This window comes from Marmota marmota, unplaced genomic scaffold, assembly GCF_001458135.2.
Source record: "Marmota marmota marmota unplaced genomic scaffold, marMar, whole genome shotgun sequence".
Lineage (NCBI taxonomy): Eukaryota > Metazoa > Chordata > Mammalia > Rodentia > Sciuridae > Marmota > Marmota marmota.
In genome coordinates, this window is record NW_026000019.1 from 13,630,810 (window position 1) to 13,774,346 (window position 143,537).

At 45.4% G+C, this 143,537-nt stretch overlaps 4 protein-coding genes and 1 non-coding gene across 15 annotated transcripts in view; 2 read left to right on the forward strand and 3 right to left on the reverse strand.

Annotated features, from left to right (window-relative positions):
- Positions 1-6,955, forward strand: part of LOC107147336 (torsin-1A-interacting protein 2) — a 9,702-nt gene extending 2,747 nt beyond the window's left edge. The window contains exons 2-3 of one of the 2 annotated variants that reach the window (XM_015491749.2): positions 3,048-3,205; positions 4,377-6,955. In XM_015491749.2, the coding sequence (XP_015347235.1) occupies positions 4,982-5,377 (396 nt within the window). In that variant the 5' untranslated portion in view covers positions 3,048-3,205; positions 4,377-4,981 and the 3' untranslated portion in view covers positions 5,378-6,955. The remainder of the gene's footprint in view (positions 1-3,047; positions 3,206-4,376) is intronic. The other variant, XM_015491750.2, reaches the window with a different exon arrangement.
- The window catches only part of LOC107147334 (torsin-1A-interacting protein 2-like), a 23,413-nt gene extending 2,747 nt beyond the window's left edge, over positions 1-20,666 (forward strand). Inside the window, exons 2-5 of the mRNA XM_015491747.2 lie at positions 12,612-12,788; positions 14,963-15,445; positions 15,734-15,838; positions 16,622-20,666. Coding sequence (XP_015347233.1) covers positions 12,689-12,788; positions 14,963-15,445; positions 15,734-15,838; positions 16,622-17,385 — 1,452 coding nt within the window. The 5' untranslated portion in view covers positions 12,612-12,688 and the 3' untranslated portion in view covers positions 17,386-20,666. The remainder of the gene's footprint in view (positions 1-12,611; positions 12,789-14,962; positions 15,446-15,733; positions 15,839-16,621) is intronic.
- Trnaa-agc lies at positions 4,224-4,295 on the reverse strand. Its single transcript has one exon. It is a non-coding gene; the product is annotated as a tRNA-Ala (tRNA).
- Positions 20,667-32,011: 11,345 nt separating the features above from the next.
- Fam163a (family with sequence similarity 163 member A) lies at positions 32,012-118,736 on the reverse strand. 5 transcript variants are annotated; one of them, XR_007349988.1, is made up of 8 exons: positions 117,960-118,735; positions 113,672-113,819; positions 39,410-39,501; positions 37,047-37,068; positions 36,114-36,228; positions 33,982-35,652; positions 33,574-33,629; positions 32,012-33,140 (listed from the first exon to the last, which is right to left on the reverse strand). XR_007349988.1 is itself a non-coding variant. In XM_048809932.1 (6 exons), exons 5-6 carry the CDS (start codon positions 36,204-36,206, stop codon positions 35,236-35,238), a joined length of 510 nt encoding a protein of 169 aa, XP_048665889.1. In that variant the 5' UTR covers positions 36,207-36,228; positions 37,047-37,068; positions 39,410-39,501; positions 113,672-113,819; positions 117,960-118,735; the 3' UTR covers positions 32,012-35,235. The 5 variants fall into 5 exon arrangements, 2 of the variants coding, with proteins under 2 accessions (XP_048665889.1, XP_048665891.1); XR_007349986.1 differs by having other exon boundaries at positions 32,012-33,629; XR_007349987.1 differs by having other exon boundaries at positions 33,574-35,652.
- A 24,200-nt stretch (positions 118,737-142,936) lies between these two features.
- The window catches only part of Tdrd5 (tudor domain containing 5), a 64,210-nt gene continuing 63,609 nt past the window's right edge, over positions 142,937-143,537 (reverse strand). For all 6 annotated transcript variants that reach the window (XM_048809936.1, XM_048809937.1, XM_048809940.1 and 3 more), the window contains one exon: positions 142,937-143,537. This exon is cut by the window's right edge and continues 301 nt beyond it. The gene's annotated coding sequence lies outside the window, so the exon portion shown is untranslated.

The window sequence follows — 143,537 nt, forward strand, 5'->3', positions numbered from 1 at the left end:
TATATCCCTCTAAAGTCCTTAGCTTTCACCTATAGCATTGATTCCACTCTGGATTCCCCGGACATAGAAGTCTTGAAAGATTATTTTTTCTTATCTATAATAATTGGCATTGGGTCTGGCCCATGGTGAGTCCCCCTTAAAGAATTGTGTTTAATCGTTAGTAGGGTAATGGTAGTTTTCAGGATATTTTCAGCATTTCTAAAAGCCCAATGATAGTAATACCTTTATCTTAAATCAACTGCTAATTTATTTATTTTTTAGTTGTAGTTGGACACAATACCTTTATTTTACTTATTTATTTTTATGTGGTGCTGAGGATTGAACCCAGGGCCTAGCTTGTGCTAGGTGAGCACTTTACCACTGAGCCACAGCCTCAAATCAACTGCTTTTGACTTGTGTTAGTAGAATTGAAGAAGGAAGCAAATTCAGGGTATCTCAATATTTCCAACTTTATATTATAGATATTTTGAATAGTATTTCTAGTTTAAAATGTTGAAAGTTCTAACTAAAGCTAATAACACTAGTTTTTCTATTAGAAGTTCTGATTGGCAAATCTACGAGGCTATGAGAGTGCAGATTGTTCGAATGTCTTTCCAAAATGAGATGGGGGGAACAAAAGTTGCCTTTGGTAGTGAAATGATTAGGAACCATTTTAGATTCCTTGGGAGTCCAAAAGCATGTACCATCTTTCTGGAAAAAAATGCATATAAAATTTTTTATATGCAATGTCAGAGGATTCAGAAGGCCCTGAAACCTATCCTGTTTATCTTTTTGTGTATGGGGGTGGAAAATCATGAGAGGTGATTTCTCCCATCTCCACCCTAATATACACACTACCAAACCGTGTCCTGGAAATTTGTGAACAGTTTATGAAAGGACTTTCTAAAGTATTAACTGTCACTGTTTTAGAAAGGGAGTGTCTCATAGTGGTTAAGAGTAAAAAGACTCTGAAATCAGGATGGTCAAATCTGGTTTCTTTAAAGCTATGCATGTGAGGTCAGGCAAGTTGCTTAACTGTTTCGTAACTATGAAATGGGGCTAATAATCCTCCTGTGGATTATTGTGGTGATTAAATTGTTAATACACATAAAGTGCTTAGAAGAGAAAGTGGCTTTCCTCAGGTCTGCTGTTAGCTGTTGTTGATAATAGGTGTAGCTGATGGTGTGTTACTGTGAGTGGTTGAATACCTGGCCAGGTGAGGTGCTGGAGGCTGCAGATTGCCTGGAGGAAGGGTTTGTTTTTCTAATTGGTGCAGAGACACTGTATGAAATAGCAGTGTTCCTACACACAAATGCATTCCTTCATGGGGAATGCCAAAATAAACTTTCTTTTTCATACCAGCATTAGGTAGGCCTCTTTTACCTCATTTCTGTAGAAAAAATGGTGGGTTACAATTTTAGGAGAAAAGCAAAGATCCATATTGTTCTCTTAAAAGAGTATTGTTGCTCTTTTTAAATTATAAAATATTGAATAGAAATGCTGTAAGTTACTAGGAATTGTGATATATTGAACATTTTTTTTCTTCCATCTAGTCATCTTTAAAATTCTAGGAATGTCTTCCCAGGTCCTCTCCTTTAATCCTCCAGTTAAAGATAATAGTTACCCTGGGTTTGATGCTTATCGTCTTTTCTTCTTAGCTTTACTGCTTATCGTCTTTTCTTCTTAGCTTTACTGCATGTTTATCCTTAAATAATATATCAATTTTATGTTTTCCTAACTTTATTAAGTAGAAAATTTATAGGAATGTGTATATGTATATATTATTTTTCTTTTGCTACTTTTTTTTTTTTTTTAAGTTTTATCTCTGTATACACAGTATTCCAATGTGTGGCGATACCTGGATTTATTTACCTATTGTACTCTTCATGGGCATTTTGGCTGTTAGTTTGGTGTTACATAGGGCTACTCAGTGTTTTTATTCATGTTTTTAAATGTGTTTCTCTAGGGTATATGCCTAAGAGTGGAATTGCTGAGTTACAAGTAGTGCACATTTTTAGCATTATTAGATAATGCTAAGTTCATCCAGAAGTGGTTTTACTCACTTACACACTAACATTAGAATATAAGGGTTCAAGTTGCTCTTCCTTGTCATTTACTTCTTTTAAGAAATATTTGTTGGACACTTCAAGCAGTGAATAAAAGGACTAAAAGCCCTCTTCTCAGGCAGTTTATATTTTAGTGGCCAAAAAAGCTAAAACGTGTAATACAGCAAGGTGTTAACATATTTTGTGGGGTCAAGTCAAGAAAGGGGAGTGGGTGCTTTCTCTCTCTGCTCTCAGAGCCATATGGGCAGTGAGAGTCTTAAGGGGATAAAGGACAGCCAGGAAGGCTGGGGCTTCATGTGATGGTTGACATGAATAGAGGTGCAGGTATGAGATTGGTTCTGACGCTTGCGAGCAAATAATGGTAGTAACCCTATGAGTGTTGGTGAGGTGCAGGGTTTGGAAATTGTGCCAGAAGCATTTGACCCTTCTCTCAACTTATCCTAGTGGTAGTAAGACTGAAAAGTGAGCAAGGAGGCTGGTAATGGGTGGCATTCTGAGCACTTGGAGATCTTTAGTCCCCCTTGATTCTTGTCTGTTGTGGTTTGAGGGACCAGGGCAAGTGTAGCTCATCTGAGACATCTGCAACACCAGCGTTTTGATTCAGGATTACTTGGAGTTCTGGTGATTGCTTGATTCTTGAAGTTGGATGTAACCCAGCTCTAGGTCTGTCTCTTAACTCCTATAGATGGAAATGGGGATTCCTGGGGGAGAGATGCTTTTGCCTCAAATAATATGTGGCCCCCGATTGTCAGATTTGTCAATTTTTCCAGTCTGGTAGATGTAAAATAGTATCTTGCTATGGTTTTAATTGCATTTCCCTGATTTCACTCTAAAAATTCCAAATTCTATATCTGACTTAGTTATGAAACTTTGCTTTTATCATTTTTGTTTAATGAGTTCCACAGTTATGAGGATTTTATTTCCCATCTGTCTGTTCTATGACTATACACCCTATATTTAATCTAGCACCTGAAATTTTATTTTGATTGTTTCTGTCAACAGAGCCTCGGGGAAATCTATCATTCCCTGTACGGTCACTACCAAGGAAGTCCTTGAGTCAAAAACGCACCTGAGTCGGAGATCCTACCTTTCTTCCACTCTGCCTGAGTGCCTGACTCGGTAGACTCATCCACTCATTGTCATCTCACTTCAGAAAACAGGTCAATAAATCTATATTGACTCTTTCACTACCTCTGGGTACCATTGAAACACGGGCCCCATTTCATATCACTGTAGGAGGCCCTTCATTGCCTTTTCAACTTGCCATTTTAAAATCAGAATCATGACTCTTCTTGCAAGTTTGTAAGGAAAATGGCTGCCTACACCGAGGCTGTAAGTCCTGCTTTTCAGGCTAGTTCTTTATATAGTTTTACCACCTACACCCTCCCCAGTGTTCCATGTTGTCCCTTGTTGCCTCAGAATTTACAAAAAGAACACTGGAAAAAGGGAGAGTATATGATGTAATTTTGGTAATCTGGGGTACTGCCTAATGGCTGCGGTGTTTCAGGTACCCTACTCCCCACCTGTTTACATGTTACATTCAGTGGCATGAGGGAGCACAGAGGTGATGATAGCATCTGCACATTCCAACTGGTTGATGATGCATTTTCCAAGGTAAATCAGGTCTCTTGTTCAGGGCTGTGCCTTCACATACTTGTTTTCACAAACACAGTGTGCATTGACCTGCAAAGACAAGCGTAGGCAGTGAGACCTGCCCCACTGGTTTCTTTTTCAGCCTTCAAAAGGGTTTTATCCAGTTTCCTATGGTTAGCTATTAAGAATATTACCTAATAATTTTTTAAGCTTTCTCCTGTTCAGATTGAAGTCTGTGATGGAAAGCCTACATCATTAGTGTCATCCCACACATCGTTAATGTTTAGGGAATACCATATACGGCATCCCTTTCACAGAAGAGATATACTAGAGCTCTTAAAGTTTAACCAGGTTAAATATGATTATACAGACCTTATTATTCCAGAAGTGCAAAAGGAGTATAAAAAAGAAATCTAGTCCTAAAAACATTGTCTTATATAAATCCTAAATAATCCAAAACCTTTCTTAGAGCTCACATGAGCATGACTCCCAGAAGATAAATTTGATTGAACCCATACTATAGTCTCATCTGCCCTGACTGATCCAAATAAGTTCTAAATGCATGTCTTTTATGTTCTTTCCTTTTTGTGGCGCTGGGATTGAACCCAGGGCCTCCTGCATGCTAGGCAAGTGCTCTACCACTGAGCCACACCCCCAGCCCTTCAGATGCATGTTTCTGATGATATTGTGAGCAACTGCAAAGCCCATATGAGTCGTCTGAAGTTTTATCATTTACAGGTGTGTGACGCATTCCCAGACCCTCCATCCAAGTCAGCATCAGCTACTTCTATGACTGGGTCCAGATTAAGGTCCTCCCAAGACAGACTTCATTAGATCCACGCTTAAGAGGAATCTGCCAGGTTTTCCTACCCCCTCTGCAGCACTGTAAAGTGTCAAGGCCTGAAGACTTGGGTACGTGTATTACAACTGCAAGGGTGCCAGCACCAGCTACACAGAGTAAGCCTCGTGTCTGTGTGACGCCACCACCGGCTGATAACGCACAAGAAAAAATAACTAATTGAGACTAGAGCCCTCTCTTTTCTTGTGAAGCTGGGATTTGAAAGAGCTGTTCTGAGATCTGCACTGCTAGTAAGTGACTGATAACATCATAGACTGCATCGGTCCCTGAGGTCAGAGATTGAGCTGCAACTGAGTGAACACCAGACAACGAAATCTTGAAGAATTGCACTGAGGTGCAAGCCACATTGAACCTTCTGCAAGTAATGCTGGTTGAACTGAGAAATTGCTAAACAAACCTGTAACGGGACTGCTTATTTGGGTGTCTCTCTGTCAATTTGCCTCTTGCTGTTACATTGCTCCTTGTGTTGTCTTTTGAAGTCCAGATGTTCTCCGATAATTCACATTGCCCTGATTGTGGGCAGCAGTGGTTCCCTAGTTTAGAACTAGGCCATTGGTTGTACCAAACTGAACTTGTTGAAAATGAATGCTACCAAGTATTCTTAGACCGTATTAACAGAGCTGATTATTGCCCAGAATGCTATCCTGATAATCCTGCTAATAGAAGCCTTGTTCTTCCTTGGTCTTTCCCACTTGAGTGGGCTCCCCAAAATCTTACCAGGTGGACCTTTGAAAAAGCCTGCCATCCATTTCTTCTGGGTCCTCCACTGGTTAGAAAAAGGATACATGACTCCAGAGTAGCTGGTTTTAACCCTGCATTACAGTTAATCTTGACCAGAACAGATAAAACCTTAAACAAAAAACTTGGCCAAAATAAATAACTTCAATAATAGTAAAAATCATGGAGACTATAGAGGGTTTTGTGCTAATAGCCCAAGGAAGATGGAAATATAATTCATTTTTTTTTTCTTTTTCCTTTTTTTTTTTTTTTTTTTTTTGGGTGTGCTGGGGATCAAACCTGGGGTCTCACCCATGCTAGGCAAGCACTATACCACTAAGCTATATCCCCAGCCTCATTTCTGAATCTGACCCAGGCACTACTTAGGGGAACTGCTTAAATTATTGGGTTTGCTTCTGTGGCCTAAGCATATTTTATTTAGCATATTTTAGTATTCTAACCAGATGGTTCATCTAGAACCAGACTAATGCATATAAATAATGTTTTGAAACTAGCTTGCCCCTCCTAAAAAGTTGTACAACCTAATTATTGATATCCAACTAGGTATTCCTGGAGGGGAGGCCCCATACTGTGTGCCCCATAATTGTATTTCTAATAGTAACTTTTGTGGGAAAGCATCCTCACTGTAGCTGAATTCTAGATTCTTCCAATAAATTTTAATAAGAAACTACATTGTTCTAAATTGTCCCTCTTCTACATCTATCGGTGATAAAGAGAGATGTATGAGTGTGTGTGTATATAAAATTTATTCATATATAACTATTTATTCCTCTTGCTCTGTTTGGCCCCATCCTCATGTTAATAACTGGTCACGGCCAGAAAAATTACATTCTATTAGGCAACACTTACATAGTTTACACAAAAATATGTAAAAATGCTGCCTGTTTACATTTTTAACTTGGCTCTACATAACCAAAGACTACCCTGTCTTTGTAGTGACTGAAACCTAAAATGTCCTCCCTTGGAAATGGAAAAGTACCTGTATTGTGAGGTTTATGGCAAAAGGAATTACCAAGCTTGACTTTATATGAATTATGAACAGTCTAGTGGAAGCATCTTTCTTAGAAAGTCTTGCTGGCCATGTCTGGCCTTCTCTTATTCATGAAAATCATGGAATCAGAGTTGTAAGTTAGGCAACTTGGGAAAAGCTGTTGGAAACATCTCAGAAGCCACTGGACAATTTTCAGATTAAGATGCTGGGTAATCCAGTGCTTGTGTAGCAGCTCAGCAATGCTTTTGAGGATCCAGACTCTGTCCTTACCTCTAGGATCCTTGTGTTTGATTTCTGTCTTCATGGTTTGTTTCCTCAATGAGTGTAATATGGTTTGTTGTTGCCCCAGACATTTTAATCCCACCAGAGACTGGAAGCAGGGAGTAAAATCTTTCCACCAGATTCCTAGCAGATATCTTCTTACATCTCACTAGAAGGTTAACCAGGGAGCCTGGGGAAATCTGGCAAAGGGGAATGGGGTTGGTATTGCCCCAGTGGGGCACATGGTCTCCACTGATACAATCAAGATTCTTTTAGGAAGGAAGAAGTGGGGGATGAATGGCTGTTGACACACAACAAATCATACTTGCTGCATGTTATGAAACGTAAAGTTATTTATTAGTCTGTGTGAAGAATGTATCCCAGAGACCCACTTCTGTGTTCTGCCTTATGTCTATCATGATGGTTCTCCCCAGTTACATTGCTGAATAAACTCTGTGGACTGCTAAATGGAGTGAAGACCACTTAGTTTATCGTTAACCTGTGATTCAAAACTCCTTTCACTACTATAAAGCTCTTCCTAAAAAAGAGACAGGGCTTTTGAGGATAGTACTATGATAATGTTGTTGCATCTGAATTTTTTCAGTTATTAGAGAATGGTTATGCTCCAGGGACACATGCTAGGAAATGTTGGGGACCACAAATCAAGTCAAGATGGCACCTGGCAGTTTGCCAGGAGGAGTGGTTTGTGAGGCAACGCCACCAAGCTATTAAAATGGTAAGGATTCCTTATTGGCTGACTGCTGTATCTAGATGATGCTAATTGAGTCAAGCTGTGTGTAATCAGTTAGGCATATATAACCTCTGCTGTTCCGCAATAAAGCGGTGCCTGCTACCTTAGGTGCCCGCTACCTTGAGTTCCCGCTGAGTTTCCCCCGCAATAATGCAGTTCCCGCTTCAACCTTCAAGTTGCTTGTCACCTCCCGGTTATTTTGCCCAGCCGGACTGCGGCAAGGAAACATTCTACATATGTGAAATTTTCAATATCAGCAAAATGGAGAAAAGGTCTGTATTTTTGTTTTAACCAATTTTAAGTAGTGGAGAAACTCTGCAGCAGCACATCCAAGGTATTTACTTATTGGTTTAAAAGGATGGGAGCTGTGTGAGTAGTTTTTATACTAAAAGGTAATGATGTAGTTTGGTGTCCCTAATTCGGAGATCTGAAATATTCCAAAATCTCATACATTTTTGAGTTATCTTGTCAGTGCTCAAAAATTTTTGGTTTCTGGAGCATTTTGAATTTTGGGATTAAGGATACTTGACCAGGCCAGGCATGGTGGGGCATAATCTCAGCAGTTTGGGAGGCTTAGGCAGAATGATCCAAAAGTTTAAGGGCAGCTTCAGCAATTTAGCAAGGCCCTAAGCAACTTAGACCCTGTCTCAAAAAGAAAAAAGGCTGGGGATGTGGCTTGGTGGCAAAGCACCCCTGGGTTTAATCCCCAGTACCAAAAAAAAAAAAAAAAGAAAGAATCCATAAAGTCTATGCAAATATTCCAAAAGCCTGAAGTCTGAAATGCTCTGGATTTTGGATAAGGGATCTTCAACCTGTATTTATCATACTTTATACATGGAGTATAAAAAGGTTTCATGTCAGACTGAAGGCCACTGTTGATATTTTAGGTCTTGACAGACATGTTTTTCTTTTTAAGACTTCCCCAGGCATCCTCATGAACAGTTGTGTACTGCATTATAAGTATGTGGACAAGAGAGGGGAATTTTTTAAAAAAATCTTCAGTTTAATATTAACAAGGGTACTTTGCCTTCAAACATGATGGTATTATCACACCTATTAGGTTCACTCTCAAATCGACTTCATGTAGAGAAGCTCATAAAAGTGAGCAAAGGAGAAAATTTAGAAAGCCTTTTTTGCTTCAGCTTAGGTCTTTTTGGAATGAATTCACAAGGCTTAAAATATTGCAGACTATTCTAGAATACCTTGTAGTTGATGTGAATAATGACATTAAAACAAATAGGTTGCTAAAATTAATTCTAATAACCTGCTCTGGGGTCTGATATTTTCAATTGTGAGCCTTATAAGTCTCTATTTGCATTGTGTGGGAGAGTTGATGGTATTACTTAGACATTTTGAAAATGACCATTATACCTGTTTCCAGTTATTTAATGGCAGATTTGGGAGTGGAAACATACTGGGGCAGACTGGGGAAAAAATACACCCACCAGAGCGGTGGATTCTGAGGCAATGTGTGTGATTGATTGAAATAAGACAATAAGTTATAGCAGGAGGCCTGGCCAAGCAGACAGGTAAAAAACAAGTCTGTGGCATCCGAAAAGTATGTGACAGTCTGCATGTCGTGGCTTCTCATACCCACTTCATCTCCTAGGTCTCCACTGGCAACCCTTGAGACTCCGTGGAATTTTAAGGACATGGCTTAAAAACTGCTTTCTAAGGAGGAAAAATAATGACTTTGCTGCCAGCTGGGTTTGTGTTCTAATTCTGATGCGATCCAATGATGTTGGGCATCTTAACCATGCTGTGTGGTTTTGCCATCTGTGAAACAGGCAGTGTTATAATGCCTACTGCATACCATTGTGGGGTTTGAGTGTAATAACATAATCTGACCATACTTCACATAGTAAGGTTGAGGAGAAGGTCAAGACATCAAGGCAGAAATGACAACTATGGGATAAAGTAGAGTCTTAGTTTTAGAACAGGGATTAAAGCCTGTTAGAACTTGCTCTGAATTATCAAAAATTTAATCTCCCAAGAAAAACAGGATTGGTCTGAGGTCTGAAGTTGAGCCTGTAGTCACAAGTCAAATGGTGTTCTGTGTAAAGGTGAAGAGGCCTGGAGGAATGGATGACCCAGGGCAGATCCTTGTCCCATTTTTCAGGCTCGTGGATAATCTTAATTATGGTATATGTCATTGCCACATGATTTACTATGTCATCTGAGCTTTTCAACAACAAATAAGCAGAGCAAAGTTGAGAGAGATGTCTAGATTCACCCAGGTCACATATGCTAGAGTCACATTCACTCTTAGATCTAATATTGTAGGACCTGGGTGCTTTGTTTACCAGTTTGAGATTTTCAAACTGTCTTAGTCGAAACTTTGTGTGCTACAGCCAGGCTATCTTTTTGTTCGAAAATTCTGACTCTGCTCTTAATGGTCATGTGTTCTTGGGTAAAGTTCTTAATCTTCTGCATCTCGGTTTCCTCATCCAAACATTAGTAGGAATATTAATTGTCCCAACTATATGAGATTGTTGTGAAGATTAAAGGGTCATTAATATGCTTTGCTGCCTGGCACAAAGAGGGTGCTCAATAAATGTTAGCTATTACAATTGTGCATGCTTTATTTGTTGTTTGTTTCCTCAGCAGGATTAGAAATTGCTTGAGGGTCAAGATATCGGTTTTCATCCTGAGATCCTAAAGTTACATAATTTACTAAACTAAGAGTGGTTAAAAATTCAGAAATACATAAACTTACTGGCTCCTCACTGCTATGCCCTTGTCACAGTTGCACTCATTTAAACCACCATCCTGGCTGGAATGACTAATTTCTTTTGCTCTATAACTGCTAAACTTTTAATTTCCTTGTGCTCGTCCTCTTTAAAAACTTAAAAGTGTTTCTCACACCTGGCCCCCTCCCCCCAGTCCTCTCCCAGGTCTCCATCTTCTGCCCTTCTTTTCTCTGGCCCCTTTGGCAGCACCAGAGGTTTGTAGGATGGAGTGAGGGAGGGTAGGTCCTGCTGCTCTACCCGTCCTGATTTCCTCACAGGCAGCATTTGCTTGGCTTCTTTTTACATAATTGTTAGACTTCTAGGTTACCTCTTCGTTGAACTGCTTGTCCATGTCTTTTGCCTACTTTTTCATAACATATTTGTCTTTTATTGACTTGGGAGTTTTTGTATATTCTGGGTGTTAATCCTTGACTAGTCATATGCTGCAGATATTTTTCTAGTCAGCAACTTATCTTTTAATTTTCGTATTTTTTTTGTCTAGTAATTGAACTTTTATCATGTGATCACATTTGTCAAATTCTTCTTATGGTTTGTGTATTTTATATTTTGTTTAAGAAACCCTTGAAGTTAGAAAGATATTGACATCTTCTGAAAGTTTCACAGTTTTGCTTTTTACATTTAGGTCTTTAATCTGGAATTGATTTTTGTGTGAGGTCAAAATCTAATTTTTTCCCCATTTGACTTGTCAGTTGTGCCTCAACTATTTATTCATTAATCTATTTTTTTGTGTCACTTAGCCAACTTCCTTTACACAGACTCACACACATACTGTCCACGTATTTTTTTGACTATTCTGCATGTTCCATTGGTCTGTTCTTGGCCCAGGACCTCATTGTTTCTGTTAAATGTGTCATTAAAGATTGTCCCTTCTTTAGGATTTTCTTAATTCTTCTGGATCCTCTGCCACTTGCCATTTTCAAACTTTAGGATCAGTTTGTCTATTCTGTTAGAAACCAACCACAATCAAAGCTTTCTTGAGATTGTGTTTCACATTGTGTTGAATGTATAGATTCCATTTGGAGAAAATTGGCACCAATGGTTTGCATTGTTACTGTCTATGCACAACTTATTTTTCTATTTAATTTATCTCTCCCCGAAGTTCTCCCACATCTGTTAGATTTCTTACTGTGTACCTTTTAGTTTCTGTTTATAGGTATCTTATGCTGATTGTGAATAGCATATTTACTTTCTAAAATTTTTTTCCACTGGTACATAGAAAACTTTTTACTCTAAATATTCTTGGTTTGGGCTGGCAGGAAGAAGATTTTCTTTAAACAAAATTGAAAAGGATTGGGTACTTTTTATTTTCTTCAATGAACTAAGAGAGAAGAAAAACTCTGCTTATAACAGGGGATAGCACAATTAAATGCAAAGCAATTCCAGGATCTTAAAGAAGAATGGGGTGATTAGGAAGCCTCCAAATCTGACATGTTCATAAGTGTTCACATCAGTGGAAATAAGGGCCTGTCCCTCATTCCTCCCTTCCAGTTTATGCACCACACCACTGTTGATTCATACATTCATTCATTTTTTTCTCATTTAAAAATGAAATACAGAATTCTTACTATACACTGGGCACTGTGTTAGGCATTTGGAATACAAAGTTTTAAAGATTTTAGTTTGTGAAAGTAAATTTTACAACGGTACTGTGAGAAAAACAAAAGAAAGCCCATTTGAGAGGCTAACCAATTAGCTATCAAAAAATGTAACTGTACAAAGCTCTTTCACATGTGTTTTTGCATTTAATACAACAATGCTTTGTCTCATTTTTTTTTTTTACAGGTAATGAAGGTTAAGTAACTTACTGACCAATTTGTTTTTTCTTATTTTTTTATTTTTAAAATCTTTTTTTTGTGGTGCTAAGAATCAAACCCAGTGCTTCACATGTGCTAGGCAAGCTCTCCACTGAGCCCCAACCACAGCCCAACCAATTTGTTTTTGACAATAAGACTTAACTTTAAAATGATCTAAGTTTTTATTGCTTACAAACTGCCTCTGATTTTGGTCCTTTTGTATAAAAAGCTCATAATATTTTACCTGTATTTTCTGAACATGACATAGGAAGGCATTGTAGGAAGGGTTCATCTTTGTATTTTACAAAAGAGTGCTGGGAAGAAGCTCTAGGAGGATGGTGATGAAATTCCAGATGCGTGCTCCCTGGGACCATAGGCAGTCATTGAATTTGGGTGGCACCATGTATTCCTGCGTGTTAATAAGTGGGAGCATCTGACAGGTGAGCTGTTGCACAGTGAAGGGTCGTCCAAGCCATACGGAAGTCTGCAGTGGCCACAGACCGGCTCTTGGGAGTTGTTAGCATTTCAGGTTCAGAGCTGTGGTCTTTCGGGCTCTGCTCCTTTGGTATGACTGTTCATACTCTTGCCAGAGCCCTGGGATGTATTGGGAGACCGTGACGTCTGTGCCCGGTTAATAGTCAGGGGCCTCTTTCTGTGGTCTAGGATTTGGAGGGTAATGCTCATGAGAGCCAGAAGCGCCTTTTCTTCACAAGGAACATTTCAGAGAGGAAATACTGTGTAGACCAAAGAGGTGTAAAAAATACCACTGAAACTGGCATTTCGCCTTTGTATGGCTGAAAAGTCATTTAATGTTTTTCATTTTATTGTAGTCATGGTATATATGTCTTGTCTCCTGGGTCTGCGGGAAGCATAAGTCTGTTGGGACTTGGGATGAGAAGAAAACAAGATGTCTTCACAAGGAAACCCAGACACTAAAAAAAGTATCCTAAACTCTGAAGAGATAGAACACAAAATGACCGACAGTGGACTTAGGGATCCTCCAGAGGGTAAGACTAGTTGGGACGGCACTGAGCTTATGCTGTAGGAGACTAGGGCTGTGCCCAGAGAAAATCTGATGATTAAAACCTGAAGTTCTGGGGCTGGGGCTGGGGCTGGGGCTGGGGCTCAGTGGTAGAGCACTTGCCTGGCATGTGTGAGGCACATAGAAATAAAATAAAGGTATTGTGTCCACCTACAACTAAAAAATATATATTAAAAAAAGAAGACCCTGAAGTTTTAAAGTAAAAAGACTAACTCAGTGGATTCATTTGTTATGATTATTCTCTTTTGTTCCTATTTACTGAATTTTAACACATAGCAGACCCTCACTGTAATATGAGGAAGAGAAATATTTTAGGGACTTCGATGGTAGGGACCTACAATATTGGCCAAATGCATACATCTTTTAAAAATATGGTAGGCAGATCTTCAGAGTTATAAAATCAAAAAACCTGTAATATGCTATATTTAGAGGGCATCATTCAATTATAGGTAAGGATGAGACTTAGGGTCTTCTTCCTACTTACAGAAGTGAGATATAAAATAGCCAAAATATGAAATAGACTTTTCAGAAGAAAGAGGACGTGTTTATTTTAAATCTTTTATTAAGGAAGTTTTTTCAAGGTATAAAAGTAGAACAATATGAACCCACCCCCACCCCCCAGCATCCTCAGCGTCCAGCTCCACCTTTGACCAGCACAGCGCTGGTCTTACCTGCCCTGGATTATTTAAAAGCCAAGATATATATGACTTCATTTGTAAATGTTTAGGTTTATATCTCTTAAAGATGAATTCTTTTTTTAAAATATAACTAAAATGTCATCATCACATCTAAAAGATTAAGTTATTGTTCCTTAATATCATTACATAGCCTGTTGGTATTCAAATTTTCCAAGTTGTCTCATAATTTTTTTTTCCCACAGTTGAGTTTGTTTTCATTCTAGTTGGGCCACAACTGCATTTTACTGATATGGCTCCTCGGCTGCTTTTTTCCTGAGCTTTATCATAGATTATGTCTAACATAGATGAAAGCAGAGGGCTGAAGTGAGCCTCCCCGTAAACAGCTTGGTCTGCCCTGAGCACGGGACTAACACTCTCAAGTCTGTGCTCCCTCGTCCCTGCTTCCCTCAGCATCTGACTGAAGAAATGCTAGATATCTGTACTAAAATATGCCCCTCTAAAAGATAAGGATTCTTTTCTTTAAAAATACAATCCAGGCCAGACACTGTGATGCACGCCTGTAATCCCAGCAGTTTGGGAGGCGGAGGCAGGAGGATCACGAGTTCAAAGTCAGCCTCAGCAAATGTGAGGCACTAAGCAACTCAGTAAATAAAATACAATAAAATACAAAATAGGGTTGGGGATGTGGCTCAGATGTGGTTCCCGAGTTCGATCCCCAGTGCTGAGAATTGAATCCAGTGCCTCATACATGCTAGGCAAGCACTCTGCCACTTAGCTACAACCCCAGCCCCCCAATACCTTTATCACACCTAAAAAGATAATTTCTTAATATCATCAAATATCTGGCAGTCAGATTTTTCTGATTGTTTCATAGGTGGTTTCTTTAATGATTGGTTCATTCAAAACTAGACCTAAACATTTTGGCCTGCACATTGTGTTTAGTTTTTTTTAAGAGAGATTACCCCTCCTTTTTTCCCCTTTTCTGGCCATTTATTTTTATTGTTGCTGATTACATCCTTATAAACTAGTAATTAGCTCTAGAAGCTTAATCAAACATAAGTCCAGTTTAGCAAGAATGCTTCACGGGGGGATGGTGCACTCTCCATTGCCTGTAGTGGGAGGTTAATGATGGGAAGATTGGTCAGTGGGTTCAGCAGTTGTCAATTTGATTCATCCATTATAAAATTCCCCATCAGCCTTTTGCATGATGGTTTGAACTGCCAGTGATAATCACTGTCTTTCATTAGAGGAGATATTTAATATACTCAAACATTAGTTTTGTCATTCAAAATTGTTTTACATTAGTATTAGCTGTTAGATTTATTAACATGATAATGAGTTTGTTTTAATCACCATTAGTGGAGTCAGAGACAAATACTCTTTAGGAAGGGTACTTTCTAACTAGGAAAATCTATATAAATATCAATCAGGGACCTTGTTAAAATACAAAAAATATGGGGGAAGTTTTTTTCCAATAAAAATTAAATTTTTATCTCACTAGACTCTCAGAAGGTTTTGGAAAATGATCCATCAATAAATTCTCAGGCACAGGAGACCACAGTGACAGCAAGTGCCATTGAAGAAGAAGAAGCGCAGACCCCACACCCTGCCTCTGGTCTTAACGAAGACCACCAAGAGGTAGAGGCAAAAGGTCTAGAAAGTGCAGATACAGATGATAAATCAGAAAGTCCAGATGAAACAAATATTGGGAGCCATCCAGAGGATAAAACAGAGCACGAGAACAGCCCGAGTTCTGAGGCTAGCGCTCAAGGGCACCACTTCCCTTCAGAAGGGCTGGGTGAAAGTCCCCAGGATCCAGATCCCAGCTGCTCTCCAAGCCAGGAGGTAGGAACAGCGCCAGCAGGCCTGGGGAGCGCTTCTGAGGAGCCATCTGCTGAAGACTTTCTAGAAGCCCTGAGTCCTGGTCATTCCAGCGCAGAGCCGGAGGGCCAGGATTCACTGAGGAGGCGACGACCTGCCCCAGGTGAGGGGACCCACTTAACCCTACCCTGTTTGGTATTGCCCTGTTACCAAGGACAATTTCAGGATTATGCAGGTTCACTGTGAGTAGAAAAGAAAACATTGTTTTAAAAATGCAGTTGATGTATGGGAAAGAACCTGACAGTGGAATGAGCTAATCTATAATCTTGGTGGCATAAAAGAAATTTTTTCAAAGTTTAGAAATTCAGTGTCAGGTGAAAGGTCATAAAGGCATACATACTCTTATTAGTGTACTGTCTAAAAATAATATTGTTCCTCTCCTTCCCTCCAGAGGCTGAAAGTCATGAGCCAGAAACACAAACATTGGAAGAAAAGGAAGAGATTGCACAGGATACCACCATAAGAAAGATTACTAAAAAGAATTTTTGGAACTATGGTGAGAACAAACCTGGTTTTATTGTAGTGTTGAACACATTCATAAATCCTCAGTGAACATATCTAGAAAACCAGCACAGTTAAACAGTTTTAATATCATGTTAATATCTTTCTAAAGAATGTTTGATAGCAAGTCATAGTAAAATAGAACAAGAAAGTTTGAGGATTTTTTCCCCCTTAGGGGTACTGGCTGATGTTTTGCTGAGCTTAAACAAAATGGAAATCCCCACTGTAGGAAGGCTTTTCATAAACAAGAAACTAAACCCGCCTTCCAGTCAGAGTACTAACTTGTTTGCTGTAGGTGGTAAGCATTTTGAGAAAGTGGAAGAAAATACCAATAGCTCATTTCTTTTTTTTTTTTTTTGGAGTGAGAGAGGGAGGGGGGGGGAGAGAGAGAGAATTTTTAATATTTATTTTTTAGTTTTCAGCGGATACAACATCTTTGTTTTTGTATGTGGTGCTGAGGATCGAACCTGGGCCGCACGCATGCCAGGCGAGCGCGCTACCGCTTGAGCCACATCCCCAGCCCCCCAATAGCTCATTTCTAAAAACATCAGTGACAACAAAAGATAAATATAATCCACTTTTACCTATTAACAAAAATGCCATATCTTAAAAAATAAGAGATAAAAGGTATTTCTGGTAGACTTTAATTGTTAAGTTTAGAAGATTCAGGCAGAAGGAACCTACTCCTCCCTGTGAGAGCTGAGCACTCTGCCTCATTTCAGTCACCACAGGCTTTGCATCTGACTCTGCTCTCTCTTGTTTTCTCCTTCTTTGACAGGCTTCTTTCTTGGCTGCCTGGTTATCGTGGTTTTTGTGTTAAGTTCCGTTAGTAGCTACTATTCCTCCCCAGCACAGCAAGTGCCCCCAAATCCAGCATTAGAGGCCTTCTTGGCTCAGTTCAGCCAATTGAAGGACAAATTCCCGGGCCAGAGTCCCTTCCTGTGGCAGCGAGGACGTAAGTTTCTCCAGAAGCACCTGAATTCTTCGAACCCCTCCGAGCCAGCCACCATCATATTCACAGCAGCTCGAGAGGGAAGAGAAACCCTTAAGTGCCTGAGCCACCATGTTGCTGATGCCTATACCTCTTCCCAGAAAGTCTCTGCCATTACGATTGATGGGGCGGACAGAGCCATGAATGACAGTGACACGGTCAAGCTGTGGGTTGACTTGGAGCTGAGCTATGGATTTGAGAACGGCCAGAAGGCTGCCGTGGTCCACCACTTTGAATCCCTTCCTGCAGGCTCCACCTTGATCTTCTACAAGTATTGTGATCATGAGAACGCTGCCTTTAAAGATGTGGCCCTGGTCCTGACCGTGCTACTGGAGGAGGAAACATTAGAGGCCACTGTAGGCCCAAGGGAAACCGAAGAAAAAGTGAGGGATTTACTCTGGGCCAAATTTACCAACTCTAACACTCCCAGCTCCTTCAACCACATGGACTCTGACAAACTGAGCGGGCTGTGGAGCCGCATTTCACACCTGGTGCTGCCGGTCCAGCCCGTGAGGAACATAGAGGAACAGGGCTGCCTTCTGTCAAGCTAAGCAGGGAGCTGGTAACGGGAAGGCTCTGGCTTGCAGAAGAGCTACAGACTGCCCTTCTGTGGAGGGAGGTGGAGAGAGGGAGGGAACAGCCTGAAAAAAACACGAACAAGCCTAGTTTAGAAAAGCAGCTTTCACTTTTTTACTTTCTGTAAATTTTTTCTAATCTAAGCTTTGACAAAGCTAAAATTGACCTTTTCAAGTAAATCAGGTTTGAGCTATAGCATGATATAGAAATCTGAGGAATTTTTAAAATCCCAAAATATAACAGAATCATTGCACAGAAAGATATTATTCTCAGAGTAACTACAGAGTGACTTTTGTTTTCTTGAGGGAGACGAAAGAGGCTTTTTAGACTTGGACTGAATCAGAGTTTGAAGCAGTGATCATTTTTAGAAACTTTTCAATCATGTTAAATATTTTAAAAACTTGCTTTAATAACCAAGTTGAGGGATGATATTTTATACTAGTTTGTACTTTTGACTAGTATGAAAAAAAGGAAATAAGAATTCAAACCACCAGATCCCTAAATACTCACTTTATGTAAAGCACTACACCTTTGTTCCGTTAATGAGCTGAGGTCAAGCAAGCTATATTCAAAAATGTTCTTAAATATTGGAATCAATGGGAAATTGCTTGTAATCATTGGAAATGAAGACATTCCAATTGGCTGTGTCTTTACATCAGCTTTCCTTAATGATTTAGAGCAGTGATTCTTAACACTGTGTTTACCAGGATCCCTACGCTTTTATCAGGGTAGTTCTGCTTTTGACAGTTTTATATGTTGGGGATCTCTGTATGATTTCATTGGAACAGTTTCACTGATAATGAAGTTTGAAAATCAATAAGTGAAAAAACACCTTAGAATATAGGAAATAAGTAGAAAAAAAATAAAGATTAAAACTTGTGAGCAGGCAGAAGATGAAAAATAGGTTTATTGCATACTTGCACTATTTATGAAAGAGAAAGACCTACAAATGAGGATTAGAATGTATAAGCTAGAATTTCCTAACATATTTCTGATGCTTTTGTTCATTCTGTTATTCATTTCTGTCTCCCTAAATGGAATTTTGTCATTGTTTAGGATGAGAGTCTGAGTACCATTTTCAGAAGAACAGATTTTAGTAACCAAGTTAATGGTAGTCTTTATATGGGCACATTGGCATAACTTCACCAAAGTTTCTTGGCTATGCTGTGATGGAGCATTGTATACTGCAGCTCATTTTTAGACAGCTAGTTAGAAGCACCATTAGGGTAAAAATCAGAGAAATGTGGGCTGGGAGTGAAGCTTGGTGGTAGATTGCTTGCCTAGCATGTGTGAGGCCTTGGGTTTGATTCCCCAGCACTGCAAAAATAGAAATGCAAGAGATGTTATACTTGGTGAGGAGAGGCAGAAATGGTAGAGTCTCAGAGGTTTTAATGACCAATATCAATTGCTGAATGATGATCTGTGATTGTGAGACAAACTGAGAACAGTGTGTATGGAGACAGAAGTTGTTGATCAGCATTTGAGCTCTTGAAAGCGGAACACTAGTAGAATGTAGACCTAACAAAAGGTCTGTTCCATCACATGGACTATCACCACAGCCTTGGAATGTTTTAACTAGACTTTGGCTTCTCTTTAACTGTGAAAGCATACACATGTGTATGTAGTTAAGAATTCTTGTGACTGAAGAATGGAAGGATTTTAGGAACACTAAAAAGATGTAAGGATCTGTATTGATACCAAAAAGATTACAAAGACACGGGGAAAAGTTTATTTGAATATCTGCCACAGGAAAAAAATGTGTTTTGAGCAAGGCTTTAAGTGTGCTCAGTTGAGTGCAGGGACATCCCCAAAGGAGTATTGACTTGAAGGAATCCTCGATAGATTTGAGAAAAGACCTGAACACAAAGTTAAAGCATAGTGAATGTAATATCAGGGTCAGTCCAATATAAAGTCAGGAACTGGAAGAAAACTCTATATGCCATAAGTTGATTTTTTCCAGTATTTTTAGATCTTTGATGCTAGTATTACATCACACACAACCATTGGTGCCTTGTAGAATTGTTATGTTGGCCTGCTGACCTGTGCTACCTCAGATCTATAGAGGAACCAGTTTGAAGTACAGACCTAGTTTCTGTCAGTGATTCACATCACACTTGAAACAGAGGGAACTGTTTCTTCACTCGGTTGAATATGGATTTTCATTATTTGCTCTCAGTATAATTTAGGAGAATTGCTAAAAGTTGCAAATTCCTTGTTTACTGTTAAGCATACTTTTCCTTCCATGTATAACAAAAGCTAAAGTGCAATTGACTGAGATTTGTCAGCTTTCTGTCCATTATTTCAAAAATCATTTTTAGAAAAAGCAGATAATCTCATGAATGATTGTTTTTACAGCATAAAACTATATTTTTAAAATATGCAAATAATTAAAATCTATTCTATATTGTACTCTATTAGTTTCTATTCCATTATTTTTTTACATTTTTCATTTTTCAGACTTTTGTGTATTTAGTTGTTCATCTTTTATTATTGTGGCAATTTGCTTATTTGACTCTGAAAAATGATTTGTGGGCACATGATACTACACATGATACCTGAACATCATTAATTATTGTCACAGAATAACTTCCATGACATTATGTATTAATGTAAAACACTTCTTGTAGGAGCAAGTGTCATTGGACTTGGTTTTTTCCCCTCCTTAGGATGAAATTTAGTTTTTCTAGTTAATTTCAGAGATTGAAAGGCAAGTTCCAAGGGGTTCATACTGCTAAAGGTAGTAGTGCTATTTGTTTCTTTTTTCTACTTTTAAAATCGATGAATAAAGTAATTGTAGCATGTTTCATTTGGAAGCCTCCACGCTTGCTTGGTGAGGCTTGGTGTGTCCTTGGCCCACCAACCCCTGGGCTAGTGGCCCAACTGAACAGTGCTAGCTGCCAAGGAGGCTTTGATCTAGCTCTTGTTTGATCTGTACTTCTGTTTAAGACAGGAAGCATATTGAGCACTGATGTTAGAATATAACAAAGACAGCTTATAAAAGTGAGAAAATTCAGCAAAATGCTCTTTACCAGTTGTTTGCTTATCTCTGACCCAGATTTTTAAACACCATTGAATTTTGCTTTTGTATATTTAAAAAATTAATGGGCATTGAGAATCAGTAATGTCAGACTTGACATTTCCCCTTTCCTTATATAACCATGATTACTTTTGCATTTATTTCCTGTAGACATTGAGTGTGCCTTATTCAAATCAATTTTCTGGTTCTTATAAAAAATAAATCTTAATTTTTTTCTCAGCTGACTCATTTCTTCTTTTATTTTTCTTCTTTTGGGGGAATGGTACTAGAATTTGAACCCAGGGGTGCTTAACTACTGAGCTAAATCCTCAGCCCCTTTTATTTTTTTTTTAATTTTGATACAGGGCTCACTAAGTTGCTTTAGGCCTCAATAAGTTGCCGAGGCTGGTCTCAAACTTGTGATCCTCCTTCTTGAGCCTGGGATTACAGGATTGCACCACCATGCCTGGCTTAGATGACTATTTTTTTTTTCCAAGTTGTAGATGGACACAATACTTTAATTTTCTTTATTTTTATATGATGCTGAGAACCAAACCCAGTGCCTCACACATGGTAGGCAAGTGCTGTACTGCTGAGCTACAATCGCAGCCCCTGATTCTTGATTAAAGTTTCCAAAATAGCAAGTTTATAGAAATGGAAATGGTGTAATGAAGGGAAAGGAAACTGCCTTCAATTGGCAATTAGGTGAAGAGCCAAAGATTCTTGGGAGGTACTCATGGCCATCAGTGAAGAGGTATAGTGCAGATGTTGCCTATCATCTCCTGACGTCTTCTGATCACATTCTTTGTGAACAGTTCCTGCTCAACGAGGCTTTCCTGACAGAGGGAAAAGAGTGAAGTAATAGGTGCAAGCCCGAGGGTTGCTACTAACCTGGGGTGTCCTGATTAGGAATGCAGTTCTTAAGCAAGGGCATCCATGGTCTTGTATGTGGGGAGTGTGGAGGTGGGTGTAAAGAATTCCAGTCTCCAGGGGCTGGGGCTCAGTGGTAGAGCACTTGTCTAGCATGTGTGAGGCACCACATATAAAACAAAAAGGTCCATCAATATCTAATTAAAAAAAAAAAAAAGAATTCCAGTCTTCAAATGGTGCCAAAACAGAATTAGCAGAAGCACTTGGGTCCACACCCATTAGATCCTCACCATTCTTTCAAAGTTACACCCCACTGTCTATATGCAAATAAAACCAAAGGATTGGTTGACACATTTTTCAGACTAGTTTCCTACCAAATATGAATTGAATTATAAAAATCTGGAAGATTTATTTTTGCAGTTTAGAAAAATAGTAACTCTCAGGACTTGGCATATCTTAAACTATAAGCTTTCAGTGAACTGGGCTAGTCAAGTAAGCCAGAGGGGAAGAACACGGATTCCCTAATACCCATTCCAAACATGCACAGTTGGTTAGCAGCAGCATGTTTTTCTTAATGCATAAACTCACCACTACAGGATGTTACAGTCTATAAATGTGCTAGAACACACAGGCCTCAATGCTGTAAAAAGTGATAAGGAAGGGAGGGATTATGAATTATTCAGTTACTGTAATAATTTTAATTTTATACAAGATGCAATAGGAATGACGTCAAATCTGGAGTTGTACTGTGTGTCACTGGTGCAGAAGCAGCACCATCAAACTAATAAAAGAACTTAGCTCCTGGACCAAGATCTTAGCTGCTTTCAGCCAAGGAGGCAGATCCCTGTGTGTGTGTGCGCCTGGACTGAGGAACATTCCACATGCTATATGATTTTAGGGCCAACAGAAGCCCCAGGAACACAACTAAAAATCAAACTGTACTTTTGACCCATAGCCTGATGCGTTCTAGGATCTGTAATTTCTTTTTTTTTTTTTTTAGGATCTGTAATTTTTTAACATCATACAAGTCAACAATTTAGATGAGCCATTAATACGACAGTGCTTTTCATTGTTGAATTTCTAGAGATGCCATTGGAAGTCCTCACTTGGGAGTGAGGCACACCTAACTCCAAACACAATAATAATAGTAAAAGAAACCCAGGCTATAAAACAAGAGGTACATTTTTGAGGATCAGAAACAATTTAACGCTCAAAAGTGGCAAGTGGGTATGAAGCTGCAGACCTTCCATACCGCCCACATCTGAACTGCTGCACACGAAGTTGGGTCCATTGTCAAGACTGCTGGTTGGCAAGCCCTACGGTGGTGGTGGAGGTATCTGCAAATATTTGGTAATTGTTTTGTCTCAAGCAGCCTTTTAAAATGTTTGAACGCCTCTTGTGAAGTTAGGCTGCAGGTCAGTTTCACAGTTTCCTATTTGCCGTGTTTGTTTTTGACTGAAGGGGGCCATTTGAATGTGCCCCTGCTACCTTTCTGCAGATGGGCAGCAATCCCTTCACACAATGGGGGATTCTGATTGCTTACCAAACACATTTCTGAACAGTGTGGACATATATTGGGTGCTCATGGTAGTTACTAATTCATCACATTGATTCTACTCTCAGTGACATTGCACAACATTCTTCTATCAGTTTTCATTCTCTGTTTCTTCAGATTTTCAACTTGTTGGTTTCAACCCGAGATCTGGCCTCTCAGGTAGAAAAGCAGAGGCATAGATGAATTCATTGTCTACCGTGCTGTCAAAACCATTGATTATTGTTTCCACATGACCAAATGTCCCTTCATAATAGCTAGTAAGTTATGCTGTACTTAAAAAAAAATTTTTAGATGTTGATGGACCTTTATTTTATTCATTTATTTATATGTGGTGCTGAGAATTAAACCCACACACTCAGTGCCTCAGACTTGCTAGGCAAGCGCTCAACCACTGAGCCACAACCCCAGCCCTATATCGTACTTCTTTCCTTCACATTGTGTATCACTGAATACATCTGACTCATGATCTGCTTCATAGATGTTCTTGTACATGATTTGGGTTTATTTTTCCTTCTCATGAAATTTTTGAGGTGGCAAAGCTGACCATTTTACTTTTTGAGTTTTTAAATTAAAAACCTTTTGGGGCTGAGGATGTGGCTCAAGCGGTAGCGTGCTTACCTGGCATGCACGGGGCCCTGGGTTCAATCCTCAGCACCACATAAAAATAAAGATGTTGTGTCCACCAAAAACTAAAAAATAAATATTAAAAATTCTCTCTCTTTAAAAAAAATTATTAAATTAAAAACCTTTTTTTTTTTCCCCAGTACTGAGGATTGAACCCAGAGTTCCTCTGCCACTGAACTACATCCCCAGCCCTTTTTATTTTGACACAGGGTCTCATTAAGTTGCCCAGGCTCCTTGAACTTGGGATCCTTTTGCCTCAGCCTCCTGAGTAGCTGGGATGATAGGTGTGCCAGATGTCCAGCCTGACATTTTACTTTTAATACATGTTTACAAAATGTGAAAAAAATCCTAATAGAACTTAAAAGATGGGGAGAAAAAACCCACTAAGAATGTAGCCATTAGAGATGAGCAAATTTAGGCAAAACTGCTCATTCTACTAACACTATTCAAGACCTGAGCTAGGTGCAAAATATCATTCCAGGCACTGGAGAAAAACAAACAAAAATACCAGCCCTGCCCTTGAGGAGATGATTGAAGTGTAGGGTAGAAAAATCACACACATTTTCACAGATGAAATCCTAAACACTTCAGGCATTTACTTTCCCTGGACTAAAATAAAAACACAGTGGAAGCCAGGTGTAGGAGATGAACTCAGATTTTCTAAGACTGGCCATGGTTGGAGGCGGTGAGTCCTTCTGTCTGCCAGGTATGGAATAATTACTTTAGGAAACTGCTGTTAACCTCAGCATTTCTTCCCCACCAGACTTTGTCCTCAGTTTAGAGAGAAAAAGAGTGAAAGTACTAAGAATGGGCCTTAGATCACTATTTATCAAAGTCGGTGAAGACAGTGAAATTCAACTAGAGATGAGCGCAACATGCAGAGGATAGGCACGTGACAGGCTCATAATCTCGAGAAGTGGAAAAGAATGAGGTCAATTAGGGAAGCAAAGGAAGAAAGAAGACACTCCAGACTGGACCCTGGCTGTTAGCATCACAGCGTCCTAGGGCTAGAAGGACCATTTGAGGTCATCCTGTCTACTTAGCGACATGGAACCACAGAAGCTGTCTGACAGGAAAAGCAATGTGCCCAGTTTTGCAGATAATGCCAGAGTCCAAGATTTCATCACAGAGGAAAGCCATCCCGGCAGAGCTTGGCCCACTGGGTCTGCACAGCCATTACTAAGTCAATCAGCTTCAAAGTTCCAAGGCAGAGGCTCTGCTTGGGTGTAAGGAGACCTCTGTCTTCAGTTTCTCAAGCATAACCTAATGCCCTTTAGATGACACACCTAAAGGGAATGAAGACTTTATATCCCTGAACTTGAATCTTTTCTTGTTTCACCTTAAATTATTGTACTGTTCTATTTCTTCCTCTTTCCTACCTCTTTAAAAATGTTAAGAATGGCTTGATCTGCCTCACGCCTATCAAGATGGCTACTATCAAAAATCAGAAAATAACAAGTTTTAGGATGTGGAGTCATAGGACCCCTGGGGCAGTGGATGTGACTGTAAAATGGCAAAACTGCTGTGGAAAACAGAATGGTGATTCTTCAAAGTTTAAACAATTACCACATACCCCAGGAATTCCACCTCTGGGTATACACTCAGAAGAGGTCAAAATAGGATCTCAGAGTTATCTCTACACCCATGTTCTGAGCAGTATTATTTATAGTTGCTAAAATGCGAAAACAACCCAAGTGTCCCTCACGGATGATGTTCATAGATAAGCAAAACGTGGTACAGTACCTGCGATACATGAGGGACTGTCAGCTTGAAAGGAGGGAAACTCACGTATGCTACATCATGGATGAAGCCCGAGGGCCTTATGCTAAGTGAATTAGGCCAGTCACAAAAAGACAGATACTGTATGATTGCACTTTTATGACGTACTTAGAATAGTCAAGATCATCAGGATAGAAAGTAGAATGGTAGTTGCCAGGGCCCAAGGAGGAGCAGAAGATGTGCACTGTTGTTTACAGAGGGTGCAGAGTTCCAGTTTTACAAGATGAAATGAGTTCTGGAGATGGGTGTTGGCCATAGTTGCACAGCCTTATGAATGGATTGAATTCACTGAACTGTATACTTAAAAATGGTTAATTTTATGTGTATTTTACTACAATAGCAACAAAAATTAGGGGGACTCCCCAAAAAACATCCCAGTCTAATGAAAGGGAGAAGGGCTCCTCCCTCCTGGGGCAGCATTGGGCCGATTGCCCAAGGTGCTGTGCTGGATGCCAGGGCTGACGTGGTGGTGACTCCAGCCCTTGCGGGATGGGCCTGCCTGCAGTGGAAGATGAGGGGGTGACAAGGACCAGTAATCCAGCCCAGAATGTCAGAGAGGTGTTTGGTGGAGATCAGTGGTTTTGCTCATTCAGAAAAGGGAATGATTACTTCCAAGTGCTGCATGGGCGTAAATCATACAACTACGAAGGTCTGAAGGAGAGGTAGGACTTGGGTAGGTGCAGATAGGTTTGTGGGGTCAGAATTGACAGTGGAAAGTCATGGCGGTGGGTGAGTATGGTAGAGAAAATTCGTAGTGATTTGTAACTGGCGGGGGGCCAGGTAGGTGCACGGACCCGATTTGAATACTAGATGTGCACAAATTTCATTGAATCCCTGCAGGTTTGTAGACCTTGTGATCATTTAAATGGGTCAGTCTGGGGGGGCTCAGGGTGGAAAGTCTGGAGGTGCGGGGAGTGGGCTCCTGGTTTTTCTCTACCCCCACTCCTGGGGCCTGTGCTTCACTCTGTCAGTCTAGGGACCATTTATGGTCCAGGGCAAGCATTCCTGCGGGGGGGGGGGCGGCTTTAGTGGACGGTTTCGCCTGGGTACCCATAAGCGGCCTGCCTGAAGCCTCCGCCGTCCATCCCATAGTCTAGAACCTCAGTGTGTTAACAAGTTGGAGAAAGGAGGCCAGGTGGGCCAAGCTGGGCAGGGGAGAGGAGATGCCACCCACCGCTGTGCCTAGGCGAGCTTCGCAGCCTCCCAGCGGCTCCTCTTCCCTGCGCCTCTCAGTGCTGAGGCACGTAGCTCTCCCAGCCTCCACCCTGTTGGTATCTCCTTCCTTTTCACTTTAAATCATGCTGCCCATCCCGCCTGTCCCCAGGACAGGCCGTTCAGCTGCATTCCAACTCCTTTACCTTGGGAGCAGCTGAAGCCACTTCTCGCTGGGCGGAGTTCACCGTGGGAGCAGGAGCGCGGCCCTCAGCTTTTCAGGCTCACTGAGCCCCGTCCTCCCAGCAGGGCGCGCGGGATGAGCCTGCCTTAAAACTGTCTTAATGCAAAAATAGCACATACCTGCTAAAGGTAAGCCCAAACACGAGTGGCTCCAGAGGGTCCGCTAGGGGCCATGAAGGGGCTTTGGGAAGATCGCGGAGGTGGCTTCGCGACCTTGTGAATGAATTCATGCCATGGAACCGTACCCTTCGAAATGGTCAAAAGCCACACATTTTCTATTGCAGTGTTTCCTTTAACCACGACAAAAGTATTTTTAGACATCATACCGTACGAACCTGTCCTGCCGACTCTGTTTTTCACGCTGATCTTCAGCGCTTTGTCTTGTTGGGAGAAAACGGCTCTGGCAATTGGAGCTTGGCAGCCCCCTGCCTGTTGAAGCCACCGGAGAGGCCCCAGGGCAGCAAGTCCCAGCTCCGGGGCTGGAGGGTGGAGCCTGGCAGCACCCTAGACACTCGCTGTGGGCCCCGGCGGCGCTCGCAGCTCCTGGGCGCCTCTCCCGGCAGGAGCGCAGCTTTCCCCGCGCATGCGCCTGCGGGAGCCCGCCAGGGCGCGCCTGGCACCCTCAGTCGCGGTTTTCGTTTGTTTACTTAGGGGGGAAAAAAAAACTGTTTTAAAATGTAGAGTGACCAACAAAACAAAACAAAAAAACTCTTTTAGAAATGTAGAGTGACAAAAAAAAAAATCAAACTAACATAACAAGGCATAATTTGAAAAGCTTCGTTTCTGCCCCTTTGTCATTCCCTGTTCCCCAATAGGAAATATTACCACGTCATCATGATGTGGATTCTTCCCATTTTTCTTTATCTTAGGCACAAATTCTATTACGACCTTTGCGTTATTTTAAATTCTCAGTTCCTTTTTCTTTGGGGCTCCTTCTCCTTTGTCACCAGCTCCAGACCCCTCTTCAGGTGGCGGGAGGTAAAGGTGGAGGGGTGGTGAGACCTCAGTAGCTGGAGGCCTGGGGCTTGGAGCGTGGGGCCTTCTAATCATTCCGGAGCCCTGCGGTTTGTGGCTGGAGCTCAGGGGACTTTCCGAGGGGGAAGCAGGTCTCTGGTGTAATTTCCCAGTTTTTCCTTACACCCAGAACAGAGCCTTCCAGGGCAGTGCTCCCGTTTTAGGAGTGAGGATGGAATTCCCATGCAGTGGGAAACTGCCAGGTCAAGGGGTCAGGGGTTGGGTGGGAGCAATGCAGACCTGGTGGGTGCACGAGGGTCTGCAGTGAGCCCGGAGCTCTTCCATGCTCAGGACTGAGTGAGCTGGTGTCTTATGGTCAGACTTGGAGGGGAAGACAGTCTCAGATGCCCAGGACGATTTAACCAATCCAAGCCTCTGGCCATCATTGGATTGATGCCCAGGTTAAATCATCCTGGGCATCTGAAATGATGAACTTGGAATTGTCCATCCACTGGGAGTCTGCAGGGAGGCCCATCTCCCTATCCCCCCTCCTGCTAGGCTGTGGCTGAGGTCCCCATACTGAGGCCCCATGGAGCTGGGACTTGCTTCTGTGGGGACTCTCGGGTGGCTTTCAACAGGCAAGGGACTGCCATGCTCCAACTGCTGGGGCAGTTGGTGATAGGATAGAAAGGAAGTATGGAGACCAAGTGGTTCCCCAAGGCTTGGGCAGGACCAGCCACATTAGGGAGCCAGGTGCACCAGGGACCATGGAGGGGAGTTTTCAAAAGGAGGGGTGACTTCTGCCTAGGTTGGGGCAGGGACCCTGGTTGGAAGTTCATCTCCTAAGCTCCAGGAAGAGTCCAGGGCTGCCCACCAAAGGAGTTAAGAAGCAGAAAGTGTCATCTTTGAGGATATTCATGATAAGTATGTTTATCCTGAATGTATTTGAATATGTTCATCAAACAACCTTTTCACAAATTTGGAGAACGTTGAGTTTTTCATAGCCTGTATGTAGTTGCTCTCAGTGATCTTGACCTTTAGCATCAAGAATAAGATAACTTCCTGCCTTCCCCTGCCTTCCTCTCACTCCCTGTCTAGGACTCTGCCCTGCCAGGGACGAGTTAGAGACTCAGCTCCACAGGTCCCAGTTGTGGGCTCCTTAAGTTACTGTCACTGTGACGGGTCCAGTATACATAGGTGGTTTGGAAAAGACCTCTCCCTTTGGTTGGGTCCCAGTGTTTGGGGAAGGATTCAGGGGACTTTGTGAGGAGGATCAGGCCTCTGTTTGAGCTTGCATTGTTTCGTCCAGAACAAAAAGTCTGGTGACAATATGACGAGGAATGTGCTCACAGGGTTTTTTTTTTCCTGTCTAAAAAGAGCCCACTTCTGCCCTTCAGAGCAGGCCCAGGGCAAAGGCAAGCACACGGGAGCTGCCCTGGTGAGCCCTTCTTCCACTGGTGCCCACAACAGCCCAGGAGGGAGACGGAGGCAGAAGTGTGCAGGTGGTTAGTGGCGCTTGGTGGCACCACGGTAGGCTGGCCAGATCCTGCTGGCCAGCCTCCTCCGCGGTGCCTTATTCCCATACTCCATCTGCCAGCACTGGTCAAGCTGCCTTAACTCATTGTGCAGTTGAAGTCAATCTGTGGATGCAACGTCCCCCCTGCAACCAAGAATTACCTAGAAAACTGGCCTGAATATGTCAGATGACCAGGGCCACAGCAGGGCTGCAGGTTGGCTTCACCATTTTGGAGGCTGAATACAGAAAGAGAACCTTGATTTCACATCTTAGGAAGTTTATGTCCGTTGGAAGGAGGGGCTTATGGGATCACAGGATGGTTAGTCAGGGGAGTGAAGCTGCCTGTGGCCCATGGGGTAGCCTTAGAGCTGTAGTGACGTTTCCTTCTCTGTGGAGCCTGGCAGGACGTGAGGTAGGAGGGAGGATTCAGAGAAAGCCGGTCCCTTACAGCCAGCTCTGGCAGCCATTGGCACATGGCAGGGCCAGTCCTCCAGGTGGCCCTCCTTTGGTTTCCTAACTCTGAAGGCACAGGGAGTTCTGCATGGGTGCATGGGTGCATGGGTGCATGAGTGCATTCCCCTCCCTCCCTACCAGGTATCTGCCCCCCACCCTCTCCCCTAAGACGGCTGGAGTCCCGGCCCGTTCTTGTAGCAGGGAAGCCAGAGAGTATAGCAGGTTCTAAGTGAAGCCCAGCAGAGCCAGGAATAAGCTCACGGGAATCCAGGCTCACAGGAAAGGGCTAGAGGTCCTCTCTGTCCCCATTGATCTGCTTTACAAACCCAAGCACTGACTTGGGAACCAGCGAAACCAGAAGCGCAGCCAAACTGAGAGCTGTGCATTGAGCTGGAGGATGAGAACCCCCTCCTTCCTTCAGCTCTTTAGGGTGAATGCAGTTTCAGGCTGACGGGCACGTGGGTCACTCAAAGAGTCACAGACAGAGTCATTGGGGAGGGAGAGGTCCAAACGAAGAGGGAGGCAGAAGTGCACAGGGCGTTGGTCCTAGCAGTGCCTGGCTCGGGCAGGGAGAGGGGCTCAGTAAAGGTGTGAGCATGAGTAAAGGTGGAACAAGAGAGTGGAGCCCAGAGGAGCCTCCCACCCCGAAGCCTGAGCAAGCCCCACGTGGGCCTGCTGCCCGTCTCGTGCAGATACAAGTCTGTCTACGAATCCTACAAATGGGAATAGTGACCTCGGGTGCCAGGCATCAGTTCACTAAATTTCACAAAGTGGACTCGATAGACATTAGGATCTCAATTTTCCAGATGAGGAAACCGACACAGAAAAGTTCAAAACATCCCTGAAGTCCCGAGGTGAGTGGTGGACCCAGGAAGATTCACACTGAACTTTCATTCAAATTCCAGCCTCTACCACCACCCTTAGATTGCTGCGTCTGCCAGAGAGAAAAGAGACGATGGCCTTGTGACCCAGGATCCCCTCCATTCCCTCTCTCGGCTGTCCCCACACAATGCCCACCGGCTGTGATGCCATCTGGAGGGTGCTGTGTGCTGGGCTGGAGGATGGGGTATTCCATGAGTACCCTGCTCTCCCGGAGGGCACCCAGAAACGCACGTACTCCCTGGTTCTCCACAGAGGGAGCAGACAGGTGACAGAGGAATGGTGGTCACTGGAATGGGGACTGGGGTAGAGAGGGTACAGACATCGGGGGAGGGTGGGGAGCAGCTTAAAGGTGACTTGAGGATGGGACGGGTGCCATGGTAAGATTTGCCTCAAGGTGTGGTTTCTGTTCCCAGAGGACGGTGGTGACAGAGCTGCACCTGAGGGTCAGGGTGGGCGGCTGCTTCCTTTCTGGTCACACAGCACTCTGGGGGGGGAGTCCTGGTTTTGCCCCTCCTAGCTGCTGTGCCGTCCTGGAAGTGCCCAGCATTGGACATCATGGTTTGGGGACTTCCTCTCCTGCATGGCACTCGGGTGTAGAACACTGTGAGTCCCTGCTGAAACCCAGGGTCGGGGGACACATAGGGTTGAGGACCCAGGTTGGCTTGATGTGACTTACGGGACTGGTGGTCTCGAGAGGGCCAGAGCTCTGTTGATCAGAGAGACCCAGGGCTATCAGGGCGTGGGGCCTTTGGCCTCCCTCATCTTCCCTCCCTGAGGCTGAGAGAGGTCAAGGGATGCAGGGAGAAGCAGGGCCAGGGATGTGGCCCTGCCACCAAGCCCCAGCCAAGCCAATGTGCCTGGGGTGGCCCTGCCTCACCAGGGTGCCAGGTGTGGGTGGGTGGGAGGTGTTGGCTGCTCTGTAGGGGCAAGAGAAGGTGGCTTGAGGATGGGACCGGTGCCATGATAAGATCTGCCTCAGGGCCTGGTTTCTGTTCCCAGAGGACTGTGGTGACAGAGCTGCAGCCAGCGTTCCCTGCGCTGGGGTAAAGTTGTGCTCCCAATGCTCAGGAAGGCCTGCTGCAGGTGCGGATTGCTCAGGCCAGGGTGCCTGCTACCCACCTGGCTCAAGTCATGGCTGCCATGACCCTGAGGTGGAGCAAGAGCCTCTCTTACACAGATGCAGACACACTCTGGCTTCATACCCAAGTTCTCTTTTTTGCATACAAAGTTATTTCCCATCACTACTCTATAAGGCTCCTGTTTTGTCATCTCTGCCCAACCCACTTGGCTGTGGCCAGTGAGGCTCAGCATCACAGGCAGAACCTCTCAGCCTGGGTTGCAGCTAGCACAATCCCTCTCCCCCAAAGCAATCAATCCTCCCTGGATGTGAACTCCAGCTGAGCCCAGGAGGGGCTGCCTGAAGCAGGTGAGGCCTCATTAACCTGTGAGCAGTAGAGGAGAGGAAACGGACCTTCTGGGTGTTGAAATGGAGAGTTCCCTCTAAAATCCAAGCCCAGTTGCCCCTTCCCCGGGAGAAGAATGGAGAACCCTGTGGAGTTTCTATTTCAAATTTCTCATTTATTTTGACATTCACTTGGTTGTGACTCCAAGTTATCAAAGATGCAAGACAAGAAATCTGCAGGAGTAGTGAAGTGGAGGCCGAGAAAGATGGCGGAGAAGACTGGGCCCGCCTCCTTCTCTTCCTGTTCAGGGTTCAGTTTGAAGAGTGTATAAATAGTGTCCCGTAGTAGACGCCACAGCTAACAGGACAGTGTGGCCGAGTGGTGTGAGCTTCCTCCTCCACAGGGCAGGCCTGTCACCGTCTGGGCCTGGAACATCTCCGCAGCATCCTGCGTGGAAGGCAGGCTCCCCAGCGCAGCAAGGTCCCGGGGTGGGCTTTTAGGCAATGATTGGGTCCTGGGGGCTCAGGACTCATCCGTGGATTAATGATTTGATAGATTAATAGTTTGAATGGATTTTCTGGGAACTGGTGAGAACTATAGGCAGGTGGAGCGTGGCTGGAAGATGTAGGTCACTGGGAATGTGGCCTCGGGGGCTTCTTCTGTCCCTGGCCCCTTCTCTCTCCCTGGCTCTGCTTCCCTCTGCCACACCCTTCCACCATAAGCAATGGAGCCCACTGACCATGGACTGAGACCTCTGATGGAGCCCAAATAAGCTTTTCCTCCTCTAAGTTCTGATCAAGTATCATTGGTCACAATGACGAAAAGCTGACCAGCACAAGGCCCGGCAGCTACAGCGGGGCAAGCGAGCCTGAGCCTGGTTTGGAGCCTGGGCTCTGAGCAGTGAGGGCTGCGTGGGGAGGGCAGTGGCCTGCCTTCTAACACCCCAGACCTAGATTCTGACTTGGGTTAAGAGCAGTTAGGTTGGGACAGCTGCCGGAGGAGACAATGCTGTGGGATGCTTTGTCCTCAGGGACCCCAACAGATCAGGCGCAAGAAGTGGGTGGTGGTTAGCTGGGTTGTGCTGATTCTTCCAAGGCAGGAGGTGCAACGATGGAGTTGTTATTTTTGGTGAGGAAGGCTGTGGCCCTGGGGTCATCAGCTGTGGAACTGAAGGGGCGCAAGGCACCAGGGCTGGTCCTCAGGAAGCTGGGAGGGCGGCCAGGCCCAGCAGCTCATCACAGGGTTACATTCGCCCAGGAAAGGTATCAACGCTGTTCCCTGCACTGGGAGACAAATCTCCTTGACCCACCTAGAGCTGCTTCCTGGTGCAGAAGCAGAGCTCCCACCTGAGGAGGTCACTCCGTGGGGTCAAACATGTCTGTCTGACAGTTAGAATTCAGCCAGCATCCCTGTACACAGGATCAGACAGCTGGGAGCATATCCATCCCCCGTCAGGAGGAGGAGGGCGAGAGGGAATAGCCAGGCTGCACCTGTTTTTAGGAAGTCCTCACTTCATACAGCACTAGGGGGCCCTTAGACTTCACCCTCGTCTTCCTGGAGAAAATAGAGTCTCAGAGAAGTGACTGGTCCTAGAGCCAGTGAGTGACCAAAATGGGGCCAGAGCCCAGGTCTTCTGCTTCTCAACCCAGTGTGCTTGGATTCCAGGTTGAGACGTGAGGTGGGCGTCCCCCTTCCCACTCCCTCCACTGTACCTACCCGTGTCGAATACTAGGATTTCAGCAGAGAGGCCAGCCTCATCCCTGTGCCGCCATCTGTAACATTCAGCGACTCAGGAGTGGGCAGGGGTTAGCTATGCCCTTAGAAGCAGGGACAGCCACCTTTTAATGCAGAAGCTACTGGAAATTGCATCAGATATATGACTGAAAAAGCGTAAGGCCACTGCAAGGTTGTAAGCAGGACTTGAACTTGGGACTAGAGTGAAACAGCAATAAATGTCCCACCAGCAGGAGACCGGAGAGTGGGGTGGCCAAGGAGGGCAGCAAGCACAAAAGTCAATTGCCAAGACACACCTGATCCTCAGGAGCCCTCTAGTGCTTGGGAGAGCTGTTGCTCCCTGTGGGACAAAATGATCTGGTGACACGGGTGGATGCCCAAGTGGAGTACCTGGCTTCTGGAGGAGCTTGTGGGGGCAGCTTCAGTCACTGCAGCATTGCCCTACGGACTCCAGGCTCTTCCTGGACCTTCTGTCTGGTTGCCATAGGGACTGGCCCCCCAATCACCTCCTGGGGGCTGGGGCTGGGGCTCAGTGGTGGAGCGCTTGCCTGGCACGTGTGAGGCACTGGGTTTGATCCTCAGCCACACATAAAAGTAAATAAATAAAATAAAGGTCTTGTGTCCATCTATAACTAAAAAACAATTTTAAAATATCACCTCTGTCCTTGCTGCTTTTCTTGCTCATTGGTGTCCCTGGTCGCTTGTCCTGTGCAGCTATTACTGACTGTGACATAGCCCTCAGTGCCTGCTGGTGGTGACTGGTGCGTGTGCACCTGGGGAAAGGAACGCACACCTCCCCACAGCACTGTGGCCATGCGTGGCGCTAAGCGAGGTGGACCAGGGCCTGGGAGGACCAGAGAGATCTCAGAGCTAAGCTTCTAGAACTCTAGTAACAACTTGAAAAAGCTTCTCCAGTAGGGGGCAGCTGGTTCCTAAGGCAGAGAAAGGATGCGGTGGGGGAGGGGATTGGACAGGGATATTCAATGCAGACCCTACATAACCCATGCCACGACCTTTAAGGTCAGCTCGGTGTTCCATGGGGTGGCGGTGCAGAGGCAGGTGTGGGATGTTCAGTCATCCACAAGCCCAGCAGATCCGCTCCAGGGACAGTACTAGCCTGGCCCCCAAGGTAGAAAACTGGACTGTGAACGAGCTCCTGGCTGACCCCAGCATGCAGGCCTCACCTTCCCTGCCCTCCCCAACTTCTGGGTGTCCAGTCCTCACTTCTCTCCTTGCCCTCTGTCCCCCTTTCCTCTGGACATGGCCGCTTCATCTCCCACAGGCTCTGGAGGCCCCTAGAGCCGTGTTCCCTGGGGCTCCTTTGCCCAGCCAGCAGAGCCGGGGCTTGGGGGTCCTGGAAGGGGTTGTGGTGATGCAGGGGGTGGTCAGAGGGGAGTCAGACAGAAACTGGGGGAGCGGCAAGGCCAGCCTATCAGATGGGCCCCAACCTGTGAGCCACGGGGGGCGGGCGGGAGCCAGGCCTGCCCTGGTTCTCAACAGCTCAACCTGGCGAGCCCTCCGCTGTGGAGCAAGAAAGGCCAAAGAAACAAGGAGTCTTCGTGGGGCTGCTGGAGGGCCACTGGCCGCCTCCTCTGCTCCTCCGGGCGGCAGCGTTGGTGTGTGTGCTGGCTGGGGTGGACGGGGTCACACGTCTGTACTAATAGCCCTTGGATTGGTGAAGGCCTCACGCCCAGAGCCTGGCCAGGTCACCGGGTAACTCTGGGGCGCTGCCAGTTTGAGGGATGAGGGTCCCCCCTCCTTGTAGCAAACGGGAGCAAAGGAGAGCCTCTCGCCTCCACCCCCGTTGGGCACCATGTCAGCTGTCCGTATGTAGAAGGGGGTGTGGTAAGGGGAGCAGGTGGTGCAGTGGCCGGCGGCCAACCCGCACGGCTGGCTGCAGGGCTCGCCGGTGAGAGGTGCCAGGCTGCCTCTGCCGTCCAGAGCTCGGGAGCTGCAGGCATTGCAGGTGGGGCCCCTGGGGTGGGCGGGAAGGCCATGCTCCTCCTCTTCGTCCTCCTCCTGGTCTGCATCTTCAGCTGTGCTCTTCTTGCAGCAGTAGTACTGTGGGGAGGGGACAGAGACGGCTGAGAGGTGGTGCACGCCCGCCCCCATGCACACCTTGCCTTTTCTCTCCCTGTTGCTCAGTGTAGTAACTCCAGGCTACGGTTGAGGGGGGCAGAGAGAAGGACACACATGTCATGTGGAAGGCAGGGCTGAGGGCTTTCCAGTAGCAGCTCTCAGAGTATACCCCGAAGGGTGGCTTTCCCACCACTCCCGAAACCTCAGGTGAATGTGATGACCCAGTATGTCCTGGCCACTCCCTGGGTGCCTGAAGGGTGCAGAGGGTGGTGCGTGGCTCCCTTCTGACCACCCACAGCTCCCAGCCTCCTGGACTTAGGTCTCCTACACTCCATGGCTTTGGGCTTTGTTGGGCCCAAAGTGGGCTTCCAGTTTTCTGCCCCCAAAATGAAGTGGTTTGCCGGTGGCCGGGCAGCCTCCAGCCGCAGGCCCAGGGGACTGACCTGGAGCCTACAGTAGCACAGGACGGCGATGATGCAGAGGAGGATCACCGTAGCTAGGATTCCGCCAGTGATCACGACCGTTCCCGCGGTCATCCGCCCGATGCCCCATCCAACTCTGCAAAGACGTGTGTAGAGGGTGAGACGCAGGGGACCTGAGGGCACCAGAAGCTGGGAGGGCCTCAGCACCCCGGGGCCTGAAGATTGGCAGGGGCTGGGGCTGGGGCCAGCCTGAGCTGGGGTGAGTGAGAGCTGTTGCTCCCTGTGAGATAAAATGAGGTAGTGATGCAGGTGGGTGCCTGAGTAGAGGACTGGCCTCTAGAAGAGCTCGTGGGTACAGCTTCCATCACTGTAGCATTACCCCACGGACTCCAGGGAGGAGGCGGGTGCTAATTCTGCTCCCCGTTTCCGATGTCACAGGTTCTTTTTGTTTCCTCTGCAGTCCTCTTGCCCCCATTCCTCTCTCCCTACCAGTAGAATACCGGCCTCTGTGGGGGCTGAGGCTCTGGCCACGGGAGGCCTTCATTGCTCACAGGGACAGTTTGGGGTGGTCACTAACTATCCCTGTTCCATACAGGAGGAGCTGAGGCCTGATGGATCGGCTGGGATTCTGCCCAGTCCATTTCCCCCCAAGGCCATGCTGCTCTCCTGGGTACAAACACAGATGGTCCTGGCTCTTCCCTTGCTCAAGCCCACATTCCTTTTGGGGGTATCTCTCCTCGCCTTCAGTTCATGGTAAACAAGGCGAGGTGAGACCAGAGGGAGTGGGTGGGCCACGCCCAGGCTCCTGGAAGGCTGTGTCCAGGCCGGGGAGACTGGTCCTGCCAAGGTACAGGAGGGAGGCAAGCTTCAGTGAGGGGCTGTCCAGGCCTCCCAGGGAACTGGCCAGTGGGGACTTGGTGTCTGGAGGATGGAAGAATGACTGTAAGCACTTACGTTCAGTAAAGGGAACCGTGACCTGCAAGACAAAAAAGGGCAGAGATGTTGGGAGAAGAGTGTCACCCGTTGCAGAAGGCCCCGAGGGTGAGCTAGTCCCCCAGCCCCACCTGCTCTCGTTCTCCCATCAGCAAGCCCACAGCGCCCAATGCAGGACTCCAGGTGAGTCTCCAACTGCCACTAGATGTCCATTTCCCTTGGATCGCCCACTGTCACCTCAAACTCAGTTAGGACAGGCTAAAGCCATCACTCTGCTCTCCACACAGGCGCCCCATCTCTGAGTCTCGGGGTGTCCCACCAGGGCTTCTCTGAAGGGCGTGGCAGGCTGTTCATTCCTCAAGTGGGGGCCAGACCTCACCAGCGCTCTGCTCACCAAGCTGGGCATCCCGTGTGTTCACCAGGAGGAAGAGGCACCTTTTCCTCCATTCCAAGACACCTCCGGCCCTCCACTCTGCTCTGGGGGGGCTCCTTCCTCACAAGAGCACTGTTCTCAATTCACTGAGGGGTGCTGAGCAGCCTCACGGCTGCCTGTGGTCTGTGGACCAGGCCTGGGCATCCTGGGGGAGCTGGCTGGAAACGTCCCACCAGAGGCCTAAGAGCCGGAGTCTGCCTCTTGACAAGGTCTCAGGGGGTTCAGTTGTACATGAGTGTGATCAGGCCATAGGATGTGCCCCTAGACACTCAGACTTTAAAATCCTTAGGCTCTTCTTTGGCCTTTCCCGGCCTTCTGCTCTCCACTGCACCGAGTTAGGGCCCTGCATCTCAGGCCCGCACTGACGCGACGGCTTTCCTAACGGGTTTTCTTCTTCCCACCAGGCCCCCCTTCCCCTCTGTGGCTCCAGCGCCTTCCCTACATCACGCTGTCTGCAGTATACATTTATCTGGGCACACACTTTCGTGAAGAGCTTCAAGGCCTCTGCCCTCCCCTCCCCACCATGCGTCATTACCAATTCACCTTTCCCTCCAGTTCCCCGACGTGGCACCTCGGCCCTGTCAGGTAGCCCCGGTTCCTAGGAAGCTTATAGCTTAGTGATGAAGACACTCAGCACATCCTATGACATGGAGTGAGACAGGCAGCCACATCACAGTCCCGGGGCCTGGGGACATCAGAAGGGCAACTGCGTAGTGGGGAGGTGTGCCATAAAAGGTCATGTTTGAATCCCACGGGCTGATGAGTGGGAGACAGGTGGACAGGGAAGAAAGAAGAGTCCAGAGGCGAGAAGCACCTGGACTTTGGGATAGTAGGGTTCCAGAAGTGTAAGGGTAGGCGTGTAGCTGGAGAGACTATAGGCAAGGCACAAAATTGGGACTTACCATTGTGGAGATGAAGGGGGTTCCCTAGGGGCTTTCAGTGGAGAAGCGCATCATCTCCACCTGGTCAAATCCCGCCCATCCTTCAAGGCTGGAGAAGCCTTCCTCATCTTCCCCATCCCTGCTCTCTCAGTTCTGGACTCCACTGCAATGCCTCTTTCCATGTTCCTTCTTCAAATTCTGCCTCAGGGGATGCTAGTGGACTTTTAGCGTGGGGATATCTTGACTCCTCCACTAAACTGCCAGTCCTTTGCACTCAGGGGTTGTGTCTTGGATTGCTTCCTATACCCCTCACCCCCCAGCATCATGCATCCTGTGCAGAAGAGTGGGAAGATCATTTCACTGTGTAGCACGTTACAGGCCTGGCAGTTATTACTTCAGTTTTCCACCAGGGGGCAGAAAATTGCAACTCTCAGCTTAATCCCATCTGCAAACTGTTCAAGATCAATTTGACTTTGCCCAGATGCATAGTGGGCCAGGCTTTGGGGATTCACTGAGGCATCTAGTGGGGGAAAGATGAACCTCTGGCCAGAGAGAATTTATGTGATTTCACTACATCATCACTTTATCCTGCCCTGTTTCCCTGCATGCTCACGCCGAGGGCTGCTGAGGACTTGTGACAGACCAGGATGCAGCAGACCCAGGTCATCATGCCGGGGATTCCTGACACCGAGAAACTCAGATAATCAGTGTGTGTTGTTTTAAGCTGCTAGGTTTGTTGTAACTAATACACGTCCCTGAAAATCTCACAAAAACCCCACAATGCAGGAGGGTCAGCCTAGGTCACAGGACGGCAAGTGTCTGAGCCAGGATGCCAGGGTCAGGCTGTGGGCTTCCATCAAGCCAGCTGCTTCTTGGGGAGCTTTGTGAGAAGGAGCAGGAGCCCTGTGTTTCTGCCCAAGTCCTGGCAGGTCTGGGGCACAATGACTCAGTGGGGACCACGTCCAGGACCAAGACTTTCTGAAGCTCCCTCTCCATCCAGCTTCCTGGGGACACTCAGGTCCCCGACACCTGTCTGTGGGGGTAGAGGGTTGGCTTGTGCCTTCACTTACGTGAAACAGCTGGAGCAGCGGTGGCTCAGTCACACAGGCTGCACCTGTGCAAATAATGGTTGGGGGTTCCTCATGGCCAAGGGCATCAGTCCCTGCCAGAGAAGAAAGAGGAAGGTCAGTGGAGGCTGGACATAGAGGCTGGGGGGACAGACAGGCTGGAGCACTAGGTCATGACCTGACCCTAGGTGGAAGTCTCCCAAGGGCTTTGCTTCTTGTCCCCCATAGTTGCCTTGGCCTCTGAGAACCCGGGGAGACTTGTAAGGTGGTATCAGGTCCCATCATCATTTCCTTCCCTCTATGCTGCTGTCTGGACCCCTCACACCTTGGCCAGAAGCTGGAGGCCAGAGGATAGACATGGTGCCTCAAGGACTGGCGTGCCTGTGGCCAGCAGGTGCCAGGAGTGGAGCTTTGGGAGCAGCTGCAGAGCGGCCTCAGTCCTTCCCATCCAGGCCTCCCGGTCCCGCACCCTGGCCTCCTTTCCCTAGGAGGCTCTCACTGCTGGGAACGCAGGTCCCGTGTGCGTGGAGGTTACAGCAGGGCTCTTTCTACCCAGTCGTGAGTGACGTCAGAAGACCCTGAGCACTGGCGGTGTGCAAGCTGTGCAGTGGAATGTAAGAACATCTGTTTCAGGATCCACAAAGCCACCTCTGTCCCCCATAAAATGCAGGTGGGTCATTCATCTGGTGAATAACTGGGGAGGAAGACTTTCCAGGCAGAGCTGCTGCTGAGTTGTGAATCCCTCCCTCCAACGAGGGAGGAGGACCAGGGCTGGCCCCGGGGTGACCGACATCCCACCCAGTGGGACCAGTCGTCAGAAATCCCAGCAGAAGAGGCTGAAGGCGGTCCCCATATACCTGGGGCTGAGCAAAAGCTGCCAGGGACCTGCGAATGGAGACGGGGTGTTTGCAGGGGTTAAGGGAACTGTAGGAGAGAGGGGCACAACAGGGAATCTCAGGGGGCACCCCACCCCGCCCCATTCACAAGAGCAAGGGCCAGTTTTAAGGTCTTTCCAGCTCTCAGTATCAGAACCCCACGATTTCTATCCTGGCAGGTCGTAAAACTAGTGCAGTTAGGGAGGGAAAGTGGGGGGTGGGGTGGGGGTAGTGTCAGACAGCAGAGGGACCTGTGTCACCTCCTCCCCAGCCACTTCCAGCCTTAAGCAGAGCCAGACCCAAAGAAGGGAGAAGACTGGAGGGTGCTGATTATTACTCAGGACTGGTGTTCTAATCTCCAAGTTGAGACTGCATCTGTAACTTAAAATAGCTAGAAGAGAATCTACCACCCAGGAGTAAGAGAGCAGAGGGGCTGGTCAGGTTTCTCCCACCGAATACATTTTAAAATAAAGGAGTACTTGGGGGAGAAGTTGCTTTTGGGGCACAAACCATGTGTCATACTTGCTTACTTTACTAATGACTTATAGAAAACAATTCATGAAATGTAAGGACTGTAAGAGGTCTGGCCCAATATCTTTATTTCTACATGAAGAAATCAAGTTCAAAGAGGTCAAGGGACTTGCTTAACCACACACAGCAAGAGAGAGACGGAGCTAGAGAGGTCCGGGGACTAGACTCCTGAACCCAGGGCTGCTGTCGCTCCTTCCAGAAGGTCTACACTTACTTCACCACGCGCCCCTAACGTAGGGTTTCTCAAATGGGCTTGATAGTGACAATCACCTGAGCCACATGTTAAAAACAGACCCCAGCCAGGTGTAGTGGTGCAAGCTGTATTTCCAGTTCTGGAGGGTGAGGCAGGAGAATCGCAAGTTTGAGGCCAGGCTCAGCAACTTTAGCAAGACCCTAAGCAACTTAGTGAAGCCCTATCTTGCCCACAGCAAGACTGGCTTTGAATTCTGTGTCCTTTAGGCAAGTGGGCCAGAGGTCAGGAGGAGGAAGGAAGTCTAAGAAGAGTCAAGGGCACATCCGTCTGGGGATGGCACCCATAACGAGGTTAGGATGGGAGGGCCCCAGAGGCCATTCTGCCAGCAAAGGCTGGGAGGGACTTAAAAGCCACTGTGATAGAACGTCTTCCACTCCGTGTTGGGCAGGACTCTGCTCTCTCTGAAGGACCCTCAGTGACTCAGCGTCACTGGATTAGAGTCACCTCACCTCCCAGCCTCGGCAGACACTGGCAGGAAATGCAGCAGCCACTGCACAGCACATGTGATGAACAGGCACTGCCCTGCGCCCTGCCGGCCCCGGGAACGTGGGTGACTGAGTGGGCCTCTGCGCCAGCCATCTCAGGGTCTTCTGACCCAATTAGGCCTTCCAACCGCTTTATCAACTCAAATTGACACGGCAGGTTAGCGCCCCAGAGAAGAGGAGCTGCGTTGCCCCTTGTTACCCGTCTCCTCGGACCTCGGTCCTCAGGCAAAGCCGTCAGAGGGGAGGAAAGAAAAGGGTCCTTTCCCTTTGATGGTGTTTCTGCCCATTTCTGAGCCCCGACTAGAGAATGAGAGTTGGAAGAGGTGGTGACCGCACAGGTCCCTTCGCCCCAGATAGGCAACCGCAGCAGCTCCCCGGAGAGTGCTGTGTGAGAAGGAGCCTCTCCAGGAGAGACGGGGAACTCTTGCAAATCACCAAGTAAAAAACCCAAGGACGTGGATGTAATGATGGGCCAGGGGCAGGTGGTTTTCAGAAGGGGTGACCCTAAGGGATAACAGGAGAATTAAGAAGAGGGGGAGCTACATGGCGGCTAGGTAAGATCCCAGGTGACTGTCTCCCCACAGACGCTCCAAGTTGGATGGACAGTCATGCCTTCTAATATGGAAACAGTGACGCCACACCAATCGCAGACTCCTACAAACCCCAACCTGGACACCATCCAGTGCTGAAGCAGTGGAAGTGGCCAGTGCTAGAAAGCTCAGAGAATAAGCAGCCCGAGGAGAAGGTCTGGGAAGACAGGTACCCCCAAAGCTGGAAGAGGGAGACTGGAACACACCCTAATCCTTCAACGCATACCAGTAAGCATCTGGAGCTTTCAGGAAACCAGGATCCAAACTAATATTCAAAATATAGTGCCCAGAGGCATGGTGGTGCATGCCTGTAACCCCAGTGACTTGGAAGGCTGAGGCAGGAGGATCATGAGTTCAAAGCCAGCCTCAGCAACTTAGCAAGACCCTGTTTCTAAATAAAATATAAAAAACAGGGCTGGGGATGTGGCTCAGTGGTCAAGAGCCCCTGGGTTCATTCAATCCCTAGTACCAAAAAAAAAAAAAAAAGATAGTACCCAGAAACTGATCAACTAATAACCAGTTTGGGAGAACTCAGAGAATTTAAAACAGTTTTATTGTGTGTGTGTGGGGGGGTGGTTCCTGAGGATTGAACTCAGAGGAACTCAACCACTGGTGACTGCCTATGGAAAGAGGGGAATGAATGTAGAGGTGAGAATAAAAGAGAAAAAGAAAATGAGAGAGGGGCTTTTCATGGACCAGTGATGAAAGATGTGCTCTGATCTGAGGAGTGTAATTACTTCGTCTTTTTTCTGCATCTCAGATCCAACTCAAACCAAAAGAGTATAAGGAGGCCCTCACCTCCCCCCGGGAGCCCTCCAGGATGGATTCAACATTGCATGTTCTTCTTTGGCCTTCCTCAGGACTGCTGCCCTGAGGTGCCTGTGTGGATTAATACACTGGTGTCCTGTGGGTACACTTCCTCCTTCACTAGCTTACAGGCCATTTGCAGGCTGAGATCTTGTGCCTTTACTAAGGTCCACTCCGGCTCTCTGGTGTTTTGCACATTTTGGATGCAGGAATGACTGGGTCTACTAGGAAAGCTGTTTTCCATGCAGAGTGCTGTTCCCAGAGAGCCCTCTAGTCTGCCCTGCTTAGCTGTGTGTAGCGGAAAGAGCACTGGGCTGCGAGGCCCATAATTTGGGTTGATTCTACCTTCCATGCCCATTAGCTGCATAACTTTGAACAACTAATGATCTCTTTCTTTGCAAAATGGAGACAAATAAGATACCTTTTTATGGGATGAGGGTTACATGGGGAATGTGGGGAGGGTGTTAGTTAAAAGTTATGCCACTTTCTAGGAGGGGTGATGTTGCCCCAGGAGCCTCAGAGGTCCTGATGTCCTCTGTGCTTAGAGGCAGAGATGATTATGAAAACAGTGGCCCTTGAGACAGATTTTGGGCTTCTTCTGAGCAAATCCTACCTAGATCCTGCAGAACAGGTGACCCCAGATCTTAGCTGAGTTGTACCTGAGCTGATGCAGGTGAAAACTGTCATCCTCTTTCATTCTGTCCTTGACCCACTGCTCAGGTCAGAGTGCGTCCTAGGGATGGCATCATGACTTTGACTAACACTCTAGCTGGGACCTCTGAGCCTTGGCACACTCGGAACACACACTACTGTTCCCTGTCACGAGCTGCCCATGGGCTGTATGTGGATTGTTGCGCATCGCAGCCAAGTGAGGGGCTAGGTCTGGCACCGGAATTCCCTGTCAGGGACTGATGGCCTGATGCAGGTGAGCCTCCCCCTAGGGCTCTGCCTAGGATCCCACACAGCTCCTGAGAGGGGTGTGACCTGCCAAGATGTCAGTCACTCTGCTGACCACAAGACACCATGAAGAAGGAGTCTGCCCCTGAAACCTCATCCCTGCCTTTGATGTCCCTGTTATAAAATAAACCAAACATGGGCTCAGACCCTCTTTCCAGCGTGCAAGCTTGACCCTTAAGGTCAAAGAGCCGTCTTGCCCTCAGTTCCCAAATTCTTTCTGTGTTGTGTGATTTTTTCATCGTATCTCCCAGCCAGCACATTTCATGCCAGGAAACCCAAATCCATAGCTCATGTGGGTCACGGGTGAGTGGTGTAAGATGGCAGTTCTCTTTATTTACTCCTTGTTTACTAGTTACTGAGCGTGAAAGAAAGTGGCAGAGCTCTTGGGGACAGTTGCTGCTGGCATCCTTGATGCCTCTGCAGGGCCAGGCTGAACCCACGTCTTCCTTGACTGCGGTGACAAAGCTCAGGCTGCTCTGCGCGTCCCCTCAGTGGAGGCTGCACTGGCCACAGAAGAAGAGTGGACACAGGTGCGCGGGAGCCCTGCGCTGGCAGAGCCTGAGAACCAGCTCGGGTTGGGTTGGGAGGAAGCCCCTGAGCACCCTGCTGTGTGACTCCGCTGCCCAGTGAATCGCGAGCCCTAGAACATGGTAGATATTCAATACAGATTTGTCCAAAGGAGAAACTAGTCAGTCAAGGCACGCCAAGTTCTGGGAGTCCTGCTTGTCACCACCCACCTGTCGCCTCTGCAAAGCACCTCAAGGGCACTTCAAGCTCCACCTCACCGCCACCTCTGACACCCCTCTCCTGGCCTCTGTGGGCTCTCTTCCTGAAACCCAGCTTGGCCACAGTCTGTACGACACCCCTGGACCTGCGTATGTGTCGTTTCAGATGAGTGTGGGCTGCTGTCTCTGCTGCTCTTAAGGTCCTGGGGGCAGTTCCCCTCCCTGCCTTGGAGGAAGGGCTGAAGCAGCAAACCTGTGAAGGGCTGGTTCCCCTGACTCAGCTTTGTTTCCTTTCTCTTTTCCTAGGACGCTCACCCGAACAGCTGACTGCCTCCCTGGGCTTCATCCGGTTTGGCCCCCAAGCGTGGAAGTTTCTGATTCTTCTTATTTTATGGAAAACATTAAAGTTCCGAAGGTGATTTGGCCGAGGTCACAGGGCTATTTCAGGGAGACCCGGGACTTGCTGTCCCCACTCTTTCCAGAACCAGTACAGCTATTGCCATGTGAGGAACGTGCGGGCAAGATGTCAGCTGAGAACTCAGGCTGCTGAAGGGACAGAGGTTGACCTCTGCGGCTAGCTGAGTAAGCAGAGGCCTGGCATCAGGCTGAGATGGCCAGAGGAGCCAGCTGTAAGGACTGGTCACAAGCAGAGGGTCATCAGACTCAGGCTTTCCAAGAGGGACAGGATTTGAGGCAGGGGAGAGGACTGTACCCAAGGAAATTGAAACCAAGCCCAAGGTCATTCTCCCTGAAGGACATAACAAGTCCCGCCAGGAGGTTTGGGGACTGCGCTCACATGGCGTGGGGGCTGGGGAGCATTGCTGGTCCCCTCTCCTCGGCCTCGAGGGGTCTGACCAGGCCAGGCTGTGGGCTTGTTCACGGTGAAACAGGGCAGTGTCTGGGCTTAGAGGCCTTAAAATGCATCAGGATCTATTCAGAATCCTCAATCACTTCAAAGCAAACTTCAAAAAACAGGTGTAAGTGTTCTGAGGAGGACTGTCGAGAATCCAGTGCTGGGTGAGCAGGTGGGGAGGCGCAGGGCTTTTGTGAGAGCACAGGAGAGGGCCCTAGGAGAGGGCTCTCGAAATAACATCCCAGGCAGCCCCACCTGGGGCAAGCCCAGCACAAGACACAGGGGGACCTGGGGGCGGCCAGCCGAATCTGCCGGCAAAGGGTCCGACTGGCTCAGAACTAAATTCTCCCCTCAGCCATGTGACCAGAGCTTCCACTCCAGCTCCCTTAGGGGACAGGGGGACATTCACCTCCAAATGTGCCTTAGATTCATGTGCTCAAGTCCACTGTACAGTACACATGAGGTTCCAAGTTCACCCCTCCTGGAAACTGTCCTATTGATTACTAGAGCCAATGTTCTGATGTGGAGAGGAAGCAAAACCGAGAAAAAAAAAATCATCTTTATCTCAAATCTTTATGATTTTATTTTATTTTTTAAAAATATATATTTTTTAGGTTTTTTTTTTAAGGTGGACACAATATCTTTGTTTTACATTTATGTGGTGCAGAGAATCGAACCCAGAGCTTCACGCATGCTAGGCAAGCGCGCTACCACTTGAGCCACATCCCCAGCCCATGATTTTATTTTTTAATTGACAAACAAAAATTATCAATATTTATGGTGTATGACATGTTTTGATAATGAACACATCAGGAAAGGGTAACATGGATCACCTCACGTACTTGGGTTTTATGGCAGGTACACTTACAACCTACGCTCAGCATATATTTTTAAGTATTATTGTTTATGAACTATCGTCGCCATGCTGTACATCTCTTGAAATTATTCTTCCTGTCTCAACCAATCTCATTTCTGCAGAGTCACTGACTTCTCTGGCAGGAGGACAGTCCTGTGCTGGTTCCTAGAGCCAGATCTTTGTCCCTTTGCACCCTGTGGCCAGGGTGGGGAGGCTGGTGCGATCCTAAATTGCAGCTTCTGACTCTTCCTATGGAAGGGAGACGGGGGTGGGGGTGCATTTCAACCCTGAGTCAGGCTGAAGGGCTGAAAACCACAGGTGGGTGCTCATCGGGGAAGCCCCCAGAACAGGATGAGCCTGTGCCCTAGAGAACGGCTTCGGAGGCCTAGTGCGTGGGTCCTCCACTTCACGTGGCAGCATAGGCTGAGGCACAGTGGCCATAGCCTTCCCCTCTTCTGCTTTCTGAAGTGTGTCCACTAGCTCATCTTCTGGACAAGGCAGATTTGGAGTGGAAGGTGAATCGGGAGGCACCCTGCTGCTTGGGTTAATAGAAGTGAGAAGGGTTTGAACATTCGCAGACACCGAGGGAAGAGGAGGAGGTCTCCAGGAGCTGGCATTTGAGAAACATCCTGGGGGCACTGCTAAGAGCAGAGGAGGGTACTAGTGTGCCAGAGATGGTGGGGGAGATGGAGACCTTGGAGGAAGATTTCAAAAAGCCTTCTGGGAACTTGGTGGTGCCCGACCTGTGATCCCAGCTATGCAGGAGGATTGCAAGTTCAAGACCAGCCTGAGCAATTTAGTGAGACCCTGTCTCAAAAAAGGGGTGCAGTGGTAGAGCACTTACCTAGCATGTGCAAGGCCCTGGGATCAGATCCCCAGTACTGCCAAAAAAAGTTTCTTTATGCATTATGAACGAAGTTCTTTGAGATCTTTTAAAAAATCTTCAATAAAGAATTTTAATTCCTTTTCAAATATGTTTTGCATATTGCAGTTTCTTTGAACGCAACACCATGAAGAAACTGGAGCCCCTCAGAGCAATGAATTTTTCCCTTCGTGGTTTTTAATTATAAAGCAGAATGACTTGCCTAAAGAAAGATGATCAGTAGGAATTACCAGCAGCTCTCAGAGATGGGAGGATGCCAATTTAAGTAACATTCAAAAGAGACTGTCGGGCGAGCATTATGAGCTTGCTAAATTTGCTAGAATTCGTCTGTGTGAACTATCAGACTATCCGACGAATCCCGGAGGTCAAAGTGTAGCTCCCATCAGTTATCAGAATTCTGTGACCACAAAAAGATCAAGCAGCAAATAAGATGACGAATGGAGAGGAAGTGAAGGAGGACGGGGAGGCTGGGAAGGAAACGATAAAGGAGAAATACGCCTGTCATGGGACCTGCAGGCGGGGAGGAAGGGAAATTAAATTTAAGCAGTTACCAGGTAGGAGTGGTCAGGGCAGGAAGTCACTCCCACAAGCAAAACCAAGCCAAAGTGTAACGACACAAAGTGAAAAGATACAAAGGAGACAGGGATCAATTATAGATATTAACGTATTTATAATATTAATGATAAATACAAGTGATGATTATTCTTCAAATTATCCCTACTGGCTAACCCCTCTGGGGCCAGCTGCCATTGAGTCCTGGGTCTGTGGACAAGACCATGGCACTGGTCCAGTTGGTGGGAGCAATAAGCCCACAGAGCAGATCTGAGGACAATTTGACAGTATGTATCAGAAGTACCCATTTTGCCTCAGCCAATTCTACTTCTGTTGTATTTTATTTCATTTTTTGTGGTACTGAGCATTGAACCCAGGGCTTCATCCATGCTGGGTCAGTGTTCTACCACTACGCTATGTACCCAAACCTTTTTCATTTTGAGACAGGGTCATGTTAAGTTAGCCTCCAACTTGCGATCCTCCTGCCTCAGCCTTCTGAACAGCTGGGATCGCAGTTGTGCACCACTGAGACCACTGCAATTTGACATCTAATTGAATCTATCCTACAGAAATGTGCAGATAGGTGTACAAGAATGTGTCTGGCAGTAGTATCCATGCAGTCATACACTGCTTAAGTAGGAGGATGCAGCTGGGCTCTATGGCATGTGCCTGTAATCTTAGTGACTCTGGAGGCCGAGGCAGAAGGATCACAAGTTCAAGGCCAGCCTCAGCAATTTAGTGAAACCCTGTCTCAAAAAATTAAAAGGCTGGGGATGTAGCTCAGCAGTAAAGTGCCTCTGGGTGCAATCCCCAGTGCCAAGAAAAAATAGGGAGGGGATATGTTCTAAGAAGACTTTGTTATCACGTGAACATCATAGAGCATATGTGCATAAAGCTAGCTGGCGCAGGTCAGTCATTAGGTGTGGGCTCAGATACAATTAGGAGATACCAAAAACAAGATGCTGATGGTGCAGACTTTACAGTGAGATTTAAAAAGTTAGAGAAGGCTTGCACTCTAGTGATTAAAAGTCTAGTAAACCTATACTCAGTAACACATCTGTCTCTATCTTGTTATGTACGTATGTTCTACTGTGACCGTAGGCTACCGGGTCATCAGTGATAGGAAATTTTCAGCTCCTCTGTGATCTGATGGGACCCACCAAGGACCTGCTGCACTGTCGACTGAATCATCATTATGCACCGAGTGACTGTAATTGCAAAAATTTGATAAATATTCATCAGCAGAGCAATAGTTAAACGAATTAAAGTTCTTCCATGGAACACCGTGCGGTTGTGAGAATGAGGCAGAGAAAGATTCCATGTATATTAAAAATCATGTGTACAGACTAACTCCTCCTAACCTAAAAATCACACTCATACATTTGGTGTGACCCAATGTTCCCATTTCAGGGGAACATGTGGGCGTGGGTGATGGGGCACACTTGTGATCCCAGCAACTTGGGACGCTGAGTCAAGAAGATCTCAAGTTCAAGGCTAGCCTGGGCAACCTGGGGAGACCTTGTCTCAAGATTAAAAAATGGGGGGCTAGAGATGTAGCTCAGGGGAGGAGCACCACTGGGTTCAATCCCTAGTACCACAAAAATAAATAAGATAAATAAAGCTGGGAAATAGGCCAAAAATAAGGAAAAGATTATAATCAGATAACAAGTTCACTAGAGTATTTATAATATAAATATAAATTTATAATATAAATTCTAAATACTACTACTAAAATACTAATGCTAAAAACTGGAAACAAGCCAAAGCAGGGGGTACAGTTATTGTGTTATAACAAGGACTTTAATATAACAATGTGAAGTGGACAAGAATTCACACCAACTGACTCCCAGGGAAAGAGCTGAGGGCTGGTTGTGGAACAAAGGAGAAGACTCTCCGGTCCTTGGCTGGGTGGGGCGTGTGGAAACTCATCCGATTTGTCTCTGTTTTGACATTTTCTGCCAAGCTGTATAATAGCTATTATAAACCCCGTTGTGCCCCATGGACCCTCTTCAGAGCAAGTCCTCCTTCTCCTTCGGCACTTCCGTTCATTCTGTGGCTCTCCCGTCCCCCTCTCACCCGGTCACCAAGTGTCGATCACGTGCTGTCTCTCTCCGGGTCTTTGCTGGGGAAGGAGGCCAGGCTTGGAGTCGGAGGCCCAGGCTAGATCCAAGGTTCAGTGGCTTGGGATGGACCGACTTGGCCTTTTTCCATTCCCAGGCCTCATAACAGGGCCCTTCTCCCACCTTATGCTGGGGCACCTCGGTGTGGAGGCCCCTCCCTGCAGCCTCTCGTGCTCCCCAGAATCCACTCATGCAGTGTCTGAACCCCTTACCAGATGCAAACTCCTCTGATTCAGGGGTCTGTCCCCCAAGGGCCCGTGGATTAAGGGTTTGGCCCCCAGTTTGGTGCTTTGGGGAAATGATAGAAACTTTAAGAGGTAGGGCCTAGTGGGAGGCCTTAGGTCATTGGGGGTGCACCCTGGAATTGGGCATTGGGACCTCTGCTCCCGCCTCTGCCTCCATTGCTTCCCAGTCACCATGAGGAGAGCAGTTTGCACCATCACATGCTCCCCACCCTGATATGCTGCCTTGCCACAGGCCCAAAGGCAATGGGGCCAGTTGATTATGGACTGAAATCTCTGAAACTGTCAGCCAAAGTAAACCTCTCTTCTTTTTAAGTTTATTCTCTCAGGTATTTTGTTGCAGTAATGGAAACCTAAGATGTCTCACTTATGTTTGTGTTTTTCAGAGCATTAAGCAAAGAGCTCTGTACATAGTGGGTACTCATATTTGTTAAGTCAAAAATCACACACATAGAAGTACTATGGGAGTCTTTCACAAAGCAAAGGATTGCTGATTTTTAAAAATGAGTATTATTGGGGATGGGGTAGTAGCTCAGCAGTAAAGTATTTGCCTAGTATATTTGAGGCCCTGGTGATCCTTAGCACCACATAATAATAAAATAAAGGTATTGTGTCCAACTACAACCAAAAAATAAGTATTCATAAAAATAAAAATGAGTCGTATTATAATGACTGTGACCTAGTTTCACCTCACCATTAGGAATCCTCAAAACGGGCCTATCCCCAACCTGAAACAGAAATGACTAGCATGCTAGTCCAGATTCTGGGGAGCCCCTAGTCCTCTGTGGATTCAGCCTATAATCTGTAGTTTAAATAGGGTGATTATTTAACTTATTGACTGAGTGAGGAGTAGAAAGGCCTAGTAATAATCATGCTGGACAACACTCCTGGACCAGGAGGGGTGCCTTAACTTCAGGGTTTCTTTGGAGAGTGGCGTGTGAGACCCGCTTGGCAGAGGGATCCAGGCTCCCTCTCTTGCTCCCTAAACATCAAAGCCAAGATGGGGCCCCCCACGGAGGGCCGAGCAGCAGCCACAATGCTGCCACTAGGCTGGGCAGAATCAGAGGTGGCCAGGCAAGGGCAGCCAGGGCCCTGACCAGGTCTCAAGCAGTGGTCTGCTGCCACCTTAGATGCCAGCTGTGGCCACTGTGAATGAAGCCGTAAGGGACTCCTCTGGTGTCCCCCCCCCAGTTATCCTTCAAGGACCTGGCTCTCCTCACTCACAGACGGGTCCTAGGCGTAACAGTGAGAAAGAGCAGCCCGGTGAATTCAGGCCGCGGGGCCAGCAGCCGCCACCCAGCTGGGGTGGTGCCCTGCCATCTGACCAGGTGCCCAGAGCATCATTCAAGACATGCCACTCCTGTGGCTGGGCCTGGTTTCCTTCCAGGGGAACGTTGGTCACTTTGCTTTTCCTCTTAATTTACAATCATGGAAATCACCCAGGTCCATTGAAGCCAATGCTGGGACCTCTGAACCAAAGCGAGCTATGAAATGAAAACTGAAATACGAGTCCTGGACTAACTCCTCAGGCTCCCCTGAGAATCAATGAGACATCGTCTAGAGCTGGAGTTTCATGGTCCCCAGTGGCACGAAGCCAGCAGCCCACAGGACTCTGCATCAGCATGTACAGCTCCCTGCTCTTGTTTCTGTGCCCACTGCTTCTCCTTGGTCACACACACACACACACACACACACACACTTTGTGCCCATGAGACAAGCCCACACGTTCTTACATGGTTGGATGATAAACTTTCTGATTTGTAGCATACCTTACAAACTCTCAGAATTTGGGCAAGTATGACCTACTTTAATGGGTGAGTGTGTGTGTGTGTGTGTGTGTGTGTGTGTGTGTCTGCCTGGTGGGTGATATTGGGGATTAAACTCAGGAACTCCAGCGGGCTAGGTGGGTGCTCTATCACTGGACTCCAACCCCAGCCCTAAATAAGGGATCAATTATGGCTAAAGAACAATCATGGAAACCTATGTGACATCGGTAGACAGATGCATATTCCCAGCCACTGGGACACACAGAGACGGACCATAACCAGGATGCGCCAGGACTTGGAGCCTCACTGCCAATCAGTGAGCAAGGAGCAAGCAACCCAGAGATGCTGATCCTGTTTAAGAGCTTTTGGAGAAGGGATGGGAGGGGACATAGTTCTATTTAACTTTGTTAAACTAAAAACCCATCATTTGAAAACGGATCAGCCTTATTCTGTGTTTCTGTTTCATAAGACTGCATGACTTCATGCTTTCCTTTTTCTCCATGAGTTGATATTCCTATCCCAACTACCTTTACCTCTCTCTCAAATATTCTTATTCTATTTTAATATGAGCTTTGTGGGGGTGATGGGGATCATCATTGATCCATTTTATTGATAAAGTAGGCACAGAGAGAATAGGGGAGCATACAAGGAGTATGTGGCCACTCAGACTGGTTCTCAGGTCTCCTGTGTCAAACATCAACTCACTTCTGCCGTAGATAAAAGTGTGAGAGCACCTAAGTAACAATAAAATCAAGCCATTCTTTTTTTTTTGGCGGGGGGAAGTACCAGGGATTGAACTCAGGGGCACTCAACTACTAAGCCACATCCCCACCCCTATTTTGTATTTTATTTAGAGACAGGGTCTCACTGAGTTGCTTAGTGCCTCACTGCTGCTGAAGCTGACTTTGAACTTGTGATTCTCCTGCCTCAGCTTCCTGAGCCGCTGGGATTACAGGTGTGCACCTGGCTTCAAGCCATTCTTTATTGGCATTAATTGTGTCCCTCAGCACTGAGCCTGAGCCTTCTGCTTAAGAAGAATGAGAAATGTCTACCAGAGATTTATTACTCATGACCACCTTCTGAAGCAGAAATTATTATTTCCACTTTACAGATGAGGAAACTGAAGCCATACATTTAGTAAGTGGCATAGGGATTTGTACCTGGCCCACATGAGGTTGAGTCTCATTAACCTCTGCACTCCATTGCCCTCCTGAGGGAGGCTGACAGTTCTGTAATAGGAAGATGATTTTGACTCAGAGGAACACTTTTTAGCAGTGAAAAAGGTGCAGAGACAGAATGACTAGTGACTCGGGAGGCAGTGAGACCAGCGACGAATCATAACTGGAGGTGGCTGGACATTCTGTGGCAACTTGAGCTTGGCTGGGCTGTTAGAGTAAATGACTTCCAATTCCTTCTACTCAAGGTCTTGCTCTGAACACTGAAAAAGGATGCAGAGGCCATAGACCATATGTCTAAAAACCTAAAAATCAAGCTAGGAACTGTTAAATAAAAAATGTTCCATCCTCCTGCCTCAGTAAGTACGCTTTTATCAGATCTGGAAAAGCAGGTGCAATTGTAGAATTCCAAGGCTCCTCGGGGCTCTTGCTGATGTGGTGATGTGGGGACAGTAGGCCCAGTCTCCAGCCTGCAACCTGTCCCCTTCTCTTTTTACCCTAGACTGGGTCCTGGACCCGAGGGGCCTCCTGTGCATGGAGTATGGACACCACAGCCTGAAGGTCCAGGTTCCATCCAGTACCCCCACAGAACTGGCCCTCAGCTACCTGTGCAGGCTGTGCCGCAGGGGTGGGCACACCTGAGCAAGCTCAGAGCAGGGGAGGGAGGCAGGGCCAGGGAGTGGCCTAGGAGGGAGGACACAGACACACCCTCTTGACCCCAGACTTGTTCTCCACCTGGACAGGGCTGTAGCTGAGAGAGGCCAGGGCACAGCCTCTCTTGCCTGAGTCTAACACATGTAACCATGAGGTTAGACTCCGTAGGGATTCCCTTTCTCTTGCATGTTTATGTTATCTAGAGCTAATACACCAGTTGAAGACAGAATCCTCTGTCTGGGACAAGATGTCTGGGCTGGAGGATTCTGAGCGGGGCTTCAGGGGAGCTTTGCTGGGCTGTTAGGCTTCGGGTGCAGTGACCCGAGAGGGAACATTGCAGAAGAAGCCCAGACAAAATACCGGCAGGGGCTCTGATTCAGCTCCTTTGTGTGTGCTCACTTCTCGCTGGCTGCTTAATGCTTGGGCTTTAAGGATTTCCCTCCTCTTCCCAGTGTCTTCCACTTCACTCTCCTTTTTCTCCCATCTTCCAAAGGCCACATCTTCTGGGCCTGCAGAGTCTGAACTGAGGTGCCCTTCTCCCACTCCTGCGGGGGAACTTTCCTACAGAAAATACACTAATGTGAACCCCAATCTCAGCGATTGCCGACGGCCACCAGCCGGAGCAGTGCAAGGGTGAATTTGGTCTCTTCAGGGTGATGGTAGGCAGCTTCAGAGGCCAGGGCTGTCTTGCTCATCAAGCCAACTTCCCCTTGGCCAGCCTGTCTCTACAGTGTTCTGGGTTAGAGAGTGGGTTCTGGAGGCTGTCAGACCTGGGTTGGTTCCATCACTTCTCAGCTGTGTGACCTGGATAAATCACTTAGCCATCTTGGGCCTCAGAATCCCACTCTAAAATCTCTGAGAGAGACAAGAATGTTAATTACACTGCAGGGCCATTAAGAGACGGGTGAGAAAAATCCACAAGAAGCACTTAAACTTGTAATGAAAGCTTACAGCAGTTGCTCAAAAAGACGTCAGCGGGTAGCACTCACATGTCCCACTCCCGATGCATTCTTTCGGCTTCCGGGCTTGAAACCTGGGCACTATCTTTGAGCCTCTTCCTCCTGCTACCAGCTGAGTTGAGAGTTGTCCTGCTTCAAATGGTCCCAATCCTACCCTCTTCCTTTCCATCTCTTCTCTATGCTGTATTCAATTTTCTAACGGTTCATGATCCTTCCCCCTTCTAAACATTCTGGGATTCACCCATAAAACACAGACTTGCCAGGCACAATGGGGCACACCTGTAATCCCAGCAGTTTGGGAGGCTGAGGCAGGAGGATCAAAAGTTCAAAGCCAGCCTCAGCCAACTTAGTGAGCTCCTAAGCAACTTAGCAAGATCCTGTCTCAAAATGGAAAATAAATGGGCTGTGGATGTAGCTCAGTGGTTGAATGCTCCTGGGTTCAATCCCTGGTGCCAAAACAGAAAAACTCCAGAGAGACTCACCTGTTCATCCCTTCAAAACATAGCCCGAGTCCTTCTTTTCTGCCATTATTTTCCAACATCCAAAATATGAGTCTTCAACTCAAGTTGCTCTACGTGTGAATTTTGGCAATCAGAAATCTAGGTTCAAGTCCAGACTCTGACATTATTATCGTGGGTTCTGGCATGGGCTTCTTAACTGCTTTCGAGTCTCTGTGCTCTCATTCTGCCACCCAGGGGTAGTAGTATTTCAATATTGAATGACTTTGTCTCCCTTTTAGGCTGGCTGTGTGGATTAACTAGGACAATGTCACAGCACTCTGCGAATATTGAGTGTTTAATAGTTGCAGAGTGCTGTGCTGTGACTGGTCCAGGCCACATTTGTCCTTCCCTTTTAAGGAACCCCTCCAGGTGAACTTTCTCCTGCCTGGATCATCAGATCCAGGACTTAATAATTCTCTAAAATGAAGAAAAGAAGAAGAAAGAATGGGAGAAGAAGAGGAGAGAAATAAACCTGCTACCTCTGCTCTCCTGGAAATGAACTTGAAGATTTTGAGGTTAAGTAACCTTAAATTTTACTTATTTCAAGCTGCGGATTGGATGGTTCTCCAGAACCATTTTCAGGTTCGCAGAAGGCTTCTGGTGGTAGCACACCCACAAGGAGACGGTGCTATGATCTGCACCCAAGTCTGTATGACCCAAATCCCATCTCCCATATCAGGTGTATCTGGCCTCAGTCCAGCGGAGATCTACATTGGTTCTTGCAGGCTTGGCCCGTACAGAGGGCAGCGAGCCCAGTGCAGGAGCAGGCGTTGGCCAGTGCAGGCTTTCCCATGAGGCTCAGATCAAGGATGCTTCCTTGGGAGGAAGTAAATGGGCTCTGGATGGTTAACATACAGTCTGGGAGTCACAGTTTTATTTCAGACCAGAGGGATATCATTTGGATTAAGCAAATCTATGCACAGGTGAGTGGGCGGTGGGAAAGAGGATTATTCACTTTCAAAATGGCTCCACTTGGCGGGAGGGTTTTTATTGCCCCCCCTTGATTGATCATAGGCTGGGGCAGGGTGGGGGGCAGGGAAACAGATGCAAAAGTGGAGTGCTCCGAGATTGAAGGTCAAACCTGCTGCTGATTACACAGGGAAAGTGATTAGGTGGTGGTTGTCGAGATTGCTTTTATGGTGGAATCCTGAGAACCACATCGCTCATATCTGCAGAGGAATTTACAGCGTAGAAATCTCATCTATTAACTTGCCTCCAGCAATCCCTGAGCTGGAGGACATCAGGGACAGCAGTTCCCAAGTCTGGCTGGCATCAGTGCCATATGGGGACTTCCCCGACTTTTTTTTGCAGCACTGGGGGTTGAACTCAGGGCCTTGTGCATGTTAGGCAAGTGCTCTACCACTGAACTTCCAGGGAGCTTTGTAACCACCTAGTACCCCTGGAGTCTGGATCCCCACTGGTCGGAAACTGGTTAAATGCATCCCCTGGGAAGCTCCAGAACAAAGCCTGGCACTCTGGGGAGCTGTGGAGTGAATGTCTAGACCTTGCACTCACGCCCCAGGCTACTCATCGTGCAAAACTCCTGTGGAGTGTTTCCTGGTCTCACACCAGCCTGCAGCCTGCGCAAAGCGCTGTGTCTTCTGTGAGCACTGCTCTGAGTTGTGTAGTCATTTGATGACAGACCCATTTACCTGCACAAGACCATGGGGCAGGGAGCCTTTGGGACAGGGGCTGTATCTTGCTCATTTCTGTATTCCTGGATCCCTGGTGACCAGTGTGTGGTAAGGGTTCTAAAAACACCAGCTGAATGAACACAAGCATGCTGGTACCTTGACCTGTGATTTATGTCAAATTTAGATCAAGCAAGTCTCAAAATAGATGTGTTTAGGTTGAGCTCTCCTTGCTCAAATAGCCCAGCTAAACAGCTTACTCTATTTACTATAAATTAAGAGGAGCCTTGGGCTAAAGAGCTTGCTTAGGAACTAAAGGACTGTTTTGGGTTTGATACCAATTGTTCCTTGACCACTTAGAGTTTTTGAAATAACCTCATTTCAAACGTTATTAATAATAGTGCTCTGTAAGTCAGGGTTTGCTAATGGACTTGATCTAATTCATCCTCCACCTCGCCAGTGGTAGGGAAAATCTCGCTCCCTCTTCCTGGCATCAGGCCTGCTGTCTGGGTGCTGGCTGAGCTGGCACATGGAGCAATGTGGGCCTCCAACCCCTGCCCTCCCGTCAGCTCCCTCCACTGCCAGACCCTCAGGAAAGGACCATGGTTCATGGATCCTGAAACTCACAGAAGCACACAAGGATGAGGCTAGAAACTCTGGGCTCAGAAATGGCAGGGGCCAGAGGTGTTATAGGTCATTTTGGAATCACTCAGGGGCCTGCAGTCTGAATTTAAATCCTAGCTCTCCTTGTGACCTCAGGAAGTTTATCCAATCTCTGAACCTTAATATTTTCATTTGTAAATGAGGATAATTTGTATCTTCCTTATTAGGTTGTCCTGAGGAGTAAATGATGCGATTATGTTAAAGGGCTCAGGCAGTTACGTGCTCTACACGGTAGCTGTATCCCTGGAGACTGAGCCCAGGAGATCCCACTTTGCTGCTGAGCACAGGGCTTTGGTGGGAAGCCCTAGAGCTGGGCTGGGCTCCAGGGCCCACCTGCATACTATGTTAGAATCCCCTTCAGGTTGGTGTGAGCCTGTCAGGCCTGCAACCCAGGTAGGTGGCTGGCTCTGAAGTGCCCTTCTTCCTCTGGGCTGAAAAGGATTCTTTGCCAACTTGTGCCTGGCTCTGGTATACCCTGGGGCTGTCACTGCCAGCCTCCTGGGGGATCAGGGAGTTCAGAAGGGCCCAGCAGAGGAAGGCATGTACTCCAACCCAGGTTCTTGGGTGGCTCTAGGAGCCTGGAAATGTGTTCAGGTACTAATTAACTAGATTAAAACAACACGAGGACTATTCTAATACAGCCAACTGGTGGACGTTAAAAATATGCTTTATAGTTTTTGGCAAGGGTGTGGAGAAATTTGTCCATGTGAACCAGTCCTAAAGAGGAAGGGTTCATCAATTCCACTTCAAGTATTTACTCCAAGGAAGCCATCGTGGCCGTGCGAAAACCTCCAGTCAGCCACTGCGGCATCGTGTTATGGAAGCAATCGTAACACTTAACAACAGAGAGACTTAATCACCACACAAGTGGAATACCACGGAAAAAATTAGCACAAACATTGCTGAGCAAGCAGGCTATAAAGCAGTATTACTGTGACACTCTTTAAACGCCCCCCCCCTTTTTTTTTTAGGTAAAGAAAAACAAGTATATTCATATACGGCCTAGCGGAAAAATCTGAAATAATACATCCTGACGTGTTAATAGTTTCTGGCCCCCCCCCTTTTTTTTTGGTACTAGGGATTGAACCCAGGGGTGCTCAACCACTGAGCCACATCCCCAGCCCATTTTTTAACTTTTTTTTAATTTTGAGGCAGGGTCTCGCTAAATTGCTGAGGCTAGATTTGAACTTGAACTTCTGATTCTCCTGCCTCAGACTCCTGAGCTGCTGGTATTATAGGTGCATAGCAATGTGCCCAGCCTTTTTTTTTTTTTTTTTTAAAGGGAGTTTTAAAGGGATGAGATTATGGGTTATTGTTTCCCTGTTTTGCCTTTCAGGGTTTTCCAAGATTTTGCTTTAAACTCATGTAGTTTTATATACATGGTAAAGAAATAATTGTTGTGAAAAGAAATATCAAAACAAACCCAAACCCAACCCAAAGTCCAGGTGAGGTGGCCTAAGGTACATAGTCCTGCCAGAGGCTCAGAATTCCCAGGTTCACCCAAGAGGGCAGGGTGCAAAATGAAACCCAGGGAATGCCTTTTTGATCCTGGGCTGGATGTTCTCTCATCTTATCAAAGCAAAACCTCAGCAGGAAGGTGCTGGTCAGGGCGGAGAGAATGCGCTTCAAAGACTTCCACTCACAGCTTAGAGACGCCTGTATTTATAGTCTGCGCAGTGACCTTTCAAGCTGATTGCAATTCATGGTTTCTTAATTGGTTTTCTTGAAACAAGCAGTGGTAACTTATAAACCCAGCAAGGGAGGAGCGGATCTCATCCGGGTGAGCGCTGGGGGAGGGCGGGATGCGGCCTGTTCCCTCCACGCAGCCTTCCTGACACACTGAATTACTGTGCCTTTAATTGATCTGTGAATCACAGCGAGGGGATGGAGAAGCTGGGCTCTAAATCAGTAATCGCTTGATGTTCTATATTTATTTGTCCTCCCACAGTGACGTCCGTGGCCAATTTCTAAGGTTGGGCAGCTTTTCTTTGACATTTGCGGCCACCTGCCTGGTAGCCAGGCAACAGAAGAGTCCGGTTTGTCTGACGGCATTGAAGGGACAGCTATGGGAAGGATTAAAGCCACTTGTTAAGTCAGTAAATAAAATAATCACAAGGAAAGGAAGGAATACCCCAAGCCCTCAGCATCCAGCTTTTGTGTGCTGAGATGTGTCACAATCATGGGCTGCCTTCTTGAGAGCCATGAGGCGCAGTGTCCTTTATCTGGCATGTGACAGGAATTCAGCAATCGGTAGTCTATTGGTCCCTCTGATGTTGTGCTTCCTTGAGTCCCTCAAGGGAAGATGCCCCCTGCCACATTTCTATGGGTCGGGGTCGTAGGCAGTTAGGTTAGAAGGATAGCTGCCTGGGCCAGGTGTTAGTTTGAACTTAGCTTGTCTTCACGACAAATTCTTTAATGCAAAAATGTCTTCATTTTCAGATGAGGCAACAGTTTCAGAGGGGTTAACTTGCCGACCCTCACCCCACTAAGAAGCGACAGTTCAGATGTCAATGTAGGCAGTGGGTCCCATGTTCTGATCTCCTGGACCAATGGTCTCAAAATGAGGCAGTCTGGCTCCTGGTGGGACGCAGGTAAGTATAGCTGTGGCCTAGTCATTCTTGGAGAAGACAGGAGGTTCTGCAGGGCACAAGTTTCTCTAGATGAAAGGCACATCTGTCTTCAAATAGACCCAACTGTGCCCAACCTTGAACCACCCTAGCCTTTCAGGAATCCGGCAGCCTCGTCCAACCTTTGCCTCTCTATTCAGAAGGACTGGATTTTTGAGGCCTCAGAGCGTAGAAAAGGTCTAAAAGAGTGTGAAGCTTCTGGCAGTCCTGTGTAGGGGCTCACACAGATTTAGGACCGGATTCTGGATTTGCTACTTAATATCTAGGTGACCTTGGGCAAGCTTTTAAACCCGTCTGTGCTCCACTTTTACAGGATTATCTTTTCCTGTTCCTACTACTATTTCAACAGGATGTTGGGGTGAGTAGAAAGATAAATATAGTACAGTTTCAAGTGTGCATTTTAAAAGCAAATATTGGCAAACCATTTTCCCTAAGGGTCTTACAAAATGTCACTGCCACCTGGCAACACAGGGGTTGAATCAGTCTGATAACCTAAGGCTCCTGCTAGGACGGATCATAAAGCTCAATACACAGTTGCTAACAATAGTGCCCAGAGCAGTCTTGTCCCTTCCTTCTTTAGTTGATAACTAGGCTATCTGTGCAGTTTGGTATCCTGCTTTTGGAACAAATGGCTTTCAAGCGGTTCAGGATACAAATAGCTGGAGTTCACAAGAATGCACACCTGGGCTGAGGGCAAAGGGCCCACAGTGAGCGCGGTGTGGCCAGACAGCACCTGCTAGGGGTGGGACACTGCTCTGCAGCTTTGACATTGCCTCTAAGGGGGGTTAATGGTTTCCTCCTCTGCAAAACGAAGACGCAGCCTCAGGACTTTTAAGAACTGCTCTGGCTTTTACTCTGAGGAGGCTGTCTGTTGGGGTGAGCCTAGAACTGTGGGCTCTGGAAAGAGGAGGAGATGGCAGCAGCTGCAGGGTCCCCAGGAAGGAAGAAGGGTAAAAGAAACTGTTCAGAAGCCTGGAAATTGGCCTTTGAGAATCCAGATCCCTATGAGCAAAGCCTTAGCAGCAGCAGAGGACAGTCTGTTCCATCCCGTGTGCACCCCCAACACATTGCCAGGCCTCCGTGTGTCCTAATGACCAAGTGCTCCTGGACCCCCATCCTGTCTCTTCCCCAGGAGCCCCCCATGAGTGCCGTCCTCATCCCCTCTACATTTGCTAATTCAATGAGTCCCAGGTCTGTTGAATTAAGCCCACTGCTGCCCCGCCAGGATCCTGTAACGGCCCTAATTGGAAAAACAGGCTCGGCCTCTGCCCATCAAAGCTGATTATATCCTGAGCAGAGGGGCCTGGGCCTTGCTGGGATGCAGGCTCCACCGGCTGGTGAGCTCATCCTGCCCATTCCCTGGGGCTGTCTGCCGGCTGTGCGGGAGTCAGCCCAGGAGAGGCGCCTTCTCCACATCAAAGAGCAGCAGCTGGCTTCCCAGGCTTCTCCTCTGACGGCATAAATGAATTTGCAAACGAATTTGCGCTCATCCCAGGGAACTGGAAACAACTCATGCTCAAGGCAAGAAGTCATTTTTTTTTTCCTGTTCTGCACTTGCTTTCCCTATCCATAATCCCAGAGGAATCTCTCAAACTGGAGGTAAGGATTTACTCCAAGAAAAAGTACGTTTGCCTCAGGGAGTGGTCCCGAGAGATCACAATCCAACTGTGTGCTAATTCCCAGGTGCTTGCTCTTTCAAATCCCTCTCAGGCCTCAGAGCTAACCCCATGCGAGTTCACTGAGCATCTATTATGTGCTGTCTGTGGCTACATGTGGGAGGAGGAAAGTAAATATAAGCATGTGTTCCAAGAAATCACTGGCTTTTTAAAAAGTAATTTGAGATAAAATTCATTGAACATAAAATTATAACCATCATAAAGTGTAAACTTCAGTGGTTTGGATATTCATAAAGTCATGCACCATTACTACTTATTCTAGAACATTTTCATCACCCGAAAGAAACCCTTTCAGCAGATACTCCCCGTCCCTCACCCAGGTTCTGGCAACCACAGGTCTCCTTTCTCAGCCCACTGGTTTAAAGAGCCATCCTGAATATCTTTTTCTCCCCTCATCTCAGCGTTTTGCACACTGGGTACCAAAAGGCCTTTGCGTGAGGCACAGGGGGTGCCTTGAATCCTCCAAGCTCTCAAATGCTGTAGTCCCTGCCATACGTTATGATTGGTAAGGGGCTTCTGTTCTCGGTCCTTTGGTATATCTGGGAATAGAGCTCTAGTTTAGCTAATATAACTAACAGAGTGTTGGAAGTTAAACCAACGTCAAGAGCCTCAGTTGTTTTGGCATGAAGAACGAAGCATTTTAGCTGATTTAGATGATCCCTGCAAACTGTCTTGGGCAGGTACCTGTATAGGACTCTCCAGAATCACCTGGAGGCCTTGCAGAAGTGCAGGTTGCTGGCCCAGCCTCTGGGAGCACATGCCTGGCTGCCACCCCTGTATTGACTAACAGTCACAGCAAGGAAGAACACTCACCTAACACAGATCTCCTAACACAGATCACCTTACAAAGCTTTGTTTACACTTCACTTCTTTGTTTTAGTTATAGTTGGACACAATATCTTTATTTTACTTTTATGTGGTGCTGAGGATCGAACCCAGGGCCTCACACGTGCTAGGCGAGCATTCTACCACTGAGCCACAATCCCAGTCCCTACACTTCACTTCTTAAAGCTAAGATTAAAAGTTGAAATCTGGTCTTGATGATAGTCATTGGTAAATAGCATTGCTGGTATTTCCAGAAATAGGTTTTACATTCAAACTTTCCATTCCACACTTGGGAGCCAAGATCCACAAATTCTGAATGTGCTTGCAACAGGGCGTAATCAAATAGTAAATAATTTCCTTTATGAAGGGAAGTGAGACTGTGTGCAGATTATTTTCCCCTCTGGTTACAGTTGCTTTTGAGATCTTTACCTGTAACACAAATATACATTTGCACAGATCTGTGTCTTTTGGCTCATCCGGTCCAGTTCAGCCCATTCTCCTTTGAATATGTGTCATGGCTGGTATCAGTGTCCATGTGAGCCTGCCCGGCCCCGTACCTCTGTGTCTTGTGCTCCAGACACAGAGCCAAGAGTCAGACTTAGGGTCACGGCCAGGGCATTCTGAGCATGTACTTTTTTTGTGAAAGTAATCACATGAAAATAAGTGGTAACATAACGGTAACCACACACACAAGTATATATATATGACACTTAGATTGTATAGTATTTTCATGTAATATAAAGCTCTAGGCAAACCTACCATATAAACTGGGCTGGTGTTACAAATCTATTTCACACAGAAATACGCTCAGACTCCACCTATTGGGGTGATTTGTCCGAGATCCTCCAGCTAGTGATACAGCGGGACCTCTACCCAAGGCCATGGCTGCCTACCACCACTTAATCATTCATGTGGGCTCCCAGAGTTCAAATTCCACTTGTCATTACGGAGACCTTGAGATCTCTGCTTGAAAACAACATAAATCTCGTTATCTGTAAGATGGCAGAAGCCAAAGCCGGCAGATAAGCAGGAAATTCAAATGCATACCAGTAATCAATTTTTAGTCCCAAATGTCCAGAAAGCAAGAGTGTGTTCCCTGGGACATGTCAGCCGGTTCATCTGACCTAACATCATCTAGTCCCCTGCCTGGGCTTCTCTGAGACCCACTAACCAGGTCCCAGCAGGGCTTTGAGCCCTTTGGGAGGAAGTAGCTCTGTCTGCTAAGAGTTAGCCACGGTCACCCACCCTGCTGGTTCTCATGAATGTAGCAGGGGAGGCTCTTGGGCTCTCCGGGGCTCTCCACAAAATAAACATATGACCCTGACGCTCTGGTCCACCCATCATAGCTTCCCCACAACCTCTGAGCCTGGCCTCTAACTCCAAATTCCTCTTCCCAAGGCTCGAGGCCCACTCCTTTCTTCCTACTCTGTTACCAATACCCTGGTGCAGTCGTCCTACCTCCTGAGACTACTGCCAGTATAACTGGTCAACTATTTACTTTGATGTAACTTTTATTGCCCCTCTTTCTAGTAATATAAATGAGTAAAGTTAAAAGCATAAGGAAAATAACCAACCAGATAATCTTAATACCCAGGATAACCACTTAATATTTTGTCATTTCTTCAATACTTAAGTGTATATGGAGAGCTTAGGTTTTATAACTTTGTAAAACACAACTGCTTAAACCTTTTAAAGGTTCCTCCAGCCGCTAAGATAAAACCTGAACGTCTCTGCCTTCCTGAGTCAGCCTTCTTGCTCCTTGGAGACCTCTGTCCCAACCCCTGTGACCCTAGCTTGGAGGCCACCTCAAGCTTGTGTTGGCTGGTTATACCTGTGTTTGAGGAACGATGTCATAGGTGTTGGGGCCTGTCCCTGCCTCTCTGTGATCTGCTTGGTACCTACCCCATGTACGCTGGGCGCACACCCCTCCAGGCCTTTGGGTTAATGGCCTGTGTGGGTAGCCACACAGGTCCCCATGCCTCTCCTGCACCTGCCTTAGCCTCTGCTCCAGCGATTTGCTCTGCCTAGAATGCTGCTGTCCCTCCTGCCACCACTTGTCAGAAAACCCACATCAAATCCTCTTTTTTCCAGACCCAAAAATGAACTCAGGCTTATTTTGTTCCCTTCTTTTCTACTGGACTGAAGATCAGCCCAACTCATTTCCTGAGGGAACTCAAACTATTACCTGAGTGTCATGTCCTCAACCATAAGGCAACATATGCTTTTACATTTTTACCCATTTAGTTAATATTGAATATTGAGTGTCCACCTTCTGACAAGCACTGGGCCAGCCTACAGCTGGGGACACGCAGGGCTCCTCTGAAAGCAGTCACACGTGTTCTGGGAATTTCAGTGTTTTTCCACTGGACAGTTGGGTCTGAGGACTCAGAAGGTCCTCCTGAGCATGAGGGAGTCACTAGTAAGCTGAGATCAGCAGGAGCCTGCTCTGGAAAGTGGACACGGGCAGCCTGGCCATGACTTCTGCTGGGACAGAGGGCGAGTCAGGACATCCAACCCCCAGGGACCCAGGAGGCTCCAGGTTGCTGGCACCAGCTCGGCCCCCAACCAGGGCTGATTCCTTCCTCGGGAGTTTTCCCACTCAAGCTGCTGCCCGCTCTCCCACTCCTTCCCCAAGTCCCCTTCTCACAACACTGGGGGTCATTCTCAGCTTTGGGGGGCTACCGATGCTCTTTGAGAATCCGAGAAAGCCACAGACTCCTCTAAGGAAAACACCCCCCCCACAGGCTTTAAGTTTGGGAAATTCGCAGGACCCCTAAAGCCCACCCCTGCCTCTCTCCCTGCCCTGCATGGGGGTCCAGGAGTCCTGGGCTGGCAGCAGCAGGCTGGATGATGGGAGCAGTGACCCTGCTGGCTGACCTGCCCTGCAATGTGCTTGCCCTCCCAGGGACAGCTGTCACTTGAGGGCTGTCTGGGCAGAGTGCTCTGCCTGGAGGCTCCAGGGTGCTCCTCGGGGCCTTTTAAATGCTCCGGTCCCTCCTCCTCACTCTCTTCACGTGTCCCTGCCCACCGTGCGGTTCCCCTGAGGCCCTCATGAGTTCCTCCTTCACCATCCCTTCTCAGTGCCTCCCTCTGGGCACCTGAGAGTCGGACAGCTGTTGGGAAGGGCTCTGGCAGGACTCTGATGGAGAGGAAGCTCCTGACAGAGGGTTAATTCCTTCCCCGGGACACAGTCAAGTTCAGCAGAGCTGCCGGGGCGGGCGAGGGGGCAGCTGTTGCTGGTATTTCCTTAAGGGAAGGAGCTCCAGGAAGAGGCCAGGTGGAACCTTCCAGGTGGCTCAGAATCAGGCCCAGCAGTGCTCACTGGAGTCTCCGTCGCACCTCGTGGGCCTAAAAGCCCCTCTTTGCTCACTGCTCCACCAGTTAGACAAAGGCCATTTTTGTTCTCTGTGAGCGGGTGACACAGGGTGACACGCCTTAGAACACCTGTGCGTTCCCAGAAAGGAGGCTCCTGAAGGCTAGACAAAGGTCTCTCTTCAGGACCACCCCGGTGAGCTGCCCGGGGGCCAAAACCCTGGAGGTTGGTTCTTCAGTGGTGACTCCACCAACAGGGCTGAGGTGCTTGGAGGTGGGGACTAGGCTCTGGAGCTTCTACAGCTCACAGCAGGAACAGGTTACAGCAGAGACCAACTGCTTCTAACACCTCCCCTTCCTCCTAAGTAGTAGGACCTTGATGTTGATTTTGTTTCCTCACTTTTTCATTTTGAGATAATTGTAGATTTACAAGCAGAAGCAGTACAAGAAATCCTACTGAGGGATCCCATATGTCCTTCACCCAAGGGGCAGGCTCTTATAAAACTAGAGGACAGTATCACACCCAGAAATTGACACAGATACATTCAGATTTCACCAGTGTCACATGAACAAGAGCATACCTAGTTGGACAGTTGTATATCATGTATAGTGTGCAATCTTATCACATGTGTAGATCCGTGTGACCACGAGGATGGTCAAGATACAGAACAGTGCCATCACAAGTCCCTCATGTCCCCTCTCTCCCTCCCGCCTTCCCAACCCCTGACGATCACTGACTTCTTATTCATTTTATAATTTTGACATTTCAAGAATGTTATCAAAATTAAATCATACACTATCTTACCTTTTGAGAAATGACTTTTAATTGGCAAATTGCCACACAGAACCAACAACACCTTTATTTCCCAGCTTTCCTGGAATCTGCTGTGGCTATATGACCAAATTCTGACCAACTGGATTCAGCGGGACCACTATTGGATTCTCCTGGGAAGGCAGCTTAAAGGAAGCCGATTTTGCTAGAAGAGTCCCCTTTCCTCCTGGTCCATATTAGGATATAATGGCTAGTTCCAGCAGCCTTCTTGAACCTCGAATGGTTATTATTAACCTGATTGTAGAGCCAGGTACCTGGATGAGGCAAAGCTAGGACCTGGGGTTCCTAATGCCACCATAGAGCTGCTATCTTAGCTCTAGATGACCCACAAGCCAGACTTCTTTTAAGTGCAAGAGAAATAATTTCTATTTTGTTTAAGCCACGTTTTTTAAAACTTGTTATATCCAACTGAACTAGGTCCTACCTAAAAGAAGGTGTTTTAGGATTTTAGCAGAGGAGAAATTTGTCCAGAGCAAGATTTGGGGCAGCGGTTCTCAGACTCCAGTATGCATCTGAATCGCCCAACGCAGATTGCTGGGCACTACCCCAGAGCTTCTGAATCAGTAGGTCTGGGAGGGCCTGGGAGTGTGCATTTCCAACAAGGCCCCAGGTGATGATGACGCTGCTGGTCCAGGGATGTTCTTGAGACTCACTTCTTTGGATGGATGGAGTTGGTGGCAGAGTGTTCATTGGTCTTGGGGCATAAAGACTGGCAAAGAGGGTCCAAAGGAGGCAGAAGGTGACCAGATGACTTCTGCCAGTGTGGTGAGACCTAAACTAACGATGGGATGAATGTGAGACCCTTAGGAACCGCAGAGTGACAGGTCCTCAGGCTGACCAGGTGTGGGCAGAGGAGAGGAAGCAGCCACAGGTGGCTGGGGGCTTTTGACCTGGGTCAGAGAACAGAGAGAGTCTGCAGGGGCTGCTGCTTACAGGAGCAGACTGCGGCTCAGCAGGGCGCTGGGGCTGCAGACTGTGACCTGGACACTGCCGACTGTCAGGGGGTCATGTGGAGCAGCTGTGTAGATGGAGTGGGCAAAAGACAGACTCTCAAAAAAACTTACATTGAGAGGCAGATGGGGACGTGCTAGCAGACAAGTCCCAGGGAGGGGACAAAGACAGAAGCCAAGACAGGCTGAGGCTTTCCAGGGAGCCCAAGGAGAGGGTCTGAGAGCAGAGGCTGGCCATCACGTCCAGGGCAGCAGAGGAGCCAAGGAGCCCACTTAGGATTTGGGGTTAGATAACTGTAGGTGGTTTGGTTGAGACTGATGTCAATGTGACTTTGGTGGAGGGGAGGACACAGGCAGTGAGGCTCCTGGGGAGGGGCGGGCAGAGCTGGGATGTTACCTAAGGGGACCAGGGGCAGGGGCAGCTTTAGGAGATGAGAACCAAGCACAGCATTAGTCAGAGGAAAGAGCCAGGGACTGTGGGACAAGCAAAGAAACTACAAAAAAAGGAGCAGTGAGGACACAGGTCCTGAACCAGGAAGGAGAGGGCGGGGCGGAAGCAGTCCCGAGGGGTGCTTCAGAGCCCAAAGGAGAGAACACCGCAGGGAGGACAGAAGTCACGGGAGACCTCAGTGGGGCTCACAGCTCAGAGTTCAGGCTGGTGGGTCCTGAGCACGGGAAGGCAGGCAAGGACCCCAGTATTAGGGAGGCTCTGTGGGTGCAGAGGGGGTGGGGCTGCCGGCAGAGGTTGTGTCCAGGGACACTCTGACTGGAACATCCACAGGGGCACCGTCTGGTCCTGCATGGGGTGGCGTGGCAGTGACGGGCGAGGAGGTCTGCAGCAGAGGAGTGTGTCTGAGACCAGGGTGTTAGGAGCAGGCCAGAGCAGGGGCTGGAGGGGAGAGTCAGCAGCAGCTGGGGAACTTCCTTCAGCCACAGTTGTACCAGGGAACATTTGTGGATGACCAAGAGGCCGTGAAGTGACCTGGAGATGACTGAAGACTCTGGGCCCCGGTTGCTGCTTGCTGCAGTACACATTTCAATATTCTTTCCTCTCTTGCAATTCAAATATATTCCATGTTTTCTGAACACCCACACTAAGCGGGGAAGGCAGTGGTGGGAGTCTCGGGGTAAGTGCACAGCGGACCCCAGCCGGACAGGGAGAGGAGGTCCAGGGCTTCTTGGGAAATGAGTTCAGAGAAGGCCTGCAGGGAGCCTAAGAGTTGCCTAGAGCAAGGGGGTGCCTGGATGGGGGCAAGGGAGGCAGGAATGTCCTGGGCAGAGGCTAGAGCTTGGGCAAAAAGCCTGAAAATGAGAGTATGGTGGCTTTGAAGAACTGAAAGAATTCCAGGGTGGCTGGGGCACAGGGACGGAGAAGGGTGGGGGTAAAAGTGAGACTGGAGAGGCAAGGCAAGGTAGGTACCCCAAGATTCTATGAAGCATCGCTAGAGTCTGGACTTCACCCTAGGGGCCACAGGAAGACGCACTGGGTGTTCATTACAACTGGATGAATGACACGATCAGAGGAATGACCAGGAAGGAGAAGAGCGAGGGTGATGAGGAGGAGGCCAGATGTGGTGGTGCACACCTGTAATTCCAGCAACTTGGGAGGCAGAGGCAAGAGGATCACAAGTTCAAGGCCAGGCTCGACAACTTACAAGACCCTGACTCAAAAGAAAAAAGTAATTTTTATTAAAAAAAAAAAAAAGAACTGGGGATGTGGCTCAGTGGCTAAGTACTCCTAGGTGCAATACCCAGTACCCCCCCCCAAAAAAAGGAAGCATCCAGGTAGAGGCAGCCAGGTAGGAGGGGTCACAATGGCTGGAGTGTATGTGGGCAGATCTGAGGCCAACTCAGTCATGGCATTGGTTGGGTGTAGGGAGGATGGATGGGCAAGCGCTGCAGACACAAACAAAGGAACACACTTACACACTGACTCCACGTGTGGCCAAAACATCCCCACTAGGCAGCTGGTGGCTGCTGACAGGAATGTCGTTCAGGAAGGAGGCCTGAGCCCAGCCTGGGGTGCTCCAGGGAGGAATCTGACAGCCACGCCCCAACACCTCTGCCACACCATCTGCGGCTGCACGCCCTCCTCTCACGGGGCTCTGTGTTGTCCGCCCAGGGTGGTGGTGATTTAGTCTCCAGAACTTTAAATCAATAATAGTCAAAACTGCTCCTGTTTCAGCCATCATTTCCTGAACTCCTGGCCTCCTGCAGAGAAGGAGGCAAGTGCGGACCCATACAAATGCAAGAGTTAAAAAAAAAAAGTTTTAAGATCAAAGACTTTTTATTGTAGGGCTGAGGATGTAGCTCAATGGAAGAGCACTGGCCTCGCATGTTTGAGTCCTTGAGTTCAATTCCCAGCACTGATAAAACCCAAGCTTTTATTTTAGAAAATTTCAAACATACAGAAGTAGAGAGAATGGTATAGCAAGTCCCCAGCCTTGTTTCATCTATACCTTCCACTGATAATTCTGAAACATACCCTAGCTACGCATTTAATTTGCAAACATTTCAGTGTGCATAGCTAAAAGTGTTTTTAAAACATGTAACATGATATCATTAATATGCATAAACAAATTAACTGCAATTTCCTAATATGAAAAAATCCCATGTCCATACACAGAAGACATCTGACCACACCAAAGCCAAAGCTGGATGTTCACAGGCACTCGGTCATTAGTGCTAGCCTGGCTGCCATCACCTGCCCCTGCAGCCTATAAAAATCTCAGGGGCCTATCTTAGGTCACCCTAGGTATGACCAGAGCCTCTAAATACTGATGCAGAAGACAATGATAAAATCTTGAACAAACAGACATCTTACTGGCTATGTGGTCTGGGCAAGTCACTTTGTTTATGAGTGACCATTTGCAGGTTAAAAAAAAAACTTTTGAGGAAATACCCCAAATGCCTAACAACAAACCAATGGATAAATAAAGTATGGCACATAAATACAATAGAACATTATGTAGCCTTTAAAAAGAAGAAAATCTTGTCAAGTAATACAACATGGATGAAACTCAAGGACATTGTGCTATGTGAAATAAACCATTCACAAAAGGACAAATCCTGCATGATTCCACTAATATCAAGTATGTAAAGCAGGCAAAATCACAGAAACAGAATGTAGCAAGATGTTTGCCAGGGACTGGGGGAAGAGGAGAGGGGAGATTAGTGTTTAGTGGGTATAGAGTTTCTATTTTTGTAAGATGAAAAAAAATCTAGAGATCTGTTGTATAACAACATGAGCACCCTCAACACGACTGAATTTGATGTTGCCTGTGTTTTTTTTCCACAATAGATTAGACAAACTTACTTCTGTCTGTAAGAATTGGAGGTCGTGATGGGGTTCTGCAATGCTCCCGTGTTTTATCTGTGTTGGACAGGGACAGGATCACTCTCCTCCGGCAGAGCCAGGCGGGGTTCGAGGACAATGTGTTTGGAACGTTTTCAAAACCCTCAGGAAGTGGGGCTGCGCCTCCGCAGGCTGCAGATAGGGGGCGCCAGGAGGCTCTGCAGGGTGGGAGTCAGGGGCTGGAGGCTGGAGTCGGGGCCTCGGCAAGTGAGAGGAACAAAGGCAAGAGGAAGCCTTTATCAAGGGCCGGCTGCCCTCGGGGAACGTTCTGGGAAGAAAGGAGAAGGCTCCCAGCTGGCCGAGAGCAGCCATGCGGGGGGGATCTGAAGCGACAGATACAAATGTGTAGCACATCCTGCGGGGCGGGCGGGAGATTAAAGTGCCCGCCGCCGACGAGGGGGCGGGGTGGCGCTGGGAAAGAGGCGCCCCTGGCCCTCTTGCCAAGGCACCGGGTCTGCAAGTGCTTTCAGCGCTCATTATCATAAGGCCATTTTTCAAATTAGCACGAGCCAGGCCTAAGGGAGTCCAGGCAGCGGTGGCCACAACTGGACTGCAGCCCTGTCCTACCGGGAGGCTTCCCTGGAGCCCTGCGTGGCAGAGAGCAGATGCCCTGCGCCGGAGGGTGATATCACCTTGGTGCTGGGAGAGGGATGTCAGTCAGGGCTCCTGACCCAGGACTCCGGGCAGTAAAAGGCACTTCTCATGAGAGTCCTGCCTGTGCGTGGTTGCGGGAAGATTGGGGCGCCCATCCAACACGGATGGTGGGAGAGCCATGGTCCCCTCTGAGGTGGCTGAGGCAAGGACACTCTGAGGGAGTTTTGAGTGGGGAGACCAGACACCAGATTTGGGGGTTTCTGCCTCTTCAGGCCAGCAGTTGAGAACCTTTCTTAGTCCCACTCACTTCCTGGGCACTGTTGGGCACAACCCCCTTTGGGTACCATTAAGAGAACAAAATCCAGAGAAGGATCTGATTTAAGCAGTGGTCTCGAACCAGCTCTGATATTTAAAAGAGGCAAAACATCGCCAAAGCTCCTTCCTTAATGGGTGTCATTAGCTACCTGTGCACCCCTCCCCACAGATGGCCTGGAGCTCTGGTGCCCTGTGGCTCCTCTGGTCCCTGAGCAGCTCTCCTGGGACCCTGAGCGTACTTAGCAGTGTGGCCTCCAGCACACATCCTCTACAATCCAGGAACTTCAGTTGGGCACAAACATCCCAGGCTTTTGCACCAGCCAACACACCTGTGCTCTCATAGTGTGGTCCCCAGAAGAAACAGCGTCACCGAGCCTATTAAAAATGCAGAATCCTGGGTCCCATCCCAGACCTGCTGAATCAGAAGCCACGTGTAACAAGATTCAACGAGATGCCCAGGTGATCGGTGTGCACAGGCTTCAAGTCAGAGAGGAACTGCAATTAGACAGCCACTCCACCCCCTGCCACCAGGGAAGTGGAATGGCAGCCACTCTCAGGCATGTCAAACCAACCTCTACCAGCAGCAGCTGTCACCACAACAGGGAAGGGAGGAAAGCGGTGGGGGTGGACACACAAGGGGCTGCTACAATGTGTGGAGTGCATTTAAGTTTGAGGCACTGAGATGAAATCTCAGGAGGCGTTCGGTCCACCCTGAGGTCCTATGATCCTTTGCAGCCCGTTAAGAAGCAGGCAGTGACAAAATAATCATAGCTAACGTTTATTGAGTCCTTCCTATAAGACAGGCACTATTTTAAATAAAAGTGCTTTTCATGTATTGATTTATGTAATTTACATAGAGGCCTCTTGAGATACAGATGATCATTGTCCTCATTTTACAATTGAGGTCACTGAGGCACTGGGAGGTCATGTGACTCCCTCCACTTGCATGATGTGTGCCAGAGCCTGGATTGGCATCCTGCCCTGTGCCCAGTGACCATGCGCTGACCCTTGTGAGACCATTTCCAGAAGGGACTGGGGAAACATTCTCCCCACCCTGGCGCTTTCTTTTCTTTTCTTTTCTTTTTTTAATGCTTTTTTAGTTTTTGGTGGACACAACATCTTTATTTTATTTTTATGTGGTGCTGAGGATCGAACCCAGCGCTCCACGCGTGCCAGGCGAGCGCGCTACCGCTTGAGCCACATCCCCAGACCTGACGCTTTCTTCTCAAGCACTGACATTCCTTTAAGTGTGACCAGCCACCTTGGTTTGTCTAGGACATGGGATTCCCTGGATGTGAGACTTTCAGTGCTAATACTGGGAAAGTCTTGGGTAAGGAGGTTGCCCTGTGGACACCTTGCCTCCCAGGGAAGAGTATCTGAAGAAATATAGAAATAAAAGAAATTAAATTTAATAGGAAATCCTTGAGATTGCAGAATTTGCACTAAATGAGACGCTAAATGAGAGTTCCGGTAAACTTTCTCTGCTGGAGGATCCCCAAAGCCTGTCCGGAGGACTTTAAATAAGCCCCGTTCTTCCTTTATGGCTTGGTTTCTGTACTTCTTAAAATGGGCATATTCTGTGCTTGCTCTCTTCTTTCCTGCCTCTGCCAGATGTAAGAATCCGCAGAAACCTGTTGCTGGTATGCGCAACAGCACACGTCCTTGTAGTGTTTCTCTGTCAAGGTCTCCTCACCCCGCAGGGGTCTCCACTCCAGCTCTCCTCTGCAGGTGCTGACAGCCGGTTCTGTGAAGCCTGTTTCTTTTGAGCCCTGGGAAGACCCTTTGATTGGTTCAGGTTTCTGTTTAGCTCGAGAGCCATTATGATTTCCTAAATAAAACACAAAGGGCTGGCTCAGCATGTGTGCCTGTGTGCGTGCATGTGTGTGTGTGTCTCTGTGTGTGTGTGATCTCCTAGAAATATTTTTAAAAGCAGTTCCCCAATCCCAGCTGGATGGGGCTGGCAAGGAAGCACCAGGATAAATATGTCAGAGTCCCCCAGAGGTTCCACACTCCGCCACACGTCCTGGGCCGAGGGAAGGTGGTAGCTGGCAGCTGTGGCAGGAGTCCAGGGATTAGGATTTCCCCTGTGGGTCTTGGGAAGGAGGAAGTCTGGTCCTGAGTTTTCATATCTATAAAGTGGGACTTGCTACAGCCTGTCACCAGAGGCTACGTGCCTCCTCAGGAGAAGATGCTGTTCTCCCAAGGGTCCTGTGCCCTTTCTCAGAAGTCAGCTCCTTCACGTCTTTCCTGGTGAACCTCATTAGACTTGTGATGGACGAATCACAGAGGAGAGTAGGACAGAGCAGAGCCCTTGCAAACTGCCCTCCTTTTCCAGAAGGAAAGCAGCCAGGACAGTGTTCTGCAGCCTCTTCGCCCACAGGCTTTTCACCATTATTTCAATGGCTTTGTTGAGTAACCCTGAAGTCAGTGTATGTCTCCTTTCCAAGTAAGCTGTTGTAGACCCAGAATACACCACCCCAAAATATGCTTCTTTGGCAGAAGGAACATTTGGAGCTAATGATTTTGAGAAACAGCAGACACAGGAGTAGCTCTGAAAACAGGGGAGAAGTGAATCTCCACCATGAGGGTGTCCCCTCTCTGCACCAGGAAAACAAGCCTGACTCATCAAAACCAAGTCCCATCGATGGAGAAGGCTCCACCTTAAGCCCACATAACAAGCCTCACTGCTGCTTTTCCCACGGCTGGCCTCTTTTGTCCTCAACTGGAGGGGGTACTGAAGCCCGAGCTCTGAGCCACCTCTTTGGGATTCACTCATTTCCCCCCTTGGGTATCCCCCATGCACAGATCAAGTAGATGTATTAATAAACTTTTTTTTTTTTTCTTGCTTTGTTAGAGGAGATTACTTTGCCCTTCCCTATGCTCTAATCCCTGGAAGTCGAGAACTGTTGTGATGCTCCATTGTCTTTTCCTTCTGGGCTCCTGCAGTGGTCTGGACTCAGGGCTTTCCTTCCTGTTGCTGGCTAATGCGGAGCTGGGAAAAGGACCTGGGAGTCTTTGCTTTGTGCCGCAAGGAAGATGACTAAGGAGCTAAGAGATGTGAACCAGCGCTTCCCTCAGTTTCTGCTTGCTGACCCAATAACCAACGTTGAGCCTTCCTGAAGCTGACAGCACACACATGGAGAAAAACAGCTCCTCACCCGAGCCCGGGTAAGGCTGTCAGTTTGATACAATCAAGAAAAAATAAAGTATTTCTCTCACAAGTGGCCCAGGAGGCTTTGCCATTTGGGCCTCCCTGCTGTGTCCCTAGACCACGAGGGATGCAGGCAAACTGCTTGGACCCCGTAAGGCCTCAGTGACCAACAGCAATGAGAACAGCCGACATCCAGCTCTGTGCATGGGAACCTGACCAGGCCAGCACCTCGCCCCCAAACCAATAAGACTCACTGACCCACATGCCCAGCATGGTCCCTTTTGTCTCTAGCCCTAGCAAAATGACTCCTGACAACTACTCCTGGGCTTATCCTTGTAAATCTTGGGTAGGAAACAGAAAGAACTACCCAATCCTGCTGCATGCATTTGTAGCAACTATCTATGAGATAGGACTCTAATGTGATTAGCTCTCCCTGCCTTGATCTGATTACATGACCTTTTAAAATTATCTTTTCTTTTTTTCATTCATTCGTCCAAACATTCAACAAGAGCATCTGGCATCCACTTCCTGCTGGGTGCCTTCTAAGCCAAAATCAATAGGGCATTTTCCAAGCTTTAAAGTTCCCTGCCTGTAAGTAGCCTCCATTAATTAGGGAAATGGAGGGCTGGGTGCTGTTCAGAAGCAGCCATGTTAATACCCAAGCTCTGCTATTGATTAATTGTTCGTTCTGTTGAAATTATTCAGTTTCAACAGCTCTAAAATGGGAAGACGTGAAGTTGTAAAGGGGTGAACTGTACTTCATGCCTGGCCTAAAAAGGCACACTGTAATTGTCATTTTAAAGAAAGTGGCCCAGGGCTGGGGATGTGGCTCAAGCGGTAGCGTGCTCGCCTGGCATGCGTGCGGCCTGGGTTCGATCCTCAGCACCACATACAAACGAAGATGTTGTGTCCGCCAAAAACTAAAAAAAATAAATAAATATTTAAAAAAAAAAAAAAAAAAAGAAAGTGGCCCAGCCATCCAACACTCTCGTCTCCAAACATCTCATGATGGGGGTCAGAATCCTCTTTTGAGTTCATCTGGCTTCCTGGGACAGTGTGTGGAGTTTAATCCTCTGGTGAGCCGGCCCAATCTTTGTTGGGACTGATGGGCTGGGCCATTTTGAGAAAGTGATGGGCATCAAGGTCAGCTGTGGAGCGTAGCTTGTGGGAGGGCTGCAGCTGTAGCTTGTGGGAGGGCGGATACACACTGGCCAGTTAATAAACACACAGACATCAAGGCTACCGGCTGTCATAGTAACAAGACTTTATGCTTTCCTGGCTCCTGTCATCTTTGGGACTGAGAGCACTTAATGAATTAGTCTCTCTTGCGGTCCTCCTGGAGAAAAAATACTGCTGTGTCTCCAATGGGCAGTCACGGTAACCAGCCAGAGGTCAGTGGCTCCTGTGAACATTGCCAACCAGATCCCCAGAGCGGCTTTGGTGGTGGTTTGTCTGTTATCACAAAAATAACAATTGTGTATTCGAAAATTTAAATTACATAAATGGAAAGATGAAAATTGGCTGGGAGTGTAGTTCAGTAGCAGAGTGCTAGCTTAGCATGCACGAGGCCCTGGGTTTGATACTCAGCACCATATGTACCTTATCACTCTGTCCACTGGGAGATAAGCACAGCCAGCATTTTGTTATGTTCTCATAGACACAACACACACATACTTAGTTTATATTCTGTTCCTGATGCTTTATAATTTAATAATATATCATGACTGTCTTTTCATATGAAGTTTGTTTCTACACCATTTAAATAGCTGGTAGTTTACTAAGGAAATCCTCTATTATTAAACATTTCAGTTGACTTTGCTATGGTTTGGATGTGATCTGAGGTGTCCCCAGTGGTTCCTGTGTTGAAAGTCTTGTCCCCAGGGTGGGAGTGTTGAGAGATGGTGTGGAATCTTTCAGAGGGGCCTAATTAGATCATTGAGGGTACTGCCCTGAAAAGGAACTGATGTCACTCTTGAGGGACCCTAGGTAGTCCCCAAGAGAGGGCTGCTGTAAGAGAGCAAGCGTGGCCCCTTGCAGGTCTCTTACTGGCTTCCTGACTTGCCGCAGAATCTCTCCCTTTCGCAGGTGTTCCAGCCATCCACCATGATGAGACACAGCCAGAGCGACCCTTGCCAGAGCTGGCACCATGCTGTTTGTTAAATAAACTCTTAGAAGCACTCAGCCTTCGGTATTTTGTTATGGCAATGGAAAGTGGACTAATACAATATTAATTACTTTAACTGTGAGAACAAACTTGTGTTTTCTCCTTTTAGGATTTAGGCAGCAGAATGAGTAAGGGCATCAGCATGGAAGAGCACAGCAGGTTTGTAAAAATAAATGCTGTTCTCTGTGCCCGGTGCTGGTGGGGAGTGGGACAAGGGCACTCTGGAGCCCGGTTGTGGAGAACCTGGAGGAACTTCAAGAGGTCACAAGCAGTTGAAGACCTTGGAGAGAGCCCCCTGGTAGTGCCTGGAGGAGATGGACTGAGTGCTGGAGATGCCACTCTTCTTTGACTCCTGCCAACCCCACCAGCCTCCTCTCTCCCGACCCTGCCATACCATTAGGGTGTGCTAGGCCAGGTGTGCCCCATCTCCTCTACCTTACTTGTTAGGTAGTTTTTAAAAATCAATTCAGGTGTCACCTCCTCTAGTTTTCCCCGACTCTCCCTCTTCCCAAGCTGGATTAACTTCTCTTCCTTAGATTTTAACACCTCAAGTTTACAATATCTCATCTCCAACACTCTCATCTCCAGACATCTCATGATGGGGGTCAGTATCCTCTTTTGAGTTCATTTGGCTTCCTAGGACAGTGTGTGGAGTTTAATCCTCTGGTTGAGCCAGCCAAGCCTTTGTTGGGCTGATGGGCTGGGCCATTCTGGGAAGGTGATGGGCACCCTCCACTCTGCAACGATTTTGTGTCTATCCCTCTCCTAGATTTTGAGCTTCTAGGATCACTGTCTTACACACTGGGCATACAATGGATAGCCAATAAATATCACTGAATAGAGTAAAGGTGGTCCCAGAACTAGTACTGCCAACCATTGGGTATGACCAAGATATATGAGGCAACAGGAACAGGTGAGGCAGATCTCAAATCCATCCCCAGCTCAGTCTTCAATGCCTCTCTCCTGGCTGCCCTTGGTCTCTTCCCTGGACCACTCTCCTCATTACCCAACTGGCCACCACTCAGCAGATGGATGATCTTAAAACATTAATCTGCATCCACTGCCTTCCTTCTTTTTTTTTTTTTTTTAAATATTTATTTATTTAGTTAGTTATTGGCAGACACAACATCTTTGTTTGTATGTGGTGCTGAGGATCGAACCCGGGCCGCACGCATGACAGGCGAGTGCGCTACCACTTGAGCCACATCCCCAGCCCCATGCCTTCCTTCTTAAACATCTGTATTACCCTTAGAATACATGGTTCACAGGGCCCTGCGTAACCCAGCCCTTGCCTACCTCCCCAGTCTCATTTTGTACCACTTTTCCCTTTGGTTCCCATCCCCAGCCAGTGAGCCTTATTTCTGTTCTTCAAACAGCTGAAATCCTTTCTTACCTTGGGAACATCTCTTGCCAGGAATGTTCAGTGCCTCACTCCTCACCTCTTAAGCTTCTGCTTAGGTGTTAGTGCATCCATAAGCCTTGCTTCGTAGTTGAACCTAAACTAAGTATCCTATCATGGTGACCTGCTTGTGTCTTTTTCTTTCTTTGTTTTTGGTACAAGGTATTGAACCCAAGGACACTTAACCACTGAGCCACATCCCCAGCCCTTTTTACATTTTTAATTTAGATACAGGGTCTCTCACTGAGTTGCTTAAGGCCTTGCTAAATTGCTGAGGCTGGCTTTGAACTTGCAATCCTTCTGAACTTATCCTTCTGAGCCACTGGGATTACAGGCGTGCACCCCCACACCCAGTCCCTGCTTGTTTCTTTAGAGCATCTTTATATTATGTAATTGCATTTTAATTTTTGTGATTATATATTTAATAATAATTTTTATCCTCCCAATAGGGGAGAGTAATTTTGCTCCCCAAGGAGACAGTTGGCAATATTTGAACATAGTTTTGATTGTCACACTTGGTGGGGGGTATTCCTGGCATCTAGGGGTTACTGGAGAGCATCCTCCAATGCACAGGAAAGCCCAGCCCCCTCAATAAAGAATTATCAGGTCCCAAAGGTCAATAGGATGGGCCCGAAAGCTCCAGCTCCAGACTCTGAGTTCCATAGAGCTGGGGACCTTGCCTTCCTTTTTCAGCCCTGTGTCTCCGGCATCTGGCCCAGCGTCTGACAAGCTGAGAGCGCTGGGCATGTAGCTGAAAGGAGAACAGACAGACGACGCAGGGGTGTGGGCCAAACTCTTTAACAACCAGTGGGGCACATCACATCAGTCAGCACGGATGCCCACTGCGGAGCTAGAGCCCACAGGAAGAGGTCCTGCTGGGCTGGTTGCTGGACTGTAGGGAAGTCTGGCCATCCTAAGGGAGTACTAAGGGCAATCCCAGGTGCGGGGAGTTGGAGGAAAACCAGGAAGCAGCCATTTGTCATCTGATAATAAAGTATGTAAGGACCTAAGCAACCTGCATGGCCCTACCTGCCCAAAGTCAGTCCTGGGCCAACAGGGTGGACAGAGGCCAGGAATACGGGCGAGTAGCTGGTGAGTCGAAGGAAAGAAGGAACCTATTCCTCTTGTATGTGTGGACAGAGAAGCTCTGCCCTTCACATTTACTCAAATCCACCTGAGAGAAGGTCCCAGTGTGGAGCGGCACTGGCCCACACAGGACAGGGCAGAGGAAAGGGCCATGGGTCGGGGTGGGGCGTGAGCTTTCTGTTGCTGATTCCCTTCTGCTGTTTTCTCCTGAACCATTAAAGGCCTATTTTTAAGAAGCTGCAGTTTTTCTTCTCAAATATTGTAGTAAAAGATCTTAATTTAGATTCTAAAAGAAAATATCTTCATTTAACTTCTGGAAGATCCAGAAGATTAGTTACCATTTGTCTGCCAGTAGAGAAACATTTGGGAAGATGATCTGGGCTGAAGGAAGCCTGAAATCCAAATAAACACTCTCTCCCCTGAGCGATCTGCGGTCTGAGCCAGACTTTGCTAATAGAGACATGGTGGCGCATCCTAGTGGCTTGGGAGGCGGAAGCAGGAGGATCACAAGTTCAAAGCCAGCCTCAGCAACTTAGTGAGGCCCTAAGCAACTTAGTGAGATCCTGTCTCAAAATAAAATAAACACACACACACACACACACACACACATATACACATAACGGGCTGGGGATGTGGCTCAATAGTTAAGCATCACTAGGTTCAATCCCCAGTACAAAAAAAAAAAAAAAAAAAGCTTCAAAAAGAGCTCTCACCCAGCCTACCATTCCCCCTGTAATCTTTTCAACTCACAAGTCATCAAGAATCTAGTGATAGGGGCTGGGGTTGTAGATCAGTGGTAGGGCACTTGCCTAGCATGTGTGAGGCACTGGGTTTGATCCTTAGCACTGCATAAAAATAAATAAAATAAAGGCAGTCTCTCCATATACAACTACAAAACAAATTTAAAAGATAAAAGAATCCAATGATAATACCAACATCTCTAAGCCCATGTCACTTCCCCCACAGCATGGGATTGAATACCTAAGGTGGTTTCATCACCGCCTGTGTCTGAGGAGGTGACCATGATATTCTGCCCAGCGGTTGGGCTGAATGGCTCTGGTGACTGGAGAGGATGCTGGCTTTTAGCAGCCACATACCCTTGAGATAGTCCCAAACACTGGTAGGACTTGTTTACATGGATTTTCTGCCACTGCCCTGAACTTAACACACTCCAAACATCCCTAGCATTTTGTACAAAACATCTCCCCTGTCTGTCAGCACGATCATCATCGTTCAATGGCCTGGGCTCAGAACCTCGACGCCTGTCATCACAGTACTTCCACTCCTCTGGCGCTGCTCCCAACCGTGGCTCCTCTCACCCCCCATCGGCCCCCACTCTCTGCACTCTTAGCAAACAGCACTGTCCACATCTGAAGGAGACATACCCCATCCGGAGCCTAACCTAAAATCCTGGGCAGGATCACCCAACCCTCACCCTCTTCACCCTGTACCTAAAGGCTGAAAGGTTCCTCCTCTGGGTCAGTCCAGCTCCCACTTGGGGTTCAGATGCTACTTCCTCCTGCTCCCTTCCCCTCTTGGCTCTACTATTTTACTACATTGATATTATCAAGTTTCTCTGACTCTTAACAAACAGCTTATTGCTTCTCCTCACATGCCCCAGCCCCTGCCAATGCTGCTATCCCCAACTGTCTTCTTCGCAACGAAGCCACTAGTCTACACTCGCAATCTCCACACCTTCCCAACGACCCTCCAGGTACCGCCGCATCCCTCCACCCCAGCCCCAGCCGCGCTTCTCTGAGGTCTGTGGGCATGTGCCGGCTCCACTTTCTCACAACGTATCTGTTCTGAACGTGCTGAAATCTGGCTCCAACTCCTACCTGCCTCCCTGAAACTACTTTGAGAAAGGTCTTCCGTGGCCACCAGTCACTCTGCCTCTCCCAAACATTCTACTGTCAGGTCCTGCCAAAGCTTCCCACTCCCTAACTTTTCTCCTCCTTAGTTGCTAGTGAGGCTGCCTCGTCCCTCCTGCCTCCATCTCGCCCTCATACGCACAAGCTGCTCCAGGTTTCTGTCCTTCTCCACTCACATGTTTATGCTCATTCCCAAAAGCGAGGTCTCTGGGGGGAAGTCCCCCTGAGTTTCAGACTTGTACCACCGAGTGGCCCCTAGACACTGTGGTCCAAAGTATCACTGATGGCTCCTAGGCTCAGATGGTCCCAATCAGGCCTTGTCGTCTGACCTGCTCTGCCCCCCAAGGTACCTTTCCTTCTGTTTTCCTCCTCTTTACTCAATGGCACCATCATCCACCGAGTCTCCAAGCTCAGTAACTTGTGAGTTGTCCCAGTTTCCTCCCTGTCTCTCTTCCCTGTCCCCCATCACCAAGTTCAACCCATTTTATTTCTTAAGTGTTTCTAGATGAATGAGTCAGCCTCGCATTACTAAAGAGCCAAGAGGGGAAAGGAGCGGGAGGAAGTAGGATCTTTTACTAAAGCAAAAAACCTAAGATAATTAACCTGTACTTTATGTAGCTCATAGTTCTGGAGCTTCCAGTCCAAGGTCAGGCATACCCATTGCTTTCGGCTTCTGGTGGCGGGCACAGTATGAGGAAGAGCAAGCAGCTCACCTCATGGCCAGGAAGCAAAGGGGAAGAGAAAGGGAGTGGGGTCCTGCAATCCTCCTTGACCTAGGGACTGCCCACTGCCCACCTCCTGGGGGTTTCACCACCTCCCAGGAGTGTCACTCTGGGAACCAAGCCTGGACCTTTGGGGACGTTTATCCACACCATAACGCAGAATACATCCTGCTCTATTCTTTATACCATTCTCTCCATTTGGCTTCCCAGTAACTATTGACTAGAGTTGCAGTACACTTCCTTTACCCACTGTGCCTAACTCTGCCCATTAGACAGACAAGGATTTAGTGTCTCTTGATGGCCCGGATGTGCATGAATCCCCCAATGTGCCCAGAACAGCCTGGGCAGAGAGTAGATGCCCAAAAGAGAAATGAGCAGCAATGCCACCTACCCACTAAGAGAAGGCTGTATTGAACTATCAGCATCCTGGGGTGAAGCTGTTCACCTCATTCCTTATCCATAGGGACAGGTAAGCAGGGGTCAGCAAGACCTCAGCAAAGAGGCTGGGAATGGTTTTCTGAGGGACCTTGGAAGGTGCTCCCCCAAGGACATTGTCATGGATTGTGCTGTCACCACGAGACTCAGCGAACTCTGGAGATCTCTATGGGTGCCCATCTGTAAGGCTGTCTGTGCTACAGAAGTAGTGCTCAGTGTCCCAGAATCTTGGAACTATGCCCTACCTATTTTGTGATGGTTGCTTCACCTTGGAAATAAGAAACAACAGTCCAAACCTTTCACGGATCTATTCTGTTTTGGGGTCTAAAGTATCCTATGTCTATCATCTTTCAGGAATTCTTATTCCTCAGGGGCCTGTGCTACTCAACTATGCCTCACTCTACCTTCTAACCCCTTGTTGATTTCTTCTCACTCACTCAGGAATTTAGTTGTTCCCCCTTCATTGAAAATTCAACCCAGAAAGTTCCAACACATACAAAGAGAACCTCTCAGCCTAGCCTCAGACTTCATTACCTGCCAGTGGCTTTAACTCTTGTTCACTCGCCCACCACCGTTGGCCACATGTTGGACCCATTTCACTGGAACCATCCTCTGGAGAGTCATCACCCAGACTAGCATCACAGTCTCCTGAGTCAATCCAATCATAGTGACTCTTGGTTATGACCTCTGTCTCCCATCACTGTCCTACTGAACTCCTCCAACCAAACCACTGACCACAGAGTGACCTTCTAAGATGTAAACCGGAAGGTGTTTTGTCTTTGTTCACAAATCTGCATTGGTTCCATATCTCTTACAGGGTCACGACAAGGTCCTCAGCCCCGCAGGCAGCATGCCAGGCTGCTGTCCAGCCTCTCGTCGCCATAGCCTGGCATTTCATGTCCTGACGTTACTGGATTCCATGCAGTCCCCAGTTTCCTTACCATCTCCTGAGTCCCTGGACCTCCCTCTGCCTGGAAAGATGTTCATCTAATGTCCCAGCTCAAACACCACCCATTCTAGGAAGCTTTCTCTGCCTATTCTGGGTATAACTAGATGCTCCTTCTCTGCGCTCCTCAGCACTTTGTGACATGGCCATTCCAACATCTACCTTATCAGATTCAAGGCACAAAGGCAGGAATCCTTCCTTTTCATCTCTGTGGTCTCAGCCCCGGGTGTAGGCCTGGCTCAAAGTTGGCTTCAAGAGACATCATGAAAGGAGTAAAGGAATGAGTTCCAAAGGCGCCCTGTCCTCCGTACACGGCCAGGTCAGAAGAGACTGGCCTCTTGAATTAATTGAACCTCTTCTCTCTTTACCCTGGCTCAGTGCCCTGCCCATATGATTAAATCCCCTAATAGAATCGGCCTTGGCTAAGCACCACACACAAATCCCTCAGCATTAAGTGGCGGAAAGGCTTCCAAGTGCTTAGAGAAGAAGGAAACCGGCTTCAGAGATGTTCATCTGCTGCTGAGCGCCTGGGAGAACTGGTGGATGTTTTATGTTAAAACCAGTTTTGTGCTCAGCACTCCACTAGCCCTTGGCACTGGGGATAAACGTTCAAATAACATTTGCTGATCACTTTCTACGTGTCAGTCACAGTTCTCTGGGGGAGGAATTATAATTATCACTCTTGTTTTACAGATTAAAAAATGGGCCCAAGGTCACACAGCTAGTGAGCACTCCAATATTATCCTTCTCTAGTTTCCACACCCTTTCTCCTCCTAATCCTTCCTCTTAGTCTTCAGTACACCCATTCTAGAATAAACGTCCTCCTCCATCCCACCTCACCTTCTGTCCACTTTCAACTTCCTTCTCTTCGTCAGAAGTCAACAGCCTCACTTTCCCCCACCATGAGCTGTATCCCTGGGTGAAGGGTGATGTTCACCCAATTCCTCTGCACAGTGAGAGATGGCTCTTTCCCACCAGCAGTATGATGCTATCCTCCCATCTTTGCAGGAACATCACAGTATCAATTATCCTTCTTTCCCTTTATAATAAATTTTCCACTAAATTGGATCCTTTCCATTGGCTTTAAAAAATTTGGTAGGAATGCCTAACATGAGACCAACAATCTTAACAGATTTTTAAGTGTATAACACAGTATCATCCACAGGCACAATGTGGCAAGGCAGATCTTTAAAACGTATTTATCTTGCATAACTGAAACTTTATCCCCATTGATTACCAATTCCCTATTCCCCCTTCACCTGGTCCCAGGCAACCACCATCCTATTTTCTGCTTCTGTGAGTTAGACTGTCTTAAATCCCTCATGTAAGTGGAATCCTGCAACATTCAACCCTTTGTGACTGGCTTATTTCAGTTAGCAAAATGTTCTACCAGTTCATCCATGCTATTGCAAATAGCAGGATTTCCTCCTTTCCTAATGTGGAACAACATTGCACTTGATTGATACACCACATTTTTCTTTATGCATTCACCCATCAGTGGATATTTGGGTTGCTTCCATATTTTGGCTGTTGTGACTAATGCAGCAATTAACATGGGGGTGCAGATGTCTCTTCAAGATACTGATTTCAGGGGCTTCCAACACAAGAACCTTTGGGGGTACATTTAAACCATATCAAAACCAGAGCAGAGTTCCTTATATACTTTAAAAATTTACATCTTATCAGATAAAATAGTTTGTAAATATTTTCTCCCATTCTGCAGGGTTTTTTCTACTTTATTTCCTTTGCTGTGCAAATGCTTTTTAGTTTGATATAGTCCCCTTATCTGTGTTGCTTTTGTGTCCTGTGCTTTTCATATCCATAAGGTCATTGCCAAGACTATCATCATGAAGTGTTTCCTCTAATATTCTTTTGGAAGTTTTAGGCCTTACTTTTAAGTCTGGGCATTTTGAGTTCACTTTTGTGAGTGGTGTAAGATGAGGGTCCAATTTCATTCTTTTGCATGTGGATATAATTTTCCCAACACAACTTATTGAACAGACATTCCTTTTCACATGGTGTATTATCGGCAATCTTGTTGAAGATTAGTTGACCATATAACATGGATTTATTTCTGGGCTCTTTATTTGTTCTGTCTTTATGCCAATCCATATTGTTTTTTTTTTTTTTTTGTACTGGGGATTGAACTCAGGGGTACTCAACCACTGAGCCACATGCCCAGCCCTCTTTTATATTTTATTTAGAGACAGGGTCTCACCGAGTTGCTTAGTGCCTCACCATTGCTGAGGCTGGCTTTGAACTCGCAATCCTCCTGCCTCAGTGTCCCCAGCCGCTGGGATTACAAGTATGCACCATTGCACCCAGCTCCATACTGTTTTAATTAGTGTAATTAGTAATATATTTTGATTTAAGGATGCCTGATGCCTCCAGCTTTGTTCTTCAAGATTGCTTTGGCTATTTCAGGTTCATTGTTGTTCCATATGAATTTTAGATTATATTTTGTATTTCTGCAAAAAACGCCCCTAGGATTTTGATAGGGATTGCATTAAATCTGCATATTTCTTTGAAGAGTATGGACATTTTAACTTAAGTCCTCCAATCTATGAACACAGGATGTCTTCCCATTTGTGATGTTTCAAATGTCTTTCATTAATGTTTTATAGTTTTCAGTGTGCAAGACTTTAACTTCCTTAGCTAAGTTTATTTTATTCCTAAAGTACTTTATGCTTTTTGGTGCTATTGTAAATGGGAAGTTTCCCTGATTTCCATATCAAATACTTTGTTATTGATATACAGAAATGCAACTGGTTTGGGTTAATTTTGTATCCCACATCTTTATGGAATTCATTTATTAATGTAACATTTCTGTAGAGTCTTTAGGGTTTTTTCGTATATACCATGTCATCTGCAAAAAGGGACAGTTTTAGTCCTTCCTTTCCTGGCATTGAGGTTTACCCTTTCTTTCCTATTTGGATGCCTTTTATTTCTTTTTTCTTGCCTAATGGCTCTGGCTAGGACTTCTAGTATTGTGTTGAAGAGAAGTGGAAAGAGTGGACATCCTTGCCTTTTTCCAGGTCTAAGAGGAAAAGCATTTATTTTTTTTTCACCATGTATTATGTTTGTTGTGGGTTTCCACTGGATTTTAAATGTGCTTAATTCTAATTAAAACAGAATAAAACCACCCACTCTCACACCTAAACCTCTGGAAAGACTAAGTTACATGTGCAGCCTCTATGTTCTTACCTTCTACTTTCCCTTCCACCAGTTACATCTGGCCCTTCATGCCACTGGAGTTTTTGCTTAAACTACGGATGCTCTCTACATTTCTGAAGCAATGGGCCTTTTTAGATCCTCGTCTTCATTGACTTCTCAGCAGCACCTGTGCTGTCTCTTCTGTTCTAGAAACACTGTGCTCTTGGCTGTCATGACATTTGCACCTCTGGGTTTTCCTCTTCCTCTCAGGTTCATCTTTCTCAGTCTCCTTTGAGGATCACTCTCCTCCTAGGATTGAGGTTCGACACCACATCTTCATTTCTAAACCTGTCCTCTCCCCTTACGCAGCCCCATCCCGGCTGAGGCTTCAATTACCCCTGGATGTTGGTGACTCACAGAGCCACAGCTCCTGCCCAGACCTCTCCTCTGAACTCCTGCCTGAATATGCACTTGCTGTCTTGCCCTTCCGTAGAGATAGTTCAAAGTCTTCTCAAGGACATCATAGCTGAGATTTAACTCATGAGGTTTGCCTTAAAGCTGGTTCTTTGCCAGTGTTTTCTGTCTCAGAGCATGGCACCCCCATCCCCTGGTACAAAGCTGGAAGCTGAGGACGCATTCTCAACAACCTTCTCCATCTCTTCTCACATCAAACCATTGCTTCCTCTCCATTCTGCCTTCTAGAACCTCTCAAGTCTATTTTCCCTCATTACAAATGTCCCAGTCTAAAAACTGTCACCTTTTACCCAGTCGACTTCAAGAATTTGCCAACAGGTTTTCCCTAGATCATCTCCTCAAATACACTGTCCAACTAAAATAGCAAGAATGATCTTTTTGAGTAGACATTCTGACTATGTAACCCTCCTGCTTATTTATGGACTACCCAACAAAATCCTTAATGTGACTTAGACTCTGCATTTTCTGGTCCCTTCCTACCTCTTCTGCTCATCTGTTACGACCGCCCCTCTTACTCACCCAGATCCACTGGTCTTTAGCGTCTCAGAATGCCACGTTTTCCCAAGCCATGGCCTTTGTCCATTCCTGGAACATTCTCTCTGAACTTCCAAGCCCCCCTCCCTCCTTAGCTCCTACTCATTTTCCAACTTTCAGCTCAATCCCCACTTCCTCCAGATGATTTCCCAGCGCCTTCCTGAATGATCTATCAAACATTTGCAATGCCATGAGCCTCGCTATATAGCCTTTATCACAGTGTCACCTTACATTTATTTGGTGACAACTCTGTTTCCCCTGAATAACTTTAAGATTCATAAGAGCTGGGGCACTGACTGTCTTCCTCCCTCCCACCAACGTCATATCCCCAGGGACACTCAGTAAATACCTGTTAATATCTTAAAATGCAATGCTCACTTTTCAGCCCATCCCTATCTATTCTGGCCTCTCTGCTCAGCTGCAACTGTCCTTGCTAAAGTCATCAACAACCTTCAAACTGCCAAAAGTGTGCTTCCTTGGAGCCCTGGTGTTCTACCAGCTGGTCTAAGGGTTTCCTGCACTAAAATAGACTCCTGGTAATCTTTCCCTAATTCATAGGGGGGGAAAAGTGAGCTGACAGAATATTTGTAATTTAAAGCTTCTGTTTTATAGTGTTTCCTTAACAGTGGGGATGTGTGGTTGAAGATGCTCTCTAATATATATCAAATTGTATTTTCAGCCATGTTAACATGTCACTATTTCATGGCTTCTCCAAAGAACACTTTGATTTCCACGGGTTTTGTAACACAAACAAGTTTTTTGATACCCACTGGCTAAATGCAGAGAAATAATTCTAGTTTGTTCTCTTAGTTGTATGATATGGTTTACTATGTTACTTATTAATTTTAGCAACCAATGCTTATTGATCACATTATGTCTTCCCACAGCCCTTTGTCCCCAATTCTATTCTCTCTTCTGTGCACTGTGGGGTCCCTAGACTGTATGGGGACCATGGCTTCTCCTTTTCTCTCTGTCTTCATAGTCAGCCCAGCACTTGGGCCAGACACATGAATGGTGTTTGCTGAATGAACAGGCAAGTAAAATGGTGGTTACAACTTCACCCATTGCCAGCGCTCTTGCTCCTGAGCTCTGTGGCCGCCACATATCTAAAATGCCACCAGTTGTTAACCTGATATGAACTTATAGTTTTATAGGTCTGTGGGCTTCACCTCTAGTATCTAACCCATCATCAAGCCCTGTTGATCTTGCCACCAAAGATTTTTAGTCATTGACTCTTTTATGGGGATGGGAATGTGAACAGTTTTACCCTTTAACTACTTAAAAATGTAATGTGTTGGTCTGGGGACATATCTCAGTGGTAGACCACTTGCTTTGCATGAGAGAAGCCCTAACACCACCATAATAGAAGCAAGGCCATGCGTTGTCTGTGGCGGAAGTTGGGTAAGTGGGGACATTGTTACCCTCAGCATATCTTCAGATACTCCGAACTCTGTCCTAGCTCTGGGCCTTTGCCCCAGCTGCTCTCTCAGCTCTGCCTTTTCTCCTGAGCTTGTCTATCAAACTCACACCTAACTGGTGAGGCCCAGTTCAAAACCCAGCTCCTCAGCCTCCGAGTCGTGTTCGCCGCTCCACACCTGGTGGCTTGTTCCTTGTACCTCTGCTTAGTGTGTCTTCCTCAGCCTGCTTGCTCCTCTCCCACAGTGCCTTGCAGGCAGCTGAAGCCTGGGGACATGCCTTGTTCAACTCTGTCTTCCCAGTATCTTGAAAAATGATCTTTTCTGAATTCAAGTGGGTTAAACTGCTCGCCCACTACCAGTGTGCTAGGAAACACCTTTTTTTTCCCCTTAAGGTTGACTTTCCCTCCCTCCCTCCCTCTCTTCCTTCTTCCCTCCCTCCTCTCTTCCCTCCCTCCCTCCTCTCTTCCCCCCCTCTCTGCTTTCCCCTTTTCCTCTTACCCCTTCTCTCTTTTCTTCTTTCTCAATAGTGGGCTGTCTGGCTTTCCCTCTTGGCTAGGTTATGGCAGTCTTGGCTGAGAATCCAGATCAGCTCCCCCACCAACCCCACAGGGCAACAGTAGCACATAATAAAAGCAGTTGCTTCGTGTGCTCTAGAAATTATTTGGGGGAAATTTCAAGCTGTTTCTCTCTGAGGCGGAATGGGAGTCAGAGGTGAGTCCTGGCCCGGGAGCTGCGAGCTGCGTGGGAGGAGACGGTGTGCAGAGTGGGGCTCTCAGCTCTCAGGCTGTTCTTTCCAAAAAGCAGACAGACTCCCAGCCCAGGTCCAGAGCCCCAGAGCACCTCTGCTGACCTTTCTCTTGGGTGCAGACGCAGGGCTTCACAAGCCACCTTCACAGCCTTCCACAGGACTAGTATCTGGACCAAAGCGATGACAATCTCTCCCCCTCCCCCATTCCCCAGGGAATAACACACACACTCAAACTGAGCTCCAGCCCTGATGTATGCACAGGGATAGAAGAGAAATCTAAACCAAGGACGATGACTGCTTTGTCCCTGAACTGTGCTTGTACAAACCTGCGTACACTGCAGACTCCACTTCATCTATCAAAGCATGTAAGGTGCAGCCACACGCTGTTATAACCCAAATGGGCTCTATGCACACCCACGGGATGCTACTTACTGTATGGTTCTTGCAGGTTAAGGTGCAGAGAACAGGAAGTCAGTGGTCTAGAGCTGGGGCTCTCACACATCCATGAGTTTACACGACACAGGAGAGGCAGGGTGCTCAGCAGAGTGACTGGAACGTGGACAGTTCTCTATATAGGCTTCCCACTAAAGGATGCTAGAGGACCCAGCTTGTGGCTGGAAGAGTCTTTCTTCCACTGCTTCTGTTATTCAGAAACCTGCCCCACCTGAAGGAAAAGGCTGCATCTATTACCCACCGGCCATCCTGCATTCACTGGCTTCCAGACTGGGTAATAAGTGAAAGGAAACTCTTGGAGACAGGGGAACTAATCTGGACATCTGTACTAATGGGAGTAACCAAAGGGGAATTTAGGGACACACTGATTGATGAATTTTCTTACTCTTCGGGGACAATCCAACCCTAGACTCCAGCATAATTTTCAAATCTTTTCTTTCCCCTGTTTCTTCCTCTGTTTTTTGAGAGCCAAATGCAACAGCAGAACTAGACCTCCTCCATATCTTCTGCCCTAGTGATGTCCAGTCACATAATCCTCTTGCTCACAATCCTATCCAGCTATTGACACCTTTCCCTGAATAGGGGAACAGTAGGGCAATGAAATGGTTTCTACTTATTCACACTGTTTTCAAGGCTAGAGGAGCACCTCCTGTCGACCCAGCTCAGAGAGCCTACCATCCAACGACACCTCTTTCCTCAGTCTTCCATGAACAAGTCTGCAGGTTTCAAAGGAACTCAGGGTGACCCCAATCTTATGGGCCTTGTGTGGTCTCAAAATCCTTTTGCTTATAATCCCAAGGGAACCTCTCAGGCAACATGAAGGAAGTACAGGGTGATGCCCCACATGGTTCAGCTGGAGAAGTGATGAAGGGAATGTGTTAGGTGCAGGGCAGAGTCAGCCGCGCGACCGGCACACATGCGAGAATGGCTTCCCACAGCAGAGAAAGAGGATTTTTAAATGGTAGTATATTCACAGGGTTCAAAGTTCAGAAGGTACAACGGGTTTGTTTACAGGTTCACCCTCCCTGAAGGCAACAGATATTATTTGGTTTTGTGTCTACAGTTATCCTCCTCCTTCCTAACGTGAAAAGTAACATTGTATGAACATTCTATACATCTTATTTTTTCCCCTAGCCATCTATCTGGAAAATGTTTCACATCGGTTATGTAGTAAACTTCCCAGTTCTTTTTCCTATGGACAAATAAGATAGTATTTGACTATTTGGAAGTACCACGAAATATTTAACAACTGCCTCTCTGATGAGCATGTAGATTGTTCTTTCATGGCTCAGACAATGCTATAATGGGCAGTGTATCTTCATGCCCGTCTGCAGGTATAACAGCAAGTTGAATTCCTAAAAATGGAGTCATGGGGCTGGGGCTGTGGCTCAGAGGTAGAGTGCTTGGCTACCATGTGTGAGGCACTGGGTTCGATCTTCAGCACCACATAAAATTAAAATGAAGATATTGTGTCCACCTATAACTAAAAAATAAATATTTTTTTTAAAAATGGAATCACTGGATCATATGGCATAGGCATTTCTAATCTGGACAGGTGTTTCCAAAATGCCCTCCAAGTTACACCATAAGAAAGTGCCTGTTTTTCTAAAAACCCATCAAAAGTTCAGCAATCTTTTCATTGTTTGATAACTGAAAGGTAAGCATGAATGTTATTGTAGTTTGTACTTTACATATCAAAGCAAAGGAAAAGCATCCAGTTTTCCCAGGCCAACATTTTCCCTTAAGTCTATTGGGGTCACAAATATCTCTTGGGTCTACAAATGACAGTCTTTACTCATGATGGTTCTGAATTTTCAGCTACTATATGTGCCTCTTTTTAATGGGAGGAGTATGGCCCTATAGAAGGAACAGGAACACTGAAACCAGAGAGATCGGGGCTTTATGAACTTGACAAATTATTTGACCTCCCCCAAACTCAGTGTTTTCACACAAAAAATGGGGATAATACCAATTTGGCAAAGCCTTACATCTGGCACACATAAGGTACTTAACAATGATACTTAATAGATGATGGCAGCTTTCATTAGTGTTAACAATTACCAGGTCAGATTCAAACCTCGGGGCACTTTTCACAAATGACAGAACTTGAAATTGCCCAGTCATGACCAAATGGCTCTTTTCTTAAATGGCCATTCTGAGGATTCCCAACTCTTCCTCTGATCCACCTGAGCCTTCTTCCAATGTTTAAAACAGTTCACTAAAATCCCTCTGGGGCCTCTGGGTGAGGCGCTGGCTGTTCCTGGGCCAGGCTCTCCGGTTGCCAGATGATGTTTGTACACAGACTGAGACAGTGCTCACTTCCAATTACTGATGGGCAAGTCAGAGATAAAACAGATCCTTGGGCAAAGCATGAGGGCCTTCTCTCAGCAGCACACAGTCCATGTTGCCTTGCCCCTCCACAACACCATTTCTAGTGGGGTCACTGAAGGCAGATGACCAGTTTGGGCGGGAATGCCAGGGATGCCCACAAGGAGGGTTTCTATCCACACATGTGACCCTCCCACATCTTGGAGGACTTCAGAGGCTTTCCCATCTAGGCATGGCCCTGCCTCATTTCACCCCCCAGGATGGTGGAAATTATAGTCATGCTCCTTAAGTAAGTGGGGAACTGTGAGGAGGGGACGGATGCTGATTTGCCTGATGTCACAGATGAACCATTATAGTCCTATTTAGTTTCTCTCCACATGCCAACCTGACCCCGTCTGGATATGGTGGTTTAGATCCTGTCCCGCATGGGAGCTGAACCTCTGGGGAGAAGGCTGAGAAACTGCAACTGTTTCCCAAGAATGTACCTTTGTGCTTTCTTCCCTTTAGTCCACCTCTGCCAGTTTGAAGAAAGAAGGTGGGATGGGGATGTCTGTTGTCTCTGAGTTCTTCATTAGTACAAAAAGGAAGCCCCACTGAACCTCAGGCAAAGTGAACACTGAGATCTGAAGTCCCCCATCACTGTCTGTAGCACAGTATAAAACAGGTCTGGCTCAGACGCTGGAGACTGAGCAGGCACAGGTTCCCGCTGCACAGACATCAATCCCTGACAGTTACACTGCAGTCTCCCTAGAATCAGCCCCCTAGGGGGCTCTTGAGAACTACCCACCCCAACCCGCGTTCTCCAGCTGGACCGATGGTGGGCTGAGCCAGGATCCATAACCTTGCAGACTGGAAAAGACCCGAGAATGTACCTCAACTGACTAGCCGTTGTATATCCACACCTCGGCCACATCAAACTTGCTAGGAAGCTCCAGCTTCCAGGGCTCTACAATTTTCATGCAGCAAAAAGGAACCCAATGGTGTGTCAGAAAAACACGGGTGGTGTATACAGCCCAAGGGCGTTGGCCGACGGGAACAGATCTTACCCCTGCCCTTCCTTGCTGCCTTCTGAGTCCCAGAGACACGAAGTCACCTTTCCAGAAGGTCTTCTGGAGTGCCGCCCCACGCTGGCCAGTCTGCGGTGTCAGGGACCCGAACCCCAGAATGCAGCCCTTATCCCGCCACTGCTTTCTGCTGGTCCCTGGTTTCTCTACTTGGGCGCGCCCTGCGCTCCCGGGTGGGGGTGCAGGAGGCCGGCCCAGGGGCTCCAGAGCAAGTTGACAGTACCCCGAGGGAGAGTCGTACTTCTCTTCCCCTCAGGAGCGGGGTCGGTGCCCGGCTGTCCAGGACCCCGGTTCGCTGGCAGAGAAACCTGTCCCCACCACGCCATGCCGCTTGGCGGCCTCCCTTGGGCCGCGGACGCAGCCCGGCCCTCGTTATTTTGTAAAACTTCAGGAAAACCACCAGCAAGCCGAGCCCGGGTCGCAGGGCTGCGTGGAGTCGCCCGCACCAACCCCGACCCACAGACCGACGGCTCCCGCACCCACTCCCCCAGGTCCCAGCCCCAGTGCCCGCGCCCAGGAGATCCCGCGGAGCGTCCACGGTGGTCGCGGGCGCCAGGGCACAGCAACGCTCCCTGGGCCATCTGGTGGGGGTGGGGTCAGTGTGGGGCCGAACGGCTTCGGTGCGGCCNCCGCGCTCGGCTCCCACAGGGTCTGCGCACGTCCTCACGGGCGCCGGCGGCTGGGGAGGCCCACGTGAGGCATCTCTGCCCTCGCCGGCGCTCCGAGTGCTGGTCCTGCACCGAGCCGAGGACCTCATCGCTCCTCCAGGTGCAGAGGCTGGGGGGTTGGGGGAGGGCAGGTGCGACCTGATTGGCGCTGGCCCGAGTCCTGGGAGAATCTCCCACGGCAGAGACGAATTGCACCCGGCGCAGGGAAGGGGCGTAGCAGGACAGCTGTGCCTTCCAAGCACTCTCCCCTCGGCTCCGCTGCCTTTGTGCCTAGGGCAGCCGGTACCGGGGACTTGGCGCGGTACAGTCGAAGTCCAGCACCGAAAATCCTGAGACATCGAGAATCTTAGGGACCAGAGTGTGTCGCTGTCCACTGGAAAGACTGACTGGAGATCCCGCGGAGCCCAAAGGCGCATCTGTTTTCCTATTTCCAGACTGCACTGGTCCCTGGAAGTCCAGTGACAGGGAAATGCCATTGAGGTGTATGGGGTGCTCGTGTCAGGGCAGAACCTGAGTCGGTGTGTAGTTGGTTGCAATGGCCAGATGGCAGGAAGAGGCAGGAAAGGAGAAGCATCGCCCCAACACGAGGAGAAAAGTTAATGGTGCTCAGCAGTTCTCATCAAAGTCACCCTCTTTGTTGTTTTAAAACTCTGTGCTGTACCCCAAGTACAAGTTCTGGTATCAGTGATTCAGAAGGTCTGTTGAGCCAACATAACTGGTTGAGATGGAGGGAAACTGACCCTTTTTAGCACTTCCAAAGCATCTCAATCTGGAACTTTACCTGTTGTCTCTTTTTTTTTCTCCTGAGCCTGCTGTGTCCAGTGTCGGTTGGACTGAAGACAGGGAGAGATGGGGACACTCAGAGTCAGCTTAAATCTGAGCTGCCTCAGATGTTTTCCTTTTCATACCCAGGGTGGTCCAGGGGATTCAAGTCATAGGTGGTGGTGGTATCAGTATGAAAACAAATCTCTGAAACATGAAAAGCCATGGGCCCTCAGCCCATGTCCAACTCATAAAGAAGTGGGGTAAGAAATGTAGCACCCCAGCAAACTTCATTATTCCTAGCTCATTACTTAAAAACGGAAACAAAACACATGGAGGGCAAGCTGCCCCCCAGTCATTCCAGCAGGTCGGCCTGCTGTTTCAACACTCCACATTCTCTTTTTTTCCCTCTCTTACTTCACAGGTTTTAATTATTGAGCTCAGATTTTCACATGCTGCCTTTTCTTGTCATAGTTGAATTTCACACCTACATTTCTCTCATCTCATCTTAAAGGAAAACAATGAAATTAAGGGCATGTGATTTTGTTATAAACTATTACAGAAAAGTGAAGACAGAACATAAATGTACAGCCTAACAAATCATCAAAAACCAAACACCTGGGTCATTACCACCCAAATTAATGCCATCCCCCCAGAACCCCCTCTCCACAACTTGCTCCCTTTCTGAAGTCTTTCCTCAAAATAATTACTATCCTGACTGTGGTGATTATTTCCTCATGTATCTTTAGAATTTTATCAATTTTAAATGCACTTCTAAACACTGTGGTTTAGTTTTGCTTGCTTTTGAATGTTCTACAAATTCTATTTGTCTGGCCATAACATTTGGTTATGTTTATGGAAGCCATTCACTTTTGTCACATACAATTGTAATTCCTTCATTCACTGATACTTAATATTCATGTGTACAAACATGTCGCAATTTAGTTGCAATTTATTTGTGCCTTCTAGTGCTATAGACATTTGGGGTGTTTCCAGTTTGGAATATACAAATAATGCTGCTAAAACATTTTTATGTACATCTCTTGACATATAAGTGCAAAATTATATGGGTATATATACCTGAGGGTGGAATTGCTGGACCATAGGGTATCCTTACTAAAGTTTTGTTAGAGAATGCCAGATTATTTTCCAGAGTGCTCATAAATTTTACCATTTCCATCAGATGTATGGTCATCCCATCAAGAATCCCCCCAGTGCCCTTTTGTAGCCACCCTACTTTCCATCTTCACCTCTCTCCATCCCTCACTTCTAGAAACCACTTACTGTAACTGTTTGCATTTCCAAATTTTTGTTATTTCAAGATTGTTATATAAATTAAGTCATACTACATGTAACATTTTGGATTTTTTCCCCTCTAGGCATAATCTCTGGAAATTCATCCAGGTTATTGCATGTATCAGTATTTAACTTCTTTTTTATTATTGAGTAATACTCCATGATATGAATATACCACAGCTTGTTTAACAATTCGCCCATCTAAGGTCATATGGGGACTTAGTTTGCACTACTACAAATAAAGTTGCCATCAACATTCAAATACAAATTTTGTATTTGAATGAACATATATTTTCTAGTTTTGGGGATAAATGCCCAAACATGCAATTGCTAGATCGTATAGTAGTTGAATACGTTGTTTTTTTAAAGAGACTGCCAACCTGTTTTCCAAAATCACCATACCATTTTATACTCCCATTAGTAACATATGAGTGAGCCAACTTGTCCACATTCTTGCCAATATTTGATGAGTTTGTCATGTACATATACTGGGAAATCACCACAATCTAGGTGACTCACATATCTGTCACCTATAAAAGTTTCCTTATGCCTCTTTTTTTTTGGAGGGGGAGGAGGGTTTGTTAGAATGCTTTACATGAGAACTTCTTATTTTTTTTTACCTTTATTTTATTTATTTATTTTTATGTGGTGCTGAGGATCCAACCCAGTGCCTCATATGTACAAGGCAAGCGCTCCACCACTGAGCTACAATCCCAGCCCTAGAACTTCTTAAAATTTTAAGTGCACAATACAGTATTGTTAACTGTAGGCACTGTGTCATACAGATCTTTAGCTTATTCATCTCATATAATTGAAACTTTATTGAGCAATAATAACATTCCAGCCAGGTGCGCTCTCTCTCTCTCTCTCTCTCTCTCTCTCTCTCACACACACACACACACACAAATAAATAATTAAAAGGGCTGGAGACATAGCTCAGTAGTAGAGCACCCCAAGTTCAATTCTCAGTATTGCAAAACTAAGAAATGAATTAATCAAGAAGTGTTTCCTCTTTTTCCATTGTCTTGGAAGAGTTTGTGAAGGGTTGATTTTTAGTTCTTTAAAAGTTGGTAGAATTTATCAGGGAAGCTGTTGGGTCTGAGTTTACTTTGTGAATAGTTCCTTAATTACTAATCTCTTTGCTTTTTATAGGTCTGTTCAGATTTTATTATTTTTTTTCTTGAGTCAGTTTCAGTAGATTGTCTTTCTAGAAATGTGTCCATTTCATGTAGGTTTTTCAATCTGGGGAGCATACAATTGTTCTTAATATTCCTTTATAATCCTCTTTATTTCTATAAGGTTGGTAGTGATTACTGTATTTTTATTCCTCACCTTATTAATTTAAGTCATCTCTCTTTTTTCTTGATCAATCTAGCTAAAGGCTGATCTTTTTCTTTCTGTTTTGAATATTTATTTAGTTGTAGATGAACACACAGTATCTTTAGTTATTTTTATGTGGTGCTGAGGATCACACATGCAAGGCAAGCACTTGACCACTAAGCTACAGTCCTAGCCCCAAGGCCGATCTTTTTCAAAAAAAGGTTTTTAGTTTTTGTTGATTTTCTACTGTTTTTCTCTTTTCTGTTGTATTTATTTCCACTATAAATCTTTATTATTATTATTATTATTTTGTCTTGCTTTGGTTTAGTTTGAACTTTCTCGTCTTGTTTCTCAGTTGAAAGTTTGGCTAATTGATTTAAGATCATCAAGAGAAGGAAGGAAGGAAGGGAGGGAGGGAGGGAGGGAGGAAGGAAGGAAGGAAGGAAAAGAAAGCCAGACCTGGTGGTGCCTGCTTATAATCCTACCCACCCAACAACTCAGGAGGTTATGGCAGGAATATCAAAGGTTAGAGGCCAGCCTCAGCAATTTAGTGAGACCCTGTCTCAAAAATAGAATACAAAAGGGCTGTGGATATAGTTCAGTGGTAAAGCACCTCTGAGTTCAATCCCCAGTATGGGGGGAAAAAAGATGTTTGCAGTTATAAATTTCTCCCTGTGCCCTGCTTTTACTAGATTTCATAAGTTTGGGGATTTGTTTATTTTGGGTACCAGGGATTAAACCAGGGCCATGTGCACATTAGACAAGCATCCTGTCCTGAGCCACATCCCTAGCCCTTTTCATTTTGTTTTGAGACAGGTTCTTGGTAAATTACTCAGGCTGGCCTTGAAGTTGTGATCCTCCTGCCTCAGCCTCCCTAGTAACTGAGATCATAGGTGTGTACCACCATGCCTAACATGGGGGTTTGTTTTGTTTTGTTTTCATTTACATTTATCCGAAAATATTTTCCATGTGATTTCTCCCTTGTTTCATTAGTTATTCAGGAGTTTGTTGATTTCTTCATATTTGTGAATTTCTCAAATGCATTTCTGTTATTACCTAATTTCATTTCATTGTGGTCAAAGGACATGCTTTCTACAATATCAGATATACTGAGGCTTATTTTATGGCCTAATATGTGATGTGTAATGGAGAATGTTCCATGTGCACTAAAGAATGTGTATGATGCTGTTTGGTGGGTAGTGTGCTCTGTATGTATGTGTGAGTTGAATTCATTGTTTATGATACCATTCAGTCTTCTGTACCCATTTGATCTTCTGTTCTCTTTAGTTATTCTGATTTCTATTGTTTGATTTTCTGTTTCTCCATTCAGTTCTGCCACTTTTTGCTTCATTTATTTTGGAGCTATTCATGCAATTTTCACATGTGAATATGCATGAAAAAGTTTTACCATTAATTATGAATTTGCAGAAGGATTTTTGTATATATTCTTTACCACAGAAGGGAACTTTTTTACCCCATAGGTTATTTAATGGTTTTGCATTCCTCCCAGTTTAGTTTCTGTGACATTCTGCAATATAACTTTGTTCTCCCATGAAGAAGTGGGTCTCTTTATTCATACTTGAATCTGGCTTCCCTGGGCACTTACAGAATATCTACCATATTGGAAGTTCCAAAGCCTTCCAAAGTCTGTCCTTGACTTACTTCTTGGAGTCCTGAGCATACCCTGGTGTGAGGAAACCCAGGGTGAAAGACCGTGCAGAGAAAGAGCATCATCTTGGCTGTATGCTGTTCATTAAAAGTGAGCTCCTACATGAGCCCACACCCAAGTACCAGTCCTGCTCCACTTCTGTTCACTCTGTTCTAGAGTGTAGTTCCTCTGCTGTTCTCAAAGCAGGGGTGATTTAGCAGCATCCAACCCTTAGGTGAGCCATGGACTTCAATTTTGATCTCTAGCCAGGATTAGCAAATATCCCTGGTGACTGCAATGCTAAACTCATCTTTTCTGATCTGTCTTCTCTTGGGGCTTAAACTAGTAATTCCATGTTAACTTATTAACTCTTTGATGCTTTTAATATTTTAAGTTATATTTGATTGTACTTTTTTGGTTATCTTGAGCTATCTATCAGGAGAATAGATCTGAACTACTTAATCTGCTATAACCAAAAGCAAAAAATCCCCAGGTGCAAATGGGCATCAGGTGTTATTGTTTTAATCTGCAAGGATTTGTTTTGGATGATAGCTTTTTTTTGGGGGGGGGGGGCTAAACATCTATTTACTACATTACAAAATGTAATTATCTGTATATCTTGCTTTTTAAAATTTATTCTAGCAAAATAAAGTCGTTAATTTTTTTTTTTATTGGCTTTCATTACAAAATCAAAGGACTCTTCAGGAAGGAGCTACCTCACTCGATAGGAGTGGGATAAAACTCAAACCTCAACCTCATCTCTTTGGCCAGTAGAAATGCTGTCCCTTATTTGAGGAGGCTCTTCTTTTCTTCCAAGACAGTCTTATGTTGTCAATGTAACAATATATAAAATCTTTTTACTTGATGGGTACTTCTGGTGGAAGCTTCCTGAGTTACTGTAATGGACTGAATTTATGTGTCGTCCCCCCCCACCCCCAGTTTAAATGTTGGAATCCTAACCCATAGATGAGGATATTAGAGGTGGGACCTTTGGAGGTGACTAGGTCATGAGGTGGAGCCCTCCTCCTGAGGATTAGAGACCCCAGGAGGCTTGTTCATCCCTTCCAGTTCTCCAGACTGTGAGAAACAAGAAAGCATTGTGAACCAGCCAGTGGCTTTCACCACTAAATCTGAGGCTTCTTCATTTAGGACTTTGCAGACTGGAGAACTGTGAGAAGCAAGCTTCTTTTCTTTCTTTATCATCCAGTTTATGGTATTGTTATAGCAGCCCGAACAGACTCAGGCAGATATCAAAGAGAAATATTAGTTTCTCGCACTGTCCAACTCTACTCTCTGGTGTTTAAGCCACATATGAAATGAGCTGGGATTCAAGTTTTTCTTTCGGGACATGTCAAATGCTGTTTAATCAGTGGTTAGTACCACAGTTTTCTCTAGAGGGGAGCCAGATTATAAAGCATAGCACAGTACTTTTTCTCCCACAGAGGCCTGCAATCTCTTATTCACAATTTGAATTTCAAAAATCCTAGAAGGCTAATATTTTTAAAAGATCTCATTTGAGTACAAAACCTGAGCTGAACTGAGCTAATCTGATTGGGTGGCAAAATTTAAGTTTTTGTTAAGAAAGTGAGGCTTTGTAAGACATCGTCTTACTTGATGTCAACATTTATTTTGCTGCAAAACAATGATATGTTTTATTCTGCTCCAACCTCTCCTGGGGTGTGTAATGCTAATCAACAGTAAATGCCTTGTATTACCTTTCTAAAACTCGGTGGGGAGGGGGGGAGTTGGTTTTCAAAAACTGTTGTCCATGAGGCAAGAGGAAGCCTTTGTTGCTCTTGGGATATGAGGAACAAAGAGGGTGAGAGGAGGCCAGTAGACATGGGTATGAGGGAAAAGATTGATTGATAATTGATAACCTCTGGTATGAGGTTATCAGTTATCTAGGGAGCAGGGTTGTGCTACCTCTGTGAAGGTCTGAAATTCATCTTGTATTTAAATTTACTTAGTTTCACTTTTTCTTCTATAATTTCCTCCCTGTCCTAGTCTCTCTAATATAAGTGAACCATCTTTCCTCTCTTGAGACAAAATCATGTATTTCATAGTCATTGCTTGGAAATCACAAATTACTTAAATGCATTTGAAATAATCATAGTATAGAAATAGTATAGTCAATAGTGAAATGAACTGTTTGAAATTTACAATCTGACAAAACTGGGTTGGAGTCCTTTTTCAGCCAGAGTGACCCTGGGAAAGTTACTTCTCTTTCTTAGTTTTAGTGCCTCAGCTATAAAATGAGAACTAAATACTCCCTGCTTTTTAAGGTGGTGGCTATGAGGAGTGCTTAGCCCAGTACCTTGAATGTAGTTCACATGCAATAAATGGTAGCTCTAAAAATTCTAAGCGTCGCCAGGTCCCTGATTCCTCTGTGTTTCATGTCATTCCTGGTCTTGCATCCCTTTTCACTTTCACACTGTAGGTGGGCTTTCTGAGAAGGTCTCTGTCCACATTCTTTTCTCTGGCTCTGGTCACCTGCCCTTGTCATCAGGACTAGCTGATATACAAGAGTAAACAATCACTTATGACCAGCTGCCCTTGAATATTACTCACTAAAGACCAGTACTGCCAGATCTCATCACTTGGGCCACCGAAGCAGGAGGATCCCTGGAGTTCAGGAATTTGGGGTCCACCTTGGCAATGTAGCAAGGCCACGTCTCAAAACAACAAGAACTACAAAATCAACAAAACCCAATATGTTGAAAAGTAAAACCATCATGAACTACTTTCTGATGATTGAGTTAATGTAACGGACACAGCAAATTGATGGTAAATATGTGTGGCTATGTGGGGACATCATGTCAGTGCCCTGACTGGACAAAACACCACCCAGGACCAGAAAGCTTCAGGGAATCTATTTCCATATAAAGCAAAAGTTGACATTTAATTTCCATTTTGGCACGAGCCACCAGAAGATATTTAAGGATGAATGAGTTCTGGAACAGAAAAGTCACAGAAGAGCTATAGAGTAATTCAGTAAATGAAGAACAAGCAATTTCTTATGCAGATTTGTAAGCCCCTTAAGTGGTTCCTATAACTGCTGTGAAACTAAATCAAAGGAGAATGATTTAAAGAAATAGCATTAGTTGACTTTGGTCTGCTCTTTAGCCACCTCAAATAGGCAATTCGTTGACATATTTATTTTTCTCAACACAACATCATATTCAGGAACTAATTTACATCGTTGGGATCTTTGGTCTATGAGAGCTGAGATTATTAGCCCATTTTATACAGGAGGATAAAGTGTAAGGTGGTTAATTTGAGATTATGCAAAAAGTTCTAAGAAGACCTCTTTGTTGTGGGCACTGTGATCTCTCTTTGATATCAGGGGTGCAATATTTGCCCTTTACACCCTTTACCAATGCAACATAATAGCATGTCTATAAACAGGTGAATGGGCAAAAGGGAGAGAATTTTTTTTTTTTTAACCAATGATCCAACTGCATGATGATGGATGGGCATACTGAAGGGAGCATCCTAAAACCTGTTTGAGCAGTGCCTAGTTTGATGGAATGGCCCGAGTCCAAGCATTATTTATTCAGCCTGATGTGGGCGCCTTGAGTCAATAGTTTCTTCCTGTCCCCTACTGCAAGTTTTAGTTTAAAATCCACCACATAAATTGTTGTCTTATATTTCATGCCTTTAGAGCCGACTGCCCTGTTCCTCCTGCAAATTTCTTTCCAGTTGCTTTCAGTGCTGAAATCACCATCTAGAGAAGAACCATAAATCCTTGTACTTGGTTCAGTTTTGCAGCTGAGGGCATCAGAAATGATTTGCTCCCTGTCGTCTGGGACAGTGACTGCTTCTTCAGTCCTTAGTTGGATGCTTCACATCCAAGCTCACATTTGTGGCTTTTCAAGGCCTGTTACCTCATAAATCCATGTCCCTTCTCTCTTCCCAGGTCATTCTGTCCAAACTTGTCTTAAGCCTCCACACAGAATACATTTGTCCCACTGATTCTAGAAAAATCTTTGCTTCAGCCTGACAAAGGAAGCACAGGTAACTATTTCGAAAAATTAGTGTCAAGTTGGTGATCATTAAAACTCATTATAGGCACCCAAACATGACTTGCTGTTTTGTGAATTCATTTAAATTCCAAGTTAAATAAAAGTTGTTAAGTAAATAAATTAAATTCCATACTAGATATATAGCTTGGCAAAGAAACTTGCATCATGTAAATTTTGAGCTTTTCTAAATAAAAAGCCTTTACTTCAACAATTAGCTGTGGAAACACAATAGTAAGGATCAACAATGTGGTCTTGACTTTTGGTTGTTTTTCAACCAGCACCGAGCTTGATAGTCCATCTATTTATTGTTATTCATGTAATTTTTAAGAGTTGCTAAATGCAAATCTTTTCTTTTTTAACACAAGAAAAGAGTTTTAAGAAAAAAGCTCTTTTACACAAAAGAGTGCTCTTTTACACACAACAAAATTTTTAAGAAAAGAGCAGGCGCGCGCGCGCGCACACACACACACACACACACACACATTTTCTGGCTTTAGATCCGGAACAATAACCTGCGCAGCTGAGCACTTGATACTTCTGCTGAGGAGAGGGAGGTGTGAACTTCTGTAGAGAATCCAACATTCCTTCAGATCCTATAGAGCTGGTTTCTACTTTGTATCAAATGCGGGAAAGGGGAGTCACTCAGGTAGAAACTCACTGCCAAGAGTCCAGTTGTTGCCTGTGCCAGGGGTGCGGGCTGTCCAGCAGTTGCCTCAGCCACCCTGGGATCCCGGGCTTGATCTGAGTGACTTTGCTTACGTGGGTGGGGGTGGGGTTCGCCTCCTCCCGCAGCGTTCTGCGTTCCCACAAAGAGGACATCCATTGCTGAGTCTTGCTCCTCTGCTGTTTTGAAATCACTGTGTGGACACCAGCACGTGGCGCGCTCCGAGGGCTGCCGCTAATGGCAGTGCCTGCAGGTGGGAGGGTAAATGCCCAGGTAACCCGGGAAAGGTGATGGGGTCGCCAGGGGAGTGAGTCAGGACCAGGCTCTTTGCCTACCCACTCCCTCCTCCTTCCCGATCACCAATCTCAAACACCGCCCTGGTTTCAGGGCGGGAGGATGGGAGGCCAGGCCCCCAAGGTAGGAGGCTGATGCTCAAACTTCTTAATGGAGCTTGACAGCGGCAGGATTAAAAGCACTAGAGCAGCTCCCGACGCAGCGCGGGAGGGCGCAGGCACCCTGGCCATGCCATTCTCCTGCGATGGGCGCTTTCTTTTAGAGAGCTGAACCATAAAGACGAACCTTTTCATAGAAACAGAGGTTGAGAAAAACGGCGATGAAAGGGCTTTGGAGATTAGGAAACGAGGACAGAAGTAAACTGTGCTGCGATATTTCTAGGGCCCAGGAGCGGGGCTTGTCTGCACAGCAAATCCCTTTTGGGAAGCAGAGATTATCAGTGCGCAAAGGCCCGCAGGACGCGTACAGTATCGCTACTGTGCTGGCTGGATTCCTCTGTGAAACCAGGCCACTTTGAAACAGCTGCTGACTTAGTCTCCAGGACAAATAGCAAGTGCTACAGGCAAGGAGGAGCCTTCTCCGACTGACTCAGCTTGGTGACTGACTCTGCTTTGACGTTCTCATCATGGTACTTCCTGGGCCTAGTTTGGCACTGGATTACAGTTGCTTTACTGAACAGTTGCACTTGGGTATTATTTCTTGCCTCCCGGGTGAAACTCTAAGATCTTTGAGTGTAAGCAATCCTTAAGAACGATTTTAAAGTATTCACAGTCTATACTATACACCCAACTGAAGGGAATTCAGAAAAGTTTAAGGAGCTCACAAGGAGAGTTGGCCAAATAAGACACAAACACCAGAACTACACGGCAATGCAAAGTGATAATTGATTGAAGTCACAAACACATAGGGACATATGACAGACAGGCACCAAATTGCTTTGGAAAGGGAGACTGTGCTGGAGAGACGACAAGGGAGGGCTTTGAGATACAACCCCAAGAAAAGCTTCAGGGTGCTGCCTTTCAGCTGGGAGGAAGGGAATTCAGACCCTGTTGCTTTAAGATAAGAAGGAATGTTCTCTTTCCAGAAGGGCAGCTAACCAACTGGGTACAAACTGAAAAGTGGCCCATGTGCCAGGGCTTGAAATGACAGTGACTTAAGGACAAAACTGTCCAGCCCTCTGTGAAGGCTAGGGTGGCTTACCTTTGTTGTGGTTTATCCACAGAGCATCACTGTTTAATCCCTGTAGCCAATCTGTGGCCGTTTAAGTGCTTGTAGATAGTGACAGCTGAGGAAACACGTCTATTTGGCAGACATTTAGCAAACAAAACACCAAACACCAAACAAATCACAGACCCACAAACACCACCTCCCAAACTGTCACAGGAAATGCCAGCAAACCTACTGTGATGGAGCTAAGGTGGGACCAAGATGGAGGGGGTGGGGGACAGCATCAGTGCCTGGTATCTGGTACTGGTACAAACGAGCTGCCATCCGACATCATCCTGCCAGCACCAAATGCACTCCGACAGGCCGCTTAAAACACAAAGCCCTCCCATTTACAATTCCTGGGAAAGAAACTTTCATCTGTGCTCACCAGAGATATAATCATTCCTAACTGTGGGTAACTCTCAGGCACCCTGTACGTTCCCAGGACTTGAATATATATTCATCCTAGTTTGAATATATTTTTAGGTAAAAATGAATTTAAAATAGAGGTGGAAAGGTCGAGGGATAGGAAATAAGTACAAACAGCTGAATGCTCTCAATCTGCTACAGGCACCGGTCCCTGCACTTGATACATGCCGTTCCCCTGTGCCATCGGTTCCAATGGCTGGCCACTGAAAACACAGTGACCGCCATAGTTTTGTGCCTACTCGCAGCAAAATCTCTGCAGTGAGAGGCCTAAGTTCTCCCACCCTATAATCAAGTTCCTATCCCTACACGCCTCCCTTAAGGTCACCATCCACCTTCACGTTGGCAAATCTTGCACACACATCACTACATATTCCTCCATGCTTAGTATTTTGGTGGCATTGGACAGTTGGTCATGTCCTCCTTGAATGCTTCTCTTCTGTATGCCTTCAGAATATCACACAGCTGCTCAGTGCAAGACTGCATCCATGGCTTCATGGGCCTTTAGCTGTTATCGAGAAAACCTGATATCGTCTAGTTCTGCCCACCACCACACACTTCTGTGTCCTGCCACCTCTGGTGATCACTTCATGGTAGCCACCCAAGCCTTCTGTCTTCCTCAGACAAGCCAATCTCAGGGCCTTTGCACCTGCTGTTTGCCCTGTCTGGAAAGCTCTTTTTCCACTTCACCATAGGGTGGGTTTCTTCTTAGTCTTCAGACCTCTGTTCAAGTTAATGTCAATTCCTGGAGTGGTCTTTTCTGATCATACTATCTAAATTGTCCCCTTACCACTGGTATGATTTGAATGTGTCCCCCCAAAAGTTCATATGTTGGAATCCTAATTCCCAATGCAGTGGTATTGAAGGTGGTGACCAGGTCATGGGAGTGATGTCTTAGTACATTGTCCTAATGAATGGATCAATATCTCTATCATAGGGCTGGGTTTGTTTCTTTGACAATGGTTATTATGGCGTGAACTTTATTTTTACCTCTCCTGCATGTGTTCACTTGCCCACCTACCACATTATGATGTAGCACAAGGCCCTTGCCAGATGTTGTAAGGGTCCTGCGAAACGTCGGAGAAAGAGACCACCAAGTGACCACTCATGCAATTGGCAGAAGGGGGATTTATTGAACCAGCATGCTGGGGCTCCGTGCCCACTCAAGAAGGGAAAGCAGCCCAGAGCCCCAAGCAGGGGCTGAGCACTGCTTAAGTACACTTTTTGGGGAGGGCGGAGGGCTTTGTATACATCAGAACAAATCATCATGAGGCGCGGGAAAATTGAACAACAACTCCTAAACATGATTAGTTCATTCATTGGCGGGAACAGGTCAGGCTGGAGTGATAGGTCATTCCTAAGGAGGGGGTTACATTTAAACTGATTGGTCCAGGCCCTGCAATGCCTATGTGCGAACACACAGAGCCCTTATTAAACAACCAAATAGTCAGGGGAAATATTTACTGGGCGGTTCTAAGCATTGTCTTAACAGCTACAGAAATTTCGGGTTTTGCAGGTAGCATAGAAACCTAACAATACCTCCTTTACATTTTAACTCAGACCTTGCAGCTTAGAAACTTTTACAACACCCGGTCTTTTACCCTTTAACTTTTACGCTTTAACTTCAATTTCTTTTACCCTTACATTGTGACAGCCTGGTCTAGGACTTCTGGCCTCCAGAATCATGAGCCAAATAAACTTCTTTCCTAATAAATTATCCAGTCTGAGGTATTCTGTGACAGCAACAGAAAGTGGACTAACACATCACTCCCTACAGTGATAGTCTCAACATGCCTGTTTCCTTCTGAAGACTCCATACCTTTAAAATTTGTGACCCATATGTTCATTTGTGTGTCTCCTCTACTAGAACAGAATGTAAGCTGCATGGCCATAGGGACTTGCCTAGGTTTATTGCATATCCCCAGTACCTAATTCTCAGCACATAAAAACTCAATAATTACGAGTAAAATGAACATGGATTGCTTAAACCCTGTTTATGTTGAGAAGGCTGAGGTTCAGAGATCACCCAGTCCTCAGTTTTTGAGCTAGGAATCAATTCCAGGTATTCCAAGCCCGTACTCTTAAAACCACATTTAGTGTTTCATAGCAATCCTGTGACCAAACTTCAGTTACTTCCTCAAAGAGTTACATTTATTTATCAGATTTAACAGAAGTGATTTTTTTTTTAAGTAAAGAAAATAAATTTATTGAACTCACAGTTTTGGAAGCGGAAAGTCCAAGATCAGGCAGTCCCACTGGCTTGGGCTCTGCTGAGGGGCCAATGGTGACCACATCATGGAAGGAGCCTGAGGGGGGAAGAGGTCCTGTGGCAAGGCTGGGTGCCTGAGGGTGATTCAAGGGTTGGGCTTGCCCTTACCACAACTCGCTCCAGAGACCAGCTTCCCTGCTGGGAGCCATTAGCCAAGTAGGTATGACAATTTCCTTGCCAGCGTACCCCATGTTGCTTAGTGGAAGGACTCATGGAAATAGGACATTTTGCAGTGACATTGCATGTAGGTGACCTTGCTCAAGGACCAGGGCGGATCCGGGTTTAGGGTGTTCCTGGTTTAGGATAATCGGGTTTAGGGCGTTCCAGGTTTAAGATTATTCCTGCTGGGAATAGGGCGTATCCTGCTGCCTGAGTTCCCCTTGAGTTCTCACGGGATTCAGACAGTATTTTTTGGGAGACAGAAGCCCAGTGGAGGTGGATTTGGGCAGAGAACGTGGATTTCCCCAGAACATGATTGTAGATGGCTGGTGTGAGTTCGGGAATAAAGAGTTGCTGTTTGAATCTACAAGCTGTGTGGTGGCTCGTGATTGTGTGCCCAGCCAGACAGCGGCACTTCTCTTCTAAGGCCAGTCACCTAAGGACATGGCCCTAGGCCCCACCTCTTAAAGGTCTCACCATCTCCCACATTGTCACATGGGAACTGAGCCACTAACACAGGAACTTTGGGGGCACAAATCACATTTAACAAATGATTTTTAAGGTTCACCTGGTTCAATTATCCTCCTTCATTCAATCCACAAACAGGGCCCTTGTACGCTCTGTGAAACTGAAAATCGTGTCTATATCCTAGATCCTGGGTGTTCCTGGCACATGATGAACCTTTAACAACTATTTGTTGAAGAGAACATTCATTGACTCTACCAGGGTGCCGCAAGGCAAGTGCAGCCATTTGAGAACATTCCCCTGGCATCAAGGAGCTCGTGTGTACTGTTTGAAAGTAGAAACTCAGAACCATCAGCACCAGAACCGCCTGGGGGACCTCTAAAATTCAGATTCCTGGATTCAACCTAAGGCCTAGTAAGTGGGGTCTCCAGATGAGTCTTGCCTCCTGAACTCTGAGCTTCTCCCCTCCAGGGAGGCAGTCTTTAAACAGACTTGTAGGATGTAGCAGGGTGAGTTTTTGAAAAGGCTGGCGTGGAATACGGGACCCAAGGTAACGTGCTCTCCAGATGGGGGAGGGTGGGCACATTCCTGGAGATGGCGCCTGAGCTGAATCAGCCAGAAGAAGGCAGGATAGGGGCCCTCCAGGCAGCTGCACGTACAAAGGTGGGGGGGCAGGCTGCAAGAGTGAGGGGAGGAGTGGCCTTGGAGGAGGTCTGAGCTTCTCCGCGTACTGGGCCGAGAGCTGGGGTGGACTCCTGGAGGCAGTGGAGAGCCTCTGAGGCATCTTTAGCAGGGGCCTCGCGTGATTAGATTTAGTTCTGGAAGTTGGTGATGGTATAGATAACAAACCCAAAGGGTTAGTCCTGGGGAAAGGAAATCCAATTAAGAGGCCGTTGTAATTACGTGGACAAGAAACACAATCTTACCCGAGACTTTCTTGCTGGGGAGGGAGGAGATACACGAGATGTTTACAGGCAGTAGCCAGGGCTTGGTCAGGAAGCCAGTGTCTCATTGTGGTTCAGAGCATTGGTTTTAGAATTAATAGGCCTCTATTGAATCCCTGATTTAAAACTTTATATACTTGGTCCAGTCTTGGCCTCTCTAGGCTTCGGTTTCTTTCTTTCTTTTTTTAATTACCTTTATTTTATTTTTTTATTTTTATGTGGTGCTGTGAGGTGCCTCACACTTGCCAGGCGAGTGCTCTATCGCCGAGTCCCAGCCTCAGCCCAAGGCTTCAGTTTCTTTAGCTGCAGAATAGGGAGAGTGCTGTGCTTTGTCCCTCAAGGTCCTTGTGCTGAAGGCATGGTCCCCATGTGATGGTACTGAAAGACCATGGAACCTTAAGAGGAGGGGGTGCTAGTGGATCATTGGGTACCACATTTGAAAGAGATTAGTGCCCAACTTGAAAGATTGGTTGGGTTATCTTGAGAGCAGGCTGTTATAAAGAGGGTTTGGCTTTCTCAGCCTGATTTCTTACTTTCCTGCCCCCTCTCACTTCTTCCATATCTACCCTGAGGCTCTTCACAGAAGCTGATGCCAGTGTCATGCTTTTGGGCCTCTGAAACTGGGAACCAAAACAAACCTCTTTCCTTTATAAAGTACCCAGTCTCAGGGATTTTGTTATACCAACACAGAGTACAAGAGATCCCCACTTCCCCTGACTGTCTGGTGGGGCACTGTGGGAATGGAGGAGAGGCAAGGGACTAGAGGATAGTGGGAACATCCTAAGTAGAGGGTGTAAGAATGGGACAGAGATGAATATGATTGTCAGGCTGTGCTGAGGATACAGCTGAGCATGGGGACTGTCAGTTTTTAGGAGCACCAGTTTTATGGCATGCAACATTTTCCCCCATAGTAAATGATTTCTCACCAAAGTAAACGGAGAAGGCATTTATGTTAATCCAGGGTTGAGTTTTGACCGACAGGTGCATAAAAAGACTAAACAAACAAACAAACAAAACCAAAGAACCCATCCCAAGGAACTCGGGGCTGACCAGCGTGATTAGAATGACTGGAGAGGAGAGATGGGAAAGGCAGGAAAGGCTGATGAGCAAGGCCAGGAAGGCCAAGGCCCAGGGTGCGCATGGGCCAAGGTGTGTGCTGGCGGTAAGGGCACCACAGAGCCCGATGATGGGAGGCTGTGGTTAGAAAGCAGGATGTTTGGACTTCCCAGCTCGGAAGGGAACAGCCCACAGGTAATGAAGACCCGGCAGCCAGGGGTATCAGTTCACGGAGTGAAGATGAGGATCACCAAAGTCCCTGAAGACGCTGCAAGCCTCAGTCATAGGAGGGCCTGCCCACAAGACAAGAGTGTAAACTGGGTTGAAGAGGAAGACGGCGACAGGGGCCACCTCTTTGTTAAGTGGTTATTCTGTAAAGCTCCCATTCCTAGTGTTCTGTTTAGTCCATGAATTCTTCTGTTTTCATTCAACAATTACTTGAATGCGTGCTCTTTCTCTTTAACGCTATCTCTCATGGCATGTTAGGGAGTTTAGTTTAACAATTGAGATGGTTTTAACAAATAACTGGCATTAGGAATCTGGGTAGTCGTAATATTGAGTTGGATCCTTAACTTATTTCTTAGTAAAAACAAATCCCAGATACATCAAAGGCTTCAACTTGAAAACCAGCATTCTTATCTATTCTTATCATTTTAGAGTGCAGACCTTTTAAGCAGGACACAAACCTAGACACCATACAAAAAGGCAATAGACTACATGGACTCACATAATAGATAAAAGAATGTATAAATGACATAGTAAATATGAAACTATATAAATTATATAAATTCATGAAATTTGATGCATTAAAAGTAAACTAAATATATGCCACAAATTGGGAAAATATTTGCAACATATATAATAGGTAAAACTCTAAATCCTTAATACATAAAGAACTCCTGTTTTGAAAAAAGGTCAGTAACTCAATAGAAAAATAAGTAAGACAAGTACAGAAAGTTCACAGAAAAGGAAACAAACGGGTTTTAGACATGAAATGTTGCTCAACCTTATGTATAGTAAGATCAGTGCAAATTAGACCTCTGAGATATACTTTCTCACCTATGAGACTGACAAATATTAATGTGTGTTTAATATTATACCACTGAATCGATGAGGCAGAAGTAAGAACTCTAATGTACATTTGGGTTAATAAGTTGGGATAAATCAGTCACAATTTGATAATAGCTTTCAAGATTCCCAATGTTCATCCTGTTTGAGCCAGCCATTTCTAGTCATTCATTCTGCAGGTACACTAGCACATTTGTACATCCATGAAACCATTATTCACAACTTGGAAACAACCAATGTCTGTTAATAGAGGATTAGAAGTAAATGTGGTGGAGTGACTGAAGGCGACGGTGCAGCTGTCAGAAGAACAAGGAAGTCCAGAAGAGCAAACTCACATCACTGGGAAGTTCAACACGAGATGCAGAGCAGCATGGGAGCATGCTGCCACGAGTCAGTCTCTCTCTCTCTCTCTCACACACACACACACACACACACACACACACGTGTTTGTGGGCATCCTGTGCAGGGAGCCATCTGTTAACATGAAGGAGCAGCAGCCCAGCTTTTGCCCCAGGCCCAGCCTCCTCGTGCCCTCTACCTGGGCCTCCTCCTCTTGAGCCCTATTCCCACCCTCTCTTACCTCCTCAAAGACTTTATTTCTAAAACAATCCCCTTTCTTTCCTAAATTAAGTTCCCTTTTACTTCTACATTATTTCCTAAGCATACAAACATGGCTTCATAGAATATATTTTAGGAAAAACCTTCCTTGTTTTACATTTCCCCTCACTTTATTCTTTTTCCACCTTTTTTGGGGGGGAGGAGCGGGTACTGGGGATTGACCTCAGGGGCACTTGATCACTGAGCCACATCCCCATTTGTATTTTGTATTTTTGTATTTTCACTGAGTTTCTTAGCGCCTTGCTTTTGCTGAGGCTGCCTTTGAATTCTTGATCCTCCTGCCTCAGCCTCCCCAGCTTCTGGGATTATAGGTGTGTGCCACCGCACCTGGATTTCCACCTATTTTTTGATCAATATTACTCCAAAGGATTAGTTATGGTCCTCATATTCCCTCTTTGATCCATTTTGATTGGGTTTTTGGTTAGAGCAGCCTGCTAAAACAATTATCAAGATGACAAATCACACCCCACTCGGTGGCACACACCAATAATCCCAGCGATTTAAGAAGGTGAGGCAGGAGAATTGCAAATTTGAGACTAGCCTCAGCAATTTGGTGAGATCCCGTCTCAGAATAATATTAAAATTTTTACTATTATAAATGTTATTAATGATAATTTAATAAATATTAACAAGTAATTTAATTTTATTAAAAATAAAGGTTAAGAAGGGCTTAGTGGTGAAGCACCTCTAGGTTCAATCCCCAATACCAAAATGAATAGATGATTACCAATCACCATCACTTAGCAGAAGCCAGCTGTCAACTCTTTCCCTCTCTCACTTGTGCAGCCTGACATGGCTGGTAACTCCTCACTCTTGAAATACTCTGTTTTCTAGGATTTATGAAACGATGATCACCTGGTTTTCCTCCTACCTCAGTGGCTGCTCCTTCTTGGGCTGTTTTGTCTTCCTCATAGGGTTCACCAGGGCTATCTGGAGTCTCTCCACATGATAATGTAAGCTCACCGAGGACAGGGACTCTGTTTTGCTCATTGCTGGAACACTCCCCGGCATCACTGCTCCTGGGATAAGGGGCAGAAGAATGTGCTGGTTATCAAAACAATACTTACACCAAGTTCCCCAACACTGGGACCTACAGTAGGCAAAGACAGAGAACCTCGAGGGGTCAGTCACCCTCTCCTTTCCCTCTGGCAGGCCATTCCACACCGACCTACCTACGGAGACAGGTGGTTAGTGAATTTCACAGGTCACCTTCATGGTTAATCTTGGTTTTCTGCCCATCTTCCCAAACCCAGGTGTATTAGCAATTGTTTTATTAGAAATGGTCAGTAGCCACTCATGAATCTGAAGGGGTTTTTCTTGGGAACACTGGCCTTTTTTAAAAAAAAATCAACCCTATAGTCCTGGGAGGGTATGCAGCACGCTTCCTTGAGGTTGACTGTCCTTGGAAATTGGAGCCAACTCAGGTCTTACCTAACCTGGCCCTGGTTCCTGGCCACAGATGGAAACTCATCTCCTGGAATGAAGCAGCTGAGAACTTTGCAGGGAAGGAAGGTGATTCATGAGCTCAGTGTGGCTTGTGAGCCCAAGATAGTGCAGGATGGTGGCTGCCCATCTTTCTGCTACCATGTCAGATACGGCCTCTTGTGGTCTGAACCAAATTGTGGGAGTCATTACTGAGGCAGGATCATAAATCATGGAAACAGACTGAGGCTCTCCTCAGGGTTCTTGTCACAAGTCATTCTTCTTTTTCTGGGACCCACTGTTCTCAGGACAACCCCAGAGAGTTCGTGTTCTAACGCTGGCCAAGACTGAGGCTGTGAGAACACACTTACATAATGCCATTCGGTGATGAAGGAGATTTCTAATTTTCATTCAAAATCTTATTTTCTTTTGGACTAATCAACACTAAGCCTTATCTAAATTATATTTATTTATTTATACACAATTCAAAGCTACTACTAGAGAAAGTTATTTATTCCTAAAGGTTTGGGGGTTTGCACATAAATTGATGTAGTGAAGGGAAAATAAATAACATCTTTGAAATTCCTCTACATGACCGACATGGTGGAGATGTCGGCATGAGTTCTGGAAAAGAAGCATCAGTGATAAAACTCTTCATAAGTATTCTTCATGAACCATGAGAAGTGGGTGGCCATTGTTCTTAGAGTATAGAAGATAAAACTTGGTACAAATGATTAAAGATGAGTGGCATCTGGGTTTCCTGATCCTGATGTCTGACATTGTCCTCTAACAACTGGGAAGTCCTGAACATCAAAACCAGGGACCTAAAGAAATCTAGGTTCAGTCTTAGCCATGTTTTAGGATAGAGTGAGGAGAGGGCATGGAGACACTCACGGAGTTACAAGAATTTGAAGATCCTTGTCCTTCCGTAGATCCACTAAGTCAGAAAACTGGACAGTGGGCCTAATGGTCTGTATATCTCTGCCCAAAGCCTCTTCTGGAGTCTGCAAAGTCAATATCTTACTGCACTTCCCTGTTTGACCAGATGTGGGCTTTTGCTTTCATCAAAAGTTTGTTTTTTATTAACTTTTTTAAAAAACTGAGTCCTAGCCTGGCATGGTGGAGCACACCTGAAATCCCAGCAGCTTGGGAGGCTGAGGCAGAAGGATCACAAGTTCAAAGCCAGCCTCACCAAGTTAGCAAGGCGCTAAGCAACAGTGAGACCCTGTTTCTAAGTAAAATACAAAAAAGGGTTGGACTATCCCACTCCTTGGTCTATACCCAAAGGACTTAAAAACAGCACACTACAGGGACACAGCCACATCAGTGTTTATAGCAGCACAGTTCATGATAGCTAAACTGTGGAACCAACCTAGATGCCCTTCACTAGATGAATGGATCAAGAAAATGTGGTTTATATACACAATGGAACATTATTCAGCATTAAAGGAGAATAAAATCATGGCATTTGCAGGTAAATGGATGGAGTTAGAAAATATAATATAATATTAAGCCAATCCCCCCAAAACAAGTGCTGAATGTTTTCTCTGATATAAGGGTGCTGATTCAAAATGGGGATGTGGGGTGTGGAGCATGGGAGGAATGGGGGAACTTTAGATAGGGCAAAGGGGAGGGAGGGGTATGGAGGAGGCAAGGGGTAGGAAAGACGGTGGAGTGAGACGGACATCATTACCCTAAGTACACGTATGAACACACGTGTACAACCAGACATGAAAAATTGTGCTCTATATATGTAATATGAATTGAAATGCATTCTGCTGTCATATATAACAAATTAGAATAAATTTAAAAAGAATGACAACCTAAAAACCGGGGGGGGGTCTGGGGATGTGGTTCAGTGTTTAAATACTCTGGTACCAAACAAACAACAAACAAACAAAAAGCCCCCCAAAAAATCCTGAGTCCTAATTCATGTGCTCTAAAATTCACTATGTTAAACTGTACAATTCAGTGGCTTTGAATTTATTCATAACATGTAACATCTTCATCACCCCAAAGAGAGACTCCACAACAATTTGCAATCTCTCCCAGTCTTCTCTCCCTACAGCTGTTGGCATTCATTAATCTATTTTCTATTTCTATGGATTTGCCTATTCTGGATATTCCTATAAATCCAATGTGTGGTCTGGCTTCTTTCCCTTTAGTCGTCATGAGTCAGTATTTCATCCATTTTTATGGCTAAATAGTATTCCATTGTATGGATAAAGCACATTTTGTCTCTACCATACATCAAGAGCCGTGGGTCACTTGGGCTGTTTCTATTTTTTGGTTACTATGAATAATGCTTTCATGAATATTCATATACAAGTTTTTGTAAGGACATAACCTTTCATTTCCCTTGAGTATGTATACTCAGAGAAGAATTACTGTGTCCTGTGGTAATTCTGTATTTATTCAGACTAGTTTTCAAAGTGGAACATCATTTCACATTCTCATCATGGGTCTCTGAGGGTTCTGATTTTCTGCATCCTCATCAATACTTGTTTTTATCTGTCTTCTTTATTATAGCCATGCTAGTGGGTGTGAAATGAAGTCTTACGTTATGGTTTTCCTTTGAATTTCCCTGATGGCTAATGATATTAGCAGCTTCTCATGCATTTAATTGGCCATTTTGTTTGTCTTCTTTGGAGAAACATCTATACAGATCCCTTGCCCATTTTAAAATTGGCTATTTGTGTTTTTGTTATCTAGTAATATGTTTTAGATGTAAGTTCTTCATCATATATCTAATTTGCAAAATTTTTCTCTTATTCTGTGGATTGTCTTTTTCACTTTTTTTGTTGTTATCCTTTGAAGCATAAAAGTAATTACGCTAGATGAAGTTTCATTTATATATTTTTTTCTTTTGAAAAGTCCTGTTTTGGCTTTTGTTGCCTGTGTTTTTGGTATCATATCCAGGAATAATTACTAGAGCCAAGATCACCAAGATTTATGTCTGTGTTGTTTTCTAAGAGTTTTTATAGTTTTGGCTTTTGAATCAGGTCTTTGACCCATTTTGAATTTTACATATGGTGTGAGGTTGGGTCTAATGTCATTCTTTTGCGCCTGTCTATCCACTTGTCCCAGAACCATTTGTTGAAAAGATATTTCCTTGTGAATCATGTTGATATCTTGTCAAAAATTGATTGACCCTAAATGGACGGGTTTATTCCTGTGCCATCATGTCTATATGATTGTTTTACATTGTCCTTACACAAGTACCACAAAGTTTTGATTACTATACTTTGTAGGGAGTTTTGAAATCTGAAAATGTGAACGGTCTGATTTGTTCTCACGTTGGAGCAATGTTTTGTAGTTTTAAGTACATACATCTCAGACCTCTTACATTTGTTCCTCTGTGTTTTACTATTTTTGATGCTGTAAACAAATGAAATTGAGTTCCTAAATTCATTTTCAGATTATCCCTTGCTAGTGAGAAGTACAATTGATTTTTGCTTTTCCTTAACTTTGAACTTGGACTGAAACATGACCCCTTCCTGGGTCTCACGTCTACTGGCATTTACACTGGACCTTCACCCTCAGCTCTTCTGCTTCTCAGGCCTTTGGTCTCAGACTAGAACTATACTAGTGGCTCTCCTGGGACTTCAGTGTGCCAGCCCACCCTGCAGACCTGGGGACTTGTCAGTCAGTCTCCACTATGGTGAACAGTCCCCTTCTAAAACTCATGGTGAAATTTGCTTGCCGCTGGGATAGTAATGGAAGGTGAAACCACTTACCCTCTTGCTGTGTTATGAAGCAGCAGGAAGGCCCTTGCCAGATGTGATCTTGATCTTGGACTTCCCGGTCTCCAGGAAAGTGAGCCAAATAAACTTTATTGTTTATAACTTACCCAGCCTGGGCATTCTATTATAGCAACAGAAAATGGATTAAGACAGAAAAGTGGTACTGAGAAGTGGAGCTGTGGCTATAACAAATACCTGAAGATGTAGCAGTGGCTTTGGGGCTGACTAAGAGGTAGAAGCTGGAAGATTTGTGGACCAGGCTTGAAAAGGTCTAGATTGCCATAAATGGAGCATTAAGAGGGATTACCGTGAGGGCCTAGGAGGAGGGAGAGCTGTAGGGAAAGCCTGAATCTTCTTAGTGATTACTGAAGTGGCCATGACCAGAACGCTGGTTAGAAATACAGACAATGAAGGCTATGCTGTTGCAGTCTCAGACAGAAATGAGGAACAAAGTACTAGAATCTGGGGCAGGGGTCATCCTGGTCATGTAGTTGCAAGGAGCTTGGCAGAATTGTGTCTGTGATTAGGATTTGGGGGAAGGCAGGAGTTAAGAGTGACAAACCAGGATATCTGACAGAAGAAATTCCTGAGCAGTTAAACATTGAAGGAGCTTCCCTGATACTTTAACAGCATTGAGTAAATTTAGAGAAGACAGAAATTATTTAAAGAAGGGAACTCGTAATTAAAAGGCAGCAGAATGAAAAAAAAAATTAGGAAAAGCCTATTTGGGAGAATAAACCAAGGATGAGATTACCCTGGACAAAAGGGAGCTGATCATCAAGACAATGAGAGAAAGACCTTGAAGATATTTCAAAATCTTCCATCGGCCCCTCCCTCCCAGAGCACCACCCGAGGCACGGTTTCCAGAGACGCTCTGTGGACTTCAGCATTTGCCCCTTGGTGCTGCCCTGGGACTGTGCTCCTGACCTCCAGTGTGGCACCCCCTCTGCAGCCCTGGCTGTGGCTCACGAGGTCCAGGCAGACTCAGCCTGTCTCGCAGGAAGGTGTGAGCCATGGCCTTTGGCAGCGTCCAGGGGGTGCCAACTCTTCAGAGTGTGGATTGCCAGAGCTGTGCGGCCTGGCCACCTCCACCCAGGTTTCAAATGAAGTGTTGGATGCTGAGGGCCATTGCTAAGTAAGAATGACTCATGGCATGACCCAGTTCATTTGCAGTGATATTGCATGTAAGGTGACCTTGCTTAAGGACCAGGGCGGATCCGGGTTTAGGGCGGATAGGGTTTAGGGTGTTCTGGTTTAGGACAATCCGGGTTTAGGGCAGTTCCAGGTTTAAGGTGTACCCTGCTGGGAATAGGGCGTATCCTGCTGCCTCAGGCGCGCCTGCTCGTTGAGTCCCCGTTGAGTTCTCGTGGGATTCAGAGAGTATTTGGGATTTTGCCCAGAACCTGAATTCCCCCAGGACTTGTATAGAGTGCTGGTGTGAGTTCGCGAATAAAGAACTGCTGTTTGAATCTACAAGGCTGCGAGTGGCTCGTGATTTTGTGCCCAGCCAGACTGCGGCAGTTGGACAGCCTGGGTGTCCTAGGAGGAACAGAACCATCTCAGAGTCCCTGCCAGGACTACCGAGACCTAGGCTGGGAGCAGCAGCCTGAGTCAGGAGGAGGCGTCCCACCACACCAAGCCTGGTCACTTGCCCCCAAACCAAGTGGAAAAGTGATGGTGGAATAGGAATTTATTGAGTAGAGCCATACTGGGAAGGACCAGAGGGACTAAGCGTCCTCAGTCCTATCTTCAAGGACTGACTAGAGCTTCAGGATTACACAGGGAGGAAAGGAGAGTGGGTGGAGAAAGAAGTAGGCAAAGTCCAACAGCCTCAGTCCCGCTGAGTTTGTTGATCATTATCTCAGGATTGGCCTGTGAGGCCTTGTCAGCCACAGAAAGTTGCTCCTCCCTGGGGATGGTTCTGACTCTTGTCACAAGACATTTATCGTCAAACCTATTGTTCACGGACTCCAAGGAGACTGCAGGAGAGAATGACTTGGAGAAAGAGTAAGTCAGAAAGGCAAGATGGAGTGAGTCAGGACAATGGCTGAGTCCTCCTTCAGGTGCAGGGCAATGACAGGGATGTCCAGGTGCCACCCCCGTGGTGTGGACCAAGACTTTGCAAAAGCAGGCAGTGGACAATTTGTTGATCATGATGTTCCTGAAAATATCTCAGTTTCTCTTATCTTGGTGTCTTCAGCCTGAAGGGGGAGGAGTGCCACTTTCACATGAGCCAGTAATTGTCTACCTGTAGACTTGAGAAGAATCTGACCAAAGTTTGGGATAGCAAAGGACAGTTGTGAAATGAAGGCAGAGACACCCAACTTTTCTATGCTTTTAGTATCCTTTGGACACCTGTAAGCCCAGGTGGAGCCCGTGGAGCCCCGGGAATGGCCAGCAGCAGCAACTCCAGCCAGAAACTGCGGGCAGAAGACATCAATCTGTGAGAGCTTCTGGGGGGACCAAGGTCAGCAAAGACACAGGAGTGAGGCTACCTGAAGCCCTGGGGACCCAATATCCACCCAAGTGCTGCATCTAGAACATTCTTGGAACACATTATTTTTCTCATGATGGAAGGACACAGAATAATATAGGTAACTTTTATCCACCAAAAACTCTTAAAGGTAACACAGAAATTCACTAAAGTTTCAAGATACAGAATCAATGCACAAAAATCAATTGTGCTTCTACACACTAACAATGAGCTATCTGAAAAAGAAATAAAATAATCCCGTTTACAATACCACTAAAAAAAATCAAATATTTAGGAATAAATTTAAACAAGAGATGAAACAAGACATGAATAAATGAAAAGATGTTCAATGTCCATGAATTGGAAGACTTCATACTTTCAAAGCTGCTGCACTACCCAAGGGTCTCTATCATCCCTATACAAATTTCAGTGGTATCTTTCACAAAAATATCAATAATAGGTTGAGATTGTGGCTCAGTGGTGAAGTGCTTGCCTAGCACGAATGGGGACCTGGTTTTGATCTTCATCACCACATAAACAGATAAATAAATAAAATGAATATATTGTGTCCATATATAATTAAAATATATATTTTTAATATTGAGATATATATATCAATATATATATATATATATATATATGTCAATCCTAAAATTCATATGAAACCACACGAAAGCCCCAAATAGCTAAAGCAATCTTTAAAAAGAAGAAGAAAGCTGGAGCTATCACAGTTCCTGATTTTGAATTATATTACAAAACAGAAGGAATCAAACAGTATGGTGTGGGTATAAAAATGGACACAGAGATCGATGGAACAGAATAGAGAGCCTATTAATGTATAATAAACTGATCTTTGACAAAGGTGTCAAGAATAAACAGTGGTGCTGGGAAAGTGGATATTCACAACACAAGTGTGAAATTAGACCTTTCTCCTACACCACACCAAAAATCAACTAAAAATAGCTTACAGACTTAAATATAAGACTTGCAACTACAAAACTCCCAGACAAAAACAGTAAAATTCATCTTGACACTGGCCTTGGCCGCCGTTTCGTAGGTAGACAACAAAAGTGCAGAACACAAAAATAAAAACAGACAAGTGAAGTTGCATTAAACTAAAAAGCTTCTACATAGCAAACAGCCCATGACTGGAAAAGACAATCTATGGAGTGAGAAAATATTTACAAACCACATATCCAAGGACACTTCCAAACTACATAAGGAATTCATATAACCCAATAGCAAAATATGACCCAATTAAAAACTGGCAAAGGACCTAAACAGACATTTCTCAAAAAAAAAAAAAAAAAAAAAAAAAGACATTCAAATGGGCAAGAAAACATGAAAAGATGCTCAGTGTCATTATTCATCAAGGAAATGCAGAACAAAGTCAGGAGACATCAACTCATGCCTGTTAGGATGGCAGCGATTAAAAAAGACAGAGGAGTGTTGGTGAGGATGTGGAGAAGAGGGAGCCCTCACACTCTGTCGTTGGAACGTCAATGGTTACAGAACAGCACGGAATCTCCTCAAGAAATAAGAACAGAGCCACCATGTGAGCCAGCAGGCTTCTGGCTTTATATCTAAAAGACAACAAATGAAATCAGCATCTGGAAGCCATATCTGCCCTCCCATGTTTGCAACATGATTCACAACAGCCAAGATAGGGAAGCCACCTAAGTGCCCACTGGTGATGAACACAAAGAAGGAAATCCTACCATTTGAGACGATGTGGATAAACCCGGAGGACATTACACTGAGGGAAATACCCCATGATTTCCCACTTTTATGTGGAATGTGGAACAGCTGAGCTCATACAAATGGAATAGGATGGTGGTGACTAAACATTGGGGAATAGGGGACCACAGAGATGTTGGCAAAAGGATATAAACATTTAGTTATGGATAAGCTCTGGGATCTAGAGTACAGCATGATGACCATAATGCATAATGATATTCTTGAGATTCACTAACAGAGTAGACCTTAAGAATTCTCATCACACATATACATAAGAAGTAACTATGTGAGGTGATGGATATGTTGATTAGCTTGGTGGTGGCAATCATTTCACAGTGTATTTGTCTATCAAATCATTGCATTGTGTACCTTAAATATATACAAATTTACATATCCGTCAGTAAAGCCGGAAGCAAAAGAGCTCCCAGTTTCTCCCTCCGTCTCACGTGAGCTCTCTTGTCATTTTGCCATGGGATAAGGCAGCAAAGACGCCTTCACCAGGGGCTGGGACCTTGATCTTGGACTTTCCAGCCTCCAGATCTGCAGGAAATAAATTTCTTTTCTTTATAAATTTCTCCTCCTCAGGTGTTCTGTTAAAGCTGCACAAATAGACTAAGACACTGTGGACACAGGAAATTGTCCAGATTGTTTTAAACTGATCCCTCATAAATTGTCTCTGAGTTGGGAAATGACAGCCCTCTGACTTAGGGACTAGTACCTGCTGGAGGGCCCACTGGGAAGGCGGGGTGGTGGGGGGGAAGGAGATGAGAAAGGGACTTTGCAAACCAGCCTTCCCCAGAGACACTCTTTTCCCACTTCCTGTTTTGTGCACTTTAGCCAGGTTACTACTACTCCTCTGCAAACTGCCCTAGACTCTTCTTGCTAGCAATTGTGTATCGTGATGGTAATTTCTCTAATTGATAATTCAGGGACATTCACTAGGGCAGAAATAAAGTGGGTTGAAACTTTACACAAAGCTGTTGAGTAAACATTATTATCCCAGCTGTGATGATTGCTCCCCCTCTTGGGGCTTTCTGGGGGAGGATGACTGTCAGCAGCAATCCGCCTCCCTGCTCCACCTGCCTGTTGGCGTCAAGGGAGCCTGATGCCTGCCGCCCACAGGGCTTCCTCGCTTTAATTCATCTCTGCTGAGCTGCTGCACTGGGGTCACAGAGAGGTCAGAGCAGATGCTTCTCCCGCCTCCTGCTTAGCATTCACACTGGTTTTCTCTTGGGAGGTCACCAAACAGGAATAACCAGAGAGATTATGAGGGATTGTGGCTTTCGCACTGATCACTGATTGTGGCCATTGGGCCCATTCCCTTTCGTTTTAACAGACAGGCTGGGTGGGACCTCAACCTCACCACCGGGTCCTTCTAGGTAGCAATGAACTTGTTTATTCTCATACCTTTCAAGTTCAGCGTAGGACATGGTCCAAGGAATATAAACAAGTGTTGTGGTTAAATAGAGGGCAACGCTGAGGGTGTGGGAACGTGGCAATTGCCTGGCAGAGAGCTGGGGACAGTTCTGTGCTTGACAAAGAAGGCCCCAGGACAAAGGGCCCCTTCCAGCTGGGATGGAAGCCCACTCCCCACACCGCCAACAGTCTCCTGTCCAGGCCGTACGCTCTTATTGTCTTCAAATATCTGCCATAGGACACGTCGAAATGGGGAATACAGTGGGAGGAACACGGGCTTTTCTCTTTTTCTTTCAGTGCTGGGGACAGAACCCAAGGTCACACACACTAAGCTAGCACTTGCCCCTGAGCTACACCCCAGCCCCAGGATGTAGCTTCTGAAACTATTCATTTATTCAAATACGTACTATATACTTATATTCTAGCTTGTCGGGATGCTATAATGCACAAAAATAAGTCCTGTGGAGTCTGTATCCTAGTGTTGGAGTGGAGAACACACAGGAAAAGAACGAGTTCTGTTACACGGTAGAAGTTACATGCGGAGTGGAATGTGACACTAGGCACTGCAGTTTGAGGGGGGTTTGGTGTGGATATGAGGTGTCCCCAAGAGCTCAAGTGTGAGACAATGAAAAAATGTTCAGATTTTGAGATCTTCAAACTAATCAGTGGATTGATCCATTTGGAACTAACAATCTGAAAGGGCCACGGTATGACGGTATGCATTGAGGTGGAGGAAGCAGGTCACTGGGGACGTGCCTTTAGGGTTTATATTTGCCCTTGGCAGAGCAGAGCTCTCTCTGCTTCCCAGTTGCCCTGTCCTGAGTTGATCTCCTCCAGGGGCCCTTCCACCCTGATGCTGTATGTCATCTTGGGTCCAGAGCTCTGAGTTGGCCATGAACTGACCCCATGAGCCAAACTAATCCTTTCCTCTTCTAAGTTGTTCTTTTTCATTTTTTTCAGTTGCAGAGATGCAAAGCTGACTAAAACAGAAAAAGTAATTTTTAAAACTGCCTCTTTGGTAAGATGCAGATGCTGGAGGAAGAATATGAGTGGGGGTGTGCGCAGCTCAGCAAGGACTGCTTGCCTAGCCTGTGTGAGGCCCTCCCAGGTCCTGCCCCAAGAATCGCCAGGGCAAACGGACACACAAGCCCGAGCGAGCGGAGGAAGAACTGCTGAGGTGAAGGCCCAACAGCAGGAGCTCCGCACTAGGGAGCAGGGAGCAGCGCGGGTGGAATGTGACGAGCAAGGGGAGGCTGTGGGGTGAGACCAAACAGTAACGGGGCACATCCTACAGGGCCTTGCTGATTGAGCAAATAAAAAATGGAATCCCAGTTAAATTTGAATTCAGAAAAAACAAAGAATGATTTTTAAGTATGCCTAAAATACAACAGGAGAGATACTGCAGAATTATTTGCTATTTATCTGAAATCCAAATTTAACTGGGCCTCCTGTGCTGTATTTGGCAATGCTTGTGGGCCATTGTGAGGACTCTGGACCAGGGGCCCAGGAGGGTCTTGGGCAGAGAAGGGATCCTGTGTGACCTGGAGCTTGAAAGGACCTCTCTGAAAACCTGTGGAGAGTAGAGTGGATGAGCAGAAAACCAGCAGAGGCCGAAGTGGCCCAGGCTGAGCAGGCGATTACCCCTCCAGGGTGTGGGGTGGGGAGAAGTGGTCGGACTCCACCGCTGAAGGTACAGTCAGCTGAAGGTACAGTCAGCGGGGCTGCTGGCTGATGGGTGTGCAGTGTGCAAGAGCAGAATCAGTGACAACTCTGAGGAACCTGGCCTGTGAAGGAGGGAGTTGCCGTCCACCCGGCTGTGGAAGACTCTAGGTGGCACAGTGGGGTGCAGGATGGGGCGAGGATCATGAGTTCCACCTTGGACGTTGAAGGGTCATTTGGGTATCTGAGTGAAGAGGTCATGAAGGCACTTGAGTCTAGAATTTGGGAAAGAGGCCTGGACCCATCTTGCAAATATGGGAGCCCTCAGCAGAGATGATCTTGGCACCACAAGGCTGGGGGAGCTTCCTGAGAGAATCAGGCCTGGTGCCCCCTTGAGTATCAGAAGGTTGGGGGAAAGAGGGAGAGCCAGAGAAGAAGACCTCCAGGGTCAACCAATGAGAGGTCCTGGAAGGGCATCAGGGAGGAGGCGTGACCCAGGTGTCAACAGGTCAGGTGGGATGACTAGGGACAGGCTAGTGGATTCAGCTCCGTGGAGGTCAGCAGAGACCTTGACAGGAGCAACTCAGGAGAGTGGTGTGGGTGGACTGGAATGTGTTTAAGAGGGAATAGGACCTATGATTCCAGCTATTCAGGAGGCTGAGCAGGAGGACCTGAGTTTGAGGCCAGCCTGGGCAACTTGGCAAGATTCTGTTTCAAAATAAAAAACTTAAAAAGGGCTGGTACCCATGTGCAAGGCCCTGGGTTCAATCCCCAATGCCCAAAAAAGAAATAAACAATCAAAAAAGAGGGAAGAGAATCATAATGAGAAAACAATCTAGGCAATTCTTTGGTGAAATCCCACACATTTGGGTACTGCCACTAACTAGCTGTGACTCTGGGGAAATTAATTTTCTATTCTCAAGATTCTCCTCTTGGGGCTCTGGCTGTAGCTCAGTGGCAGAGCACTTGCCTAGCACGTATGAGACACTGGGTTTGATCCTCAGCACCACATAAAAATAAATAAATAAAGGTATTGTGTTCAACTACAACTAAAAAACAAATTTAGAGTCTCCTCTTATAAAAATGGAATAGTAATAGGAGTGCTGTAAAGATTACATATGTAAAAGGGGTGGCATATAATAAGTAAATGGATATTAATATTTTGACAATATTAATTCTGCCACAATGAAGGCAAGATACTTAATTTTTCTGTGCCTCAATTTCCTTATAGTGTCAAGTGGGAGTAATAATAGTACCTACCCAGAGTGGTGTTGTAGTGGTTACATGAGATAATCTACATGAAGCACGCTTACGGAACATTATGTGAACTCGATAAATCCCTTATTCTATGAGCAATGCTCTTGTGAGTGCCAGTCTTCTCTTTTGTAAATGCAGAGTTTCCAGAAGGTGGACGGGGTGCAGAGCTTATGAAGTGACTCCCCTGTCCGAGGAAGGTTTCTTTTGTTCATGTATCTACACTTGTTGGCAGCTGCCTCTGGCTTTGCAATTTGGAAAGCCCTGTACAAGTAGTGACTCTCAGGTGGGCCGAAACCCCCTCTGCTCCCCGTGAGTTGCTTGTCTTCACTTGGGAGTGAAGGCTCCCGGGTGAACAGCTGCTTTCCATCTCTGGGAGAATCTGGAGAGCAAACAGTCTTATAGCAGAGGATGCAGAGTTCCTGCAGGCATTCTGGGTCATTTTTGAGGATTTGAGGAAGTCAAGGCAAACATACAAACTTTGATGCCCTTAAATAAAAAAAAAATATTATTTTCTTTTTTGGAAAGCACATTCTCTAGCACTGAGCTATATCCCTAGCCCAAGAAAATCCTTTTAAAGAAAAAAATTTTGCCTAAATTTGTTTTGTGAGAGTGTTCTTATTTCTTTCTTTTTGAAAGTGGGATTTTTTTTTTTTTAACAATAGAAATTTATGAAGGAGGTAGAAACATGTTTTGCCTGGAAAATCTGAAATAAAGATGGCAAGGTTTATTTTTTCTAAGAATCTTTTCAATGGAACAAGACAGAATTCATATTTGCAGTTTCCCAGGGTGATTGGGGGCGTGTAGGTGTTTCTCCACTACTGTCAAGGAACAGATACACAATCTTCAAGTTCTATAAAAAGGAGCCCTCTGGCAGTTTCCTATAGGGAAAAATTAGAGACTTGTAAAAAGATCTCCCCATGAGAATTACTCCAAGACATCATTTTAGAATTCACTTAACTTGTTTTTTTTCAAATAAAAAGAGGGATGTTGGAGGAAGTGAGTGCCAAACCACTTTCCCAACTTGAAAACTACACAGTGCTGTGAAGCAGTTTCAAGGAAGGATTTCAGCAGCCTGCGTGGCAGCAGAACGCTCGTGCTAGGACGCCACCTAGTGGCAAACAAAGAGCAAAACCTACTCTCTAAAGAAGAACTCCATATGACATTTGGAATAAAATAATTTTTAAAAATTATAGCTTTAGTGAAACATTCTTCTCACCAAGTCTACCCCAAGGAGTAATTCAGGCATCAAAATCCTGTACTTACAAAACCCAAGTTGAATCCTGCACTTTCAATTGAAAGTACAGGATTGAAAACTGCATTGAAAACCGCAAAGAGATTTTTCACACATTGCTTTTGCCTTGCTCTCCCTCTTAAATAGCTCAGCTATATCCACCCTAAAGAAAACTGGCGCATACCTGGGCAGCATCACCAAGCAATCCTCAGCCAGTGCCCTTTGTGGCACCAAACCACCCTGACACTCCTATTGACTCCTTTCAAAGACAACCGGAAGTTCAGTCTGTTAAGGTTTCATATTAAGATTTCAATAATAGCAGTATATCCAGCCCAGTCACCCACACCACGTTCAAGCTCCATGATGGAAATGTCTCAACACACCCTGAGGGTCCAAACTTAGGCTACTATTTTGAGAAGAAAAAAGCCATCTGACTGGTGCAGTGGTACATGCCTGTAATCCCAGTGACTGTGGAGGCTAAAGCAGAAGGACTGCAAGTTTGAGGCCAGCCTCAGCGATTTAGCAAGGTCCTGATAAATAATGAAAGTGCTAGGGATGCAGCTCAGTGGTAGAGCTCTGCTGTGTTCAATCGTCAGAACAGCTGCAGCAAGAAAAGTCAATGCAGTGATTCAAGCATATGATACCCCCAGGTTAAATCTTAACAATAGGTAGCAGGGAAAAACCAACAGGGGAGGTAAGTGTAGAATTTAGATACTAGATAAACAAAACCAGGTTGCAGCCTATCACTACCGTTTCATTTATTTAAAATAAAAACGACTTTGTAGCACAATGGTTTGCAGCTCAATCCCCTGGGGCTGGTGTGTCTGAGGGATACAACCCTCTTTGTGTCTCGGTGCTGGCTGCCTCAGGCACTGGAGAGGAAGTGGTGGATGGTGGCCTCCAGGAGAACAGAGGGGAGAGGAAGTGGGCAGGAGGGGCCCCTCACCCAGGCAGCGGGCTTGCTTGTCTGACCCCTTCCCTTGAGAATCACCGCTCTTAAATGTAAAGTTTTAATGACTGATAAAGGTCGTGTGCTCCCAGATTTCTTCCTGTGGGCAGTTGGGCTCATGCTCCCACACACAAGTTCTCAGCTGCTGCTCACTAGAGCCACAGGGGACCCATTCAGTCAGAATCTCTGGAGGATGAGGTCCAAGCGCAGGGGAGCAGGCGCAAGGCCAGGGTGCACATGGCCCGCTCAGCCTGCGGCCTCGGTAATGGTTCTTCATCATCTTTTTTTTTTAACTGACACATAAAAATCCTACACATAAAGGGTACCATGTAATGTTGATCCTGTACACACTACGTGCTGATCAAGTCAGGCTAAACGTATTTGTCTCCTCCAGCATCATGTTTAGATTTTTTTCAGTTGTGGATGGCCAGCATGCCCTTATTTTGTTTTTGTGTGGTGCTGAGGATGGAACCCAGGGCCTCACATGCGCCAGGTAAGTGCCCCACTGCTGAGCCACAGCTCCAGCCCCAAACACCATTTCTCTATGACGAAAACTTTGAAAACATGTTCTAGCTTTTCTGAAAGGTGGAGTTCATTACTATCATGGCCACCTGACTAGCGATCACACAGCAGCGCTCCTGCTTCTGCCTAATCTAGTGACCCTCCGCCCACCTCTCCCAACTACCAACTCCCATAAGATCAACTTTTTTTTTTCCTTGTTTTTTTGATTCTGGGGATTAAACCCAGGGGTGCTTTGCCCCTGAGCTACACCCCAGCCCTTTTTATTTTGAGGCAGTTCTCACTAAATTGTGTAGGGCCCTCGCTAAGTTGCTGGGGCTGACCTGGAACTTGCAATGCTTCTGCCTCAGTCTTCAAGATGCTGGGATCATAGGCATGTGCCACCATGCCTGGTGAGAAAGAATTTTCTAGATTCCACGCATGAGTGATACCATGTGGTTACGCATCCTTCTGCCTTATTTCACTTCACATAATGATCTTCAGTTCCATCTGTTTGTGCAAATGCTCAGGATTTTTTTTTTTTAGGGGGGGGATTGAACTCAGGGGCACTCCCTAGCCCTATTTTGTATTTTATTTAGAGATGGGGGTCTGAGTTGCTTAGCACCTCCCTTTTGCTGAGGCTGGCTTTAAACTCTTGATCCTCCTGTCTCAGCCTCCTGAATTACAGGCATACTCCACCTCACTCAGCACTAGGATTTCTTTTATTGAGTTTTGCAGTGTTGTGCAGGCTAGTCTCTACTTTGTGGGCTCAAATGATTCTTCTACTTTACCCTCCATAGTATTTGGAACTACAGGCATCTGCCAGTGTGCCCAGCAGATTTCATCTCTTTTTATGGCTGAATAGTATTCCATTGTGTATTTGTACCATATTTTCTTTATCCATTCTTCAATTCATAGACCCTTAGGTTGTTTCCACTGTTTGGCTGTTGTGAATAATGCTGCAATAAATATGGGGGTGTAGATGTCTCTTCAACATGCTGATTCCATTTCCTTTGGCCATATACCCAGTTTGGGGATTGCTGGATCATACCACAGTTCCATGTTTAATTTTTTGAGAAACATCCATGCTGCTTTTTTAAAAATAACAGTTGTGATTTACATTTATGCCAACAGTATGCAAAGGTTCTTTTTCTTCATGTCCTCATAAGTCCTATCTTTAGTCTTTTTTATAGTAGCTATTCTTACTGGGGTGACAGCTCAGTGTGGTTTTGACTTGCATTTCCCCATGATGTTTTTTCATGTACTTGTTGGCCATTTGTATAACTTCTTTTGAACCATGTTTAATTTAGATGGATTGCTCATTTTAAACTTTGGTTATTTGGGACTGTTTTGCAATTGAGTTTTTGGAGTTCCTTATACATTCTCAATATCAACCCCCTGCCAGGCGTATGCTTTGGAAATATTTTCTCCTGTTCTGTAGGATGTCCCTTTACTCTATTCCCTTGGCTGTGCAGAGTGTTTTGTTAGTTTCATATAATCCTGTTGGTCTACTTTTGCTTTTGTTTCCTGTGCTCTTGGGCTCTTGTTCAAAAATTCCTCACCCATTCCAGTGCCCTAAAGCATTTCCTCTATGTTTTCTTCTAGTAGTTTCATGTTTTAAGTGTTTCATTTAAGTCTTTATATTAACGGGTGAGATGTAGGGGTCTGGATTCATTCTTCTGCATGTGGATATCTGATTTTCCCAGACCACTTCTTGAAAAGACAGTCCTTCTTCCAATTCGCATTCTTAGCATCCTTTGTTGAAGATCACCTGTGTGGGCTGACGTTTAGCCTCTCTATTCTGTTCTTATGTCAATCCCATGCTCCTTTGATGGCTACAGCTTTGTAGTAGGTGGTGAAGTTCAATATGGCTTTGGTTATTTTTTTGTGTGTGTGATTCCATATAAATTCTAGATTTCTATTTTTCCAGTTCTGTAATGAATGGCCACTGCTATTTTGACAGGGATTAGACTGAATCTGTACCTTGCTCTGGGTAATAGGAACATTTTAACAAAACTGATTCTTTGAATCCATGGACTCAAGATATCTTTCTTTTTTGTGTCCTCTTCCATTTATTTTAGTTATGTTTTACAATTTTTATTGTAGAGATCTTTCATTCTTTGGTTAAATCTATTTTATTATTTTTTAGTTACTTTAAACAGAATTACTTTCTTGATTTCTTTTTCACATAATTCACTACTGACATATAGCACTGCTACTGTTATATGTTGATTTTGTATCCTGAAACTGCTGAATTTGTTTATTAGATGGAATTTTTTGGGTTTTCTAAGATCATGTTACTTGCAAACAATGACAATTTAGTTTCTTCTGTTCTAATTTGGGGTATCTTTTCTTTCTCTTGCCTAACTGCTGTTGACTAGACCTCCAGCATTGTGTTGAACAGAAGTGGTGAAAGTGGGCATCCTTGTCTTGTTTCAGATCTTGAGACAGAAAGCCTTCTACTTTTCCCCACTCTGTATAATGTTAGCTGTTGGCTCATAATGGCATAATCATGTCGAGGTATGGGTCCTTCTGTAACTAATTAGGTTCAGTGTTTCTGTCCTGCATTTTATTGAATGCCTTTTCTGACACAACTGAGATGACTGTATCATTTTTGTCCTTCATTCTGTTGATGCTGATTTACACATACCTTTACTGATTTACACATACTGAACCATCCTTGAGATAAATTCCAGTTGAATGTGGTGAATAATCTTTTCAATGTGTTTGTGGATTCTATTTGTTAGTATTTTATTGAGGATTTTTGTGACTATATTCATCAAAGATATTGGCTTTAGTTTTGTTTTCATCACGTCCTTCTCTGATTTTTGTATCAGGGTAATGCTGGCCTCATATAATGTTTGGAATAATTCCCTTTTCTCTACTTTTTGGGGAATAAAATATTTAAGGAGAATTGGCATTCTTATTCAAGTTTTTGGTAGAATTCAGCAGTGAAGCCATATGGTGTTGGGGCTTTTCTTTGATAAGAGGCTTGTTATTACTGATTCAACCTTGTTATTCATTATTGGTCTGTTCAGGGTTTTTTTATTTCTTCATGATTCAATCTTTTTTTTTTTTTTAATTTAAAGTACTGGAGATTGACCCAGGAACTCTTTGAGACACTAAATTATGGGGTTGGCCTCCAACTTGTGATCTTCCTGCCTCATCTTCCCCATAGCTGGATTACAGGTGTTGCCACCATGCCCGGCTCATGATTCATCCTTAGTAATGTGTAAATGTATAGGAATTTGCCCTTTTCTTCTAGATTATTAAACTTATCAGCATATAATAATCTCTAGTGGTCTTTTGTGATGTCTCTCTAATCGTCTCTTATTAGTCTAGCTAATGTCTATTTTGTTTATCTTTTCAAAGAACTGACAATGTGTTTCATTGATCTTTCATATTTGTTTCATTTATTTCTGTTCTGATCTTTATTATTTGTCTTCTATAATTTGGGTTGGGTTTGTTGTTTTCCAGTTCTTTAAGATGCAGCAATGGGCTGTTTACTTGAGCTCTTTCTACTTTTGTAATGTGGGCATTGATTGCTATCAACTTATTTTTCAGTGCTATTTTTGCTGTATCCCATAGGCTTTGGTATGCTGTGTGTCTCCATTTTCATTTGTTTCAAGAAATTTTTAAATTTCCTTCTTGATTTCTTCGTTGATCCACAGTATTTGGACATCTTCAAAGTTTATCTTGTTATTGATTTCTAGATTCACTGCATTATGGGGTCACAAAAGTTTTCAATATAATTTCAATTTAAAAAAATTTATTGAGACTTATTTCTTGGCCTATCATATGATCTATCCTAGAGAATGTTCCATGTGCTGATGAAACAAATATATGTTCTGCAGCTGTTGGATGGAATGTTTTGTAGATATCTATTAGGTCCATCTAGTCTAGGATGCAACTGAACTCTGCTATTTGTTAATTTTATGTCTGGATGATCTGTCCATTACTTAACATAGGGTGTTAAAGTCCCTAATCACAATTATATTGGAGTCTATCTCTCTTGTTAGGTCTGTTAATATTTGTTTTATGTATTTGGGTGAACTGATATTGAGTGCATATGTATTTAGCAATGTTAGTTTTTCCTGCTAAAATGATTCCTTTTTCATTATATAAGAATCTTGTCTCTTTTTTCGGGTTTTTGATTTAAACTATCTGATGTAAGCATGGCTACTCCTGCTTTCTTTAAGATTCCATTTGCCTGGAATAACTTATTTTATCTTTTTGCTTCCAGTCCATGTATGTCCTTAGAGTTTCTTGTAAGTAACATATAATTGGGTCTTGTTTTTCCATCTATTCAGTCATTCTATATCTTTAAATGAAAAATTTAATCCATGTGCATTCTAAGTAAGGTCTTACTACAGCCACTATATAACCCATTTTCTAGTTTTGTTGTAGTTCCTTTGCTTTCTCTCTTTTGCAGTCTTCTTTTGTGGTCAGGCAATTTGCTTTAGTAGTATGTTTTGATTCCTTGTTAATTAATTTTGGTATATCTATGATAGATTTTGCTTTGTGTTTACCATGTGGTAAATAAAAACATCTTTTGATTACAACAAGCTATTTTGAAATTATGGCAACTTAACATGAACATAAAGAACAGAAACAAAAGAGCAAGAGAAAATATACTCACTCCACCAGGTGCAAAGGCACATGCCTGTAATCCCAGCGACTCGGGAGACTGAGACAGGAGGATTGCAAGTTTGAGGCCAGCCGTGGCCACTTAGTGAGACCCTGCCTCAAGATAAAAAAAATAAAATAAAAAGAGCTGGGGATGTGACTCAGTGGGGATGTGAGTCAGTGGTAACGTGCCCTCGGGGGGGTTCAATCCCTGGCACACACACACAAAAAAATTATAAGAAAACTCTCCACTTGCCTTCTATTCTTCCCCACATTTTGAAGTCTCATCTTACATAACTTTACATAATTATGTATTGCCTATTTATTAATTTTTCTATTTTTGTTTTATACTAAAAATATGGTTAACATCACATTTACAATATTATTCTGATTAGTTTGTATTACAAATTATTCTTACCTGTGAGTTTTATGCCTTTCTATGTTTTCTTCTTGCTTATTAATGTCTTTTTAGTTTGAAGTATTTCCTTTAGTATTTCTTGCAGAACAGATCTGGTGGAGATACATTCTCTCAGCTTTTGTCTGTCTGGGGACATCTTATTTCACCATCATTTCTTTTTTTTTCTTTTAATATTTTTAGTTGTAGGTGGACACAATGTCTTTATTTCAGTTTTATGTGGTGCTAAGGATTGAACCCAGGGCCTCATGTGTGCTAGGCAAGCGCTCTACCACTGAGCCTCGCCATCATTTCTTAATAATAGCTTTGCTGGGTGTACTATTCTCAGTCCACATTTTTTTCCCCTTCAGTACTGTGGAAATCTCACGCCACTCTCTCCTGGTCTATAAGATTTCTGCTGAGAAGTCTGCTGTCAGGTGAATTGGGGATCCTCTCTGTTGTTTTTGTTCCTTTTCTCTTGAAGCCTAGAGATACATCTTTCACCTTTGGGAGCTTAATTTTGTCTTGAGGTAGACTTGATTAAATTTGACTGGTGACTCCGATCTTTATGTACCTGGATATTTGTATCCTTCCCTAGTTTTGAAAAGTTTTGTGCTATTTCTTTGAATAAGCTTTCTACCTTTTTGGCATTTGCAAATCCTTCTTGAACCCCAATAACTTTAACATTTGCTCTTTGAACGCTGTCCCAAATTTCCTGTAAGCTTCTTCAATCCTCTTAACTCCCTGCCCCCATTGTGTACTTTCAAATAGCCCTTGAGCTAATTCTTCTGTACTTCTTCTTGTACTGATTACTGCCTGTCAGTTTCTGGCACCTTATTCTGAGCATTAGGTGGGGTCGTGGTTTCCTGAAGGTACTTGATGCTTATTGGTGTATGACATCATCTGGCATTGAAGGATCAGGTACTTATTCCAGTCTTCCTATTCTGTTTTTGTGTCTATCTTTCCAGAAATTCTAAGCAGCCTGCTTATTTTCTCTAAACCTGTATTAACTTCCACTATTTCAACATTGAATAGGTTCAGGTTTGCAGGAGTCTGCTGTTGGTGTGTTGTCACTCTTTTAGTATTAGAGGGCTATCCAAGCCCAGGTTTGTTGGTGTACTATTCAGACAGTAATAGGAGAGTACCTAGAAAGACTAGTCTGTGCCCACAAGCCTTTCCCTCGGGTCACAGTAGATCTAGATATCTCATTTACAGTTATTAGCCTGACTCTGAGCAGAAATCACCATGGGTGAATCAGTCCCAGGTTCCTGTGGCCACCAATGCCCCCAATCTATGTCAAACCCTGAGTCTACAGCCTGCAAAGACAGCCCAACACCTGGGTAGGATCAAGGTCCATATTGCTAGGGTTGCCTATTGCTGAGGTAAAAAAGAAATGATGGTGAAATAAGATGTTCTCATGGCCCATATGGACCACGGGTGATGCTAACAGACTGGGGACACATGTCTTCTTCCAGAGGCTCCATCTGACAGCAGGCCCAGGGGTATGAGCCATTAGGATTTTCCCAGTGTTGGATCTAACTCAGCACTAAGCTCCACGGCAAAGTCTTGACCCCCCAGTGACTGGGATCTTGCTCCACACTATGCTGCCTGAGGGTTGTAGTAGTGTTGGTGAAGGCAGTCCTTTGGTCAACCAAACTGGCATTAATCTAGGTCACTACTGAGTCTTACAGCTGCGAGGACCTACAGAGACTTAGGAGGCACCAGGGCTCACTCTGCAGGTGGCAGTGATGCAGACTCATGTGATTTCATCCCACTGGAGCTCAGGTCTCTGGTGCCAGGACAGGTTAGAGCCCTGTTGGTGAGCACTGATCTCTCTATAACTAGGTTAGGCTGGGGAATGCATGTTGGTCACAGTTCCTGGACCATCAAGGCTAGCACTAATGTGGGCTGCCCAAGGCTTACAGCTGCTGGGGTCTGCAGTCTCTAGGAGACAGCAGGTGTGCCTGGAACTAATGTGAGCCAAAGGCTCTGGTCTTCCCACCAGTGTACAGGTCTTGGTAAATTGTTCTTTTAATGTATCTTATTTTTCAGTGAGTCTAATTTAACCTTTGCCATCTAACAGAAATCTATAGTTGGTTGTACTTTTCTTGATCATTTCTTTAGCTGCATTAACTTTCTAAAATTATTTTTCATATGACACTGAATTCAAGAGAACAATTTTAATCTTCGAAGACAATATATATTTTAAAAGTGTTAATTAAAAAAAGCCAACGAATTTTTTGTTAAGTTTCTTGGTAAGAAGAGCAAACCGTTTCCTGCAGTTTGCTTTTGCCCTGCTGCTAGGGTTTGATGCAGTGCCCAGCCAGCACACTCCTGCCTGCCCCCAGCTCCATCCTCGAGGCAACCAGAAAATTCACAGAAAGCAATTAAAGTCCAGCCTATTACACCAACCCTAATGGGCACCTTTAAATGAATTTCTTTTTCGAGTTGTGTACCTGCTGCACTAACATCTGTAGTGTTAGACTTTTTTAGAAAATAAACTGGGAAGTGAGAGGTGAGCCTCCATGAATAAAGAACAATACACTAAAAGGAGCCAGTTTGACAAGTAAAACTGTTGTGGGAGGAGATTAAGAGGCTGTTCCTGAGCAGCAGCAAATATCAAACTGCCCATTTGTTTTTTGCCACTTTCCTCCAAAAACCAAATCAGAAAAGTAATCATATCTTGTGCAGAAGACTAAGTTGGGGTCCTGCCTTCCCACTCAGTGCGCTTCATTCAATTCTAAATGCAAATGCTAAATGGGATGTTTGCTGATGTTGATGTTCCACTAAGGTCTCTGCCTCGTGGGCTTTCAGAACACAGAGTTGTAGGGAAAAGATCAAGACTTCAATTAACCTTATTTATAATATATTATCTGTTCTTTCTACTCTTCTTTGACTCAATTAAACTTAAGAAACTCTAGTATGTACCAGGGAAGACTAGAGGTGGCCTGGCCTGGGTGGTGGCAGGGGGTCTGCAGCAAGAGGAAGACTGATCAGATAGGCGGGAGGTAGAATTAATAAGCTTTTTTATTTTGCCATCCTGATGATTGAATCCAGGATCTGGAGCACGCTAAGCCTGCAAATGCTCTACTACTGAGCTACACTGCACCTCTTTTGGAGACAGGGTCTGGCTAAACTGCCCGGGTTGGTCTCAGACTTGCTATCCTCCTGCCTCAGCCTCCCAACTTGCTGGGATTTTACAGGTGTGTGTCATTGTTGGGTCTTTATGATGTCTTATTACGTGTGGCGATGAGGGCTTGGAGCATTGCCAGAGGGTTCTCCTAGATTTATATCTGGGACGACCAGGGGGTGTTGGCAAGGGAACACCGGGATGGGGTGGGAGGGTGATTTTTCTGAACTTCTCCTGTGTAGGAAAGTGTAGGGTAGGTTTCAGGAGTCATGAACTCCTAGAAATTAGAGCACAATTTTATATAAATGTACCATCTAGGAAAGATAGTCCTCAGTGTTTGACACATTTAAAATAGTTAATGATTCCATGAAAGGTCTGAGATCACTTGTCCACAGCATTCAGAAACCTAGAAATTCTTTGACCTTACATATCAAACATGAGTTTTACCAAACTGTTCAAGCAAATAGTCTTTAACAGAGCTATATCTCAAGGATCCTATGCTTATGACATTGTATAAGGACAAGGTAGCGTCGGTGAAGGTTAATAATGTCTTTCAATCTGGCTTTTTCTCTTCTTTAACCTATCAAAAGCTAGATTTGCTGTCACAAATTGATTTCTACAATATGTCTAAAGACTCTGTAAATCCGAAAAGACTACAGCAAAGCCAGCATAGGATATGAATTTACTGATAATTACACGATATTTGCCACAAATGATTTGGCTTTTAGTATAAACTCACCATTTTTTCCTCTCAGATCAAGTTTTGTCCTTGCTGAGCCTCATGAATTGGGGTCAAGTCAATTACTAGACAGTTCCAAGTAGAAGCTAGATAAAGACCACTAATTACTTGATGAAGTTATGTTCCTGAATCTAAAAAGTGTGGCAAAGACAAATCTACCTCAATCGTTGAAAAGGTTGCTGCAAAGCACGTTCTGTCTGGTCACAGCTTCCCCTGCCTACAACATGAAATGTGAAAAGGATGCTCCCACTTACTCATACCCAAATGTCCCCCGCCTCTCCTCTCACAATTTGGCTGTCTAACTCCAGAACAGTAAAGCAAAGCTATCACTTACAAAACTCAGAAGGGAAAGGATAAACTTCCAGCTCTGGCCCATTCAGCATGTTTGCTTAAGTTTCAGCCTTCTAAGGACAAGACAGTTATCCATGAGGACAGCAGCACAGGGAGAAACACTGAATTGCCCTTGGGGATATGCCTTGCCTAGTTTTCAGCATCCTGAATGATACACACAGTCTTACTAAACTGAAAGGTGTTTTCAGACACACAGCATCAGGAGAGCTTCTCCACCAGAGAACCACCACCAAGAGCAGTGCAGAACAGAAACTCTGCCTAAGGGTCATTTGTTCTAGTGAGAAACAGACAGAATTCAGTCACTGGCTTCTTCTTATGGTCCAGTGGGATGGCATTAAGGAAAAGTTTTAGAATTCGAGAGCCCCCTGGAAATAATCTGCTCTAGGCAGAAGAGCGGGACTGCAGCCAAGGCAGAATCAGGGAGGTGACAGAGTGCTGCATGATGGTTCCAGCCACAGCTGGGTTTGGCATCTAGAGTGCAGAATAGTGGCAAAGGGAATTTTAGAAGCCGGATGAAGAATTAGAGGGGCTTGACATGTTGCTATGAAGAAAGAAAACAAGTCTTTGAAATATAACTGTCAGAAACTTGTGAATTGACTCCAACACAAAATTTTTAAGTTTATGAAATATAATTATTTATCCACAACAAAGAAAAGGATTGCAAAACCCTTCTCTGGAAATGAAGAGGTCATAACAAAAATGAAGACAAATTGTTTAGTCAAAAAGTGTAAAGTCTCTTTTCCAACTTAACTAATCTTGCATTTTACTCAACTACTTTGAATCACATATTCAAGTAAAAATTTCATTTCTATAGAATCAACACAACAAAAAGCTAATCACAAAGAAACACCTGGACACTTTGGACAAAACAAATTTGGACTTCATAAATATTTAAATCAAACAAAATGCTGTTACAACCTCCAAAGAGTAAACTAGTATGATCACTCCTTGATCCCAACAACTCCCCTTCAGATTCTGTGACCAAAGCCGAGAGCAGAGAGTCGTGGATTTGGTTTTCTATATCAGAGCATTTGTATAAGTGGCATTAAGAAGAAATAGTCAAGCAAACATTGTTTCCTAAGCTCATTTTTCCATAAGTCAAAAATATTTAGCAGAAACATAAAACAAGATTTACACCCAGTAGGAAACTTTTTAAAAGTAATTCCTAAAAACTATGCTTATAACTAAGAAAATTTAGCTCTGAATAATTCTCTGCTCAGTTTTATAATTTTTTTTAAAGAGAATCTTTTTTTTTTTTTTTTTTTTTTTTTTTTGGGTAGATGGACACAACACAATGCTTTTTTTTTTTTAAATGTGGTACTGAGAATCGAACCCGGGTCCCACCCGTGCTAAGCAAGTGCTCTACCGCTGAGCCACAATCCCAGACCTCTGCTCAGTTTTGATATATTGCCAAATGCCAATTTCACAAGTGGCACATGAATCAATCATAATACTGAATATTACAGAATCCTCAATTCAGCAGTTAACATTTTCCCTGCACATGGTTAAAATACCATTTAAAGGATTGATTCCAGTTGGCCAATGATACCCAAAACTTCCTAGGCCAACTGGTGATTAAATGAGACAAGAGGCACCCATTAGAAATGGAGTTCAATTCAAATACACAGAGTTAGTTGACAGAGCAATGTACTTGGGTTGATATGTTGGAAAAGTCAAGATCCTACAAATCGAGGAATGCCATCCGTGGCATTATATAAAAATACCTTAGAAAAGCCTTGTTATGTCATATAAATGTTAATAGGAAACTTGAGAAAGATTTCTCTGTGACCAAAGATTCAGATTCTGTGACCAAAGCCGAGAGCAGAGAGTCGTGGATTTGGTTTTCTATATTCTATTTCTATATTTGGCTTCTGGCTCCTTATGACATCCCCTTTTCAGATTCTTTGCTGTAGAACTGGCCCACTGTTATTTCAATTATCCATCTTCAAGAAAACGGGAATTTTTATAAATCAGTCCTCTCTCCCCCATTTATTCAGCTATAAAAACCACCATTGTTTTGGTCTGATTTACCAAATCCATGTTTTCTGGCACAAATTATTCATAGCACATGAGATAGACTTGCACACTCCCCCTTTGGAAAGGGCTGTGCGCTGGAGTCGGCAGAGCGGGGGGAATGGAGCTGTGGGACTCCAGGAAAGCCAGTTTTTCATACTTCACCTTTCCCCACCGAGGGCCCTTCCTAGGTCAAAACGCCATAATTCTAGGCCTCGTTAGACACAGGCTGATTGCAGGCAGTAGCCTCTAGTTGTTCCCAGCCTTAGAAAGGGCAGCTGGCATTTCACAAGTGCTGGGCTTAGAGGGAAGAGGCTGGCTGCGCTGCTGCTGCTGCTGCTGGAATCCCAGGGGGCATTTTTAGATGGGAGAGGGGAGCACTGGCTATAAGCTGCTGCAGTCAAGACCCAAATGTCTCTAAAAGCAAGGCCCTCTTCCATTCCTGAGGAGTAAAGAACCAGGAGTTTCCTCTAGTTTTCATCCATTCCCTCTCTCACACTTGAGAACCCACTTCAAACATTTCAGGGGGACCTCCATTAGTGCTAATGGCTCCTGAAACCACAAACGTCCAAAATGTACACAATGGCCTATCTTTTGACAATAAAAAGCATTTTAACTATAAACCACAGAGCATCTACATATCTTTTGTACACTTCTTATTGTTGTTCCCGCTCATAAGCAGGAACATACTATTTTTCAAATGATTAAATTTGATTCTTTTGGGCTATTTAACTACCAAACAAAACGCACACTTTGGGGAACAAGGTAGGTAAACAGACTCACAGATTGGCTATTCTAGTCAGAGCCAAGCAGTCAAAAGGTATAAGCCTTTCTTCTTTTTTTTTTTTTTAATTTTAATATTTATTTATTTATTTTTTAGTTTTCGGCAGATACAACATCTTTGTTTTTTGTATGTGGTGCTGAGGATCGAACCCGGGCCGCACGCATGCCAGGCGTGCGCGCTACCGCTTGAGCCACATCCCCAGCCCGGTATAAGCCTTTCAAAGGTCCATTCTTCACGCTAATTCAAATAAGATGTCAAATATTAATTACTAAATAGGCTTCTTTCAACGTATGTTGACATTCAGTTTGAGACAGCTTCTGTGTAAATACTTCTCTCTCCAGCCATATGTAACAGAGTGGGACTCTGAAAAAGCCTGAGCACATTAAATATTTTATAATCTCTATTTAATTTGCAAGGTATAAAGTTAATCCCTGTCAGGTTGTAGAACCAATTGTCAAACTTACATAAAGGCTACCCAGCGTGGCAGAGTTCTTCCCGGTGGCTGGGTGCAATTATAGAGAGGGTTACAGTTAACTAACCAACCATGTACTCAGTCAACCCTTCCACTTAAGACACACCTTCTTCCAAACCCAGTAACCACTCATTTGGAGAAATGAACTCTATTACTTGTACTTGATTTCTTTAAAGAAAGATCCTAAGTTGCTGAGGGTCTTGCTAGATTGCCAAGTCTGTCCTCGAACTTGTGATCCTCCTGTCTCAATCTCCTGAGTAAAAATATCTTTAGAAAAAATTATAATATCTAAATTTATATGATAAACAGAGCTTTGCCAGTTCTATTGAGTTTCATATATGACATTTAGCTCCTTATTGACCCTCCACATATTTCTCCAATAAAGATGTCGGATGCAAAATTCATAAAGCCCAAATGGGAACCTGTTGAAGCAACTATTAGTGATATGTTCAGGTTTTTTTTTTTTTATCAGTTAGTATATCACCATTCTTATATTGGCATTAAAGATGAATCTGGATTTTTAAATTTTATCACATATTTTCTCTAAGACTTTTTAACATTTTTTTGGTACTAGGGATTGAACTCAGGGTTACTTAACCACTGAGTCATATCCCCAGTCCTTTTAATTTTTTTTTTTAATATTCATTTATTTTTTAGTTTTTGGCGGACATAACATCTTTGTTGGTATGTGGTGCTGAGGATCGAACCCGGGCCGCACGCATGCCAGGCGAGTGCGCTACCGCTTGAGCCACATCCCCAGCCCTCCTCTTAAATTTTGAGACAGGGCTTTACTAGGTTGCCGAGACTGGCCCCAGTAACTGGATTTACAGGCATGTGCCACTGTGCCGGTTTAACTTTCATGATTACCTAAGGTTCAGCAGCAGTACTCTAAGTGCATCCCTCTTCCTTCTTTAGTGGATATTTGCTGATTAAGCCATTGAGAAGAAAAGAGAAGAAATTCCTTGTTGTACAAAGAAGGGAACTAGCAGACCAGGTGGTACATGTAGCATGCCAGCTGTTTACATCTCTCTGACTTCTGAGAAATGATTCTATATTGGGAATTAATTACATGGATAAAGTAATATTCTTAGAATTGGGGATAAGCCTAGTACTTTAGCACAAAGAAATGAATGTCACATTTTTCAATTTCAAGTACAAAATTGTGCTGGGGATGGAACCCAGACTTTGAGCATGTTAGACTAGCACTTCACCACGGAGCCACAAACCCATACTCCATTCCACTTTTAGTCTCTCCTCTTGATTTATACTATAAGCTCAACAGAGTGTCACACAACATTTCGTACAAAGTCACTTTAGACAGTGCTACATAAATGCCTAAACACCAGTGCATTGAAACATGCCACATTGACACTTCTGGGAACTGCAGTAACTATATAAGGCTCAGCTATGTTCCAGAAATTTGCCCATCCTGAAAACAGCTTAATATTTTTTAAAATGTAAAAATAGTTATATGACCAAAGCGTCAGGGTGTGGATTTTCTTACTGCTCCCAGTATTAAGAAAAAATAATGATGTTCTATAATATGTAATATTTCAAATTTGATAGAAAGCAGCAACCCTAAATTCAGACATCCTCCTTCTGGAGACAGGGAAGTGGGAATATATTTCTCTTACTAAATATGGATCACAAAACAGACTCTTAATTTTCATTTATCAGTCATGATATGTAAAAGAAAAATATTTATAGAAACACAAAAAACAAAAACTCCTTTAAACTACATTAAAAACAAAGGTAAAAAAACAGAATAAAATCATTAGTACAAATAAAAATAATGTTAAATATCAATACTTACACACCAAAATGGACAGTTAGCATAACAAAG

What these genes read in the sequence shown, in the direction of transcription:
- Fam163a (XM_048809934.1), bottom strand. Translation starts at nt 36,206, where the DNA reads ATGACCGCGGGAACGGTCGTGATCACTGGCGGAATCCTAGCTACGGTG. An exon ending in TGTGCTACTGTAGGCTCCAG is followed by an intron (nt 35,653 to 36,113) that starts GTCAGTCCCCTG and finishes CCCTCCCCACAG; the next exon opens with TACTACTGCTGCAAGAAGAG.